Source organism: Netta rufina (genome assembly GCF_964035555.1).
Source record: "Netta rufina genome assembly, chromosome: 24".
NCBI classification, from domain to species: Eukaryota; Metazoa; Chordata; class Aves; order Anseriformes; family Anatidae; genus Netta; species Netta rufina.
Window position 1 is genome coordinate 49598 of NC_140148.1, and position 140748 is coordinate 190345.

General features: G+C 45.1%; 9 protein-coding genes across 17 annotated transcripts; 5 read left to right on the forward strand and 4 right to left on the reverse strand.

The window, feature by feature from the left end:
• Positions 1–8762: 8762 nt before the first annotated feature.
• On the forward strand, positions 8763–17344 carry PHOSPHO1 (phosphoethanolamine/phosphocholine phosphatase 1). 6 transcript variants are annotated; one of them, XM_084301342.1, is made up of 4 exons: positions 8763–8947; positions 10823–10924; positions 13658–13944; positions 14800–17344. In XM_084301342.1, exons 3-4 carry the CDS (start codon positions 13900–13902, stop codon positions 15556–15558), a joined length of 804 nt encoding a protein of 267 aa, XP_084157468.1. In that variant the 5' UTR covers positions 8763–8947; positions 10823–10924; positions 13658–13899; the 3' UTR covers positions 15559–17344. The 6 variants fall into 6 exon arrangements, with proteins under 6 accessions (XP_084157468.1, XP_084157467.1, XP_084157470.1 ...); XM_084301341.1 differs by having other exon boundaries at positions 13828–13944; XM_084301344.1 differs by lacking the exon at positions 13658–13944.
• Positions 17345–18140: 796 nt separating this feature from the next.
• Positions 18141–22844, reverse strand: ABI3 (ABI family member 3; the record flags this gene model as incomplete). The annotated part of the gene is made up of 8 exons (XM_084301340.1): positions 18141–18301; positions 18517–18642; positions 18767–18948; positions 19423–19518; positions 19779–19861; positions 20568–20744; positions 21635–21802; positions 22728–22844. 8 exons carry the CDS (start codon positions 22842–22844, stop codon positions 18141–18143), a joined length of 1110 nt encoding a protein of 369 aa, XP_084157466.1.
• A 1674-nt stretch (positions 22845–24518) lies between these two features.
• GNGT2 (G protein subunit gamma transducin 2) lies at positions 24519–25093 on the forward strand (the record flags this gene model as incomplete). The annotated part of the gene is made up of 2 exons (XM_084301305.1): positions 24519–24602; positions 24968–25093. 2 exons carry the CDS (start codon positions 24519–24521, stop codon positions 25091–25093), a joined length of 210 nt encoding a protein of 69 aa, XP_084157431.1.
• Positions 25094–36991: 11898 nt separating this feature from the next.
• On the reverse strand, positions 36992–66104 carry IGF2BP1 (insulin like growth factor 2 mRNA binding protein 1; the record flags this gene model as incomplete). Of its 2 annotated transcripts, none has more annotated exons than XM_084300934.1 (15): positions 36992–37084; positions 37597–37710; positions 37895–38026; positions 38376–38450; positions 38649–38765; positions 39073–39195; positions 39326–39461; positions 39969–40091; positions 40346–40480; positions 41209–41490; positions 43306–43369; positions 44586–44637; positions 45157–45205; positions 64828–64888; positions 65930–66104. In XM_084300934.1, 15 exons carry the CDS (start codon positions 66102–66104, stop codon positions 36992–36994), a joined length of 1731 nt encoding a protein of 576 aa, XP_084157060.1. The 2 variants fall into 2 exon arrangements, with proteins under 2 accessions (XP_084157060.1, XP_084157059.1); XM_084300933.1 differs by having other exon boundaries at positions 45148–45205.
• A 12916-nt stretch (positions 66105–79020) lies between these two features.
• GIP (gastric inhibitory polypeptide) lies at positions 79021–83664 on the forward strand (the record flags this gene model as incomplete). Its single annotated transcript, XM_084301089.1, has 4 exons — positions 79021–79094; positions 80140–80286; positions 80617–80748; positions 83568–83664. 4 exons carry the CDS (start codon positions 79021–79023, stop codon positions 83662–83664), a joined length of 450 nt encoding a protein of 149 aa, XP_084157215.1.
• Positions 83665–85168: 1504 nt separating this feature from the next.
• On the forward strand, positions 85169–89854 carry SNF8 (SNF8 subunit of ESCRT-II). 2 transcript variants are annotated; one of them, XM_084301297.1, is made up of 8 exons: positions 85169–85257; positions 85463–85513; positions 85933–86071; positions 86390–86494; positions 88036–88108; positions 88707–88848; positions 89059–89133; positions 89554–89853. In XM_084301297.1, the coding sequence occupies exons 1-8, from the start codon at positions 85204–85206 to the stop codon at positions 89689–89691; spliced, it is 777 nt and encodes a 258-aa protein (XP_084157423.1). In that variant the 5' UTR covers positions 85169–85203; the 3' UTR covers positions 89692–89853. The 2 variants fall into 2 exon arrangements, with proteins under 2 accessions (XP_084157423.1, XP_084157424.1); XM_084301298.1 differs by lacking the exons at positions 85169–85257; positions 85463–85513; positions 85933–86071 and adding an exon at positions 86098–86300 and having other exon boundaries at positions 89554–89854.
• A 231-nt stretch (positions 89855–90085) lies between these two features.
• Positions 90086–102899, reverse strand: UBE2Z (ubiquitin conjugating enzyme E2 Z). The gene is made up of 7 exons (XM_084301361.1): positions 102556–102899; positions 100949–101021; positions 98968–99155; positions 96972–97083; positions 96253–96365; positions 95634–95724; positions 90086–92596 (listed from the first exon to the last, which is right to left on the reverse strand). Exons 1-7 carry the CDS (start codon positions 102882–102884, stop codon positions 92426–92428), a joined length of 1077 nt encoding a protein of 358 aa, XP_084157487.1. The 5' UTR covers positions 102885–102899; the 3' UTR covers positions 90086–92425.
• Positions 102900–104482: 1583 nt separating this feature from the next.
• On the reverse strand, positions 104483–106628 carry ATP5MC1 (ATP synthase membrane subunit c locus 1). Its single transcript, XM_084301360.1, is given in 6 exon segments — positions 104483–104707; positions 105043–105218; positions 105495–105572; positions 106212–106260; positions 106382–106421; positions 106424–106628. Coding segments are annotated over 6 exon segments (648 nt in total). The 5' UTR covers positions 106614–106628; the 3' UTR covers positions 104483–104592.
• A 426-nt stretch (positions 106629–107054) lies between these two features.
• On the forward strand, positions 107055–119323 carry CALCOCO2 (calcium binding and coiled-coil domain 2). Of its 2 annotated transcripts, none has more exons than XM_084300896.1 (13): positions 107055–107182; positions 109921–110109; positions 110627–110729; positions 111096–111229; positions 111950–112075; positions 112567–112694; positions 112805–112895; positions 113671–113793; positions 114532–114618; positions 115666–115761; positions 116458–116599; positions 116998–117035; positions 117573–119323. In XM_084300896.1, the coding sequence occupies exons 2-13, from the start codon at positions 109927–109929 to the stop codon at positions 117747–117749; spliced, it is 1428 nt and encodes a 475-aa protein (XP_084157022.1). In that variant the 5' UTR covers positions 107055–107182; positions 109921–109926; the 3' UTR covers positions 117750–119323. The 2 variants fall into 2 exon arrangements, with proteins under 2 accessions (XP_084157022.1, XP_084157023.1); XM_084300897.1 differs by lacking the exon at positions 107055–107182 and adding an exon at positions 108065–108122.
• Positions 119324–140748: the final 21425 nt, after the last annotated feature.

Consider the following 140748-nt stretch of genomic DNA (forward strand, 5'->3'; position numbering starts at 1 on the left):
TCTGACACTAATAAGTAGTAGTGTTTGGCTGGCCTTGGAAGGTATAAATTACTTAGTTTTTGGATTTAAGCCCATTGAAAGTGCTGAAAAAAAGTTGCATGGTATATTACATGTGTATTAAAGATGTAGCAGAAAAAAATAAATCCACCCTTATGGAAGGAAAAGTTCAAAAAGAAGGCAAGCACTTCTGTTTCCTTATAGGCACTAGAAAAAAAGTCTTAGGGTTCACAGACGTTCATAATAAAGACTTTCATCCTGGCAGCAACAGGATAATTTTGCAGGTTTTAAGCTTTTAATATAATTCTGAATAAGAAATGAGAAACGCATAGGAGTTGGATTTAATGATCTTTATGGGTCCCTTCCAACACAGGATATTCTATGATTCTATGATTATTTTCATAATTACTTCCCAATTCTCCAGTATAATTTCAGACTGAGTCAACCTATTCAAATTTATCCTGGTGCCTAAGAAAGTTTATTGTGGATTGCAGGGGGTACCCTCTGCTTTCGGAAGTAACGAGTGCTTTTTCAGACAGAGCTGCATTCTTCTGTGTTGTTAGCTGTGCCTATTCAAATGAAGATAAAGATTTGAGAGGGATTTTTATGGCTTTTTTTTTTCCATTTTAAAAATTCACCTCTCTCTGTATTTTTGCAAGTAAATCCTCATATTTTCTTGATCCGTTGCTGCCTTTACAGATTGGGATTATCAAATACCTTCTGGTGAAATTTCTTTGAATATTGGGAATAGCTGCCTTTGTACTGAGTCATGGCCTGTGTACGTACAAATAGCAATGTAGGCCTCTCTGTACTGAGAATTTACGTTACACAAACACTGTAGTCAAGTAAAGCTCCCTGAGAGCACCAGTTGGTCTAAAAGTTTACAGTCTCTTACTTCATTATATTGCTAATTATTTCTTTCATCCATGCCTTGCTGATACCTTTAATTTAGGATGAAAATAGGTTTGTGTGATATGTGCTTGCATTTCTAATTCTTATGCCATTTTCCATGGTCTACGGCTCTTCACCATGTACCGTGGCAAAAGAGCCTTATAATATGTAGTTCAAACGCATTTGAAATTGAGAAATTACGTAAAGTTTCCACCAACAAGGAAATACTGCTTTTGTTTATTTTGTCTGAATTCCCTTCCCTGAAAAACCTGCCAAAAACTCCTGGGCAGAGTGTGGTAGCAGACCGGAAGTCCCCTGTGGAAGTGATCTATTAATGTTAATTATTATCTTTTGCTTAAAGAACTCTGAACAATGTTACTTTTTATTCTTAGTCAACCTATACAGCAATAGCATGGTTCCCTGTTTTTGTTTTGTTTTGGTTTTCTTTTTTAATTTTGATTTTGCACAAAGATAAAATTTGTAATAACGCTGATGATGATCAGTAGAGGATGTCTTTTCAATAAACAACACATATAAATTTTCTTGAACTAGGTGTCTGGTTTCCTAAAGGGTCATTGAAGTCAGGAGACCAAGTCAGGAGAAAGCTACAGCATATACACCAAGTAGCCAAATTACTGACAATCCTACCTTCAGCAACCTTGGCATGAAAAAAAACAGTAAGGATGAGTGTTGGTAATACTAGACTTCTTGCTTGTGTGACCTGAAGAAAACTGAATGTTAAAGTGCTGTTTCTGTTTACACACTTAATTTTGCAATTTCTCTCTCCTGCGCTGTGAGAATTTCTTAATTCCTTTACTGGGAATACAACTTTGTCCGTAAGCTATGATAAAATTAGTAAGTTTATTCAAAGAGAACTTATTTAAGGGTTTCCAGTGTTGCTTACTATTGTGTCTACTTGAGCAGCCTGTGTGATTAAATTTAGTGTATGATGTGTCAGATGAATAAATAAATATCCATGTTTTGCAGATGTGGAACTGAGACACTGACATTATGTAAGCAAGTGGCAGCTGGGGACAGAGTTCTGAGTTATTTCTGATCCAGATTAATGCCATAACCACAGGATCACCATTTTCCCTTTCAGTTCCTTTTTGATTTTCTGCCTAATTTCCTCTGTAAGTTTTTTTCAGGCAGATAGAGTATATTGCAATAAAGGAGATGAGAATCAGCCAGCCCCTTTGTGGTTATACCGAAGGTACTATATACTGGCCAAAAAAAAAAAAAGAACAGGAAAAATAGCAGCTCAGAAGTCTTACTCATCTCACAATGTGATCACTTCTGATCACTTAAGCTAAAGGAGGAAAAGAACATAGCCTATGTTTCCGTTGGAGAGGTCTCAGAAAAATGATAAACAAAATTAGACTGAAAAATGATACCTTCCAAGTCAGCCAAAGCATGAAGGTATCAGCTTGCTGTTCAACCTTAGATATCCTTAATAGTCTGAAGGTCTTATGACACTTAAAATAATGACTGTGTCCTCTTCAAATTCTAGTTTGGTAACTGTTCAGATTCTTCTGTAACATCTGTGATTTCAACAGGTATTCTACTTTCACAGAACAGTTTCTGCAGGGTGCTAAAATAAAATTTATTGTATGTCAACCGAGAGGTTGAATGTGATATTAGTTGCAAGATGACCTCGTTCCCAGGGGGTAGAAAGAGAACCAGTGCATTGAGGGAAGAAGATGTTAAGGAAGTCTGCCCATTCTAGTTGCAGGTTTGTAATGGCAAAATTATTCATCAACCACTACCAAGGAAACTGAGTGTGTCAGAATATACTAGTTTACGTAGAGTTTAGACCCCCTGAGTGGTGTTCTACAAGAAAGCCAGAGAGGGACTTTTTGTTAGGGAGTATAGTGACAGGACAAGGGGTAGTGGTTTTAAACTAAAAGAGGGTAGATTTACATTAGATGTTACAAAGAAATTCTTTACTCAGAGGATGGTAAGGCACTGGAACAGGCTGCCCAAAGAAGCCCAGAGAAGCTGTGGATGCCCCATCCCTGGAAGCGTCGAAGGACAAGTTTGATGGGGCTTTGGGTAGTATGGTCTGGTGGAAAGTGTTTCTGCCCATGGCGAGGGGGTTGAAATTGGATAAGCATTAAGGTCACTTCCAACACAAAACCATTCTCTGATTCTTTTAGAAATCATATGTTTGCTAATTTAAGGTTGTTAGTTCGTAGGAAAACACTTGGCTGAAATGTTGTCTGAAAATGTAAGATTTTTTCATTATTACTGGAAGACAACTGTATTCTGTTACACACTCTCGGATTTTCATTTATTCCTTTTAGACATTTTCATTGTTTACAGTAATCCATCCACTCTGCCTCCTGTTTAAAAAAAAGGCAAATAATGTTAGATTGTCACAGAAGATAAATTCAGATGTTTAAGTTAACATAACTCATGGTACCTCACGTTTCTATCATAGGTTCAAAAGGGGAAATGGATAATATCAGGATTTTTAGTGATAAGGTGTGTAACAGCAGGACAATGTTTGAGGGATGGTGTGCTGGTGAGGACTTTAACTCTGCTCCATGAGGTACTGGGTACGCTGCAGTGCATTTGAAATATTTATAGACCAAGACATGCCATTTGAGAAATAAACAAGAGGAACTAGAACCTTTGCCTCAGTTGCAGAGGTACAACATCATTGGCATAAGTGAGACTCGGTGGGAAGAGTCCTGTGACTGGAGTTGTTGTGATGGGCACTTAAAGGCCCATCACGAGAGAGAGCCAGAGCAGGTGAGGAGGAGGGGTAGCATTGCATGTAAAGCAGGGGTTGGACTGTGCAGCACTTGCACTTAGGGATGATGTGGTTGAAAGCCTCTGGGTAAAGATTGGAAGAAAAGCTAATGTGGATGCTGTTGTGGGAGTGTACTATAGATCACCAAGCCTGAGCGATGACACCAATGTATTATTCTATAAGGAGTTAAGGGAAATGTCTAGATCAATTGCCTTTGTCCTTATGGACAACTTCAGCTTCCCCGGTGTTAACGGGGACTGTCATACAGCAGACACAAACAGGTCCAGGAAATTCCGGAAACATGAAATAACCTTTTTTTTTACATAGGTACTAAAGGAGCCGACTAGGAAGGATGTTCTCCCAGATCTGTTGTTTGTAAATAAAGATGGTCTTGTGTGTGAAGATGGTGGTGGCTGTCTTGGCCACAGCAATCATGAAATGGTTGAGTTTAAAATCTTTTGTGATAAAAAAGCTGTCAGCAGAGCTACTGCCATGGATTTTGAGAAAGCAGACTTCAGGCTGCTCAAGAAAATAGTAAGGTACCCTGGAAATCTGCTTGTGAGGGTGTTTGGGTTCATAAATGCTGGTTACTTTTTAAGAGACATCTTTTAAGAGTGAAGGAACAAGCAATTTGAATGTGTTGGAAGTCAAGCAAGCAAGGCAGAAGGATGGTTTGGCTGAACAGATGTCTCCTGAAACTTAGGTAGAAAAAAAATATGTCCTGACTTAGGAAACAAGGTCAGGGAATGCCAAGGGACTAGAGAGATGCCAACTGCCACTGTAGGGAGAAAATTCTTAAAGCCAAAGATCAATTGGAGTCAAAGCTGGCCGGTACTGTGGCAGATAGCAGAGGGTTTTTTAAGTATGTTAATGGTTATAGAAGGACTAAAGAGAACATAAGTCTGTTATGCTAACGGGTGAAGTTAAAGCAGGGATATTTAATGCCTTCTTCACCGTTTTTAGACTGCCTGGTAGACAAGGGGAAGGCAGTGGATATGTTTGATTTTATTATTTTATATGTATTTTATTATTTTATATTTTATTATTATTTTAGCAGAGCTTTTGGTACTGTCTCTCACAGTATCCTGAACAAAATGTCCAGCCTACAGTGAGATATGTACACAATACTGTGGGTGAACATATGGCTGAAGGGTCAAGCACAAAAAGTTATAGTAAATTGGGTAACAGGCTGGCAGTTAGCCATTAGTGGTGTTCCTCAGGGCTTAATTTTAGGGCCGTTTCTCTTCAGTGTTTTTATCAACAACCTGGACTTAGTAAGGTTGCAGATGATAGTAAATTTGGAAGAGCCCTTGATTGCCTTAAGGGCCGAGAGGCCTTACAGAGAGATCTTGATAGGTTAGAGCACTGGGCAATCACCGTCTGTATGAAATTTAACGAGCAAATACCAAATTCTGCACCTGAGAGAGTGTATTCCTGGTGGTACGTATAGTCTGGGGGACAAATGGCTGGAGTGCAGCCCTTCAGAAAGTTCTCTGGGACGGTTGGTTGATGCTCAATATGAATTGACAGTGTTCCCTGTTGGCCAGAAGGGTCCACCATATCCTGGGGTGCATCAAGCACAGTACTGCTAACTGATCAAAAGACGTGACGGTCCTACTATACTCAACATTGGTGCTGACTCACCTTGAGTACTGTGTGCAGTCTGGGGCTCCACAATATAAGAAGGATATGCAAATATTAGAATGCTTCCAAAGGAGGGCAACAAGGATGGTGAAAGGACTAGAGGACATGACTTACGAGGAATACTTGGTTTGTTCAGCTTAAAGAAGAGGAGACTGAGGGTTGACTTCATTGTTGTCTGCAGCTTCATCCTGAGGAGTAGAAAAGGAGGTGCTCATCTCTTGACTGGAGAGAGGATGCAAGAGAATGACTTAAAGCTGTGTTATGGGAAGTTCGCATCGGGTATTAGGAAAAAGTTCTTCATTGAAGGGGTGGTCAAGCACTAACAAGCTCCCCAGAGAAGTGGTCATGGCCCCAAACCTGTTAGTGTTGCAAGAAGCATTTGGACCAGTCTCTTAGATACTTGGTTTAACTCCTAGGTTCTGTGTGGAGTCAGTTGGAGTCATTAATCCTCATGGGTCCCTTCCAACTCAGAGTGTTCTGTGATCTTAACACTTTTCCCACCCCACAAAGAAATTGTTCCCCAGAAGGCTGGAATTTAGTCTTTCCTTTCTGTTGAGGAGAACTGCAGGAAGAACATTTTGTGGAGGATTAGCCACAAGATGGCAGTGAAGCAGATCACTGACAGCCACTCAAAGAAGCAAATGAAGTAGATGTAGGCAGTCAGCAGCATGCTCCTCTAGTCATAACAATGTTGGAATCTTTGCATGAAGTAATTTGCTGAATTAGGAATTTTTCTCCAATTTTGAAGCTGGTTTCTAATTAACTGCTACTGTCTCAGATCCCCCAGATTTTCACGTTATTTAAATTGAATTTTCCTAATTAGGGACACTAAGTACTCTTAAGTCAGTCCACCTCATAAAAGCCCTGTCTTGTTGCCTGTTTCCTGACTTCTATATGTTTTATAGACCCGAACATATGAAGTAATCTGTTTTATATAGAGCTGCATAATTCCAGTTTGGCTTCTTGTAATCCCTTGTAGTGATTTTATATCATAGCTGTTTGTTATATGAATCCTTAGTGGTAATTAGTCTTGTAAATGTTTTCTTAACTATAATTTTAAATATAAGGCTTCTCCCTCAAGATGCTTAACTAGAGAGACAGGAGCTTTTGGTGAAAAAGTTATCACAGGGGGGAGTCTTTCAGTTCGTCAGAACTAGATGGCAGTGCTGTTGGGGAGGGGGAATCCATATTTCCCAGGGTGTCTGTAAGCCAGAGGATAAAGAACTTGCCCAGGATTTAAGTTACATATTTGATAAAAATTTTGTTTAAGAAGAAATTGGAGTCATACCCTTTCCCCTGACCACATGAGTACAAGTAAGGTGACTGGAGTGCTACAGAGCATGACTGTCTTAACCCCATTTAATAATTCATTTTCCTAAAAACATTTACAAAACAGAAAATCTGGGGTTCCTGTCTACTGCTGGGTGAACCTGGCCACTCTGGGGAGTCTGTCTGTCTTGATTCTTATCATTACAAAGCACAAAACTGAAGCCCAAGTTGGAGAAACCTTGGGAGAGCTGAGTTTTGACTGAATTAGCCTTGAACTAAGTGAAGCTGGCCACTTCGTGTCCAGTGTTCCAACTGCTGCACTGTGAGAGACTGCAGAAATAGATGCATGGGAAGGTCACCCCAAGTAGTGAAATGAAACAAAAGGAGTGTACAGTTTGTTGGGTTTTGTTTGTTTTCTGAGGGTAGGGATTTTGTTATTGTATGCTCAGTATCAGAAAAAAATACATATATTATTTGGCCACCAAAAATATGTTGTTAGAAATAATGTGTAAGATAATACTGTGTTGAGAAGATGGCACGAGGTGACTAGCTGCAATTGAAGGTTCCTTGTCCATGTGCCATAAAGACAGCTGTAGAGGTGGTCTCCCCTCTGTGAATAAAGGAAAGCTTTAGTTTTACTCTGAGGTTCCCCAAATTTACTCTGAGGTTCCCTGAAATATGTAGTGCAATAAGGGTTGGACCCTATGTGAAGCAGGTGGCTGGATGGATTTAATGGCATCTATTGGACTAAGACTAACCTAACTTTATTGTGTCACAGGAGGGAAGTTGGGGGGGCAGACACAACAACTACGTGGATTTTGTAAGCCTGCAGTTACTTAAGGGCTGATGCAATCTACTTGTGGGTTAGAAAACAGGAGGACAAACATGGAGAGAAGTGTACATCAGTGAATTTCCTGCAGCATGGGGATGTTACACCCACTGCAGGGAAATTGTGTGCTCATGAGAGGGTTGCCTGTCTGTTCAGGGGTTGCCAGGAGCCAAGTCAGCCCAATGCAGGGAATGCTGTCCTCACTTGCTCTCCAGAGTTCTTAGCAGTGGAAAATCACTGGGAGACGGGATTACCCTTGCCAAACTCCTCTGCCTGTGATGTTTCTGGAATGATCTTTGCCCTGGTGCCTTTCAGTAGGAAAGCAACAGAAGGCAGGGAGAATTTGCCCTTGTTGAGTTTCCCACTTGCCTTAGACCCACTGACAAATCACTTTGAGTACAGACTTATGTGTTCATAGAAGCTGGTTTAACTCCAAGGGGGAGCTAATGCAAAAAGAAAAGCATCAAAACCCACGCTGTACAGAAGAAACAGTGTGTGCTCTACATCAAAAAGGCAAAATGTCTTTAACTGAATAGATGATAAAATATTTCCTTGATCAGTAGAGTTCTTTTGTAAGGATAGCGACTGCTGGCAGTTATCGCTGCTTACAGGATGCTAACCTTTAACAACTGGGAGCGAAGTCCATGAGGAGAGGTCTAGTTGGGCTGCTTTAGTGTTCTGGTCGGTTGGAGCCAGAACCGAATTTTGGAGAGAGGGGGAAATGTTAAAGGTCTAAGGACAGCTTGAGCACTTAGGCAACGTGGCTCTCCCCAGAGCAGCTGGCAGCGGGGTGGGGAGGCTCAGCGGTCCTCACCCAGCCCGTGTACAGAAGGCCGCGCTGTTTGCAGCTCTCTTGAGGTTTGCGTCCTTTTTTTAGACGTCGTTAATTAAAAAGCGAGGCACAAACCCCACCTTAGGCAGCCCGCTAAGTACACGTTTGCGAAGGCCGTGCTGTGACGGTCCCTCCCTGCCCACGCCCTCCGCTTGCAGCCTGTGGCCGAGCTCGGCTCCGGGCCCCCTGGCATCGCCGGTGCCTCCCGTACACATGGCGCGGGCTGCGAACCCCCAGGGACCGCGCCGCCCGGGAGCAGGGGGCGGCTCGGGGCGAGGACGTGGCCGCCGTGCTCCCTGCGGTCCTGCGGCCGGCCGCGCCCCGGGCCAGGCGGCGCTGTGCCGGGGCGGCCTGGGGAGCGCGGGGTGGGCCGAAGCCCGGCCTGCGGGGGGGGGGGGGGGGGGGGGGCTGCCTGCGCCCCCGTCTGCGGGAGGGCGCCGGTAGGGGCGGGGCTGCGGCGGGCACCGCCTCCTTCGGTGTGCGCCGGCGTGGCCGCGATTGGCTATGCGGGCGGTGACGTTGCAGGACTGCGGTTGTCCCGTGGAGCGGCGCGGGGCCTTCGCTGCGTCGCTTTAAAGGGGCCGCGCTCGCGGCAGCCCCGGCGTCGGCGCTGGCCCCGAGGCGCTCCCGAGCCGCCGGTGCCCGGCTCCGATCGCGGCGGGTGCGCGGGTCTGGGAGCGCGCCTACGGGCACCGGCGGGATCCGGGCGCGCCCGGGAGGTTCCGAGCCGGTAAGGAAGGTCTGGGGGCTGAGCGGGCGTGAGTCGGCACCGGAACGGCTGGCGCCGGGACCGGGAGGTAGCGACCCCGGTCGAAGACTCCGAGCGGTGCGCGGGGGAGCCGGGTGCCTGCTCCGGGGGGCGCCGATCTGCCGGGACCGGTGCCGGTGCCGAGAGATGCCCGCTCGGGAGGAGTCTCCGGCGGCTGGTGCCGGTCCTGGAAGGCACCGATCCGGCGGGGCTACCCGAGGAGCGCTGAGGCTGGTGCCGCTCCCGGGAGGTGCCGGTACCCGGCAGGAGCCTCCAGGCACCGATCACGTGTGAGGCAGCCCTGCCGCGGCTGTCGCCGGTACCGGCAGGTCCCGAGGAGCGGCCACAAGGGAGCTGGCACCGGCACCGGCACCTGCCCTTCTCCTTGGCGGCGGGCAGCGGTTCGGGACGCGTCGGTCTCGGACTCGGCGCAGCGGCCGCTGTCGGTGCCCGCCGGCCCCCGGGGACGCGTGTGCCCGGCGGCAGCGGCGGCGCCGGGCCGGGCTCTGGGAGCTGATTTTGAACTCTGCAAAGCAGCCACCATCCGTCTGGATCCGGCATTCGTCACCTCCCAAGTGCAGCGTTTCAGGGCCAAAACAACCTGCTTCGGCTTTTTTTTTTTTTTTTTCAGAGTCGAGGTGGCAGAGAGCGGTGCTTTGGCCCTGACGCTTGTTTCGGGAGCCTTTGGCTGGGAGCACGCTGTGTTTTGCTTTCTGCTAGACAGAGCAGGGGAAGAAAGGAACATCCCATCACCCAGAGTGACTGGAGTGTCTGCAATACCCCATCTGAACGCATGGGAAGGGAGCTAGGAGGACAAGTCCTGGCCTTAGTGGCTGCGGGGAAGGTGTTTTAATTTGCTCTTGCAAAAGGAATTCGGGGAGCAGTGAGAGCTATCGGGTACAGGACGCTGTGGAGGGGAGGACAGGAATTAGGCACCACACCGTGCAGATGGGGTGAGGGCTGGCTGAGATGTGCTGCTCTGAGCTCCAGTGTTTGGTTATTTGTTACTGGTTTGCTCATTAGCTTCTGGTTCAGGAGCTGTTTGAAAAATGGACCGAGCCAGGGACACAAGCGGGTCTGGTTTAATTCCAGGAGCAGCAAAACTGTCCAGTGGTGCTGGTGTCTGTGCTAGAGAGGAATATTTTCCTCTCCTTTGCTTTTGGGGCAACAGGACTCTTGTTTTTACTTTCATTCTGTTCTAGTGGGTGGTCAAACAAGTCTTCCAAAGGTTAATGGTTGGATTTTGAATTTTAAAAAAAGGTTGTACGCTCCAGAAACATCAAATGGTTTGATAAGCTTAAAAACGTCAAAAACATACGAGCAGATGAGTAGAGTAAGCAGGGTGATTAAAATCTGCTTGAGGGACTGTTCTTACAACTCGGAAATGCCCCAGTGCCCCATTTGCTTTCAAAGCTCAGAAGTAGCCAGCTCTGAAACCAGGTGCTGATCCCTGTCTGCGTTTGCGCAGGGCCTGATCCTGCAGCAGAGGGTGAGCGTGCAGCACAGTGCTGCTCTTCTCCCTGCAACTCGTCCTGCATTGAACCCGTTATGGGATTAAGCCCTGAATCCCATGGCAGGGTGGAGTTCCCCTGGGATGCACAGCAGTAACTGTGGAGATAACAAGGGAGGCAAATACTCCTGGTTTCCAGCCTTTCCACTCTGGGCCTCTGTGAGGCAGAAAGATGCCTGAGGATGACTGGAGGGACAGAAAACATCAAGATTTTAGGGATAAACTACCCTGGGAAATTCTTCTGTCAGTGACACCAACAGCTCACTGCTTTTATCAGGCGTATTTTGACCCTCATCCTGAATTGCTTGTTTAACCCTTTGTGTTTCATTTTCTGTTTCAACATTCAGGCTTTGAATAATGTTAGGAAGCACGACCACTTTTATTTTATTTTGGAAGGACTTCTTTTTTACAGAAGGTGGAAGGACACTCTTCCAGGAAGCAGTTGCTCGGTGAGTCATCTCCGTGTATAAATAGCTCTGGTGGGAGCGGTACCATGGCTTGCTGCTTCATGGAGCCGTGAGGTGCAAAGTTGTGGAGGGATTTGGTCATCCGCACCACCACAAGGGAAGCCTGGGCTGCCCCCCAACCCATAGAGTCAGCTGTGCCCACCCTGCCTGCTAGCACCACAGCCTCCCCATGCTCCTGGCTGTATTTGTCAGAGTACTTCAGAGCTGGGACGTTTGTTGAGTATTTTGTCTTGTCTCTACTGCCTTCCACCTTGTGGCAGAGTCTGGGTTTAATGTGGCTGTTGCCAAATCTTGGAATGTAGCTACAGTTCAGCCTGGTTATCTTTAGATGGAGAGAAAGAGCATCAATCTCTTAAGAAGATTTAATTCTGATACCTCACATTTCCAAATCGTAAGGAGAAAACAGCACACGGGAAAAACATGATTTGTCCAGCCTTACCCTGAAGGCCAGCAGTGAAAAGTCCCATCCTGGATCTTTATTCACAAAATAACACTGTCTTAGATTTTATTTCCTCCTCTCATACAAGTAATGCACATATTGATGCAATTAATAGTGGTGTCAAGGAGGGCTGAGATTGGAAGAGGCCTCTTGCTGAAGCATGGCAGGGACAATATCTCCTGCCACTGGATGGGGCAGCAAGAATCCAAGTTGACACTGAAAATGGTCCAGTGGTCTCATGCTTCTGCCACAACCTTGGACAGTCCAGGAAAGGAGAGTATCTGCTCAGAGCAAGGGGTGGGATATTTCATTGTCCCCAGATGCTTCATTTTCCTGTCTGCCAGATTTCATCTCTGAACATGTCTGCGGGTGCTCAAGTGGGTTGGAGGGACCTGGATGGGGGATGCTGCTGCCTGAGCACTCACCTCAAACCCCTGGGGCTGGTCTGAGGCTCTTCAGGGTAACAGGGACGTCACTGCAGTGTCAGTGCTGGCAACACTGGGAGCAATGAGCCTGGTGGAACAACTGATTTTGTTTTCCAGCTGATGGGCACAGCTAGATTTATCCCCAATGGGGCTATTGATGTCCATGGCACTTCAGTGAGAGTAAAGTGATGTCACTGAAGGGAGGAGCTTGCAATGGGGCAAATTCACATGAGACCTGGGTGGCTAATGGTCCTTCAGACCTCATGCTGGTCAGCTCTAAAAGGATGCCAAGCTAAAATGAACCAACCTGGCTTTTCTCCAGCTCATAGATTTGTGTTTGTTTATTTGTTTTTGTTTTGTTTTCAAATATTTATAACAAAACTTTAATTTGGGAGAGATGACTACATATAAGGGGATTGGGGAACCTCAGATGACAAACGCTAAAGGGACTATAAACTACTATAAGATTTCTGTTAATATCTATGTTCAACCTCATCTGCCCATGTGTGGAATCTGTTGAAATCTGTTCTGTTTTCTGTTTGCAAAATACAAAAATCTTAGACCCAAGAAAGCTCTTTCAGGAGTCAGATAAGCTTGTTATAGCCACATCATCTCTTATAGCTGCCTGTAACTGCTGTCATCCATGGGGGCTCTAACCAGTTGTTCCAGGGCTCTTTCCATGTGCCTGTGACTTGCTACCATAATGCGTCCTTATGGTTTGAACCAAAATTACTTTTTCACTGTTGACGCCACTTTAGAATTAAAAGGAAAAAAATGCAATTACTCTTCCACACACATTTAATACTTTTTTTCTTGTTTCTTTTGATTAGGACTTGAAAATCACAATGACTAATTTTACCTCCAGGCTGTCTGTAACTTCATTTTGTTTCAAGTCGTGTCTGTTAATAAGCATCATCTTTTGATGGAAAATTTTAACATAGAAGTTAGTTTGGGCAACCTGACCTAGTGGAAGGCATCCCTGCCCATTGTGGGTGGGCTGGAACTGGATGATTTTTAAGGTTCCTTCCAACCCAAACCATTCTATGAATCTGAGTAACTAGATTTTGGTTTGAAGGTTTCATAAAAAGTTGCTTTTACAAAATTTTAAACTGGGGTTTAATTTTGAGTGACCACTTTCTTTTGCAGTATGCTATATTTGCTTTGCAGTTATGTTTTGTTTTGGTGGATTCAGCAACTGTGGCCAAAATAGCCTGATGCTAGAATTAAAACTAGACACATCCCGAATAAATCACCTTCAGATAACAAACTTCCTATTGTGATGCTAATGTCAAAAAAAAAAAGAACATTGAAATCCTCCTAGCTTCAGCTAAGATGCGGTACTAGCAAACAATTGAAATTTCCCACTTCCCAGTATGTTTTTCCTTATTCTGACTGTCTGCCAAAGTTCCCAAAGAGGTTGATCTGTGAGGTTTAGCATTCTGAGCTTTTCTGTCACTCTGTTTTTATCACTATGGACCACAAGAGGTCGGCACAATTCAGGGGAAGTAGTCTGGGGCCTGACTTTGCTCTGGGGTGGCAGACTGGCATGTCTTTACTGGAGCTGCCTGAGCCCTTTTTTCATTCCAAGATAATGACTCCCTTTAAAAAAAAAAATATTTTATATATATATATATATTTTTTTTTTTTTTTAATTAAAAACGACCCATACTATACTGGAAGAAAATCAGGACAATCACGGAACAGGACATGTTGGCAGGGTATATTGCTGAGCTGGATCCTTTAATATGTGACAAAGCCTGAGCACTTGGGAGTATTAAGGGGGCTCAGGTGCATGGCCACTCACCCTGCTCTCTACAGAGTCATTTAATTGTTTATTTCCTGGTATAAAAGGTTGTGAGATTGGAAGCTCACTGCAGGACATAGACAACTCAGCGCACCACTCCACGTTGGCAAGCTGGAGCCACATGTTTCTGAGTGCACTGTGACTTCTGATACAGTATCCGAAGGTGACAGACAGGGAAAACAAAGTGATTAACCAACATCACCCTTGTGGTTTGCAGTGAGGAGACCAGCACAGAGAGCCCTAAACAGGACCTTCATCAAAGCGGTGCTTGGAGAGTGATGGTCTTAAAATGAAAAGGTGCTGTGAGGGTGTTGGGCTGCCATGCCTGTTTAAGGTCAGTGTGATTCTCATCTGTTTTGACCTCTCTGTCTCTTCTCAGGGTCAGGGAGCAGAAGTAAAGTATCTGTCCTGCACATCTCTTGACACACATGAGATGTGCACAGAGACCAGCTGGGGGCAGTCAGCAGATGCTGCTGGGTTCAACACTGAGAGGCTGGGGCTCTCTGGCTTCACACATTGTCAGCAACATGGTTTTACTTTGTTTTTAGAGACAGGCAGGCCCCAGCTCTGAGTTACCCTGGGCCTCTTGGGAGCCCATGGTGCCTGCAGAGCCCAACCCAGAGGCAAACCACGTCCAGGTGACAGAGCAAAAATTAACCTGCAAAGTCTTTTCCTCTTAGGAAGAGCCAGACTTGTCCTTGAACAGGTGAGCCTACAAGAAGGAGCAGCAAGAGGGGTTTACAGGGACACAAATCCCGTTTTTCAGGTGTGACAGGAGTGGGGTGGGGAGCAAACTGCTCCGTCCCCTCCACAGGACCCTTGCTGCACATAAACTCCCCAAGGCTAATGCTGTCCATGTCCTTTGGAAGGACATGTATGGCGGTAGCTTAGCACACCAACCACCTTGACTGCAGTAAAGGAATTGGCAGTAGCAAAATGATCTCTCTGTAGGAAGAATAAACACCTTAGAGTTAGGGCTAAGGTATGTCAGCAGTGGACTACCCCCCCACCCAACCCTCAGCGGGGTTAACAAGCGACATGGCAAAAGACAGGCAATGATAACTTAGCTAAGAAACATTGCTCTGTGGAGTTGGCAGCCTCTTGCTATTGTGTTTATTGCCCTCATTGTGCTGGGTCCAAAGCAAAGCGCCTTGGACTAACTGTTGGGCTTTACTCTTCCACCTCACAGGGTGTTGGTATGGCCAGCTCCCAGCCTCCAAAGTACCTCCTCATCTTCGACTTTGATGAGACCATCATCAATGAGAACAGTGATGACTCCATCATCAGGGCAGCACCAGGGCAGGCACTTCCAGAGCACATCCGGCAGACCTTCTGTGAGGGCTTCTACAACGAGTACATGCAGCGTGTCCTGACGTACATGGGAGACCAAGGTGTCAAGATGGGGGACTTCAAGACTGTATATGAGAACATTCCCCTGTCCCCTGGCATGCCTGACCTCTTCCAGTTCCTCTCCAAGAACCATGAAGTCTTTGAGATCATCCTCATCTCCGATGCCAACATGTTTGGCATTGAATGCAATCTGAGGGCAGCTGGTTTCTACTCTCTCTTCCGCAAAATCTTCAGCAACCCATCCAGCTTTGACAAAAGGGGGTACTTCACCTTGGGGCCCTACCACAGCCACAAGTGCCTTGACTGCCCAGCCAACATGTGCAAACGCAAAATCCTAACAGAGTATCTGGCAGAGAGAGCCCAGGAAGAGGTGGAGTTTGAGAGGGTCTTTTATGTGGGAGACGGTGCCAATGACTTCTGCCCTTCTGTGACTTTGACTTCAGCTGATATTGCTTTCCCACGGAAGGGTTACCCCATGCACCGGATGACGCAAGAGATGGAGAATAAGCAACCTGGAGCTTTCCAGGCCACTGTTGTTCCCTGGGAGTCAGCTACAGAGGTCACCCGCTATCTCCAGGATGTCCTCAAGAAGTGTTGAAGATAGCTCAAAAGAGGCTTGTTTACCATAAGCATCTGGGAAAGGAGAGTCCTGGAGGGTCAGGTCCTGTACTCCATGATCATCTGGCACTACTCACTGGGACTCTGATTCCTGGGCTGCTTTCCTGCCTTCCTCTCCACGCTCCTTTCTCCCCAGTGGTAAAAGCACTTTCTCTACCCACCCCTCACCCCAGCCTTTCCCTTTTCCATTGCCATGTTGAGATGATGTCTTCTCTATGCAGCTTGGACATCAACTCCAGTGTCGGTGCTTGACAACACTAACAGCGTGGGTTTTGTTTTTTGTTTTTCCCTTTTAACTTCACAAGAGCAATTCTTTAAAATCCAGAAGCCAGCTTTCCTGAAGGCTGAGCCCTGCACATGCTTCCTCTCGACTTTACCCTGCTCTCCTCCTGCTCATCTTTGCTTGCCACGCAGAAACTGCGTGCTGTCGCCTTCAACCTGATGCTATGAGGGCTCCTTGCCTCTTCAGGAAGCTATTAGAAATTTAATCCATGAAATTTGTGCTGCCCAGGCTCCACAGCTTGCCATACACTTCACACCTTCTTGCTCAGCTGGTGAGCCTTTTGCTGGAGATAATTGTTGCTTAAGACTTTATTTTCTGGGGTGGGGTGGGTGTGGGGAAGAAGAGTAGCAGAAAGCCTTTTGGAAAGGTGGTACCTTGCAAAAAAAAAAAAAGTATATATATATATATATCTCCTATGAAGAAAGGCTGAGAGAGCTGGGGCTCTTCAGCCTAAAGAGAAGGCTCCAGGGTGGCCTTACTGCAACTTTTCAGTACTTAAAGGGGACTTATAAAGAAGACAGAGAGCAACTTTTTGCTGAGTCAGATAATGACAGGACAAGGGAGAATGGTTTTAAACTAAAAAAAAATAAAAGAGAGGGAGATTTAGATTCACTGTTAGGAGGAAATTCTTCATTCAAAGGCTGGTGAGGCACTGGCACAGGTTGCCCAGAGAGGTTGTGGATGCCCCATCCCTGGAGGTGTTCAAGACCAGACTGGATGAGGCCCTGAGCAACCTGATCTGGTGGGTGGCATCCCTGCCCATGGCAGGGAGGTTGGAACTGGATAATCTTTAAAGTCCCTTCCAACCCAAGCCATTCTATGATTGTTTAGCTCCCATTGCCCCCACCCCACTTTCCCAGGGTATGGGCACAAAGGCCATGTCCCACTACAGGGAAGAGGACCTGACTTCACTTTCTTCTTCCACCCGCTGCTTTCACTTCCAGGGCAGAAGGTCCCCTGCATTCTTGATGCAGACAGGTTCCTCCACGTTGAGACAGTCTTACCAGCTGTCTACTTGTGTTTGCTGAATTGTATTGACTCCCCTGTGACTTCAGGTGCGACCTGGTCAAGAGGTGCTGAAACTACCCACCAGTTGGAGAGGGAGGTGTGGTGCTTTGGCATTTCTCCTGGTACTGGATCCCTGGAGGCTAAACCTTCTGTGCCCTCCTGCCCCACTGCAGTATTAATTGCCCCTTCTAATTGCACTCTGCAGGGGGGACCTGCAGCATTTGTTGCTCTCTGGTGTTGGCTTTTCCTGGATTTATCCACAGCCTTAACGGCCCCAGAGGGTGATTTGTAACTACTTCAAAGCATAGAAATCCTGGCAACAAATCTGAGCGGTAAGGAAATAACCAAAGCAGCCCTGAGTTGTTCCTCATTTATTTAATTTTTCTCTCTCTTTGTTCTTCCTCTTCTGGACCCTGTTCAACTGTGTGGAACTCAAAGCCATGGAATTAAAAAAATACATATATATGTATATAGATATATATCTATATATTACAGATACACAGTTTATTTTTATCCAGAACATAAACCTGGGTGTGAAATGGCTGAAATGGCTGTGAGGTGCATGTACATGGCATTTCTCTTCCTTGGACTGCTGAAGGAGGCAGACCGGGTGGGGGTGGGAGGGCACAGGGAATGGGGCTGGGTTACAATTATACAAATAGTGTTCTGCAGCATCTTTTGGCTCAGCTTCTCCCCCCCCCCACCCCCCCCCGCCCTCTCCCCATTACTCAAGCAGCTGGGCACAACAAGCATTTTCTTTGGGGTTACTGCTAGAGTGCTTCTGTCCTCCTTGCACCCATGATCATTCATGATTTCTGAACTTTGGTTCTGCTATACCCTGGGGCCTCCCAGAGAGCATCACCAGGGCTAGTCCAAGGGATTTCAGGCTTGCTGCCCTCCACGTTTCAGGCAGCATGAGTTGCCCTAGTGCTGAACCTTTACCACATTATCAGCAGTGATTTCTGGTGTAATTAAAAAATAAAACATGGGTGAGAGAGGTGCAGGGAGCAGGCAGTGGGGATGCACTTGGTGCTGGAGGCTGCCAGGGTGCAGCAGTGAGGGTCACAGCATCTGAGATGGAGCCCCAGCATGGCTGCCCTCGCCATGCTGCAGCAAAAGCTTTGAGCTGTGCAGAACACCATCTGTGCAAAGCCAAAATTCAATGCATAGCAGAGCCCTCCACACCTCCTGCAGCCTCAGCATGAGTGGATGCAGCTGAGCCAGGTGGGTGATCAGGGGTTGCGGGTGCAGAGGGTGCCTACCCCTGGCACTCAGAAGGGCTCCACATAATTGCCAGGGAAGAAACCTACTTCCTCGCCCATGACACCCTCACACCATCCATCCGAGTACCTCCGTGTGATGTAGATGAGGGCCCCGGGCTGGAAGGAGAGCTCGTTGTCCTTCTGCTGTGCATAGGGATAGAGGGTCACCACTGTGAGAAGAGGGAGAGAAATGCCATGGAGCAGGACAAGGCCAGCTCCAGGACAACTCACCACCAGGGAGGGCAGGAGAGAAGGTGTGAGCCCCTCCATGCTGTCCTCTAGGGGGAGCACAGTTGCTCCCTTGGTGCTGTGGATGAGGTCAGAGGCTCAACGGGGCAAAGAAATCTGGTGGATCCTGGTGGACCTGAACCTAGAGCTGCTGTACCTTTCTCCAGGTAGCTTGCTGGGACCCAGGGGGGCTCCTCCACATCTGGTGGCAGTGGTGGGGTGAAATCTTCAAGGTCAGGCAAAGCTGGTGGTGGCAGCAGCAGTGGCTCGAGGTCATCAGGAACTGCAAATTCCCCCCCAAAAAAGCAATGGGGGAAAAGGGGCTCCACATGGAACAGGGGCCGCATGCAACAGTTGTGTCCCTGTTTCCCCCATGATGAGCACCTCTAAACCACCTCAGCACTCACCTGGGGGGATGATGTCCAGTGGAGGTAAGGCCAGGTCCCCCAGCGGTGGGGGGGGTAGGTCTGTGGGGAGAGGTGAAGGTGGCAGGACAGTGGCTGCAGCCAGGGGAGGTGGCCCTGGGAGGGACAGGAGTGCTGGTGCTGCAGGGATGCCTTCACCAGTGTCTCCCAGGGCTCCAGTTGAGCTGGGGGTTCAGAGGCAATGCCAGGTCAGAGGAGCCAGGCCAGATCTGCGGCTCAGCCCCTTGTCTTTGAACACAGACACCTGCCCCATGCCAGCACAGGGTGACACCCACTGTGGTCACCATGGTCAGGGACCTCAGCATCTGTGTGCTAACCCTGTGCAAACCATTTCCTCACTCCATGCGTCAGTTTCCCCATTATGTACCCTCTCCTTAAAGGTATTTTTGTTCTAGAGATGAGCACTGACTAGAGCGGTGAATCTCAAACTCCCCAAAACCATATATATATATATTTATATATATATATATATACATATATATATATACACACACACACACACTCTTGCAGAGAGGTTTTGGTTTTATATGTATATAAAACCAAAACCTCTCTGCAAGTGGAAGCTCCCCAGAGCAGCAGGGTGACCATGGCTGCCCCAGGCCCACTGACCCCTGAGCCTTTCAGAACCGTGCCTGTACCTGACTGATGTCAGAGAGGAGGTGGACGAGGCTGTGGAGAGCTTTCCCAGAGGAACCACAGGTGGTTGTATGGGCTCAGGGACACGGGTGCTCCTCCTGAAAGCAGAGCAGCCACTGAGCCCCCTTCCTCCTCCCACTGCACCTCCTTTACAGAAAGTGCCTTGGCATGGGGTTAGGGACAGGACACCAATGACAGCAGCATCACATGAACCTGTAGTGCACTTTGTGGCTGTGTAACCACCATTGCCACCTGCTCAGTGACACCAGCATTGTGTTGGCCCTGATGGTCACAGCTGGTCCAGAAAGATAAAGTCCCCACTGCTGCACCCCCTTCCCCCTGCCCCTGGAAGCCTCACCCCAGGGTGCCTGCAGACTGTGTGGTTGACTTAATCCCTTTCCGAGACAGGGTGCCTGTGCGGGAGAGCTGAGTGCTGTGGTCCTGCAGGCAGAAGGAAACACGGACACATGACAAGCACACTGCACCCCGATGTCCCTGTGGGCAGCAGCATACCTGTGCTCTTTGCTCCACCCTTCCCCAAGGGATGCTGCCAGGTGGTCCAGGGAGCTGGGAGCTGCCCCAGCTGACGGAAACAGCCAAGCAGCAGAAAGTGCTGGTGCTGCAGTGCTGTATTGCCACCGTGAGAACAGCAGCTCCAGCACCACCACTTCCCCTCCAGCCCCGTGGTGGTTTCACACTGTTCATGTACTTGTGATTCCGCTGAACACCGCCACCACCCTTCCCCCCCAGCACCTTCTGGCAAGGGCAGCTGATGAGAGCAGTTTCGGTGCTGAAAAAGCACTGTGGGAGTGAGAGCACAGCGGCTCAGCCCTGGCCCCAGCATTGCTGCCAGCCTTGGCCAAGCAACTCAAGCATTCTGTGTCTTTCTGGCTGCATTTGACCATGCCCTATTCTCCTCCTGCCCCAAGATAGGACCACTGAGCCCCAGTGGGATGAGTTCTGGGATGGGCTGGGGGAGAGTACAGACAGACCCCCCCACACACACACTTCTCCATCCAGGAGGGGTTTGAGCCCATCTGTGCACCCACCAGCATAACCCCAGGTTACTGGGGACTGAGAAAGCCCATCTGAGCCTCCACCTTTCCATGGGACATCCTCCTCATGCTGACCCCATCACCAGGCTGACCTTTATGCCATGACCAATGTCATCCAGGATGCTAAAGTTGAGGGGTTTCCTGTAGTAGGGCTCCAGGCAGGGTGGGCTGGGAGGTGACATGATCTTCTGGTGGGCTGGAAACCTCTTGCTGATGGTCAATGAGCCAATCTCCCGTCGAGAAACTTTCTCCTTGTGCATGTCAATCCTCTGTGGAGATGGCATTATCACCACCATCCCCTCCTGGGTTCTCCCCGCCTCTGCTGCCACCTCCAAGTCCCACCAGCCCTTCACAGACCTCCCCACATCTCCCTCTCCCTGCCTATAAAATAAGCCAGAGATCAGGCCTAATTCAAGCTTCAGCCTGATCCCGCTGGCCTGTGAGGAGCCCCCATAGAAGTCATGGGGTCAGAACCAGCTCTCCTACATCTCATCAAGGCAAGCAATGCCATTGATGCCACCATATCCACCTGCAGTGGATTTGGCCTTTCCTAAAACGGAAGAGCAAAGGCATAAGACAATGGTGAGGAATTTGCAAGTCTCAGCCACTTTCCTGCTGCTTCCAGAGTGACTGCCAGGTCCCTTCCATGGCAGTAAAAGCTCCAGGCAACTTTCAAGTGTCAGGAAGAAGGTGGGTGGTTGCAGAGCTCTGCACCAGTGTCCTCAGGCTCCAAGAGGATAACACCAGTTTCCACTGAGGGGAGAAAGCAGGTAAAGCAACACGACTGCTCCACGCTGCAGGTGGCTTCACAGGTGGCTCCCATGGTCCCCTTCACCAGTACTTGCAAACACCCACACTGAGACAGTGCCTGCTCCCTCCCACCCCCCAGAAGACAACGGTTTCTGAGCCCCAGGTGGACTTGTCCTTCAACAACCTGTTGGGTGACCACCATCACCCTGGGGTGAGAGATCAAGCACTGCAAGATGCTCTGATGGGCTCTTGAAACCATGTTGAAGGATGGTCTCCAGTCCTTTTAAGCTGTCCAAATATTTTCAATAACAGTCCCTTTTTCTGGAGACCACCCCACCCTTTTCAGGGCCCAAATCTCACAGCAACATGGACCCAACATGAAATGTCAGTGGTTGGAGAACAGACACACCTGAGCCACGCAGCTGATGTTGGCCTCCACCTTCCGCAGCTCGGCCACCTGCAGGTCTAGCAGCTGGAGCAAAGTGGTGGCCAGGCTGCTGACCTGGTACGCTACACTGGCCAGGGACTGGGTGCTAAATGCCATTGTCTCCTCCAGCGCCTTCTGCTTATCACTCGCCTGGAGGGCAAAACACACCTGGTGAGCCAAGCTGAGACAGCTGATACCACACCACGTCACGTTCACCCTCCTGCCACCATCTGCACGCTGGGGTCATATGGAAGTGAAGATGCTTCTTCTTTCCAAATGCATCACAGTTCCTCCAGCTCAGCCAGCAGGACTCAAACACCAGACAGTCAGCAGTGCTCAGCTTTTCTGGCACTGAGATGATGGTGACTCCTCCCTGGACAGGGACAGCACCGTCCTGGTGCAGTGGCACAATGCAGGGTTCTGCCATGCATGAGTGATGCCACCAAGAGAGGATCCTTTAAAGCACAAGGGGACCCCGTTGTCAAGACACTCTCCTCAGCACAGAGGGCCAAAGCAACCCTTTTCCCTTCTACTGTATCCCAAAAGCCCCTGCCCCACCTTTCCTTCAGCTGGTCACAAGGGGATCAAGGCAGGGAGGAGGAGGAGGGAAGCTGATGGCAGCAGAGCTTTGTGCCCACTCTACATCAGGACATGTGGTGGGGGCGAGCCCTGTGCAGATACCCAGCTTGCCTCTGTCCTGTGAGGAGACACCTCCACAACCCCAGGGACAGCTTGAGCTGGTGTTCATGGTCCCCTCCCTGGTTATCTCTGATGACAAAAACCCTTGGATGACTTTCCCTTTGTCCCAGTCCTAATTCTGAGAGCTGAGCAGAGAAGCATCTGTGGAGCATTACGAGAAACCAAAGCACGCGATAAACCCTGAGAGCTTTCACCGCTGGGTAGGAAGTGAGTGGGGAGGCTTGAGCTGCCACCACCAAGAGTCTTCACCATCACACCACCCTCCCCACCCCCCACCCTCATCCACAAGTACCACCATCTCAATAAGAAGCTTGATAAGGCTCCTAGCTGACTCCGACATCACAGTTCACCCCATGTTGTCCCTCAACGCCCTCACCTGCACATAGTTGCTCTCGCAGTAGTCAGCGACCCGGTGGAGATTGCAGTGGTTGTCGCGCAGGACCTGCCTGGCTGCGGGGATGTCACACTGCTGCAGCTGCTGCAGCTCCGACATGGTGCTGAGCTTGAGCGCCCACTTCCTCCCCAGCCTCCTCGGCGCCGGGTTTTGAAGCTCACAGCACTGCTGACGCAGGGCCTGCGGGTCCCTCAATGTCCCAGCCCCCACAGGGATGCCCCACAAGCATATGACCTCTCCAGCCACCTTCAGGCATTGGCGCTGGGAGAGCCAGGGAGAGGCAGGGGAACACCAGGAGAGGAAGCAAGTGTTTCCCCAGCTCTGCTCGCCTGTGGGGAGGTGGGCTAGAAGGGGAGCCCCGTGTCACAGTTGACAGACATCCCACTGGAGCAGTGGACAAGAGTGGCCTGCAGGCACTTCCTCAGGTCCTCCTGAGCTCTGTCCACAGCCTCAGCAATTTTGCATGGGACAGATGGCAGCAAAACACCCATACTGGGCCCACAGACCCATGAGTGCTTGCCTCCCTCCTCACATGAGTACAAGGATGAGGGAAATAATGAATTTCCTCCAGCACTGGCTCTGCTTCTCACACCCTCAAGGGCCAAGAGCTACCCAAGCTTCTCTCTAACTCCTCATGGTTTTCTTGCCCCAGCTCCCCTCCTCTTCATCCCTTCTGAAACAGGTGACGCCTGCTCCAACATGCACAGGGGATGTTCCCATTACTCCATGTCTGCCAGGCAGGTCAGGATCTAACTGCCACACAGACTCAGACATCCACAGTTGGAATCAGGGGCTTTACAAGTGCCTTAGCCATCAGCTTCACAAAGCACTTCTCCATCCTTCCCTTCCCTTCCCTTCCCTTCCCTTCCCTTCCCTTCCCTTCCCTTCCCTTCCCTTCCCTTCCCTTCCCTGCAGCCCTACCACTGATTACCCTGGGCTTTGAGGCTAATACTCAACACCTGACCAGCTTATTTGCCTGAGTCTATTATCAGCTTAAGGACCAAAGACATCTGCTCCCTGCTACTGGCTGGGAGATACAAAGGAGTCTTCAAGCCCACAGCAGGACAGTGAGGGTGCAAAGGACAGCATCTTGTCAGCACATATGGGTTTCTGAACAGCTCCACCACTGAGAGGGGGCAGCTCCTTGTCCCTGTAGGTAAGTGGCTTTGCTTCCTCCAGGCACAAACACTATTGTAGGTGCCTCTATCTTCATGAGTTGGTAGTTCCTCGGAAAACCTGCAAAGCTGCTCCTGCCCAAGCAGACACACTAGATAAATCTAGTTTGCATTTATGCTGCTCTGCTTGTTCAGGAGACACTGAGAAATTTGATGCATTCCCATCTGTGTCCTCCTAAGGGGCTGCTAATCCAATAGCCCTAGTTTTTCTCTGGGCTCAGCTGGCCCCACTGAACTGGTCTCCTCATGCTGTTGGGAAACAGCCTCTGTGGTAGGCAAAAACCTCTTTAAGAACTAGGCTAGATCCTCCTCAGCTGCCCTCAAACTGCACCTTTTGCTTGATTTGTCTAGTGAGAACAAGCAAACAAAAATCTGCCTACTGCAGATGTTAATACAAAGTGTTTTGAAATGTGTGTTGTGTTTTCTGTTTTGTTTTGTTGTGCTTCTAAAGCTTCAGCCCCTCTCTCAACATGAGAGTAATTGAGATGTTACCAGCATTTGCAATAGTGTTACGGCCAAACTAATAGTCCTAATGTGCCCTAGGCGAAGCCCATCTATAGTTTAAGCAAATGCCATTTATGTGTGGTTACAGGGCAAAATGGCTCAGGATATGACAGAGAAGGAACTGTTGAAGATGGAACTGGATCAGCTGAAAAAGGAGGTGAAGAATGAGAGGCAAATGGTGAGTATTTCATCCAAAATGGAAATGGGCTTTTCCTGGGGTAATGTTCTGACCTGATTGTGCTATGAAGGGAAAACAAACCACAACCCCCTAAAATTAAACCTCATATACAGGCACAAGCATGTGAGTTCAAACCTATTGCCTCAAGACAAGCTTCCTCTTGGGGTTTAGCCTCATGTCTCACAGTCCTGTAGCTGCAGCCCCATAGGGATGTTCTTGGGGATACCACAGCCATGGGTAGCTCCACAGTTCTCCTCTCCCAAAGGAGCAACTGGGTTTGTAGGCAGATGACGAGCAAGAGTACAGGTCTGCAGTGATGGCTTGTTCTTGTAACCCATGTGGGGCATCTCCTTCCTTCCTTGCAGGTCTCCAAGACCGGCAAAGAGATCAAGGAGTACGTCGAATCCATGGCAGGAGAGGACCCACTGTTGAAAGGTGTCCCTGAGGACAAGAACCCATTTAAGGAAAAGGGTGGCTGTACAATAAGCTGACACCCTTTCTCCTCCCTCCCTGCCCTGGCCAGGAACTGGGCTGTTTCATGCAGGAGGCAAGACTGTAAGAAACCTGCTTTTCCTGTAGTCTGACCTTGGCACTGGGGAGTCCTGAACCAGTATGTAGTTGCATCTAAAGTAGCAAAAAAAAAAAAAAAAAAGAGAGAGAAAGAGGAAAAAAAAAAAAAAGCTATCCTCTCCCCCCCCCCAACACCGGAGATGAGGTTCAGCAGTCAGAGCAGAGTGTGCTTTTGTGCTCATGTAACTGATTTACATTTGGTTTCCGCCAAGCAAAACTTCTGTATTTTTAGCAGGCAGCAGCAAACTGGGCTTTAACGAAACCGTAGGGCTGTTCCTTGTCTCAGACTTCTCCAAGCAGACCAACACCAGTATAGGCTCCAAAGCCCCGAGCTGAGCCCCCCTCTTCCCACTCAATGCAGAAGAATGCTCCCAGTGGGATCTCACTTGAGTTATTACCCTGTTCCCCCATCTGGCACAGGCAGACAACATACTGTTGCTAGTTTGAGGCTTCCAGAGGTCTGAAGCTTTACTCTCTTTATTACGATGTATACCCCCAGCCCATTAATGCTATCGCCCCTACAGACCACAGCTCATACCCACAATGCATCTAGAGCCATGGGATGGTCAGAGTATGTCTGGGGACTTCAACCAACATATTGTGAGACACAGGAAGGCGCAAGGCTCCAGGCAGCTTGTTCAAAAGCTTAACCCTGCCTCTTAGTCTTGCAGCCACAGGAGAGTAAGCTGTCAGGGCCTTCCTGCAGCTATGGCGGCTCCATACACTGCCTTCGCTTTATGATCTGCTCTCCTCTGCTGCTGACGCTGTGCTGTGGGCAGGTGGGGAGGATGGACCAATTCCATACAGGTAGTGGTGCTGCAAGGTCTTGTCCCCCAATGTCTCGGTGACAGGGATGACTTGGAGCTGGCAGCCCAGACAGCCTCTGCTCAGAGATGGTGCATGCACCAGGTCAGACTTAAACACAGGAATGATAATTGCTACAAATTGAAGGCAGGAACAAACCTCTCCCACCACGTGGGATGTGGCTGTTTGGGAAGAGTTGATAGTGCAGAATTGTATTGGGCATAGCCTTTGTCTCTCATGATGCTGGTGGAGAAAGCAGCCACGGATAGGGCTCCAGAAGAGCATGGAGGTGGGCTTGGGACGACTTTAAATGCTGCACGCACAGGGAAATCGCTCCTGAACCCATCCGGAGCTGCGGTGCTTTCCTGGCCGCTGGGCCACTGCTGGCCATGCTCGGCGCTTCCCTGCAGGAGGCCGTGGGACTGGAGGGCCTCAGCCACCCAGAGCCTGCCCCCACCTGAGCACAGCGCAGAGGGAACCCACACCGATCCTCCGCGTCCGGTGTCGTGTACCTGCCTAGCCACGAGTACCTGAATCAATAAAGGTTTTGTTCTTTCTCTTGCCTACACTAAATAAACCCACCCCCTGTGCATTCGAAGCGCAGCCTCTGTCTCTTCTGTCTGGACAGGACGAGCTCGGAACGGCTCAAACCTAGCGACGAGCACCCTCAGGCATCCCCCTGCTTTATGAAGACCAGACGAAAAAAAAAAAAAAAACTAACTAACTAACTAACTAAATAAATAAAGGCAGCTCCTGTGCCAGAACAGAGATTTGCTGCCCGTCCCTGCCGCTAATCCCGGCGGAGGCCTCAGGCGGGCCCGGGCCGGGTTAATCCCGGCTGAGCCCTCCGGGCCCTGTAGCAGCGCCAGCTCGCCCCGGCCCGCCCTCCGCGGCGGGCTGATCCACGCGCTGCCTCCCGGGGGGGTGGGGGGGGGGGGGAGGGAGCGTCTCTACTGTCGACCCCACGCAGGGGCCGCAGCTGGACTCCCTCCCCCCCCCCGCCGCCAGGATTTATGGTGCCGCCCGGGGAAGCGCTCCGCAGCCCGCCTTAGGGAACGCCCCGAGGCGGGGGCGCCGCCAGCCAATAGCAACTCGGGGAGGCGGCTGCGTCACGCCACGCGCGCGACCTGCGCCAGCATCCGAGCTGCGCCCTCCTCAGCCCCGCCCTGTCGGTGCTCGCGCGCATGCGCTCCTGAGCGCCGGCGCCCCCGCACGAAATGGAGGCGTGCGGGTGCCCGGCACCAGGGAGGACGGGAGGGCTTTCGGGGCAGGCCCGGTGCCGGCGCTCCCGCCCCGCTTCGCGACCGCCTCCCGCTGAATTATCGGGGCGGCGGAGACAAAAATGGCGGGAGGTCCCACCGAGATTTGAACTCGGATCGCTGGATTCAAAGTCCAGAGTGCTAACCATTACACCATGGGACCGTTACGGAGCCCTTTCGCCGCGGTGTCTTGACTCTCGTCCCCGCCGCTCTGGGCGCTCGCTCGGGCCTCGCCTCCGCGGCCTGCCCGGGGCCTCCTCCGGGGGCCGCCGCCGCAGGCAGCGCCCGGCACCGCTCCGTTGCCCCGGGAGGGGGCCGGGATTCCGCAGCGCCGCCAAACCCGACGAAACCTGCGGGCTGGTGGCGCCGGTGCACGCGGCAGCCGCCGTGGCCCGAAACGAAGGGGAGGGGGGCGTTGGGATTTGCGAAGGGCCTGAGCCCCGTGCCCAGCGCCCCGCAGAGGTTCCAGGAGAGGATCCCGCACGCTCCGACAGACCCCGGTCGTGCAACAGACCGGGGCTGCGCCCCGCCGCCCGTGAAGAACAGGCGGCAACCTCCGAGGTTTCCCTGGGCGCTGCTGCTGCCGCCCACACGCGCGTCCTCGGCCACCCGCTTCCCCACCAGCACCTTGATTTCTTCCTTCCCCACGACTCGATGAAAAACACACAGGAACAGTGTTAGGTTGGTTTGTTTGTTTGTTTTTCTTCTTTATTAAAAAAAAATAAAAACAACCAAAAAAACAGTGGAGTAAAGCGGTTTGTGGCAAAACCTCGCTGGAAGAGAAATGGAGTCCATAATTCCAACTCCACATACAAACCAACAAAACGCCTCACACCAGAGTACAAGGGAAGAACACGAATTAGATGAGGCAAGTAGGAGAGAAAGGGGGAAGGTGGAAAGAAACGTTCAGCTGAAGGGAGGAAAACCAGTATCATTACAATGAAGTACAGTTTTTTTTGAGGAATAGTTTGAAATTGCATTGGAGCAGCCGCTGGAAAGAGACGTGGCTTTGCTCAGTGGGTTGATGAGCACTTTTGGGTCACCTGTCCCATGGACAAGGTGCTGCTGGGTGCTCGTGGTGTCAGGACGTGGAGTAAAACAGGACCTCATATTTGGCTCCATTGCAATTCAATGGATTGCTTTGCATGGCTGATGTGCTGCTCAGGACACCCCTCGCACTGCCATCAACCTCCACCAAAAGAGATGCAGAAACACATGGCCACTGGGAAAAAAACACTGCCCACGATTTCTCTAGCATCTCCTACCCATGCAAGATGGGGTTCAGCCCCACTACACTGGGGAACTGAGGAGGATGGAAGTTCTACTGCTGACAGAAGTAAATATCAAAGTTCAAAAGGAAAAAGTAATGGAAGATTGAGCATTTAAAAAAAAAAATCAGTCACAACTAAACAGTTTGGACTGCTGAGGTCTGGAGCTTTTTCAACTAACGACCACTTTAAAGTGAAACGAAAGCCCATAAATTCTATTTTTAAAGAACATTTTTCTTTGGAAAAAAGAGAGTTTTTTGTTTTGTTTTGTGTTTTGTGTTTTTTTTGTGTGTGTGTTTTTTTTTTGTTTGTTTTTTCCCCTACACTACAGCATGTGGAGTTGCCACTATCTAGTTTTAATCTATTGTTGCTAAGAGGTAGATAAACAAAAATGACTTGGTTATATATAAGGTCATGCCCCTGTGTTTGACATGCAGTGAAGCTGGCAAACTCCACAGGCACCAGCCATTTGGGGCTTTCAAGAAACTCTAGGGTTTCATCTGGGATTTTGCCTCACCTGGAGTGACCCTAAAATTTGTCAGTTTTCAATTCAGCCTAACAGAGCTGGTTAAAGAAGCAATGTTGGGGGGAGGGGGGGCAGTACGTGTCATGTTTTAGGGCCAGATTTCCTCCTGAAGTCAACAAATCTGATCTCATGATGAATCCAGATACATTTCAAATGAAACAATATGCTTAATTGCTTGGTAATGAACACTTAAACACATTACGGTGATTTTGACAATTAGCTTCTGCACTGATTCCAGCCAATCCCACCAATTTTCTGGGACAATCCACGAACAGCAACAGGAGCTGGATGCACCCAGTGCTGCTCTCCACCTCCTCCAGGATACAGCACCTGCTGTGCTCCTGTGCTGCCTGCACAGGAGCACAGCAGCTCTCAGTGAGCCATTCCCCACTCCATGCTGCTGCATCCCTATGGAAAACATTTACCAACTATGTCCTGCTGGACTTAGTGTTGCTTTTCAAAATCATTTACCCAAACCGGTCAAAAAATGGCTTCAATTCTGTCATAAAGCTGACTCTGGGGTCTTAATTTGTTGGTTTTTGTTTGTTTGTTTGTTTGCTTTGTTTTAGCAAAAAAAATCCTTTCATCTTTAGGTCATGTTGATACTTTGCTAATGCAGCTCACAAATACTTTCTACAGTTCATAATCCACTGCTCTGCCACAATAGCAGGGACAGGCTGCCACTGCAGACCAGGCAAAGCATCCTGGCATGCCCTACCACAACTCGGAGAGGTATTTGTCTTCAAGAAAAACTAAAAAGAAAATCATTAAGGTACAGTAAAGCAGCAGGGTTCAAATGCACACTAAATTCAGCAATGGGCTGACTTTCAAGGAGTCCAATTTACCACCCATCCTGACCAGCAAGTCTCCCACACCAATGGTCCCAGGAGCCTTCCTCATCAGATCTCTTTCCTCTTCTATACTGCAACGCTCCCTAACTGTGGGGTGGAAGGACAGGGTACCAAACCTGCCTCTCCACTACCTGGGAGGATGCGTCTTCTGATGTGTTTGAAGACTGTCCCAAGGCAGTTCCCACGTGGCAGTGGTGCCAGACCCTCCCTGTGTGTCAATTGGGTCAGCCTTGAGGTAGTTCGCAGGTGTACATTTCCAGCTTGCATCATCTGCATGTTCTCTGAAAATCACAATTTAAGAGCCTCTGGGTGGTTTTGCTCTGCTCCAGATCTTACCCATAATCACAAATTATTAAAAACAAACAAAAAATAAACACCAAAACTAGTAAGAAAGGCTTATTCAAGGCTGAATTGGGATTCATTTTTCCCTCCCTACACATCATTGATGTGCATCTCCTAGGTGCATCTCCTACACAGTGTACCACAGCAGCTAACTCCTTCAAGAGAGTTTTGCAACTTTAGATCCTCATTTTGCCTAACAATAAGTATCCTGTTGTGGCGCTCTGCTCCCAGTGAGTTGCTGCACAGGTCTGCCCATCTGACATCCCGAATTCATTTGAGCCTTGAACATGTTTATTTGCAAGCACCTGCTTGGAGGCAGTTTCCTAAGCATTGGGCACTTTTCCACCCACTTTCGACAGTCAGGCTTAATTAAAATGGAATTGAAACTTCCATGCACTAATTCACGCTGCCAGTCACCATGCCCTTCTCTCATAGCAAATCTGTGTTCTTCACCTCCAGCAAAGCCCAGGGCCAGGCTGGGCACAGCACATCCCAGCCATTTGCTCTGCCCGAGCAGCCTTCAGAACCAAGCACATAATTAAGATGTTTAAATATTCTTATGCCCTCTCAGGGACCTGCACTTTTCACAGGCTCACACTGATTTCATCCAAACAAAACAAAAGCCACAATAGGGGAAAGAAAGAAAAAAAAATCCCACACATCCCAAAATCTGTTACTTTTTTTTTTTTTGGAAAAAAAAAAAGTTCCAAAAATATTAAAAGCCTTTTCTGTGAACCACCAGGGGACAGATAGGGAAGAACTACATTAAAAACAAAGAAATTAAATTTACGACTTCAACTGTTTTACAACAAGCCTGCATTTCTGAACTGTTTTTTTTTTTTCAGAAGCTAGAAAACACAATATTTGGAGCTAGAAATTAAAAGAGAATTTTTTTCTGGCACTGATGAACTATTTGACTAACTTATACTGATTTTTTTTCCCCCACTCAAAACTTAAAACACAACCAAAATGTAATGCCCAGGAAACATGAAGTGTATGTTAGAGGCAGTTTCTTTTCAGTATTTACAATGGATTTTCATCTTTTTTGACTCTGTAAAACTCTTTCAAGCCTGTCAGTGCAGTCAGACTGCAATCATGACTGCCAGGAGGGAGCATGGCCCAGTTGTTGCTGCTGAACCCCAATTCGCTTCCCTACCTCAGTTGCACTTAGGGGATGAGAAAGTGGTCAGAACTTGGAAGAAAAATACATTAAGTGTTGGGTTTTGTTGTTTGTTTGCTTGGCTTTTTTTTGTTTGTTTGTTTTCTCTTTTTCCCTAGCTGAATGACAAAACAAGATTCTGATAGCATTAAAATGAGATGAACCCCAAAAAATCCACATAGCACCATGGTTGATAGTCCTGGCAACAATATTTTGCCTAGTATATGGAACTGAGGATCACAAAGTGCTTCAGAGACATTAATTTGTTAATCCTCACAACGGGCCTGCGAGGTAGGTAAGAAGTATTACTCCCACTGGGGAGAAACTGATGCACAGATATTTCTTTATTTCCTTTCTTTCTGTTTTGCCCTACGACCTCAGAGCCAGCCAGTGGCACAGCTGGGAAACAAACTCCCTGCTCTACCCATGCACTGCTTCCTGCCTGAAGCTCCCACCCTGGTACAATCTGATGAGCCCCAGGACAGCAACCAGAAACTCCCCCTCTCCTATCCCAGAGGCTCCATACGTGACTGCCCCTGCCTCAAATTAAAAACTTTCTAATCTGACAGGAAAGGACAATTTCAAGAAACAAACTGACCTGCCATGCACCCACCCCTTCCAGCACCTAGGATGAGCAGGGCTGGGTTTGCTACCTCCTGGTGGGGGGAGGGAGGGGAGCGGGGAAGAGGATAAAATGAGGCAGAAAAAAATCTTCTAGTACAAAAGTGAGGCAGCAGCTCAGGAGAGGAGCAATTGGTGCTCACCACCCTGGTCCTCAGTGAAGATGAAGCCACAAGCAAGCATCTGCCCTGGGTCCCTGCTGTGTCCCAGTCTGGCTTCATCAGATGTAGCAGACAGTGGATGTGGGTTGATTTTCTTGCTATTGAAGGGCTCCTATGGGAGGTTCCCCCCAGATTGCCTATTTTTCCAGTGCAAAGAGAGTAGCTGTTAGGAAGGAGGTACTGAAGAGCAGTTATCCTCCTTTCTGCTTGCTTTCAGGTTTTACTAGGGATTTGTTTCCTGCTTCTTCACTCCAAGCCTAATTCAAAGCTTGCTTGCATCTCCTTCCCCTGGCCCTCATGACTAGTCTGGACGGGGATCCTGGTTTATGCTAGTTTAGCTGTTCCCAGCTCAGATTGGCTCTGGAGAAATACAGAGGTGCTTAGAGGTATCTTCCTTACTGCGAATAATTTTATAAAGCAAAGTTGCTTTCCAGAAGTCCTGTTGAACTCAATGGGATGTCAGTAGGAATTTAAGCAGGTATTTAAGTGCTTCCCCAACCTGGGGAGAAGAGAAACCAGCAGCAGACTTGCCTTTTCCAGGCAACTAGGTCTGCCTTATGAAACCACAGCTGATGCTGCCTTCCCTCAGGGAAACAATGATGTTCCCAAAAGAACTGCTCACTCTTATGTGACAGCACCAGTGATGTCTCAGCTGCCACAAAGACAGCCTCAGGCAATGGTGGCAAAGGGATCAGCCTTGAGGTGTCTTTATGCCTGCAGCCCTTTGCTGGTGAAAAGCATCAAAGGTGTCCCTGAATCATCAGACTTCAGGTATGTGTCAAGATCTTCTCACTGCAACAATCTGATTATCAGTATTGTGGGTGTTTTGTTTTTTTTTCCCCTCAATGATAGTTTGCACCAGTTATCAAAAACACTTGCTGTTGAAAAATACAAATATAATCACCGATGTCTGAATACACTGATTTACGTAAGGCTGTAAGAAGTAGAGAGCCAGAGATTTAAATAAGAAACCGTTTTTCCTAGGACAAATGCCAGTCTCTGGAAGAGAAGGAAAAACAGGCAGAAGCACCTTCTTGTGGAGGGGCACCAGTGAAGGTGCTGCACAGGTGGGCAGGGGTTTCCTTCTGCTGCCACTGCCCAGCTTTGCTCCTTTGTTCCCATCTCTCTGGAAAAGGGCCAGCACTTCTCCATCACTACAGGTGAGCCTGATCCTGTGTTCCTCATGCACCCAAAATTTCTGTGGGGTTTAGGAGCAGAAGAGAGGAGTGAGGCTGGGGAGCCAGCTGGCCATTTACAAATTGACTTTAGCACCACCGATATATTTCCAATTAATACTCAAGGAAGGGTTGTTTTCCTGCAGGTATAATGAAAAAATAACAAGATGGGACTTTTTTCTTTCTTTTTTTTTTTTTTAAAAAAAAAAAAAAAAAAAAAAAAAAAAAAGCATATGAACCTCCTCAAGCAGACAGGGAGAGGTTCACACCTGTCATTCATTAGGGTTGTTCACTTTTTCTCTCTCCTTAGTGTGTGTTTGTATAAAAAAGGTGGCTCCCATTTATTTCTGTTGTTCTTTTTTTTTTTTTTTTTTGATTGATTATCCTCAGTAAAACTGAGGTAAATCTCTGTAAAATATTTAACAGCATCATAGTGGAGAAGATGGTTTGAGACTTCCTCTGCGTCAACACAGGAGGCCAATTTGTTCGCATTTTGAAAGATATGGCTTACAACTGTTTGTAAAATTGCCCAAGCTGGCATAGTTTAAATATCAGCAAACCCCATGTACCCCACTTAGCATAGCCAGCTTGATGCCTAGGAATGGTGCTTGATGGTAAGTCTATCCTCATATTGCCTTTAGTAAAAGATTTCTGATTCCAAGCACTTCAACAATTTGGTTTCCTGATGGAGTTGGATGGACAAAGGCCTTTCATCCAGTGGCTTTTTTATTTGTTTTTATATTGAGAAAAAAAAAAAAAAAAAGTCTTTCCGACTGAAAAAGTTGGTGGGCTCCAATTTGTCCAAGTTCTCAAAGAGTCGCGACATCTGACAGCTCTTGTGTCATGCTAAAATTCATTTCTGGCTTTAAAAGGCCAAAATAATATGCTGCTGCCATCTTTTCCACTATGTCTGAAGTTTCTGTCGTTCTCCATAGAGAGCTCATAACACTTGGTTACCTGCACATAACTCCTGGCTCATAAGAAATTATGAAACTTAACTTCTCTTTTCATTAAAAAAATAAAATATTCAAGACTATCAGCTTTTATATAAAATATCAGCAAGCCCACCCCCCAAAAAAAAATTGCTGAGGTAACTTCATACCTTGAGGTAGCTTTTTTTTTTCCCCTCTTTTTTTTTTTTTTCTTGTTGCTCAAACACACAGCAATATCTGGCCTTCCTCTACACCTTGTTGTTGTTGCAATGTCTAAAAGGACAGTAACTGCTGCTGTGTTCCCTTATCAATAAACCACCCGCCTTCCTGATGCTGCATGATCCAAATTCAAAGCCAGTTCTCGCTTTGGAGGATGCACCCAGGAAAACGTCTGCTCAGATGGGAGGTCTGGTCTCCATTTCAGAAAGAAATGGTAAAAGCATCAGTGCAAGGTTTATTTCCAATTCCCTCTTTTTAAGCCTTGAATCAGCTCACCCAAGGCCACTCCCAGGTCTCCTCCTGCCTCCTGGGGCGCCTGCTTTGCCCCTCTCCCCACAGCACACTGCAGGCTCCAGGCTGCGCCACCTTCCCCCAGAGCCAGAAATAATTTTGCTTTTCTAACCCCCACCCCAATTTGAAGGAAAACTAGCATCAACCAACATTTGGGCTGGATTATAGAGAAACACGGCACAGGGGCTTTAACTGGCATGCAGCTCCCCCTGCTCCAGTCAGAGCCGTGGCCAGGGACTGCACAGGACCAGGGCCCCTCTGCCACAGCAAGGAATGCACACCAAGCCCTGCCCCAGCCCCTGTGTAGAGACAAGACCTTACCCCGCATGGAAGAGGCAATCACAGCAGTTACTGTCCCTTCCAAATACTCAGAATTAAAAACAAACCATTAAAATATATCTAAAATATAAAATCCTCATAAGAGTGACGGGAATCAGTAACCATCTTACATGTGTTTGACGTACATATTTGGTACTGTCTCATGAGAACAGTTATTCTTACCACAGAAAGAAGGGTGGTGGTGGTTGTGTTGTTTTTGAAATAAGGAAAAAAAAAATCTTTTAATGTGCCACATTTCAAGAATATTTTTCTCCACCTAGAGAGATTTGGGTGGAGGGGAACATAAATAACCCCAGGAGAGTTAAAACAAACTGGCCTATCCCAAGCTTGTTAACAATATTCCCCTGGATATTATTAAAAAAAAAAAAAAAAAAAAAAAAAAAAAAAAGCAAAACCAAAAAAGTTGTGTTGCCACACACCCACCTGTGGCTGAGCCCTGGAGACACCAGCAGGATTTCAGGGCATAAGTCTCTTGCTCCAGGTAGGGAAACTGAGGCTGAGTTCACATCCCCAGCCACCTGTAGAGGACTTTGCAAAGGAGCTGCTGCCCCTCCTTGCACCAAATGCAAGAGATGTCGGGGCAAAAGCATGCCCTGGTTCAGCAGCAAAACTGGACTGAAGAGCCAAGTCTGCCAAGGCTCTTTTTCAATGCCTGATATATCCAGAGCCCTAAATATCCGTCCTCCTTTACACCCCCAAATCCCTTTGGCTTTCTCCTGAACTCCAGAACTGCTCTGCATGCATTTAGTTCACATAATCTGATTACTAAAGAGATGCAGATTAATTCATACTTCCTACCAAGCAGGGTTTTGTTTTTTTTTCTTTTGTTATTGTTGTTTTATTGCTTTTGCTTGAAGGAAGGAGGGAAAACCAAAGCACTTCCCTCACCCCTTCCCTTCCCCATGCAGTTTGCGTCATCTCTGGAACAGGTTGGCACCTACACAGCTAAGATCACTGAGAAAATGGTCACTGCTATAGCTGTACATGCCACTTCTGCTATTATTTCAAAGGCTTCAAAAGAAACTTCTTTAAAGTAAACTAACCTAAAATGAAAAAAAACATTAAAACAAATGAAACAAAAAAGTTATCCTGGAAAATAGAGGTGCTGTCCTGGCTTCTAAGGCACTGCACACAGCACAGGTGAGAGGGAACTTCTCCAGCTTGCCCTTGGGTGTTCCTAAGATTCAATAGGTTCAGAGCTCCCAAGGGATCCAAATCCATTTGGCACTCAGCCTTTTTTTTTTTTTTTTTTTTTTTAAATATCCCCCCTCGCAATGGAACTTGTTACCAACGGGAGTTGGTGAGTTTGCTATGGTTTCTTAAAAAAAAATAAAAAATAAAAAAATAAAAAATAAAAAAATAAAAATCAAATGCTCCAAAAGGTTTAATAGCTCTCTGGAAATATCGATCAGCTATGCTGCCAAGGCAGGAGAGGGAGGGAGGTACAGGGAGATTCAACTTCAGTGAAGCCCTGGTGGGAGCCAGAGATGGATGGGGTGGTACTTCCAAAAGCTACTTAAATGAGAAGGCAAATATTGCACCCAGAAGAGGGGCTGAGTGCTGTGGCAGTTTTGCTGCACTGCCCATCCCTGGCACCCTGCAGTGCTCCAGCCTCAGCAGCACAGCTGGTTCTCCCAGTGCACCGCAGCACCTCTCAGTTCATTTAAGTAGCTGTTCTGGCATGGGGACCTAAAAATGGATCAAATTACGTGGTCTGATTCTTAACCTAGCCCTCTAACTTGGAAACCAAACTGCCTTTTAATGTCAACCAGTCATTGAAAAAATTGCATCTGCCTATGGTAACTGATTCCCAGCCACTCTTAAGCCCAGCATTGGCTTGTTCCACTTTTCACATTGGTGTCATTGCTGCTCTTATTTCCTCCTTGCTTGCAGCTGGCCGCTCTGTCCCTTCTGATGTTGCTGTTTCACCTGGGCCAGAATGTCTCTGATCTTGCGCTGTGCCATCTGTGGACAAGAAGAGCAAAGAGAACTGGGGCCCCTGTGCTGGTGGTGTCAGAGCACCGCTCCGCTCCCTAGCTCTCCCCCTGCCCAGCAGGTCCTGTTAAACTGCAGGGAAATGGCACTGCATGTCACGACAGATGTTGATGTAGGCAGCACAGGTAAGTCTGTCACAGGAAAAGTTCAGAACATTTTTTCATCCAACAATGACTGCAAAGTGGGATGGGAAAGAGGAATCTCTGTCACTGGTTAGTTTCAAGGCCATGTGAGATCAAATACTGGCAGGAATTGTTCGTGGTGGCACAGATGGGCTAGGTAACTCCTGGAGGTCTCTTCCTCTCCTATTTTACTATGGTTTTCTCAAAAAGTTGATTTTGGGACATCACACTCTGTGAATGCATGGACACATAAGCCCACAACTAAGTGCAGAAAAAACTTCTATAGGAGGACATACAGGTGAACACTACCCCTTATGAGCCATTAGGGGATCTACCAGCACTGAGCTGCCAGGACCATACCTGGCTGGCATAGAAGTGCCCAATGATCTTCACAATGACTTGCTCGTTCTCATCAGGGGTCTGATCCCGTGGTACCACCACCTCTGCTGCTGTCAGGTTCTGCAGCTCATTGACCTGCACGGAAGGGTAGAGACCAACTGTTGCATGGTGTGGGAAGAACGTTCATGTCCCCCAAGCCATCCCACTGAGAAATCTGTCACTGGGATTCCCCTGGGTGCCAGCACAAAGTGGGTGCGCTCTCAGAGACATCGCAACCCCACGATGCTCTCATCCCCTTCCAAATGTCACTTTTGCTTACAGTTTTGCCTCCTTTGCCAATGACCCTCCCCGCAGATGAGGCAGGGACCCGGATGTGTGTCTCCAACTTAACTTCTTCCTTCGGTCCAAAAAAGTTTTCCTCCTTCAGCTTCCCATAAATCCTGCCTTGTGCCTGTAGAGGGGAAGGAATGCGGCATCAGGTGCAGCTTAAGATGTCCTATCCCCGCATGCCCCCTCAGTTCACCCAGCTTGGCAGGTATCCATCCTGCGGACCAGGGACATATGCCAGATCGCAATCAAATCCCAGTTACTCAGGGTTTTAAATCAGCTCAGCCCCCAGGAGGGCTGGTGCTGTGTTAAAAAAAGCCACAGTCCAGGGGAGCCTCAAAAGTGCACACTAAGAAGAGGTGGCCGTTTTGTTCCTCCCCATCCAGCTTTGCAGGGAAGGGGATAGTGGAGGAGGGCACTGGGAGACCCCTTCCCCCACCCCCCCTCCCAGCGACGGCAGCAAAGGGAGGGACCTTGAACTGAGCTTCTGGAGGGCCCGTGATGATGACCATGCGCACTTTGGAGTCCGGCGTCTCCGGGGGTGCAATCTGGAGGGGAGGAGAGAGACGGTCACCGCAGCAGGGAGTTGCACAGGTAGGATTATGGCCATGCCCTCCTCCCCTGCAGTGCAGGATTGGGCACCCAGACACATCACCTGGGATTTTAAGGTGTTTTTCACCACCAGAAAGGCACCCACTTGGTGAGAGGTGCTGGCAGGACAGAGCTCCTTGACAGGGAGACACTACCTTAATAGAGGCACTTGCAAACCGGGAGAGCTGCTTGATGTGCTGGCCCTTCTTGCCAATGATCGCACCAACCGCCTGCGCAGGGATGAAGACATGCACCGTCTCTTGCTCCGGAGGCTGCAGGTACAGTGTTACTGCTCAGGCTCAGATGTCATCACGAGGATCTGGGCAGTAGAGGCCCCCCCACACTCTGCTAGCCCAAGTGACAGCTATGCCTCTCCTGATGGTGCTGGGTGAGTACTTTATCTGCTGTATTTGCAATAAGTTAAAGGTCCAGATTCTGCACCCACGCTGGACCTGACCCACCAGGTGACAGCAAAAGATGTTAAAGTCACAGCCCCATTCATTGCAAGGATCTTCCTAATGCAGAGGAGATCTCTGAGATGGAAACAAGAGCGATTTTAGCTGCCAGGTGTTCACCTACCATGAAGGAGCTGTACGGCGCGGCTCCAGAGACACTGCTAGGAGGAGGAGGTACTGCATTGGAGGAGGCAGGGAAGAGGCCAACAGCAGCCAGGTTAAGGCCAGGGATGAGGTGAGATTGCAGCTGAGGGTGAGAGGAGATAAATGTTCATTGCTTTTACCAAGGAATCCTCTTAGAGAGCACACACCAGATGAGAGGTAGGGCAGGAACCGTGCCCGGCAGAGCTGCCGTCCCTGAGCCAAGCTGCACTCACGCTCATGGCTGCTACATCGTTCTCGTAGGCTTCCCTCACTTTCTTCATGATCTCCTGCTCTGCTTTGCAGCAGTTCTCAATGGAGCCTTTCACCGTGATCGTCCTTTCAGGGTTGTACAGAGTCAGGTCCTGCAATCTGACAAGGGGGGGGCGGGTTAACGTTACCCTGGTGAAGCAGCAGCACCATCTCCCTGCCATGCCTTCCCAGTAGTGTGTGTATCCTCCCTTCCTTCTCATGAAAGATTAGCTGCTATCATCACAGTAGGCACTGCACAGGCAGCGCCTGCCCTGCTGCCAGTCAGAGCAGGGATCAAAATAATGGTTTGCATTGGGAAATCCATCCAGCCTTCCCCAAAAACACAATTTAAGAGGAAAAAAAAAACAATTCTCAGTGGCTATAAAACCCAGCCAGCCCTGTGGGCCACTGCAGCAGAGAGAGGAAGAGGAAGTGATTAAAGAAAATGTAATACCAGGATTTTTCAAGACAGCTTTGGGAACCAAAGTACCCATGCCATAGGTTGGTTTCCCATGTGATGGACAGGCATCTTCGCCCACTTTCATCCATCTCTTCCTCATCCTTCCCATCCACCCCATGCTGGAAAAGGTCTGCCCTGGTTTTCCCAAAGACAGCAAGGAGCCTTACGATGAGATGGTGATTTTTGTCTCTGTGTCCTGCTCCACTTTCTTCAAGTTTCGCCCTTCTTTGCCAATCAGGCGCCCCACAAAGTTGTTATGGGCCAAGATTTTCAGAGGCACTTCATCAGCTCTTGAGAGAGGAATGAAAAAGAAAAAAAAAAAAAAAAGATTACTACTACCCTACTGCCAGAAGAAGAGAGATTGACTACAGAGTGACAGGGTAAATTCATGTTTCCTTGCTCAAAGTACTCCAGCTCTCCCAAGGCATGGCTCCCACATGCAGATTGGAGTGCCACACAGGTCCAGGTGTTAAGACGGTAATACAGCCCAGCAAAGAGCTGTGGATAGGATATGCATGCACAGAAGGGAAGGGGGAAACCTTACGTCTTGGTGTCCTTTGCCTCCTTCTGCATGATCTCCAAAATCATTTTGCAGGCAGCAGAGCAGCCCTCAGGGGTGGAGTGGATGCTGATAGCTTTTTCTGCAGCTCCTGCATTCTCTTTTCGGTGCACATCAATCCTGCAAGCACAGGATCAATGCTGGGGTGGGGCACAGGGGAGAGGCTCTGTGGATTTCCAGCTGTGTTAGTGCTGGCTGCTCTACTCCCCCAGCATCGCTGCAGACTGCCCTAAGATCAAGCATTGTGTTATATGCACACAGGAGAAGCAAGGGGAGTTAATTCTGGGCTCAATACTTGACATGGACACCATAGCTATAAGTTCAAAACATAGAAATCCAAATAAAGCGGCAATATCTATTTATATGACATAACAGGGGTGATTAAGTGGCAGAACAAGCATGTTCCTGGGAGATGGGACACATTGTCCATCACTTCATGTCTTAGAAAAAGCCTTCCTTGGAGAAGAGCAATAATCAACATAAGATTGTAGGCCAAATGCGGGCGGGTGAAGCTCAGCAGGCTTGTACTAAACGAGACCAGCTGAACTAGTGACTTCCCCACGCACTCCCTGAAATTGCTCTACTGCCCAGCACTGAGGAGCCTGTGGGCCCTGATCCAGACAGGGCTGTCCTGGCAAAGGGAGACACGTGGGAAACCAGAAGGCAGAGCTGAGGAACAGCAGGGGAATGTGGCTCTTGGACATACCACCTTGTACAGCAGGAGTGCCAGAGCATCCTCCCACAGCCCATGCTCCACAAAGAAATCCAGCCTCAAAAATCACTGCAGATCAGTCCACTAATTAAGGTGCAAACCAGCTCACGGGGGAAGGGGAGGAGTACATACTCACTTGGACTGCGTCTGCTTGGTGATGTTCCTGATGGTGGCCCCTTCCTTGCCGATGATAGCACCCACATACTGTGTGGGCACCAGGAGACGGAGGGGAATGTCAACTGGCTGCTGTTTGACTGGTGCCCCTGCAGTGACAGGGGAACCCTGCCTGGGGGCACCACGTGCCCCAAACCCACCCCGCCGCCCATTCTCTGGTCCTTGCATGGACTGCTCATCAGGGATGTAGGAGACCTTCAGAGCATGGTTCTCCAACTGGTGCCCATTCAGCTTCATGATGGCTCTGGAAGACAAGCAAGGAGAGAAGGGGTTGGGGTGGTGGATGTCCCTCCCCAAGCAGCAGTGTATCAGCACCACCCAAAACAGGTCAAGCCCTCCCTGGCACCAAATGTCCGTTGAGGAAGCATTAAGAATGGTGCATGGAAAAGCCATCAATGCCACAAAGACCTGGAAGGACTTTTCACCCAGCCGGGATAGGGAAAAATGTTTTAAGGTGGCTCTCTCTGAGCACCCAACCCTGGGTCGGGGACTAGAGTAATGGGTACAGGACAGAAATGTGCAGGGAGTGATTTCCAGGTCTCCTCTGCCTTACAATTTTTTATTTTTTTTTTGGTCAACATTTCAAACCCATCTCCTAGTGGGGATTTTGAGTACTGGCTGCAAGAACTATAAACTGTCGATAGATGGGGCTGGCAGCAAGAGCAAAGTGACTGCTCTTGTCACAGTTATGCACAGCTCTCCTTCTAACCTCCCAAGGTTTCTACAGAAACAAACCAAACTGCAAGTTTCCAGAAACCGCTCGGTGACTCAACTTGTGGTGGTAGTGCTAAGCAAAGCCCTGCAACTGTCTGAACAGAGACTAGTAGCCCCATCCCTGCAGCATGGGGAAGGGGGGGGGGGGGGGGCTCAAGAGGAAAACACTTGATAAAGTGTATGCATCCACAAAAAAAAAAAAAAAAAAAAAAAAAAAAAAAAAAAAAAAAAAAAGCAGGGGACAAAGGCTGCAGACCTGAGAGCAAAGCTACTCACAAAGAGCTTTTTTGCTACAGGCTTCCTAACGAAGGAAACCCAAAACATTTCCAAGTGCAAAGCACAGGGCCAGTGCAGATTGACACTGGACAGGACAAACTGGTTATGTATGGGAGCAATCCCTTTGCTGTGCTCCATGCACGCTGTGGTGCTGGACTCTGTCCCATGCTATTACAGAAAGTACAACTGAAGGGTGATTCTCCAGTGAAGCTTTGGTGCGGCCACACATACAACCACAGCAAGTTCATGGTGGCTACAGCTTTGACAGTTGAAACATTATAGACCAGGCAGTGATTTGGAAGATGTTTTTCATGGGGTGACCACACACAACGTCCCTGGGGACTGTGGCATGGCCACAGTGGCCACAATTGAGACATGCCCAACTCACTGACGTAAACCTTCCTGGATAAAAATCTATCAATTAGCTCCTCCTGGCTGTCCTCCAAGGAAAGTGCTGATTCCATCACTTTTACAGCTTTCCAGAGCCCTTCATCAGAGCAAGAGGAAAGTGAAATAAACACAGTGGTGAAAACCCAACTAATTTTCCATTTGCATTTAGTGTAAAGCCTGATCTTCCCCAGGCAGGATAAGGATTGGAGTTGTAAGCCTCCCAGTGACACAACCATTAGCCAGAGAGGACGTGTGTTGCCTCACACCCAAGAACCTACCAGTTTCTATGATATTTGGCCTCAGTATTACTATTTTCTGGAGCCACAATTCCTTAGATCATTTGAATACAAGAAAATCGGTGTTTTCCTTGAAAAAAGGTTGTTTGTTTTTACTCTTTGAACTGCAGAAAGAAAAAAAAAAAAAAAAAAAAAAAAGCCTAACAACTTGGATGTCTTCTAAGGGGCTTTAATCTAAAGGCAAATAAAAAGAAATCAGAAGAGGGAACAGGGTGTTTCTCAAAGATTTGCCATATTTTTACCCCAAATTTATGAATTCTGGGTTAATGTGACTTCCAGCACTGAAAATCCTATTTTCTGCACTTAGTAAGGGGTACAAAGCCACTGCAGCATGCCACGTAAGGGCAGCCTTGTGCTGCTTGGGTGGGCTACAGGGCACTTACTGCCTGGTCTGCTCCCGGTTTGCATAAGTGACGTTAACAACGGCGGTTTCGCTGTCTGTGTTTACTGCAAGTAAAAAAGGCAGAAATTAGAGCCAATGCGAGCATCTCAGGCCACGCACACCTGTAAAGCAGAGTCCATGTTCAGGATGGCCAGGGTCTGTCCTGTCCCATCCCAGTGAAGGATGTGTACAAATTTTTCTCGTCCAAGGGTTTGCACCATACTGGTACTACTGACAATGCCCACGGACACTTTCCCAGACAGCACAGCCCCTCCTGCTCTATTAAAAGGATACCACTATGTAATATAATTGTAGAATATCCCAAGTTGGAAGGGACCCACAAGGATCATCAAGTCCAACTCCTGGCTCCACACAGGTCTACCCAGAAATTCAGACCATATGACTAAGAGCACAGTCCAAATGTTTCTTAAACTCCCGACAGGCTTGGTGCTATGACCACATCCTTGGGGATCTTGTTCCAGTGCACGACCACCCTCTTGATGAAGAACCTCTTCCTGATATCCAGCCTGAACCTCCCCTGTCGCAGCTTGGCACCATTCCCATAGGTCCTATCACTGGTGACTAAAGAGAACAGATCAGCACCTGCCCCTCCACTCCCCCTCGTGAGGAAGCTGCAGACTGTGATGAGGCCTCCCCTCAGCAGCCTCCTCTTTTTCAGGCTGCCCTTGCTCTCTGCACTAAAGAAGCAAAGATGCCAAAGCCAGCTCCATCCATTCTCCTGCCACCCCTTGCTGGAGCCCAGGGATGGTCTAAGCTGCACCCCCCAGCCCTCCTTTCTACATTGAGGACAGTTATGGTAACTCTACACACATTGGGCATCCCTGGGGCAATATTTAAGCTCCTGTCTCAACTGAATGCCACTAGAGACTGAGATAAGATCTGCTAAGCAGAGACAGTAATCCCTCACCAGCCTCCAGAGGATCCTGAACCTTCCCTGGAGGAGCTGTTGGTGAGCCACATTTGTGTGGCCTTTACGGCTCACTGAAGGGGGACCCAAGGGTGCAGAATGATGCTGGCCAGTAACCTGTGAGGGAGACCCATGTGCACTACCCACAGCCTCTGCTGGACTTGCCTTTTAGTGGTTGAGAGTGATAACAACAAAAGGACCCAGTGACCAGGCTGAGACCTCCTGATACCTTTAGCCAGGGACACAGCTGACAAACAAAGAACATGTGTCTGTCCTCTCCATCCTCCCACCCCAAACAGGCAGGGCAGAATATATCTAAGTAACAGCAAGTTGGCTTCTTTTTTCAGCATTACCTTGCTCACAGTTTTCTACAGTGCCATACTGAGCTAGCAAACCATCTAGGACCTGGAAAACAGAGAAAAAAAATCACATTACATGGGGACAGTCAGGACAGACCCAGGAAACACAGTCAATCAATAAAGATAGAGTTCTAGACATTAAGATAGTATAAGCAATCTGAGAAACAAAGGTCCTGTCTGCCCCAGGATAACGGGTGAACGAGCCTCAGAGCCAGCTGTGGGGAGCAGAGAGGTAGAAAAGAGCCAGGGAAAAGTCCCAGCAGCTGGCTGGAAGAAAGGGTCCATTTTTCCTACAATAGATAAATCAAATAACACTATTATAAATGGGGATTTTGTTGATGTAGCTTACATTGCTTATACCAGTTGAATTTACTCTTGTAGCAGAAGAGGAACAAGTGATGTGGACACAAGGGTCCAGTATAATTAGACCCACATAAAAACAAAGAAAAGGATGAATCAGCTTTAATCCCAAGTACAGAAACCTGCGGGGGAATTACGCCTTAAATTTGCTCTAAAATTCTTCATGGCAAGTCCTTGTGCTGTTCTCCCTGCTTGCCCCTCTTACCTCCCATCGCAACTGGGGTGGGATGTTTCTGATTTGAATTTTCCGGCTCCTGAAATAAATGAAAAGCAATTAAAACCAGATTTGGTGTCAGAAATTCATTCATCTCACATTGAACTGTTCCTCATTGATGTATCTAATCAAGCTTTGCATTCCCACATGCTTCCAGGGTTTCTGATGGCGTTTGGTTAATTACACCTTGCTTTACTGCCTGGTAGGTGCTAGATATATGCTGTGAACTTCACTGAGAACAAGATGCCAAAATCCACCCAACCCTTCTGAACTGACTATAGCTGTAGCAAGGGCATAGCTAAAAATGCAGAGTTTTGACAGATTCATTACAATGATTAGAAAGCAAAAGGGGAAGCAGCATTCATTTAACCTGCCCCCCACACTGGAGACAAACCCGGGCCATGAAGGGGAGAGTCTGGGGATGTCAAAAATGCTGGCAGGGAGCTTACAGGGCATGGCTATGACATCTGGAAACTCAGCTCCAGCATCTGAGTTAGTCTCAGACCACTTCTCCACTCAAATTTTTGGCTCTTCCCAACCTAACTTTTTCCAAAGCAGAAACTTAGTTTGCTTGTTTGTTTTTTAATTCTGATGTCAAATTTACCCTGGAGGTGCTGCTGCCTGCCAGCCACTCCTCGCCCAGCAGCTGCCACAGACAGCTGTGGGCAGCTGTGAGCCCTTCTGGACACTACAGCCCCAGCACACAAACTGCTGCTGCTGGTACCCCAAGAGCCCTTGCCAACAGTAAATGCCAGGAAATTTTTTTTTCTTTTTTTCTTTTTCTTTTTTTTTTTTTTTTTTGTTTTTGTTTTTGTTTTTGTTTTTTTCCCCCTCACCATTGTGATATTTCCACCATATGGTTTTGCCACCTTCTGCAGTGTTGCTAGCCCACAGGAGAAGAAAACACATTGTGCACAAGCAAAGGGAAGTGGAGATCGCTCAGATGAGCCTCCTCAATTTCCTAATTCACAACACCCAGTGAGACATTCATCTCACAGCAGTAACACCCTTAGGTTCCCAGTGCTGCTTACACCCTTGGAGGATGAAGCCTTGTGAGGGCAAATGCACAAATACGGCTAGCTTTGGTCCAAGAAGAGTTGAGTTAAGGGTGCAAATGTCTTCTGCAAAACACCCCGTGGGATTGACTTTTTAGCCCTCTAAAAGTTCAGCATCTAATTTTAAGGCCCAATCTGAAATGAGTGCCTAAGTGCAGTGGGAGACAGTCTCTACCCCTATACCCAGTCAAGCTGCTCAGCAGAACATGGAACTTTAATATCCCTAAAGAAAAGGGAGATGAAATGGCACGACCACCACAGGCAGCTCAGCACTGGCAGCACTGTTTTGGGGTAAATACACTTGGACAAGCTCATCACGGACCCGAACTTCAAACCCAAATTATTTGTGAATATGTTAAGTAGTCCAAAAAAGGAGAGAAAATTCGATTCTAGTGTTGTTGTTGTTGTTCTAATTACACAACTTCAGAAGGTGGCCCAGCTCATTTGTCAATGAGAAGAAGAAATTGGTCTCAGCATGAAAAGGTCAAAAGCAATCAGTATTATTTAGACACACAGGTAAAGACTCCTCATAAGCACCTTTATCCTGTCAGTTAAAAGCATCTGTCTTGAGCTCATCCTCTGATCTACACTGCAGATTCAAATTCACATATATAAAAATGCCTGAAAGGGCTGGTTTGGTTGGTTTCAAACAAATCAACTTTGGATGTTTCCCAAAGTCATTTAGATTCATACTGGAGGGATGGAATATCCAGAAAGATGTGGGATTGCCCTGCCATCTGAAAGCCCTAAAGAAGCACAGAAATAAATATGTAAATAGTCAGCACTCTCATCAGCTCAAACATCAGCAAGGCTCTGAAACACCAAATTTTGTTGCTACTATGGATGCAAACTTGCGGGAGGGGGAGCACAGACAGATAACCCAAACCCTTAAAATTCAAGGTATAGCAGAGGGGTGCAGGAAGAAAGAGGAGAGTAGAGACACTAAGAAACCAGATCTTTTGTTTACATGCTTATCTACATCCCAAAATGAATAGGAGAGAGATTAAGAAATTCAGAAAGCAAAGAATGTCACAGTCCAGTGAGGGACAAAAGGATTTGAACTGACAGAGAAACTAGATTTCCAACCATCCACCCCTGCCACAGAAACATCTCCACCTAGCTACCTACAAGCATTTGCACAGGCAGAGCATGCATTCTTCACATTTGTGACCAGAACCAAATGCACCATGGAGAGAAAATATTTATTTATTAATTATTAAATATTATACACATATTATACTATTATATAACATACAATTGTATATATTATATACTGCTATTATTTTTAATATATATATATATATATATATATATAATACAAATAAATATAATAATATACAAATATTAAATTCCAGCAAGGCCATGCTTGGCTAGAGAGATGAGTTTTATCAGCCCAACTGGCAGAGCTGCAAAACACAAAACAGGTTCCTGTGAGCCCAAATGCCCTCCTGCACTGAAAACTGCAGAGAAGTCCATCCAGGGAGCCAGCACCCTGAATATTTGTGGCATCAGTGCTGCAGTGCCCATTCTGTGCTGAGGCAGGTGGAAATGGGACTGCAGCCATCTGCCTCTCACTAAGATCTGAGGTTCTGGCTCGATATGGACTCTCCCTGCAGCACGTGGAAATCACCCCATCTGAAGAGCTACCCCTGCTCGGATTTGGCTCCTTCCAAGCCCTCAGCAGTATCTGTGGTTAGAATTACAGAGGAAGTCATGAATAAATAAATCCATCTTATTTGCTTTACTATAAGCAGGTCTCACTGTATGTTGAACCTTGTTGTGAATGTCACTCTTCAGATCATTGAATACGACACCTGGTTCTGCTCCATACAGCCTCTGCCCTGCGCTAAGCTTTACTCCAAATAAATAACTCTGCTTGTCGGTGATTCCCAGCTTTTTATTCATAATGTGCCAAACCCAGGGAGCTCCTCCCTCTGCACAGCTATCTAACTCAGTATACATGACCTCAGCTGCAAGCTGGGACTAGCTCAGGGGCTCTGTACAACACAAAGATGTAGCACCACCTGTGCTTGCATCCCTCAGGCAGGAATCACCCGATAAACCTGGCATGAGACAGCAGGAGGTCCCCACGGCCTCCAACTGTGCTGCTTGCCTTATGCCAAAAGCAGGAACATCCCAAATCCTTGGGGTGATCTGATGCAGAGCAAACCACCTGGTAAAAATGTCTATTTGCAAGTCTGGCCAGTTCCTGTCCATGCGCTGGTAGCTTTTTAAATAACGAAAATAATAATTAAATAAAAAAGGAAAAGGGAAAAAATGGGGGAAGGAAAGATGAGGGTGAAGAGTTGTAGGGCTCTAAGGGGAGAGGAAATGTGAGTCCCAGGAAGGGATCCCAGTGTCACCGTCCTCCTGCTTCATGCCTATATTGCTATTTGTGATAATGGGATTTTAGCATTCAACTATGTCAGTTCTTCAGCCCTCAAAAACCTGCAAAGCTGCCTGGCAGCCTAGTACAGATGTCCTGGCTCTCTTGAGGAATCAGGAGGCAGACCAAGACCTTTGAAATCACAAACAGAAAAGCTTGATGCTTTCCACAAATCCTCATGAGCTGTGGACAGGGCTCACTAGAAAAATAAAAAACCCATCCTGATACAACCAGACTGTAACAGGAGGCTAAGATGGTTCCATATTATGGAGTTGGGTTAGTATTTGTGACTCCTGAACATCATGATGTACTCTGTCAAAGTCTTCCCTGGGTTTTTCCTTCAACCGTCTCTCTTTAAAGAGCGGAACACACTACCAGATTAAACTTCACAGGGGCACAAAAGTGAAGAGATGGAGCAAAGTGCCATGAAGCAACCTGCATTGTCCAGAAAAGGTATGGACTATTCTGAAATATCCAATACCACAGAGATTTTTTGCCCTCTCATAATGTACCTATCAATACAGCACCTGGACAGACTGCATGGTTCAAGAACAAGTGGATTAGCAGCAACCTCTTTTCCAGAATGGACAAAATAATGCAGATATTTTTTTTGAAGAAGTGGCAGCAAAACAAGAGCTCTGTTCATTCAGAAAATACCCACTGCTGTTCTCTGACAGCCCTGAAACCAGGTGGAAACCATGCTCTGTTTTTAACACACCCAAAGCCCTCCTACTCACACTGTTGCTGGCTGTCAGTGCCACAGCAGCAGCTGCACTCTTGAGTTGCACAGCATCTCTACTACGGGCAGCACATCCCACTCAGCACATAGTGCTGGTATCCACTGCATCCTTCACAGAAAACCCTGATCACACCACAGGCAGAATCATTGTTAACAATCCAAAATTAGATGGGTTTGTTTGTTTTTAAATTTCACTGGGAAATATCCCAGTGCAGATTCAGCTGTCGGGATCTCCCTTGGCATTCAAGAGGGTGGCCAGAGCCTCCCACTTAATTAAGAATTTGCTTGCAATTCCCCTGGAGTGGACTGGCACAGCAGTAGTGGCAGTGACCCAAGAAAAGGGCACTAGCTAGTTACAAGCAGGCAGCCTGGCTGGGCGCCAGCAGGAGGATGAGGCTGGCTGCTGCAAACGATGGCAAAGCAGAATTGGTACAACCTTTTCTTGCTCAAAGTTTCCCTTCGCTTTTGCATGAGCTTCGTGTGGTATTTTCATGAGGATGCTTTCAGGGACAGAGCTGCTCCTTGCTGCATTGCCAGCACAGGTGCATGTATTTTCAGCAAGGAGATGCAGTGACACTTGCTTCCGCCTCCTCCCAATAAACTTTTGACCACATGCTCCAACCAAGATGAGGCAGACAGTCTCTCCCTCAAAAGGGGAAGAGATGGATGTTTGGAGAGGAGCATCATTGCACTCACACAGCAGGTCAGCAGCAGGAGTTAGAATAAAACCCTCATCTCCCCACCTGAACCTGCAGATGCACCTCTTTCCCCCCTCACAGCACATGGACCTTCGTGATGCAGACAGGGACACTACCGAGGGATTTGGGTTGTTTTCCAATGTGATTTAGCCCTGAGCATTGCAGGAGGCAACTGGAGGGTTTGGTGTGGGGAGTGTATGGAGGAGTCCTATCATGCTGATGCCATGCACCGACGAGGCGGGTGCCAGTGTAGGGTCTGTGGCAGGTCACACTGAAGCACAGGGCTGTCTTGGGACAAGCACTCGGAGGTGGCACCTGACCAGTGTGGCAGTGAACATCCAGGAAAGCTGCTTTCCATAGAACGGTTTAGGTTGGAAGGGACTGTAAAGATCATCTAGTTCTCACCCCCCTTCCACAGTACCTGATGCTCTCTCCTCCCTCTGTCTGTATCACAGTGCCAGTAACGGTGGGTTGAGCTACACAGACACACCAGAGCTGCACATGCAACAGACATGGCTTCTGTGTGATACTGGCTACAGCATCTCCCTTACATCCGATGTCTCATGGATCTTCTCTATACCTTACCACATATTTCTCAAAGCAAAGGTGACTAAGGGCACGATAGCACTGAGGGACCAAGCAACTCAAGCAAAGTATAGCCAGGCTCTAGGCTCTTCACAGCCTTGAACACCAACCAAGTGTGACCATCTCCCACTGAAACCATTTCTGGAACTCCTAAAGGCAAGAGAATGGCCAAAGACAGAGACACTGGGAGAACCTACTAGAACTGAACAGCATTAATGAGGGCTTTTCAATCAAATGGGAATGTTATGCAAATTTGGGGGTTGAAAACACAGTGCATCCCTGATTCAATTAACAGCATTTCATTTATCTAGTTAAGTTTTGATTCAGGAAAACACTTAATCCTGTGCTTAATGTGTTGTTGTTGTTTTTTTAACATTTTAAACATTTTTAAATAGGAAAATGTGGTTGCTAAGACACAAATGTTGCCAAGGGACTCAAAGAAAAGTTGTAGTTGTGAGACACGAATATTATCCTTATACTCACTTCACTGACAAGGAAACAAAAGCACAGAAAAGGAGGTACCTGCTCAAAGACCACAGCAGGTCTCTATCATGCCTTTGAGCACAACATGGCACCACAGGAGCTGTCCACCCACTCAGGTGGAATCAGCCTCCAGGCTTCAGCCAATTTGCCTATTACCTTCTGCTTCACCCTGCAATCCAACATGGCTCTCAGCTTCCCCACATGCCAGTCATTTCTTGTACTAGTGAACCCACTGACACATGGACTTCCCAGAGAGACGAGGCACACATCAGCAAGGCAAGAGAAAAACAAACTCACTAGATGGTGCTGAAGCAAGCCTAGAGATCCACATTCCTTACTTGGAAGCAGAATCACTAAAGTTTGAGACATACTTACCCAGAGGCTGATATTTGATTTTTTTTTTATTTTTTTTCCCTGAATCTAAACCTCTCAGAGGTGCAGGAGGTCCAGGTTTAATTTTCATAGCCTCTGTGATTTGGTAGGAATGTGGGCATGGGAAGGAACCAGAGGAAAGTCCTCCCTTGAGCTTGCGAAAAGCCTAAATTCAGAGCTCTGAGATTAAGAGGTACTGTATTTGCTTTGTGCATTAACATCAAGATGAAACATTAAGTGTATTAAACAAGCACGAGCTAAAAAGAAAATGCAGATCTGGTTTGGAGCGGGGGGTGGGGAGGTGGGGGGTGGGAGTGTTGGGAGACTCCCAAATTAAGGGCATTTTTTCCACAATATTGAATTTTTCTGCCAGAGTTAAGGTCATCACTGCCCTGTCCTGGCTGTGCTGCTCTCCACCACGGATCTCCCAGTAGCAGCATCACTAGGGTTCCCGTATGCACATTTGTGTCCCTTGCTTCAAAGCCTGGCTTCACTGCTGGAGTTGCTAACTGAGGTGGACTTGGACCATGACCTGGACTGTGAAGTGGGACAGGTGAGGCACAGTCATACACACACCCACAGAGCAAAAGGAGAACCGTCTCCATGCGTGCAACACCTTCTCCCAGACCTTAATTTAATGTAATCATTGAAGCAAAATTACTGCAACATCCCTCATCACAATACACACCTCTCTTATCACACCCTTTTTTCTAAAACCATTTTGTGTTATTTTGAGCCACTATCTTGCTTCTTTCCAACTCCAGTGACTTGCTTGTCCTCATATCCTAAAACCTCACAAAGCAATAACGTATCCATAAACCACATGGTGGCAAAAACTCTGAGGCCAGTGATTGCTGTTAGCTGGGGATCCCAGCTAAGGCAAGAGATGAGAGTTCCAGCTGTGTGTGCAAGAGCAAAGCCAGAGCTGCAGGGTGGCTAACTAGAGAGAGAGATTTGGGGATGGAATAAGAGGAAGAGGAGGTCGAGAAAGAAATATGCAAATACATATGACAGCATTAAAACAGCAGTAACAAAAAATAATAAAAGGCAGAGAGAAAGCCTGGGTCATCCCTTAAAGATTTACTAATGAGGCCAAGAGAAATGATCCAAAACGCCTCTCTGAGATCATGCTTTTGGGAAGTCAAAGGCATTCAGCTTCTTGTAGAAACACAGAAGTGAACTTGCCATGGGATTTTGGAGAAATGCATATGCATCCTCCATGCACAAATATCATACAGACCAACTTGCCCTGGCTGGTAGTTATCTCTGACAAGCAAGCAGAACATGATAAACCTTTTCATCAATCATCTTGGCAAACAGAATTTGATCCTGGACTAATAAATCTGTTTAATTGGTTTCTCCCCATTAGCTCTTTTTTGGAACTGCTTTGTACAGAGAGAATCATACCTAATAATTGACATGATTTTTCAGAGAGCTGCTAAGAATGAGAAGTTGTCCACAAACATGCCTCTGAAAGACCAAAAGAACTCATTCCTGTTTTTTTTTTTAAAGAACTGCTGAATCTCAGGCAGGGGAAGAACTGGTTGATGACCAGTGCTGAAAACAAACAAACAAACAAAAAACAAAAACAACAACAACACACACACTAAAATTCCCTCCTCTACAAAGTTGCTGTGCTACCTTTCCATTTTCCCCACTGATCCCAGGTAGATGGTGTTGGCATGAAGCACATGCCATGTCCACCCAACTAAGTGTCAATCTTTGAGAGGAGTCAACACCTCATGCTTCAAAAGATGCAAGAAATCTCAAAAACCTTTATATTCTACGCACCCAGAAGAAGATTCTAATCGTCCCCGAGACTTCTGGGGTTAGTCCTTGCCAAATCAATACATCAAGTATCTGCAGACAGGACAAGTTTAACAGTAAGTAATAGAGAGAAAAGATGGATGAGTTTTATACAATGCATCCATTATCTTCCAATTCTAATTTGCTGGCAAGTTGCCATTTTTTGAAAAGCTATTTCTGATGCTATGAACATGACCCAAAGCCAAGCCCAGCTAAATTTGGTAAGTGCCCACAACTGGCAACCCAGCTCCAAAACTGAACAGGACATGCTGCCTGTTTTCCAGTGGCTCTAATGGTGCTGTGGACTTGAGGCTGCTTCACTTTGAGTACAAACATTGCAATGCAGCCAAGCGCAGCCCCCATGCAGCCGACATCAGTGGAAACACCAAACCCCATCAATACATGCTCTATGGTGGGTCTCAGACCATTTTAATTTCTTTATATTTAAGCATCTTTACCAGGTGATTGACAGTTGTCACTCCTGTTTCATGTAGTTTTGCTCAGAGAAAGTGGCCATGGCCAACTTTTTTTTTCCCTTTGCTTCCAGTCCACCAAGGACAGTGGGGTATTGGTCTGTTACTGGAGAGATCTTACAAACACTGCAGGCTCAGAGTACTTTGAGCTATTTTTTTGCAACTAGGGGGAGCTGCAAAGATTCAGGCTCCTCACAACTTCAGATGCTTAAGCACACACCAGTACCATGCAAGAAAGGAAGAGGAAGCAAAATTACATGAGAACTTGGAGGTATTTCTGACGTAGGTCTGTGCCACAAGGAAGATGAGGAAGGCAGAAAAGGCAGCACAGGGGTGTGCAGGTTTGAGGGTTGTGGCAGTACAGCAGGAGTTGATGTTTCACTTTGCCATACTCCCTGAGGGGGGCACAGCTCTGTATCCCTCATGCTGGCAGGTACAGATTTGTCAGAGAAAGCTGCAACAAAAATCAATAAGAGTCTCCATGCATGGCTCTGTGCCAATGGCACTGAATCTGTTTTCAAGCTAAATCAGGTTAAACTAGTGTAATGACTGCACGCAGACAAGCTCTCAAAGATCAAAGTGAACTTGTCAAGGGAGTCTAGTGAGAATCCAGAAGTTACAACACAGATTATACTATCTTATGAACTTAACTCAAGGGTGGAGAATCTTTTACCAAAACTCAAGTTAAAACCTGCGATGCCATACTCAGACCTGCCAGTCCTCCCAGTTTGGCTGATGCGGTGGTGTGTTTTTTTTCAGACCTCCAACAGCCTGTAGAGGGCAAAACAGCTGTGAGCATCCCTCATGGCATCCCCCATCACATCAGACATGAAGTTTGACACAGACTGGTGAGAAGTTCCCGAAGCCCCTTCAAGCTTTCACGGGTCTGTGTACAGGGATCAGACAAGCAAGGAAGACAGAAATGTGAGAGCAGGTTGAGACTATGGTTGATCATGAGCTGGCTTAAAAGCGTGACTCTTTTCCACTGACAAGTGAAAGCAAAATGCTTCTGCTCTTTCTAAGGGAAGGTAAAGAGAAGAACCAAACTGACATGAAAAAGTAAAAGTGGGACTTCTTTTCCTGCATTTCCAACATAAATTTTAAACAGGAGAATTCTTCACCAAATCTAGTTGAAGCCAGACTCCCTTTCTCTTGTATTTCCTCTTCAGAAAGAAGGTGAGAGCAAAGCAAAACTTTTCCAAGAAAACATGATCTAGGGTTCTCACAAAAAAACAGGATTTCCCCTGCAGAGCCCACAAAAATCACCCTTTGGGAGCAGGAGAAAAGATGCCAATAAACTCACAGAGAAGCCAGTCACCCACAGAGTCTACATGGATGTGGCCATGTTCTAGTTTTTTGCTGTGGCTACTCCTTAGGTATCTAAATGGTTTGGGAGAAGGTTACACAACAGGAAGGTTAAACCACTCAGGCTTCTTACTTCTCCCAAAGCTGGAAGAAGAACTTCTTCAGCAGAAGAAATGGCTTTCCCTATCTGGAAAGTTTACATCTTATATTTGTTAGTCCTGTTTTTTTGTTTGTTTGTTTGTTTTTTGTTGTTGATGTTGTTTTGTTTGTTTTTGTTTTTTGTTTTTGTTTTTACAGCAAGAGTGTCAGGATTAAGAGGAGAAAAGGAAAAATCTGAAGCTTGGGTAGGACAGAGCAAGAGCTGAAAACAGCAAAAATAAAGCTATTCTACTTGATTGCTATTCATCTTATTACAGGGGTGCCTAAGCAAAGCCATTTAAAGCCCACCAGTACTACTTTGGCATAGACACCATTAAAAGCCAAACTGACACATACACCAAATAAATTCATTGCACAGTTAGGGGAATCCAGCACAAAGCTGTCTGAATATCTGATCTGGATTTTTTCCTAAGTGAAATCCCTACATGTTCATGCACTCTCTACTGTCTGCCTTCCATAAACATTCACAAGCCAGGTTTTACTGGTACAAACAGCAGCAGAGAGTAGCTTTTGAAGTTGTATGAACAACTTTGGGGAAACTAAAGTTTCCCCAAATAAACTAAATATTTGCACTGTGCAAATATTCATGCCAGGCATGCAGGCATGTGCAACCAGTAAGGCACAGAAACAATATCACAGGACAGATAAAAACTCATTGATGCAAAGTCTTCATTTAAGCCATAGTTTTAAAGAAATTGCAGAAATTCACTCTCCACAACAAGTATCAAATACAAAAGTCACAGCTACTTTGCATCTTTGCCATAATCAAGAATAGGCTACAGATGTCAGAGAAATTTGTTATTAGTTCAGCTGTAACTGAATGCTAAACAATGACTATATAAAGTTGTATACTTAGGCTCAAATTCAGCATGTGCCTCATTTTAACATTGAGGCAGCCCCATTAACTTCAAAAGGATGACTTCCCTTTTAAAAAGCATGTCCTTAGGAGACTTGTGAATAAGAGCCTAAAAGCATAAAATTTATGTGAGGTTCATGGCTTTCCATGAAATTACACCCTAACAAACAACTCCATAAAAAGAGTATAGAAGCCATATCTTCTTCCGTATAGTGGAGATAACAAATTTCTTTTATTCTTTGCTCATTTGACCAATTTGTATACACTTTTATGCCAGAGGCTTGAAGGACAGGAGATCACAAAACACAAGCTAGCATCTTCATAGCAAAGAAAACATACATTCTCACATATATTTATATTAACGCTTGTACACATGACTACTACCCACTCCAGTGATCAAGCCTGCTTGGACATGACCAATATTAAACAAGGAATAATTTGGATAAGATTGACAGTCCTGGATATAAGGCAGAACAGCAGAGGTCACTCAAGAGGTCATTTCCTCTTGAGGATACAGTGTTTCCCAACATCTCAGGTAAAAGCTGCTTATTGTTTGTGATATTACAATATAGGTATCATTTACCTGCAGGTAGTTCTCTGTATGCAGCCTATTCAGGATGTTTGATCCCACAGCCTTGATTCATGAAAGAGTTTAAGGAAAGACAACGCTTTGCAGGTGACATGTCAGAGAAAATTGAGAGCTAGAAGGGACAATCATCCCCACCTCCCTGTGCAACAACTTAGTGTCCCTTATTTTGCATTTAATCCACAAATCCAGATTTCTTTTCAATGCACATTCACCAGAAGAAACCATGCTACTGAAATTCCCAGTTTGACAAGCTTTTCAGCACAAGCACTATATGTAATTGTTCTCAACACAGCTAGAAGCACAAAAGCATGGGCACAAGTAACTTCTGGATTTGATAGCCTGCATGGATGGCATTCATCCCCCACCTCAGATGCTTTGGGGCAGCATCAGGGGCTGAAGACACAGGATCTGGTGGGACAGTCACTGCTTAAACCTCCCAGGCATCATCTGGCAGAACTAGGGGATCAAAATCTCAATAATAAAAGAAGAAGAAACCACACCAGTCAGATTTTTCAAGAGTACTCAGTATATCAGGTGCTGTTCACATCTGAAAACATTGCTTTTATTTAGATGATTAAGTACAACTTGAAAAATCTGGCTCTGAGTACATTTTTCCCCATCTCCTTTTATTTGGTTCAAGATCCTCATTCCCCCATTTTATACTCCACTATGAGAGTTTGTTCCCTTAAGAGCTACACTTTCTACATTATGAAAGACACCTGCTACAGGACATGCATCAGAATCAAACTTTCTCCTTTTTGTGCACATCAGTTTCACTGTAACCTCAAGTGCTGTTTACACTTCACAGTTACCCCTGGATGGTGCAGGATTTGCATCTTGCTGTGCTCCGCATGGAGCCTTGTCAGCTTGGAGTGGTTCCTGGTGCATGAGGTTGCTGCTACTTTTATTAATCATACTGTGCTCATAGCACGGTAAACTCAATGTGGTGTATTACTCTTGAAAAAGTGCGGACCCAGTTCTGCTGCAGATGCAGGTGGATTACATTTTATGTCTTTAAACTGTTTTCTTGCATAAGGACCGGACAATTAAGGTAGCCAGAAAAGTGTGAAGTTTCAGGTCTGACCATGTCAGAGCTCCCAAGTGTCAGTTACAATAAAACAAATGACCCATTTCCTGACAGATCACAAGGGCTCCTCTGAGAGGAACAGATGGACAGATTTTTATGTTTGTTTATTATTTCTTTTTCTGCTGGGAAGGTTGCACTCCCCTGCTCTTTGGCATCAGGAGGTCAGAGCAGGCTAGGGGGTGCATTTGTGCTTGTGCTACTGCCCTGATAGTGCCCTCCTGACTGTTCTTGCACTGTCCTCAGTAATGCCTCCCTCTGCCAAGGCTTTGCCAGGTCCTGGCCCACTTTGAGCAAGAATCAATGAAATGTCCTCTGCTCTTCAGGTTTATTAGCCATGTTGAGGAGCAGCTCCAGTGCAGGGGCTGTAGAAGGTTTGACCAGAGGCAATAGCTCAGGGAAGGGTGAGTGGTAGCCGATGGTTTCCCAAAGGCACCACAAGTAGCACAGAAGCCCTCCACAGCACACACAGCCCACTGGAATAACCCCAGGCACCTTGAAGCCACAGTACTACAGAAATGCAGTCTGGTAGAATCCTGCTCCAGAAAATGCTGCTGCACAGAACCTGCAGCTCCTGAGGGCCAGCACCCACCCACAGAGACCATACACACCCTGCAAAACCTCCTATCCACAAGCCAAGGCCATGCCAGTGTCACACACAATATTCAAAATTAAGCCAAACCCCAGGAAACATGGAAAGATTGTGCACTGTCCCCTACAGGAAGAGCCAGCAGGAGCCAGCATGGTGGCATCAAGCCAGAAGAGGGCTGCAACCCTTTCAAGACCCTTTGCAGAAAGCCCCATTCATTGCTGCCTCCGTCCAGAAGAGAAAACTGAGCAGGTTTCAATTAAAGCATATTTTTTCTTTTCAATCCTTATGCTTAGGATCATGAAGACCTCTCCAGCATCTTCAAGAGTGTGCTATGGACACTGGACATAAAAAAGATGGCAGATTGGTTTCCACTCCTGTTCAGTAAGCTATTCAGGGAAAAGAATACATACTCTGGTTTTAAGAAATACAGCTTAAAACAGCACCTGACACTAACTTTCCAACAGAGAAGCACTTCAGTTTCCCAGGAGCGTTACCAATACACAAGCAGTATAAAACCTCCAGCCCGCTTTGGTCTGAGACATCTTCACTAGGTTCACAGCATGACTCGAGTGGGAAGGAACCCAGGAGGTATCCCAGGCCAACCTCAGTGTTTCTCCCAGCCATCCCATCTGCAGATAAAAAGGTTTCGAAGCTGCTCACGTAGAATGGCTTGCACATCACAAAAAACACACAACAGAGAAGAGAAGCATATGCACACCCGCAGCACCACTTACAGAAACAAGGAAAAGAGGAGGCCTCTGTAATTTCCCCCAACCCCACAACATCTAGGATAAGCTGGCAATTGTCAGGTAAAGTCCAGCAAAGATTTCTGAACTAAATTCCCACGTGCTGGTAATGACCAGTTGACCTGGGAATGCAGTCAGGATAAAACAAAATACAGATTACTGGAGAGGAGAGAAACATACTGCTGGCCCAGGTCTGTGCTTCTAACTTCTTTTTTTTTTTTTAAAAAAAAAAAGTGAAGAACTTTCCCACTGAGCGGACTATCCCACAACTGCCTCTGCAACACTTCTTGGAGCAGGTGAAAGCAATCCCAGGCAGAGGCAGAATGCTGCAGGACATTTCCCCCCATCTCTGAGGCATTTTTCTCCCATGCTAGTTGTTTTCCTTCCCTGAGCAAGTGCATTTTTAAATATCTGCAGGTATTCACTGAAGGATTCTTCCACAACATTTGAATACTTCACACTGGCCACAATAAGAATTTAAAGGTGCACAAAGGCGCAGCACCATCAGCTTGCAGTGAGGAGGATGGATGGATCTTGCACTCATAATTCTGCTGTTCCCACCCCTCCCCCAACCCCCCATCCCTTATTTTAGCTCAGTTTGGTGTCTGGGAAACCCCTCACACACAAACTGAAAGATGCAGCTGGGTGCATGCATTAACACTGCTCAGGATTCGGCGATTTAGCTGAAGTGAAGGTTGAGCTCCTACTAAATGCCTTCAGGCATGCTGAAAATGGGAGTTTTCACCTAAAACTTCTGAAAGTGCTCTCTCTGGTGAATCAAAACCCCAGAAATGTCTCTGCAACTTCTACAAAATGCCTTTTCCTCAAAAGAAACCTGCGACCTCCATTTCTAGGTCCCCTGAATTATTTGGGTTTCCTCCTGCTCATCTGCTGTCCTCCTCACTTTTGGGGAAGGGGTAGACACTGGCATCCCCCAGGTGCTTCTCTGTGCAATTGCTTTAAGCTCCCACTTCTCCCTGTGCCATACAGGTATGGCCCCATTTCTAGAGTATTATAGCTGCCATGAAAGCTGTAAACCAGTAGCATCATTAAGAGAAGCAAGAAAAATCATTTCTGGCTGCATTGAAGTAGGCAGAAATACCAAATTTGCAAACAAGAGGAAAGGCATGTGCTCAAGTCAATAATGCCATCTCCAGAAGGAAAAGGCGCTGAAGACATTTCCTCCTGCCCCAGACTGGAGTTTCATACTTCTGGGCTAATCTTGTGCCATCCTGAGCAGCCTCTTGAGCCTCCTGAACTCTCCCAAACCCTACTGGTAACTTTGGAAAACATTAACATTTCTAGGGGCTTGGGTTGGGGGAGGGGGAAGAGACCTTCTAGATTTTTAATTATGAAAGGTCTCAATTTTCAAAGTGAGTACTTTAACCCCACTTCTCTTATCCATATCTCTGTGGTTTGTTTGCTTGTTTTTTAACCTAAAAGACAAAGACAGAAGCAGATTAAACTGGAGAAGCAGATTGAGATCTAGCAATTGCCACCAAAGCAGTCAGTTTATTTTTGCCACCAAATTAATTATTTTCTTCTGAATTTAAAAATCAGACACCTGAAGCAGGCGTCTGAACAGAACAAAATCCATCTTCCATTGGTTCAAAACTTGAGGCTACAAAATTTATTGTTATATTGCAGTTTCTTGTACTTATTTCCCAGTTACTGGTCCAACTTGGAAAATGGGAAGTACATGTAAAGGCATTTCTTTAACTTCAAACTGCAAATTGTCAAATACAATCATTCTCCCAAGTTGTTAAAATTAGTCAAATTATCCCAATTTTAAACTGAATTGATGAAATTTGCTTACAAATTATTAATATATCACTGAATGACAAATTATTTCTATTTTTTATAGCTGGAAAATATTAAAATGTATTAATTTCAAAATGATCACAGTTCTGAGCAGTGTAAATTCAGTATTGCAGAGTTCAACTCAAAGATGGGTACTCAAAATAAATAGAGAAACTCAATATTATTACCCTTTTTGGTAATCAAGAAAAGTAGTAACAAATCAAATCACATTAAACATCCTCAGAAAAAAGCATTCATCCTGTGTTTCAATTTTCAAACACTGCTGTGTACAAGGGTATTGCTAATTTTGTAATGATACTATAACTTATAAAGCACACCTGTTGTAACAGGAAGAGAATGCCCTTAGAAATGGACTAAGGGGATTTTTTTTGTCTCAGCATTCAGTCTTTATTTTACATGAAAAAACTACCAAACTTTTTTTCAGTTCATTTTGTCCACAGAATCCAAATGATCTGAGGGAAAAAGGCACATTTTCTGATTAATATAAACAAAGAAAACATAGTAGCTGTTATCAAGTATTAAAATATTTCATTACAAAATATTTATTGTATGATTATGCACACACAAAGTATTTCTCCAGTGCAAAAACATTAATTTTAAACAAAGACTTAAAAATCATCAATTTCAGAATTTCCCTATCTGATGCCATGTGCTACACTGTATCTTCATGTCATTAACAACATTTAATAATTCCCACCTCTACTCAGGAACTCACTGACCCTTCTAAATAAGAGTTGTTTATGAATGACCTCTACATAAAAATACCTTGCACAAAAACTTCTAGTTTTAAGTCTACTGCCTGTTATCAACCAAACTCCCTCTTTCCCCCAATTACTTGGTTTCATTCTCTCTGGTCGACTCACTTCCACATTCCTCATATTTGGAATGTCTGCTTGATGGATTCACTTTTTTTCCCCCTTGCCCCTCCTCCTTCCTTCCTTCATTCATTCCTTCTAATGCTATCTACTGAGGTCTTTTCAGTTTTGGAGCTCCAGCCCCCCAAACTGATTTTTAATCTTGAGTTGGAAAATTGAACTTTAAAACTTCTTATTGTTTAACCTTCTGAGGAATAAAGCACATAGAAATTTTCAGGTTAAAAAAAAAATATTCTTAGGTTTCCCCAACTTTTTCCATCAGCAAAGTTACAGAAAAATAACTCCAAAACAAGATAGTTAAAATAAGTCTAAACAAATTTTAAAACTGAGGGGTTTTAATCAAATGTTATGTTTATCATCAATGGCTCTCCTTTACAGTACTACTTTTAAAGTTTTTCTTCAAAATGGTTTCCTATGATCATTAGGATAATTTGCAGCTCTAAGTGTTATTTGAAGAATTTACTGTAATTAAACAGCTATAAATCAGTTTACTCTTCTGTAAGTTTTGGAGCAGTTACACACCAGTCACTCTTTCTAATGCCATATAAACAAATTCTCTATTTTTAAATTAATTTCTGCCACACTGTTAAGGACGGGAGAGAATTTAATGAAGGAAATACACCAGCAAGAATGATTTCCTTACAATATGTAATCTCATTGAACACATTTATTTATAAAAGTACCCAGATCAGTTTTTCTGAACATTTGTATTTGCAGTTTCAAATAAAAGAAACAACCACAAAGACAAGCTTTTCTTTTATAAATTATCTGGGAAGCATACCATAGATCATGACTTGTTTTCCCACATTTTTACACTCGAAAAAATAATATCAGGTTGGGGGATGGGGGGGCAGTTTTTCAGATCACACCAAAAACATCTGATTTTGTCCTCACTGCTCATACTTTAACCATATCGTATGTGCCTTTAAACTGGAAAATCCAGTCTTAAAAAAAAAAAGGGGGGGGGGGGCGGAAGCCACCAACTTCAAAACAGAGGCAGTCCATCCCATCATTTCAGCCTTCATTCAGAATGAGGAGCAGAGGGGGGAGGATAACAAAATACACCATAATATCACACACCACCGAAGTTGGGGGCAAACAACCAGCAAAGTCTAGGAGCTGCTGCCAAAGTTGCCTTTGCTGACCCAGAAATACAAACTTGCCTCCCAAAACTAAGACAAAGTAACTGTAGCAACTTCTCCATTGCAGCAGGCAATCACTGAGCAAGGAACAACCAAATCTCGGCTAACAAAGTTATTTCAAGCAAAGCACATGAGGAAAGTCAACAGCAAAAAATGTCTCCTGTATCTTTAAAGGCAACAGACAAGGGCTATGGGGATAAAATTAAAAGCCACCCTCTCACTCCCCCCCACCCCGGGATTTAGCAACAAAATATAATTAATTGCATTTCTCCTGGTTCTCATTAAACTGTGCTAACTAACCTTCCGTTTGCTTCCACCTATTGTAAAGTTTCAACCAGTATTTCTTTGAATTACAGCCACCAAAGAAATATTTACATTTCCATTGAATTTCTCCCGGAGTGCTCTTAGGAAAAGTCAGAGGGGGAAGAAGGGAGCTGGGAAATACCCTGAAATCTGCTCCACTCCCCACAACCTATTGATTATTCACTAGGAGAGCACTAGGAGACGAAGTGGGGGGTGGGGGGGAGGGAAGGCGACCCTCTCTATATGCCCCCTCCCCCTTTTTTTGAGTGTCATTATGTTACCCTTCATAGGGTAATTGGCTTTCCAATAACACCCCTGCATTCAATGATATTTAAGCCACAGCAAGTCTCTGAGTGCTGTAATGAGCAATATCGATCATCCTTCCACGAGGTGAGTCTTGCTGCAAAAAAAAAAAAAACCTTGGATAGGAAATTGTTAAATGGATTTTTGCCTTTGGGATCAGCCCTCCAGGACTCGTGGTCCCACTGAGGGGGGCAGAGTGGCCCCTCCAAGGAAGGAATCAGTGCAGAGTTTCACAGCCCCCTGAGGGGGTCAGGGCCCTAAAATAGGGTCCCAAGATGGGTTTCTCAGTGGTGAGGGAGCCCCACAAGTTTCAGGAGGAAGAGTTTGCTCTTCCACCTCCTTCTGTGCCCAGGCATTGAAGCAGCTGCCTCATCACGTGGGAGAATCAGGCTGCGTGGTCCAATGTGGACTACTGGGGTTTGGGACGAACTCATCCAGCAGAGAGGGGTGCAGCATCTCCATGGAGGGGCCCCTGCAAAAACGTGAACTCTGAGCACCCTCAGCAGCTCAGTTTCTGAGCTCTTCAGAGCTGCTCTAAGGCTTGGCATCCTGCACATGAGCCGAGCACGCAACAAAGGGCCAAGAACATGGAGAGGCTAGACTAGGCAAGGCCAGCGGCCCGTGAAGCCGTTTCACAGGTAGACCGAGAATGTGAAGAAATGCAGCTTCAGCCCCAAAAAGAAAAGCTGACAGTAGCCAGAAGCTAAGGCCAGCACCCTGAACTTGCCAGGGTTTAAATCCCTCCCCAGCATGGCAAAGAGCAATAAACCCCATATTTTTTCTTTTCAAGTCTTCACCATCAATCCCAGCAAATTTTGCTTTAAAACGAAAAACAATCAAACAAAAACTTTACAATTCTGTTAGAAAACAACAAACTTCACCCATTTTGCAGAGGAGGATAAGAGCAATGCTGGGAAATTCTTTCAGTGCCACAAGTTTGAAAATCCCAACCCAAAACATCTCAGCCACTCATCACCTTGGGTGAGTTGCTGGATAATTGTTTAACCATTTTTTAAAACAAACAAACAAAAAAAATCTTAATCACAAAGTTTTATTAAAAAAAAAAAAAAAAAAAGATAAGAAATCAAATGCTAAAAAAATATAAGAAATCAAACGCTTATCGTCAAAACTGCCTTCTTATCCCGCTGGGGACATACCTAAAGTAAAATATCTACCGTACCTAATTTCACATGCACATATTTGAATATTTATTTTTTTTTGCCTCCTGTATCTTACAATTCCCCCCCCTCCCCCCCCCCAACAGAAAAAAAAAATAAAACACTGTATTACCTTTGCTTTTTAGGTACTGAATGTTCAATCTCTAGCTGTTTTCCATGAAGCTCCACTTTGCCTAAAAACAAAATGTGTCTGGTTTTTATAATCTGGGTGAAGGGGTCAGAAAGCTTTGGATAACATTCTATCACGTGAAACTTTTGATTTAATTTGAAATACCACAAAGCACACAAAAATATATTTTCTGATTTCTTCACAAGTGCATTTTATCAAATACAAGACTGGCTTCAAATGGGAAGCAGCGGGAGGGAGTGGTGAGTTAGCTGTCTGGACAGTCTTCCTTAGGAATATTTAATTCCTTAGTTCATACTGGTCTGCTTTGACCAAACGAAAATGAAGAATAGTATTTTGAGAAAATAATCTTCGTCTGTATTTAATTCCGTATGTTTGATCCCTCCAGAACTCCTCTAGGCAGAAATCTTCCTCCCCATTTAAAGGCTAGAAATGTTAACTCCACGGCAGAAATTGATTTCTCTTTGAAAATGGGGTGGTTTTCTTTGCCGTTCGTTTATTTATTTATTTTTGGGTAGGGAGGGGAAGAGGGGAGCAGCGATGGGAAGAGCCTAGCGGGAGGAGCCCCGGGCATGGGGAAACATTCAAAAATTTTAGAAATTATCTGTTTCCCGGGGAGCTTTTTTTCTGTCTGCGAGCAGCATGGCGACCTTCGCGCTATTCCACGCATCACATGCCCCAGGAAACCCAGTTTCAAATCAAAATGGCCAAAGTCCCAGCCCACCGCCCGTGTCGCGACGGGACCCCCAGGCCGAGCCCCGCCGGGACAGGCGCCGCGCTGCCCCCGCCACGGCTGCCCCGGGGGGCGCCCCCAGAGACGGGGGGGGCAGCGCGGAGCAGGAGTCTGCGGGGGTCCCCGCTCCGCACCCCCACACCGCTCGTCGCTAGCGCCTGGGAGGGAAAGCGGGGTCTGCCCCCGCCGCGCCGCGATGCAAGCCCCGACGGGGCGCGAGGGCTCGAGGCCCCCCCCAAGTCCCCGCTGCGCAGGGAGCGAGGCCCAGGCGGGGGGCTGAGCCCCGCGGGTGCCCGCAGTTCGCCGGGGAGGTGAAAGCGGAGAGGGGAGAGAGGGCCAGAGAACGCCGCTTACCCGAAAAAGTTTCGATGGCTTTCATGGCCCACTGCTCATCGGGGCAGTCCACAAAGGCATAGCCGGACTTGACCAGGAACTGCCCCGTGAAGGAAATTTTGTGGTCGTTGAAGACTTTCTCCAAGTCGGCCGGAGTCACGTTCTCGTTTAGGTTCCCGATGTACAGCTTGTTCATGGTGGCTGCCGGCGGGGCGGCGGCGGCTGGGGGCGGCGGGCGGGCGGCGGCGCGCCGGGGCTCGGAGCGCGGCTGCCGGGGGGGCTCCACCGTGCGTCCGCACCGTCGGACTCCGGCCGCGCTCTGCCACCCCACAGCAGGGGCGGGGGCTCGGTGAGTCCTTTTTTTTTTTTTTTTTTTAAGCCCCCTCCTTTTTTTCTATCTTTTTTTGTTTTGTTTGTTTGTTTTTGTTTGTTCGGCTTGATTTGTTGGTTTGACGGATTTGTCTTTGGAGAGGGGTGCGGCGACTGTTGAGGGGATCCCAGGGAAGGGGGCGGCGGGGCGGGCGGCTCCGGCGGGCGGTGGCGTCGGCTCTGGGGGCCCCCAAGTCGGTGGAGTGGCACTAGAGTGTCACCGGACGCCTCTCAGCAGCCGGGCACCGCCTCTAAATAAAACCGACCTGGAAAATGAGTGAAAATGTTTGCTGGAGGAAGCCACGTGGTGATGCGGGAGGGCCCGGCCCCCGGGGGGAGGGGCCGGGGGGGAGGGGGCAGCCTCCACTTAATTATTTATTTTAATTTAAATACTACGCTATTTACCTCCACGCACACACACCCTTAGAGGAATGAGGAGCGCATCCACCCCTTGTCCCCCCCAACTCCGCCCGTCCCGTCGGAGGCACTTTACCATCTGCTACAGCCCCCCGCCCCCACCGCGCCCCTCCCCCACCGCGCCCCTCCCCCACGCCTTCTCCGGTGCCTCAATGGGATTTTTCTGGGTGTAAAAAACTTCTGCATCAAAGGGGCCGGGCGGTCCCTTGGCGCCAGGGGAGTGGGGTTGTGGAAGAATGGCCCTCCCGCCCCCCGGGGGCAGCCCGGCGCGGCCGGGTGAACAGGGGAGCCCCCCGGGGGGGCTATTGTCCCCGGTATTGTTTTAAGCCCTTCATGTGCAGCCCTGCGGAAGCCTTCGGGGGGGGGGCGGGAGGGGGGCTCCTCCCGGCACAAAAGGGCCCCACGATGGAGAAGGTCCGATCCCCGACGGGGACGAGGCCGGGCCGGGCGGGGGGCGCGCCCTGTCGGCCAAGTGACCTATGTGGAGCACACACCCCCCTCCCGAGACCCTGCCTCTTTCCCTCCGCGCCTGCTTTTTTTTCTGGAGACTTTTTATATTTAGGTTCGAGATGGGTTGAAAATAGCAGTACACCCCCCTCCCCCATTCACCCACCCGGCCGCCTTCCTGCCTCGCTGCCTCCCCCGACGGGGCGGGCGGGGGACCCCCGGTGCACCGGGGGCTCTGCCCGGGATGCTGCCGGGCGGGGAGGGCGCCTCCCTCCCGCCGCGCTGCAAGTAGAGGCACGGGCCGGCCCCTCCGCGCCTGCAATTAAACGCAACGCTCCCGAGCAGGACGCGCTCCTGCCTGCCTTGCCCGCCGGGCCGAAGGTCCCGCGCTCCCCGTCCCCCCGATAAAGAAACAACAAACACAGACAAATGATTTCCGAACGCACGAGTTTTTGGGGTATCGATAGAAACGCTCGGCTCAGGGCTTTCCGGGCGCGCTTATCTCGGGCGGCTCCGCGCCTTCTGCGCGGGCACGCGGCGGGCACCGCGCCCGCGCCCGCCCCCGCCGCCTTTCGGGGTGGCCGCGCGGAGGGGCCAGGCCGCGGGGGGGGGGGACCGGCACTAGCAGCACGCTCGGGTTCTTTGGTTGTTCTCTCAGTACCACGCAGATGTGCTGTGCTGTTTTATATTTCTAACCATTTCTTTTTATTATTACTATTTTTATGCCACCCACGGCAGTGCTGGGGAAAAGCCACGTGGAGAATTTGTTAGTAAATAAATTTGGTGTTATTCAAGAATCAGAAGTTGAGTAAACCTTAAAAAATAGATGCACATACCCAAGGATGTTTCTGTGCTCTGTCCTACAGCCAGTTAGGAAACTCAATAAAATGAATAATAACAAAACTGGGGAATAGTAATTTAAAGCAAAGAGTCCTTAGCTTTCCCTCCTGTATCTGATCCATTCTACTATGCTGGGATTTTTGCTTTAAAAACACGTAGGTGCTGCTCACCAGGAGAAATTTGGTTCCCATACTTCCAGCTGCATTACTTGGCTCTCCTGGAAGTACCAAACCAAACTCACCAGAGGAGTTTTTGTAGAACTGCCGTGTCCATGTGCATGCTTCTGAAGCTACCAATGAATAATCCATGCTCAAAATTCATAGGTAAAAAGAATATAGAAATTAAATTTGGAAATAAATTTCATGCAGCTTGGAAACTGCACTTCAAGCCATGCCTGACTGAAAACCTGGAATATTCACTTTCTTCCACAGTTACATCACAAACAAATACAGCTAAAATAAATGATCCACTATCTGCTTCAGATCTATTTATAATCTTGACTAGAATACTTTTGTTGTTGCTTTTACTGGTTTACAGAGAACCTTCCCCGTGTAACATAATCCTTTCAAATAATGAAATGAAAGAAACCAACTTTAAAAAAAAAAACAAAACAAAGAGGGAAGTCTTCAATTTAGATTTGAAAAAAGAAGGCTATCAGTCAAACTCCTTCGCCTTGGTAGAGCATTCCAGATGCAAGGTATTTAGAGAATGCAAACAGCAGAGACTAAATCATTGATCTGCTTGGGGGTAATAGAGCTGCATTCATCCCTGGGCAAGAGATGAGGGAGAATGCTGCCCTCCAACCCAAACTGCATTCACCCCTGCCCTAGCTGAGATAGGGCAAAACAAGCTCTGCAAAATCATCTCCAAAGAGAAACCTTTCTTCTCTTGCAGATTTAAATGCTACCAGGATCTGCAACAAAAATCCAGTGGGATATCTGAAGCTAGGGAAGAGCTGAGCAAGTTTTCACCCAGGCACAGTCACTTCTAAAAGCATGTGTGGCCTTTTTTCCTTCCCCAGGATTTTCTTGCAGTTGTAAAAATCACTCAGAGTACTTGATTCCTTTGTGCGAATTTACAAGTATTTTCACGTTTGTATAGCCACACTCGGTATCAACATAATGCTGCTTATGATTTTATACGTAAATTCTAATTTGGACAAAAGTTGTTGGATTTGGGGTATAGGTTTTTTTGTTTGTTTGTTTTTGTTTTGTTTTGTTTTTATTTGTTTGTTTGTTTGTTTTTTGCTTTAAGATTTAAATCTTTGAGTCATGCAGAAATGTTCTTAATCATTTTTTACAATTTATTTGTAAGTCCAAATAATCACTGTTGCCACTTTGCAGTTTCGGGATTTTTTTTAAGGTACAAGGTTAAAACTGGATGGTAAATAATACAACTAGGATTTCAATGAAATGTGGGTTTCAAATGCAAGGGTGTAATTACTGCAGTCTGGTGAGTTATTGTTGTTGATCTGAGGAATAAAATATTTAAAATAGAAATAACCTTTATGACAGATTAGTGGTAAAATAGAACAGAATATATTGTTATTTTTTCTGCCAGTTATTTGGTTTTAAATAATGTTGTTGTTATTTTGTTGTTTGGTTTTGTTTGGTTTTGTTTTTAATTTCTGGTGATATCACTAATGTTTAATTTGGACAACAGTAAAGATATACTTGGAAACCCTGGAAACTTTGAAAAACCTTCATTTTCAAAAGTTTGAATGTATGTATTAGTTACTTTGAAATATTTATGGGATGAAAGTTTTTAGTAAAACACATAGGTCACAGAGGGGAAAAAATAATTTTATTTTCATAGAATCTGTTTCAAACAAACCTCAGCTAACAGAAATAATCTGAATATAGAGCAAACCTGTCCATAAAATGTATGTGAGAATTCAACAGAACAAGAAGTGTGAGGGTTGCAGTTGGAAACATTTCCTTTTACTTAAGTGGAATCACAGTTTAAACCAACTTCTGTTCAGCTTTTGTTATGTGGAAACATTCTTCACTGGAAAAAGCAGCTCATATCTAAGAAAATCTAGTTGATCCAGTTGATTAAAACTTGAGTGGACAAATTAGATAAGAATCAAACTTACTATGAAACTATTAGTTTGATTTAAAACAAAATTAGGGTTTGAAGTAGATTATTAATAATCTCCTGATTCTCTGTGCATTTGAAACACAATCTTGACATTCAAATGTTGTTTTGCAAAAGCTCAGGAGCATGAGTGTCCTCAGCCCCAAGGAAGGTGCTGAGCAATGGGAAACACCCTCTCCTCTCTGGAAGAGCTATTCAGATGGGAGGCTCAAAAGAAACAGTTCTGAAGATGCAATAGGTTAAGCCTGCAACTTGTTTGAAGATCTGGATATTCCCTACACATTTTAGTGCTTCAGTTAAAAACAGAGCAAATGCTGCAATAAACTCAGGCTCCAAAAAATCAATTCACATTCTGAAAAATCCTTTTGTTCTGGTACTAAAAGATGGAGTCCCTTTAAAACAAAAAAGAAAACCACAAAAAAAAAAAAAATATTTTCTTCTCCTCTCTACATCTGGTTGTTAGCTACTTCTGTGTTCACTTCAGGGCAGGGTGCTCATCTCTCTCAGCAACCTAAATTCTCCATTGGGTCTTGCAAACATTCAGATAATTGTTCAAACTTAAACAAAACAAACGTGCTTTGCATAGGTATTTTTTCTCCACAATGGAACTGATTTGGTTCAGTTTTGATTTTGCAGTCTTTTTTTTTTTGGCTAAGCGGTAAACTCTAAATGCAAGGAAAATAAAACACGTATTGGAATGAATCCTGATTTTTTTTGTTCAAATAATCCCTTTAATTTTTCATTTCCCTCCTTAATTTTACTTTTGAATATACCACCACTTCTTTATAGCAGACCTCTCTAACATGTCAATTTGTTGTTTTTTTTTCTTCCTCAAAATCACTGTGAGCAGTTGGACAGATAGCTGGAGCAGGCTTTTCTCCTACTGATGGCTAGAAAGGTGGAGGAAAGTTTTTGTCTTGGTATAATGATAAACAAAACTCACGTAGTTCAGAAAGCATTGTGGGGGATGAATCCTGCCGTTGCTGAACTCCTCCTGACCTTATTTCAAGAAAGAGCTGATCTTTTGAACCCCCCTCCAAACATTCACAGCATTTATAAAGCACAGATTAAACACTTTCCTCTCTGTAACAGTAGGCATGTGTATCAAATTTCCTCCAGTTTGAAAGAAATACATTTATATCAGATGTATGCTACATGAGTACAAATTTGGGAGTCTTTTAATTTTGAGTCACCATTTAAATCCCCTGAAGAAATGAGGGCACTGCAGCACTCACTGCTCTTCACTTTCACTTTCTGGAAGTCCCTGAAGTCCAGAAGGCAACGAAAGGCTCAGCCACTAATACCATTTCATTTTTGTGTAATACCTCAGACCCAAAACAAGTTTATCCTGGGAGGTGGGTAACTCTGCAGCAACAGTTTCTGTTGTGGGTCACAAGTATAGGTCATTTCACAATCTAAACCTTGAGCCATACACCACCACCTGTGCCGGGGCACCAGTACCGCTGGGCTGCTGGAAAGGTGATGTTAGCAAAGGCACAAGGTGGAAATAATTTCATGCTAGTGAACCAGCCACTTGGGCAGGCACATTGGCATTGACTGTGTTGTCTAATTTCTCGTCCTGCTGGTATATACTTGGGATTTATCAGGACTGATTATTTCTTCTCCTTTCCTGGAGCTCCACTGCTCTACTCTCTCCAGTTGCTTAGTTCTGGCTCTGCCTTTGCTTAAAGATGGAGCAAAGTATGTTTAATATTAAAATAGCTGCCACAAGGTAAAGAACTAAAAGGACAAGTTTTGATGCTATAGCAAGTGCAGATCACCTCTCCACGTATTTGAAACAATGACAGTGCACAGCTGCACAGTGGTAAAAGGTGCAGCCATTGGATTTTTCTCTAGAGACAGCTTTGTGGTCCAAATAAATCTGTCATGCACTGATGTTACATGGGCTTTTTGCTACACTAGTTACTGTGCTGTAGCTCCCTGTTCCTGGTGTGTAAAGTAAGCATTCGAGCAAAGAGAAATAGATGCAGAGGGGGACATGTAGAAGTCCATAGTTCCTATATTTTGTGGTTCCCGGTTTTTAGTGTTTTTGTTTGTTTGTTTGTTTTTGTTTTGGTTTGTTTTGGTTGGTTGGTTGTTTTGGGGTTGTTGTTTAAAAAAATAAAAATAAAAATAAAAATAAAATAAAAATAAAAACCAGTCATGAAGGATCAGAGACAGCCACGCTAGTAAGCTGAATTAATAAAGAAAACACTAAAAGCTTTAAAAGGCCCTAGTTTTTTGTTTGTTTGTTTGTTTTTCAGTTAAAAGGGAGTACTGGCATTTAAAAATATATCTGGTATTTTGCTATTGTGAAAGAATAAAAATTAAAAAAAACTATTCCTGCAAGCCCAGGAAGGGAAGGCAGGTTTGAACCCAGAAGAGAGGATGAAATGATGCTCATTGCTTGAAAGATCCACTGTAACTCTAACCAGAACATTACTCATGTCTCATATGCAGCTAAATGAGGATGTTGGATAGGTTTAAGCACCAGAGATGAGATGTTTTAAGCACCAGAGATGAGATGAGGAACCAGACAAATGCTCGCTGCCTTCAGCTAGAGCTGAAGCTGCCTCTATGGTGCATTTTGGTAAACATGAGTCTCCTGACAGAATTCTGGCACCTGGGATCGGGCAGAAGTCTTTGCTACTTCTGATATAAAGGATCCATGTATGTTGGCCAAGGCTATAAGCAGGCAGTGAGAGCCCAAGCAGTCCTTGGAGGAGAGAGGGGAAAGATGGATCTGTGCTGTGGGATAAGGGCTTGGAACAAAGAAGCTGATATTCAGGACCTTGTGGTCTGCCAAGATGGATTAGGATGAGCAAAACCAAAGCATGTAAAAGTTACATCCCTGCACAACATCATAGCTGGTATCTTAGGGAGAGAAATGAGCCCCCCAAAAAAGCCTCAAGCCTCTGTGCCTCTGACAGCAGCTAAAGTAATTTAAGAACAAAAACAGTCCTGAATGAGGACCGGAGTTTGAAAGCTGTTCCAATGTCTGTGATTTCAGTGAGAGGATGAGGGTGGAGGGAAAACAGCAACTAAAAATCCTCCCTTCCTCTCTGTCCCTGTGATTTGAGGAGTAGGGCAGATGCTAATACTGATCAATCATAGCTGGATACAGCCAGGAATCTCAGATCAGCCCAATGTTTGCAAACAAAATGGAGCAGAAAGTGTTATTTTCAAGTGTCACATGCAACACCTGAAATCTTTCTCTGTCGTAAGAGATCCCCTAACTGGTGCCACACAAGACAGCAATTAAACAGCACTACTCCAGAGGGAAAGGGAAAACCTTACTCATCATATCCACTGGGAAAAGACAGGTGTAAATTGTGCTATTGAATATGAGCTTACAGCTAAACTCTGCAAGCAAATTATTGGGAAGTTCACAGTATTTCTGTTTCTGAAAACTTTTGGGAACAGATCAGACTCTCACCCATTCAGAATGGCTTAAACAGAGTTGACCCCATCTGGCAGCAGGGGAGTGAATGGATAACCTCTTAAGGTCACTTCAAGACCTATTTTCCATGATTATGGGGACATCTAATACTTGAAACACTTTGTAATCAAAGTTGCCCTTGAGATGTTCCAGTGTCTCAAAGCAGAGCAGGGGTGTTTCAGGAGAACAGATGTGACCTTCCCAACACTCCCAAACTCCTGAAACAACTTTCCAAGCCAGGTCTGCCACAGACAAGAGAAGAACTCTGTCTAACAAAGTCACACTCACTAAGTGCTCTGCAGCAGAATATGGTGAAATGGGACAGCACCAGCTCTCTTGCTTAATGTGCAGGGAGACAACTGCCCCAGCTGGATGAAACCTAATCTGAAGTGCTCTTTGTTCCAAGCCAGGATCCAGCTGAAGCTCATGAAACCACTTGTTATTAGAGAATGTAGCAGATCACAGGTAATGCTATGGATAGCATTATCATCTCATATCATAGCTGTGATGGGCTAAGGCTAGAGAGGAGCAAGGTTCGCATCTTTAATTAGACCCTCTGTTACGTTAGGAAAAAAAGCAAATGTGGGCACATGGCCCTTTTCTATGCCTGCAATTCACTCCTTGCCCCTGCACTTTTCAGAGCTGAACTGGCAGGCAAAGGTTCATCCTTTTACACATTGATCAGTGGATATCACACTGATGGAATGAAATGCAGATAGTGCCCGGCTGTCTTTAGGAATCTGTGTACCTGTTTTTTTTTTGTTTTGTTTTGTTTGTTTGTTTGATTGGGTTGGTTTTGATTTATTTATTGTCTGGAAGGTTGTGAGAAACTTTAGAGCGATGCTGCTGTCCAAACTGGATCATGAGCAGATGCCCTGAAATAACCATAACTGTGAACAGTGGGTCAACATTTAATGTTGCTGGATATTTATTTCACTCTATTAACTTCACATCATACAGAGGCAGTTAATGAGAGGGAAACAAATAGGTTATACTTTGGAGACACAAGATATCCAAGTTGGCTAGGAGTGAAGTACCTAGAATACATATAATAAAGCTGCCAGGTTAAACTACTCCACTTTATTGATTAGCAACTGTGATAGGAGTGTGAATTGATTACTTGTAACTATTACAGTACATCATTTAGTACAGTAGGCATGACGTTTTTGCATGGATGAAAAGCTTTTGAACACACTGGCATGCTTGTGTACTAATAGAGGATTAAAGTAAATGTTAAGTAGTTCCTGTGAACATAATAATTACTCCCTAATAGCACTGAAATCTCAATCTACCCTAAAAACATCCTTCTGATCCTTTATCTTAATGTAATAGAGACACAAGACATTTTGCCCAAGAGGCTGGTTGTGCCAGGGATCTGTGTAACTACAGAGTAGCAAGAGTTCTGCTCTGCCAAGGAGGGCTGCAGTAAGCTGGATGCATGCTCATTCTGCACTCTGTGCACTCCTGGTGTAGGAAGACAGGTGATGGTTGAAGCAAACCTATGCCTGATAGTGTGTCACAGCAGCATTTCTCAACAAGATTACTCAGTTTTTCCCCAGGGAAGCTGTCACAGCACCAAGCCTGACAGAATTCAAGAAGTGTTTGGACAATGCTCTCAGATACATAGTCTGATTTTTTGGTGGTGGTCTTTTGAGGACCTAGGAACTGGACTCCATGATTCTCATGGACCCCTTCCAACTCAGGATATTCTATGATTCTATTTATTTTAAAAAGGGGCGGCGGGGGGGTAGGGGGCAGAAAAAGTATGTTTCAGGAAGGAATTTCAAAGTAGGAAGCTTTACACAGAGACACGTACCTCAATCATGCTGGATTTCTGCATTTGTTCAGGACAAGTTACGTCATGGACACTGTGCTAGCACAGTGAAACCCTCTCCCACACTGAAATCATTGATACACTTCAATTTTGCCATTATTACTGCATTTCCACTAAGGCCTGCTTCTTGCACAGCCCAACAAGGAAGTCTACTTATTTCATGCACAAATCCATGATGTAGCTAAGCCAGCCCAAGTCCAGGAGAATAGGCACACATATCCCTCCTAAATCCAGGTGTGTAGGGTTACTGCTCCAAGCAGCTCAGCTGAACTCCATAAACAAGTGCTGGCAGACCTGAGGGGAAGGTTGTAACTTGGATAACTTCCTGTAAAAGTTCAGGCAGCTTAGGGGAACTAAGCCACAGACAGGACTATGTTTTACAAGTCAGCACAACCAGCCACAGGCACTGCTTCAGGAAAGATGCAAATAGAGCTTAGCTTGTGTGTTAAAATAGCACAAAAATAATCCTTCTCTGTTCCTTCAACAGATTAGACCTGGGTGCAACAAGGATCCTGGAGTAGCTGAGACACCCCTGGAGCAGCCCCTGACCAGAACTCACATATTAAAATGCAGTAGGCCCAGTTCTCCTCCCAGATAGGACTTGGGTTGGATAGGGCAGGTCAGACACCACAGAGAACATCTTACCGGGCATAGGATTGCAGCAGAACTGGTGGGAGTGGGGTTTAACCCCTTACACTTTAATGGTGTAATTAACATCTGGGGTACATCTGCTCTCCTAAATCCAGCTGTACAAGGGCAAGATGAAGCAGTTACCTTACTGACACATACCTCTAGCAGCTACAGAACCATAATAAAGCACTTATTCAGGACAGGAGTAAAAATAGTTGCTGTGCTTCAGGTTAACTTTGCTGCCATCCTTGATCCTATATAGGCTGTTGCTGTGCCACCACCCTCCATCTCGTTAACCAATGCTGCCTCGCTATTTCCTGATAGCTTCCTGCCTGCTGCTATCCATCCCAAATTTTGTCCTCTTAGATTACAGATTTTGGGGGATAGATACTGCTTTCAGTATCTAGGTTTGCATGAGGCGATTGCAGACCACAGTCAGGTTGCCCAGACTCAATGCTGATGATGACAAAAATAACAATCGAAGCTCTTGGTTGTAGCACAGTTATTTGAACTTTAAGAGAGAGAAGAAGCAAACTGGATCCCTCTAAGATGATACTTGTGCTTCTCAAAAGAAGAGATGGATATTAGTAAAACTTTTGCTGGGGAAGGAGGTGTTATGTGGAATTAAGGTTTAGATCAATACCATATGCATTATGTCCACAATACACATTCATTCTTGATTTTGTGATATACTAATGTGTAATTGCCATTAATGTAAATATATTTTTAAAGGTTATTTTCCTGCTCTGCAGGTCAATGGACCTAATGAAGCAGATCTAAGTAGGCTTGAGCTACTTTGATTAGGTGCTTGATTTCCTGTTTACCTCATGGAAGTGGGTTTGGTCCCACACTGCTAATGTTTATAAAGGCTCTGAAGGGTCTCCTCTAAGCACTAGAACTGGTTGAAATCTTCTGAGCAGCTTCAGTGGAGTAGAAAGGTAAGAAGCTCTATATCAGTCTTTTTTCTTTTTTCTTTTTCTTTAATTCTTTTTCCTAAGATGAGAGTGAGGAGTGCTTGACAGTGTCAGACAGTATCTATAGCAGAGTAGGAACAAGCTGTACCTTTGGCTGAGTTTTTCCTAAAGTGGTGTATGACTAGCAATTTCCTTGATAGGTTTGGTGGAAAAGAACTGCAGCAGTACACATCACGTTGTAAAGGGAAAGACCGTTATTTCAGAGGAGGATTCAGTACATGGCAAGCCTCAGGCTGGGATCTGCCCCTTTAAACATATCCTACACAGGGAAATGATGAGAAATTGGTTCTTAGCTGCTTTTTGTATCCTTTCAGCTATGAATAAAACAGGGATAACTCTTCTTCCAAAGCAGATAGTATTGCACAGGGGATTTGAAGACCTTCCCCTAGTGAAGATCCCACAGGTAGATACTACTCTTCCTTTTGTGAAGGAGTCAAATTGTAAAATCAAAACAGTGTAACGACAGCTATAGTTAGCAGTAAACGACACACCAGGCGGGACTAACTAAGCTTGATTTGAGTATCATACAGGCAAAGGGGTCTTGTATTAATTCAGGAATGGTTTCTCTACAATCTCCAGAAATGCAGACTGTTTTTCCTTGCTGCTTAGATAAATTCTGCAGAGAATAAGTGCTACCCTTTCTTAAAATTAAGGCTACAGTATATGTCCTCTCCTATTTTCATAAATAATTATCTTAAGCAGAACAATATTCTTGAATGACTTAGCTATTTTCAGATTCACCATCATAACTATAGTAATAGATGTAATGAATAGCAAATAAGAGGGAAAACTTCTTATTTAATCATGACACTTTTCTCAACTTTAATTTAAAATACTCCTTGGCTTTTTGTATAATGAAACCTACTTTTCCTATTAATACACTCTATAACTATTTGCCTCTTACTGCTTTAGCTGTAAATATTTCATGGGTTTTGCCATTGTTCAATATATAACACCTTTGATTTTAAAAGTATTTCTCTCGATTTGATATCTCTGAGATAATGTAACACATCTAGTATTCAGCCTATATCAGGCCAAAACATTTGTAAAAAAAAGTCAGTCTTCCAGAAACAAACAAACAGAAAAGTCTCAGTTATGAACAACATCCAAACTTACAAATTCTTGTTTTCTCCAGAATAATAATTGGGCAGTTGTAAGAATGCAAATTGCTATTTATGAGTAAAGTTTCACTAATGTATGGATGAATTTTTGAAGGATATCTAAGTCCTGATCTAGACTTCTTTACTATATTATGCCTGTTAACAGTAGTTTTCCAGTGCAATGCACATTCCAGAAATATTGATAACAAAGAGTGAGGTGAGAGACAATAAAATACACCCATGAGCCTTGATCAAAACCATTGTTGTACAGAGTTTGCAGAGCTGGAATAGTTACTTGTCCAATTTGTCCTCAAATGTCCAAGGTCTGCTGAGCTGAACTGTGGACATGAGGACTAGGAACAGCTTGAAACTAATAAATCTTGGAATTTGATCCCGTCACTATCCTGAGATATTTTTCATAACAGATATTCACTGACTCTGGCATCAGTCCTGACATAAGGCATTATCCATCCCTACAGAAAGTTTCCCAGGAATTAGATAAGGCTGCTAAATCCTGCAGAACTGCAGTATGGGATAAGCAGGATGCGATGTAACTCCTGTTTGCTCTTGAATTGCCTGATCCAATGTGTGTTCTTGTTCACATACTTAAGACTGAATTGACCCTTAAAGCACAATGAGGTACCCACAGGGTCAGCTTGTAAATGTGGAACAATACAATGTCCTCTCCTCCACGAGTGTGCAAATCACAGACGTTAAAAAACACCACTGTGGTGAAAGAGCATTTTTATTGAAAAAGTAACTTAACTGTGAATAGCAAAGGAGAGCTTTGTAGGTTGGAGAAGGCTGTTCCAAGCACAAGGACAAGGAAAGAAACATGTTTACAAGCACAGGCACATGCCTAACCATTGCCCAGCTCTCTGGGTTCACTGTCATTCACTTATGTATCCCAGGGGCCAGCCATCTGGATTGCCCTCTGCTTCTGAACAGAGAAATCAACCAAGAAAATGATGTCTTTGAAAGTTCTTTCTCTGCTTTTTGCTTCTTTGAGCTTTGTTTTGATGGAAGAGAACGTCTCAGGGTAAGTGTTTTGGAAAGCCCACAATGTATTTTGAGCCTTTTCCAGCTTCCTACTGGAGGCAAGTAGACTATTTCCCTTGGCATCTTGGTAAATAGATGAGAACATAAGTCCTGAGGTAGCTCTTGGATAATAGAAAGACAGCAAAGCATACAGAGATGAGCAAATGATAAGAGAGGTCTCAAATTAAAGCCTGTGAGCCAGAGCCAAGAACTCCCAAGTTTTCCCTAAAAACTACATTGCTCCAGGTTGGGAGTAACAAGCTGGAAGTCAACCAGGAAGTGAAGGTTGGCTGGGAAATAGAAACAAAATGTAATTGTCTCCCATGAATAAGGCTAGGGGGCATCTGATATTTCAAAGCTTCTGAAAATGTGGCCAGTTACGTAAAGCAGGTACATAAAGACTTTCCATCTCTTTCTCTGATTCTTCCAACTACTACATAAGAAGATCTAAAAGAAACCCTATTAGAGCAGCAAGAGTTGCTGCAATTCCAGATAATAACACTAAAAAAAGGTCAGCCTTGATATCTTTTGCTAACTTAGCTAGCCACCAAGTACGTCTATGCTGTCAGACCATCACTGGCTTCAAGTTCTGGACCTTGTCTCCTGCTGTCCACCCCTCAGGCTCTTGAGGACACAGGAAAAGATTCCCTCGGCCCTATGTGTGCAGCTCACTAGAGAAGGGAATCTGAGTATACTCAGTGTCTTCTCACTTAGTCAAAGTCTATATCCATCAGGCTATGGCAGAAAAGCTACTCTGACTCCAGACATCAGCAAATATCCCAAGTTCATCTCCTCCTGAGATGTCAAATGTGAGCAGCAAATGTGTTAACAGCCAGAAACATGAATGAGATCACTAGCTGCTTCTCAGTTAACTCTTCACTTTACAGTGCAGGAACAATCACCTGTACCAAAAAAGAATTAAAAGTGATCACAAAACTTTGCTGACCTTAGGGGATGCATGGGCAATCCCATGCAACCCAAGCAAAACTGCATAGTGCTTGCTCTTTGTCTGAGCAGGACTCACTCTATCTGTACTCTTACTGTAGCATAAGTATAAGGACTCCCAGTGCCAGACCAGTGCAAAAACGCTACTCTGAGGCCACCCTGGCAAGTGATTACAGCCGCACAATGGATAACATGCTGAAGAAGAACTTTGTGGAATGGTTGCTAGCCAGGCGAGAGAAGAAAAGCGAGTAAGTACATAGACTTTCAACGCTCCCATGATTTGAACTGGCAGCTGTTGTCAGGCAACTGATGGCTACAGAATAACGTAGAGCTGAGGATATTTTCCTTGGACTGCAGCACTGATTCTCTGGGGACTTTTTTCTTTTTTTCTTAACTCCTTGAAGCGTTTCTTCTCTGTCGGCACACAGAACAACTATCCTTCTCTCTATCCAACATTGCCTTCTTCTCTGCTTGGTAGATGGAGTGGGAAGGAGTTGGGTTTTGTGGAAAAGCAGCATTTCAGCACCCTCTTGTGGCATCTCAGGCTGATGTCTTTCTTCCCATTTTTGCCTTTTCAGCAACGTCATTGAGACATACAAGAGAGAAGCTGAGCCACAAGTATCAGCTGTGAATGGCCAAAGCTTGGACCTGCACAACCATGAAGCCAAAGACTTCTTTGCTTGGCTTCTAAAAAACAAGAAAAATCAGAGGTGAGATTGGCAGAATAGGAAATAAATACAAAGTCTGGTCCCCGAGGGAGGGATGAGGTCCCAAATGTTCAATTTTTGAAGGGATGTTTTAGGGCACGAATTGGTGATAACACTGTCAGCATAGAAAAACAAAAAGACTTTTGTTTCAAAAGGGAATTCCATATTTTGCCATTGTCTCATGAGTGACAAAAATAACCAAGACAAAAAAGCTTCTAAAACTTTACAATTTCTCACAAAACACACACTTCAAAAATATAAAGTGCTTTTTTTGTTTTGTTTTGTTTTTTCCCCTTTGGAAGTATGAGAACAGCCTCATCAAAACCCAGCACTTTAAAAAAGTCAAAGTGCTGTCTTTTGACAGGGCTGAAGCACATCCATTCCTGCAACATACTAACACTACAGTAATGGAGAAGTTAAATTGAAGTGCTTTGACCTAATAAAACCATTCCATTCTATTCTATTCAAAACCCTATCAAAAGAAAACTTTCCAGTGAAAACTGGGATGAAACTGATACATTCCTTCAAAACATTTTTGATCAAATCATCCCACAGGGCAAAAATAAACAAAACAGTTCTGCCATTGTATCACTGCTACACACTCTTACTATGAAAAGCATGAGATCTAAATGTGAAATTATGCAGTAGAGACACCCGAGTGACTCAAGGAATTCCCCAGTTTGTTTTCGATCTATGTCACTGGAGACAATTGCAGTTTTATTTGGATGTATCTACACTGGTTACAGGAATGATGGAGATGCAATCTAATTCTTAAAAGGTACCTCTCAGGAAAGTAACTTAGTCCATATGGTGCTCTCTCTTGTTCCAGCTAGTGCCTTCATTTCCCAAGCCATCTGGCTGAGAGTGCCTTCTCTGTGCTGCGCAGCTTTGTGCTGTGTCAGCATATCCACAGCCTGTCAATAGCGTTTCACTGCCCCCCCAATCTTACCTCATGTTGCAAATGTTCAAAAAGATTAGACTCTTGAGTTCAAACAAAAATCTGTTCTCAAGCACTTTCTATTTTTATTTTTATTTTTTAAAAAAAGACAACAAATGATGGAAACATTTCCTTTCTTTAACATGAAGGGGATTTTACAAAACCTAACAGGTTGCTGCTGCTTAGTACCAAAACTGTGTCAGGAAGGAAAACAGGCACTTACTGCACATAGCTCACATCCTTCAGGCACAATTCTAGCATCTCTTGATAAAAGAATGAAACCTCTAACTTACAGGGAGTCATGGGACAGTCACTCAGAACAAGAATCTCGGGGCATTTGTTGTCTTTTACAGCCTTTGAATGAAAACTGCTTTAGAAACAAGGGTGCGGGGGATGACCCAGGCTTGGGGGAAAGGAGCACTGTTATGGTTCACAGAGGTGTTAAGGCCAAGCACCCAGAAAATCAGACATTGAGAATTGCTAGTCATACTGAAAATGCAGAACCAAAGAAACAAGGGCTTTGTTGGATCCCGAAAGGTCATTTAGTCTGACCTCTCCTAGAAGACAGGATCAGCTTGCTCTAAACTACTCCTGACAGATATTTTTCTAACCTGTTCTTACATAGGATTGGGGGGGAGGGAAAGAGAGGGGAAATGACACACACTTTTGGTGCTAGAGATTAATCTGCTTGATTAGCCTCATTTAATAATAATATTTAAAAAAAATCCAGTGTTTCCCCTAATCTCAATTGCAAATAAAAAAAAAAAAAAAAAAAAAAAAACAATATGTAGGGTGAAAAAGTCCTTCTCAGAAACAAAGGCTTCCCTTTGTGAGCTTGGGGCATAGATGCTGCTTCATTCTGCCTTTGTTTTGATGCCTGCTGGGTTTAAGAGAGGATGGGGGGGCGGGGGGTGTTACAGGACTGTTCCTTCTCATCTCCTAAGCCTGACAGACATATTCAGTGCTAGATATCCCAGACTGACCAAGATCAAAGCAGTGTTCTGTAGCAGGATCTCATCATGTCAAAAATAGGTTCTTTTGTTTTTTGTTGTTGTGTTGTTGTTTTGCTACACTTAGGGGAACACCCCCAGCCACCAAGATGTACCTTTATTCACTCTTCTTCACTGGCACTTCTATTTTACAGAACAGAAAAACAGTTACTGAGAGCATAGTGTTCTTTCCTTCAAACTGTCTCTCCTAGTCCATGGCTCTACTGCACTACCCAAGAGGCAGCAGAGGGACTTCTCTTAAGAAGCAAATGACTAACCTTGTCAAAAATCTAACTGGTGCCTGGAGGAAAAGATGATGAAGAAAATGTCATATGGATTCAGATCTTTTTAGTTAACTAATCCTTGATCTAGGCAGAGATTTGTACGTGGCTGTTTCAGCATATAGAGGGAGGAAAGGCTTCCTTTTAAGATTTTAAAAGTTTTTTATATATACAAATAAATTTAGTTAAGAATTGCACAGTACTGAAAAATAAGAAGAAAACGCATCCTCTTGGCTGTGGAGATAGGAAGTGGTGAACAATGAAGAAAGATGAACTGAGACAAGAGCCTGAGGTTTGAATCATGCTCAACTGAAACCCAGGAAGAGAGAAAGAAATCCTCCTGGCTTTCTTTCTTTGAGTCAGCTCATCCCCCAGTTCCTCCCCGCTGTCACTGCTAATGTTACAGAACAGTCTCATTTCCCAAGAGCAGGGAAAGAAAAAGGGAAAAGTTGGTAGGATTGACAAGGTGGCAAGCAATGCACTAAGTCAAAGGTATTAGAAGACAAGGAAAATAAAATATACCTGTGAACTTGATGCAATGGAGATAAGATTGTTATATACACATTTGGATGGTTTCCTTTCCTCTGTCTTTATGGCATGGCACATTTCTTGCAGTTTTACTTCTCTGGAAGGTTCAGAAGATTTGAAGGATGTTTTGAACCAGGAGTTTCTGACATGGCTAATGTCGATTGACCTCTGCAGACCAACGTGAGTGGTTGTTCTACCTGTTCCTGTTGTTAAAAACATCCCTTCAGATCCCATTCCAGCATTGTATAAAGGTTTTGCCCCAAAGGTCCTTGATGCAGTGCTCATTTTTTGATAGCTGTTGAGTGCTCACATGGTGTAGCTCAGATGAATTTCATTGGAGAGTTAAGAGCTTTGGCCAGAGTTTGGCTCTGCAAGAGGATCTTCAAATCATTGATATGATAAATTGGAGAATGGACAAATTTCAAGTTATGACTGTCTAGAGAAGGCAGGTTAGTAAATTCTTTTCCCTATTTTTATGAGAAAATTAGATGTTCATCTAACCACTTACAGAAAATACTTTTCTTTTTCTACTCAACATACCTAAGTATGAAAGACATTCAGAAAGAAATACAACAAAAAATTGGGATGCCAAATGTCCAGGGGAAGGTTCTGAGAAGGCTCAAGGAAATTGAGAGCCCATCTTAGGGGCTCTAGTAAAATGAAGACTGAGAGAAACAAAGTCACCATCTATTAAAACAAACAGAGAGAACAGCTATTTATGCTAATGGCAAAAGTTAGACAAGAATGAAAAAGGATGAACTGGCCACAGATAGGCTGGAAATAAAAGGCAGCTCTGTGCTACAGCCAGTTCCATGCCCCTTGGTCAGACAATGTGTACTAAGTGGCCAGCAAGCAAGCAAGACAGAGAAAACAATTAACTCTTGAGCTCATCCTGCAGCCTTTCCTGCAGAGGAGGGGAGAAAATAATAAAAAAAAAAATGCATTTCTCTCCTCTAACCAGTTGCTGATTTCTCTCAAAAGCTGTAGATACTTGCTGTTAGATACTTACTAACTTTGAGACACCTGTCCTGCTATCAAAACGGATTTCCAAGGTATCAGAGGGGGCTGGTGGGTAAAGAAGCCAGTAACTTATGCTTTGTTTCCTGTAGAAACCAAAATAAAATGGATTAAGTGTGGCCCTACAGGGATTTATGCTTTTCTCTCCCGCTTCTGCTTCGTTAGGACCGTGTAACTCCAGGACCCTCACGGAGCTCTCCCTTCACTCTGTCGATGGACTCCCCCCGGAGGAAGCCCCCCGGCGTTCATTCTGCTCTGTGCATATTGTCCGCTTTGCCAATGTGAGAAATAAAGACGTTATCCTGAAGCTGCAATGAGATTTAGTTCAGGCTTCATTTGGGGACGGGCTATAACACGTTACCAAAGTACTTTTTTTACAAAAGGCGTCGTTCCGAGCAAGGCTCCTCAGGGTCGCCCCGCGCTCTGGGGGTCGCTGAGCTCGGCCCGAGGCTGCTGGAGCCCCGCGCGGGGCGGGCAGCCCCCTCACAGGGGCTCCGCCGGGGGCCCGACCCCGACCCCCCCCGGGCTCCTCCCGCACCGCAGCCCCAGCCCCAGGCGCAGAGGCTCTGCCCCCGCAGCCCCGCCCCCGGCCCGGCCCGGCCCCTCCGCGAGGCGGGGCCGCGCAGGTCCCGCCCCCGCCCCGCGCCGGCGCCGCGCGTCGCGAGGCGATGACGTCGGCAGGCGCGCGGCTGGCGGAGGGGCAGGGATGCACCGGCGAGGCGTGGGCGCGGGCGCCGTCGCCAAGAAGAAGCTGGCGGAGGTGAGGGGGCGGCGGGGCCCGCGGCCGGCCGGGCCGCGCAGCGCAGCGCAGCGCAGGGAGCCCCCCGGTAGCCCCCCGGTAGCCCCCCGGTGGCTTCCTCGCTCGCCTGGGGCCGCGAGTCCGTGAGGAGCGGCACCTCCTCCGCTGCGGGGTTTGCCCGCCTGGCGCCCGGCGCCCTCCCCAGCGGCCTCCTCTCTTCCCGCAGGCCAAGTACAAGGAGCGAGGGACGGTCCTGGCCGAAGACCAGCTGGCCCAGGTGGGAGGTCCCCGCCGCGCCGTGCCCCGTGGCGGTGGGCCCGGCCGCCGCCCTCGGCGTCGTTTCGCGTCCCGCTTCGGGTCCCGTCTCCCGGCCGGGCAGGTCCGCGGCCTCCCCGGCCTGCGGGGCGCAGAGAGCCCGGTGCCGTCCTGAGCCCAGCCGCGGGTTCGCAATAGCCTTGTCTTCGCTCTTGTTCGGTATTGGTTTATGTTCGGCGTTAAAGCATGTGCGTGTGAATTGTTATCGAGCGCTTCTTTCTTGCTTCCTGCTTCTTGAGTCCACCGGTGCCATTTGTACAGGGTGAATCCTGACTGCTGCTTTAGGACGACGTCCACTTAGCACGTTATGGGGGCTGTGATCACCAAAAATGTGTTAAAAAAGCGTTAAGACAGAAATAGTTTTCTGTAATTCTCTTCCAGATGTCTAAGCAGCTGGACATGTTTAAAACCAACTTGGAAGAGTTTGCCAGCAAACACAAGCAAGAGATCCGTAAAAGCCCAGCGTTCCGGGTCCAGTTCCAGGATATGTGCGCAACAATTGGAGTGGATCCTCTGGCATGTGAGGAGCAGGCACCAGGGGTCAACGACTAAAGATTTGCTTTACTGTCCTGTTGTAAACAGTTTTTAGTGGAGCTTTCCTTGAGGAAAGCTAATGGCATTTTGATTCTTGGGGTTTGTGAATTGGTATAATATGCCTGTAGGTCCTATTTACTTAAAAGGGTAGCAAAAGAGGTGGAGATGACCAAATTGGAGACTCTTCACTGAGGCATCTGAGTCCTCACAGTGAGGTTTGTGAGCAGGCTGCTTGGTACCAGTAACTGTCAAGGAAGATGTTTTTGGCAGTGGTCCAATCGCTTTCCCCTTTCTCGCTTCACAGCTGGTAAAGGATTCTGGTCAGAAATGCTGGGAGTTGGAGACTTTTACTATGAATTGGGCGTGCAGATTATTGAAGTTTGCCTGGCTCTGAAACACAGGAATGGAGGTGAGAATCGCTCTGTGTCTGTTTTCTAGGAGAATGGGAGTATACCTTGTCCACGTAAAAACGAGTCTCATCGCTCAGCATAGCATTCTTTACTAGATTTCCCAGAATATGGAGCTGACAGTTCTGTCTCCATTGCACCCCCCAAAACGCTTGTTTTGTTTCTACAACATTTTATCACTGTACCACTGGTAATTACCTAGCTTCACTGATTTCTACAGAAATCAACCAACTCTGCCCTTCCTAGATAACAAAACTGTAACTCCTGGTACGGTGGGAAGGGAAACAGTGATAAATGACAGTCTGGAAGTACAAAACCATTAAGCTATTGCTTTGAGACTGGCAGTAAGACTGTCTCTAAAGGATTGCAGCAATATCTAGAAGAGTTAGTGTCAATCTGTGGGAGGGTAGGGAGGCCCTGCAGAGGAACCTGGACAGGATGGGATGAGTTGTAACATGGTTTAGTGCTGGGTCCTGCACTTTGGCCCCAACAACCCCATGCAGCACTACAGGCCTGGGGCAGAGTGGCTTGAAAGCTGTGCAGAGAAAAAGGACCTGGGGGTGCTGGTTGATGCTTGCCTGAACATGAGCCAGCAGTGTGCCCAGGTGGCCAAGCAGGTCAACAGCATCCTGGCTTCTATCAGGAGTAGTGTAGCCATCAAGACCAGGGAGGTGATCGGCCCCCTGTACTTGACTCTGATGAGGCTGCACCTGAGTACTGTGTTCAGCTTTGGGCCCCTTGCTACCAGAAGGACATCGAGGCCCTGGAGCATGTCCAGAGAAGTGCTACGAAGCTGGTGAAGGGCCTGGATACAAGTCTTATGAGGAGTGGCTGAGGGAACTGGGATTGCTTAGCCTGCAGAAGAGGAGGCTCAGGGAGACCTCATTGCTCGCTGCAACTGCCTGAAAGGAAGGTGTGGGGAGCTGGAGGTCAGCCTCTTCTCACAGATAACCAGTGATAGGACTAGAGGGAATGGCCTCAAGTTGCATCAGGGGAGGTTGAGGTTGGAAACTCAGAGACATGTCTCCTCTGAAAGAGTGGTCAGGCAGTGGGATGGGTTTTCCAGGGTGGTGGTGGAGTAAGCATCCCTGGGGGGTGTTCAAGGAAAGGTTGGACGTGACACTTAGGGGCATGGTTTAGTGGGTGACATTGGTGGTAGGGGACCAGGTGATCTTGGAGGCCTTTTCCAACCTTAACGATTCATTGATTACTAGTGGTAAGTGCCTAATGAAAATGTACTAGGTGTTCACTCCAAAAGGGCGATCGGAGACCAAGAGTGGGCTACAGCAAAGTCCAGTTGAAACTCTGACAAGTTTGTGGAGGAAGGCAGCACCAGGGTGCTGCATGTTAACTGTAGGAACAGAAGTGACTAAATGCTTATCTCATACAAGGCTTGAAATGGGGAACAATGAAGAACCCACTTGTATAATGTAAGGCAGGGGTGATTCAGTGGTAAACACAAAAAGGAGCCTTTACTACTTGTGCTGGAGTAGTTTTCTTTCTGTGCAGTAAGGTTTTCCTGTCTCCTTTTGTTGACTTCTAGGTCTGATAACACTAGAAGAACTTCATCAACAAGTGCTGAAGGGAAGAGGGAAGTTTGCTCAGGAAGTAAGCCAGTGAGTGCCTGGATATTACAGGAGGGTGGAATCGAGTAGCATTTGTGGAAGAAAAGAGGGTGACTGATCTCAACTAGGCTTGAAGTTGCTGCTGTTAATTTGACTCCAAATTCTAGCAATTGAGCCACTTACACATGCTTTGTAGTTAATGACTTAAATATTTCAAAAAGCAGGAGTGATCACTAAAGCATGAAGAACTGTCCTCTTGAGCTGGAGAGGATGAGTTCCTTGCAAATCCAGCTCTCTTACTGTCACAGTCTGCTGAAACTGTTGTGGTCTGAACTGTAAGGAAGGGACCAATACATGCCCTTACAGAAATCAATGTTAGGACCCAACTCACCATAATTAGTAAGTTGGGCTGAATCTTAAATTTAGCGCTTGCAGCTTAGATGCTACAAATGTCTTTAATGAAACTCTGCACTTCTGTAGGGGGCAAAGATATAAACACTAAAAGAATTTTTTTGGCTGTTGATTACCTGAAATTGCAGCAAGTAGCCACTTGCTATAGCTTATAGCTTCTTCTCATCTGCAGAATTAAAGAAGCAGTTTGAGAGAGGCTCTCTTGGTGTAAAGCCTTGCATTAACCCTTGCTTTTCAGGGATGATCTCCTTCGTGCAATCAAGAAACTGAAGGTCTTGGGAAATGGCTTTGGGATTATCCCTGTTGGTGGAACATATCTGGTCCAGTCTGTACCAGCTGAACTGAACATGGATCACACAGTCGTCTTGCAGCTGGCAGAGGTACTGATCCAAGCTATTTTAAAGTACGACCACCCTGAAGGAATCTTATTACTTCCAGGACAGGGAAAGCATGGTGTAGAAAGCGCAAATTCCAGGACAAATATGAATCTAGAACTTGTGCTATGATTAGATCAGACCTGTGGGCAAAATTGTCCATGTGCAGCTATGGACTTGACTATAAGCACACAGTATTTTTCTCTCTCATTTCAGAAAAAGGGCTATGTAACAGTCAGTGAGATCAGGTCCAGTCTGAAATGGGAGGTGGAACGTGCAAAGCAAATACTGGTACGTATGAAGGTCTCTTGTGCACAGTGGAGTTCAGTGATCGGGGTAGAATGGCTGTTCCTGCAGCACAGCTGCATACACTACGGTGAGGTTGTGTTACCATAGCATGTACAGGTGATAGACCTGCAGGGTACATACTACTTAAACATAGGTTAAAGACAGTAGAGTCTCAGGAGTTGTAGATATTCCTGTGGCTTTACTAGTCTTGGTTAAAACTTGAATTTTGTTAGCTCAGGTCCTGCATAAACATGCAGGGTAGATCTGACTGGATGTCCAAACTGTATCTTTCCCTGCTCAAGATGAGTAAAAGTACTGAGTTCTACACACTCCATTACCCTACAATAAAAGTGGGATGAGGCCTGTGAATGGCTTCTCAGCCATTTAGTTAAGTTTTACTCACAGTTTCTGCTGTTTCAACAGGAACACTTGCTGAAGGAAGGAATGGCCTGGCTGGATACGCAGGCAGCTGGAGAACCTCAGTACTGGCTGCCTGCACTCTTTACAGAACTGTACTCTCAGGAGATCACTCCAGAGGAAGCTAAGGAGGCAATACCTTGACTTTTAAGTGTTCCATGCATGTATATAATTCTTGTGAGGTTACTTGCATATCACCTAAAACACAGGTACAATGGACTTGAAATAAATTTTTTTTAAAAAAAGTCTAGATTGAGAAGTTTAATAGGACTAATTCATACTTGCTTACCTTCAGATTTTCTCGTGTTGTGAATTGAAATACCACTTACTGTTAAAACACTAATTACCTTGTCACAGCAAGAGAAAAAATATATAAGCTGATATTGCAACTGCAGTCTCAGATGATGTATATGTGACTGTGTAATGAATCTTAGAGCCAGCAGTGACATCTCCAGAGCATCTTAGAAACTGTTCTGTAGTCCTCTGCTCTGTGAATAAGCCTTTGTTTCACTAAGGAGTACCACAGTCTAGATTCTGCCAAAACAAACTTTATTGCACAAAAAAAAAATCTTATGTACAATAGTATATAAACAAGGTATCTTAGAGTGACTCTTGTGCATATATTTCAACTCAATTAGGTCTAAAAATCTGTTGCTAAAACATCTCTGCCTAGAGCAGTCATTTGAGGATTGTCACTTTGAAATGGAAACATTCAGAAATGGTAGGACAGACAACATGAGAGCTATAAAACTAATACTTCTCTTTTACAGCCACATGCTAGTTATGTGAATAGTGTCCACAATAAGGCATTTTCTTGTTTTGTTGTATCAGTGGATGGTAACGCCACATGCATCACAAACAGATTTCAGAACCAGCTCTGCCTTTAGAAGGCAGCAGAGTCACAGCTCTATCCACAATGCTACTGAATGGTGACAAACAACGTGACATTTACAATGGAATTACAGAGGCGGAAGTGTAGCATACAGCTCATGACTTCCCAGGAGATCCTGCTGCCTCCTGAGACCTTATTTCAAGGTGAACACAGCTTTATTTACTCTCACCTGGTGTATGTGTTGAGTGAGTCCTATGTAAGTTTAGCTTTCCCTTGAGGGAAGACAGGGTTTAAGTCAGACTCATACCAATGACAGACCCTGGGGGTGTTGCTTGCTAAAAGGGAAAGGTTCCCAAGTTGTTAAATGGCACACTTACAGTTCAGAAATGTTTCCACCTTTTAGCGTATCAGAGCTGCTTAAGGAGCAGTGTGCAGGCTTCTGACTTCTACACGAGTTGATATAAATCAGAGACTGAAAATAATTAAATAATTCAGTGATATATGGGACATTGCCTTTTTGTACATTGCATGGCAAGGGTTTTCTGACCCTTACTTCTATGGTTGTGTTTTCTTAAAAAACAAAACACAAGGATGACCATTGGACATTCTCCCACCACCAGTGGGAGTCTGAAATAGAGCCACACTGGTGGAAGTTGTTTAAGGAGAGGGCCTAGGATAATGTGCAACTTTGTGCTTTCTATCAAAGCTCCTACGAAAAAAAGTAGATTAAGCTATTTATTAATGAAACATTTTACTACTGCAATCAATCATCACCAGGATCTTTTACCTGAAGAAAGTTTGTATTTATTCTCCATCCAACTTGCACTGAATACATCTCTGCTGTAACTGTACTCGCAGCTAGCAGATACTTCTCTGACACACTTGCCCCTGGCAGTAAAAAGCTGCTGTCTAAAACATTCAAAGCACCGAAGTGTTAACTTTACAACACTTGTCTAGCTTGTACTCAGCCAAGTTTGGCAAAGGAATTTCAGTCAGTAACTAGGTGTACACCTCTGAAAAGCTCCACCCAGAAACAGTGGCTTCCTTAGCTAGATTTTGCCCCTTATTCTAGCATTTCAATCTGATGGATCAAGGTACCAGTGGGGAATGAGGTGGTAGTAAAGAAAGGGGGAGGAAAATAAAATATTACATTGACTAGAGAGGTGGAAAGTGAGAATTACTTCAGTTAAGGAACAGCTCCAAACAGAGCAGCCAGAATAAAATATTTCTAGAATACTAAATTCAAATAAAAACCTTAAAGATTTAGACAAAGTAGATTTATTTTTAGTGCCCCCCCCATCTCTGAACCAATGTTTTTCTCACTCTCCCTTTCCCAAAACACCAGGATGAACACATATGCATTCAATTAATGGATTCTTGCAGTTTCCACTTTTCATCCTACCCTTTGTGCCTAAAGTCTCAGTGGACAAAGTCACCCAGGGCTTGTGTAAAGCCTTCAGAAAGGAGCCCAGATTCCACCACTGCTCTTTATCTTTGGTCTGTCTAGAACAGCATCTAGAAGAAAGACATTAGGTAGATGGGCTCAACAGAGCAGAGGCTCCATCTCTCCCAACCTGCGGAAAAAGGTTTCATCCAGGCACATAGTGCCTGGGCCCTGTCACACCCCAGACTCATCAGAGCGCTCCCACCGCTACAGCTCTGTATTCAGCATGGCCCCAGGGAAGGGCTCACTGTCTAGGAACAGAAAAGCTGTAAAGAGGAGTCGCAGTCTAGATCTCATTCTTTAATCAAATGGAGACAAAAAAAATAACCAGTGTAGATATTTTCAAAAAATAACCTGATGCCACATGCTCTGGCTTTCTATCAGAGTAAGTACCTTTTAAGAGTAGCCTGTCACAAGCTTGGCTTTGTCTAGCATGAAGTCTTCTCATTCAGCGTTATCCACCAGAGCAGTAAAAGGAGACAGAAGAAGACATCCTGTAGTTCTCTCCACTCTGGCATTGGTTTGGTTGTTGAGTCTGTCAGGGGTACTCTAGCATGAAGACAACATTCCCACAGCTTGGCCTCTCCACTGGTAACGCAGCTCTAGGCTTTGGAGCAACTTTGAGCGTCTGTCTCTGTCTCAGAGGAGCTGCTCTCAGAGTCTATTTCTGTATTTGCCTGCTGATGTTTCTCTTGCACCTTCTGCCGAATTCCTTGCAAACGGACTAATAGGGATTGATAGTCAAAGTGGCCTCGTTTTTCACCAAAAGGATCCTGGAAGGAAGCCATAGATAAATATATTAATATAGACCTTTATCATTCTGGCAAGAAGTAAAAATAAGAAAGCTGTACAGTAACTGGGCAACAAACAAATAGTTAAAGGTTAAATCCTGTCATGTGACCAAGGGGCCTCTAAACAGTGTCATGGTAGAGGTCGAGGACTGCAGGTATTTTCTGTTTGGAGTCTTTTGGGAAACCTTACACACCCAAGCAAACTTCAAAGGCAGCTAAAAGGCCAAGCAGATATGAAGTGGATTTCTCCTAGCAGGCTTGAAGAAGCAAACTATTTAATAGAATCATAAAATGGTTTGTATGGGAAGTAACTTTTAAAGATCACCTAGTTCCAACCCCCCTGCCATGGGCAGCAACATCTTTCATTAGACCATCCAACCTGGCCTTGAACACTTCCAAGGATGGAGCACCCACAATTGCTCCGGACAATGCGTTCCAGTGCCTCACCACCCTCATCGCAAAGAATTTCTTCCTTATGCCTGATTTAAATCTACCCTCTTTTATTTTAAAACCATTACCCCTTGTCCTACCACTACAAGCCCTGGTAAAAAGTCTCTCTACATCTTTCTTATAACCCCTCAAGTATTAAAAGGTCACAATGTGGTCTCCCCTGAGACTTTTCAAGGCTAAACAACCCCAACTCAGCCTTTCTTCATGGGAGAAGTGTTCCAGCCCTCTGATCATTTTTGTGGCTCTCCTCTGGATCTGCTCTAACAAGTCTACATTTTTCTTCTGCTGGGGGCCCCAGAGCTGAATGTAGTACTCCAGGTGGGGTCTCATGGGAGCAGAGTAGAGGACAAGAATCACTTCCCTTAACTTGTTGGCCACACTTCTTTTTATGTAGCTCAGGATACAATTGGCATTCTGGCCTGCAAGCACACATTGCCAGCTCACGTACAATTTTTCATCCACCAATATCCCCAAGTCCTTCTCCACTGGGCTGCTCAATCCGTTTATCATCACCCAGTCTGTACTGATACTAGTGATTGCCTCAACCCTTGCACATGGCCTTGAACTTATGAGATTCACATGGGTCCACCTCTCAAGCCTGTCAAAGTCCCTCTAGATGGTATCCCTCTCCTCTAGCATATGAACCGCACCACTCAGCCTCCCTTATGTTACCTGCAAACTCGCTGAGGGTGCACTCCGTCACATTGCCATTGATAAAGATATTTAACAGTACCAGTACCAATATGGAGCCCTGAGAGCCACCACGTACCACTGGTCTCCATCCGGACATTGAGCCGCTGACTGTAACTCTTTGTATGCAGCCATCCAGCCAACTCCTTATCCAGTGAATAGACCATCCACCAAATCCATCTCTCCAACTGAGAGACAAGGATGTGCGGGACCATGTCAAAGGCCTTACAGAAGTCACAGTACATTACCTCATTAACTCTTCCTTACCCACCAATGCAGTGATTTCACTGTAGGACATCAGATCAGTCAGGCAAAATTCACCCTTTCTGAAACCATACCTACTTCAAAGATTGGGTCTCATGCTCACTTCCAAGAGACAGGAAAATATTACAAATGAAAGCCTCTAAAATCCAGAGGCCAAAGACTTGACCACACTTTATATTAGTGCTACAGACCCTTTCCAAATTAAAGCCTTGCTATTGTCATTTCATCAAGGCACCCAGCTGCTTTAATACTTTTTGCTTTTAACCCTACTCCTGGTTAAAGACACGTTGCCAGAGCTATACAAGGTGGTGGTGGAATTTACCCTGTCCCATCAGATGCAGTTCTTTGGTGCAAGCCAACACGCAGCCCCAGAGTTAACCAGGCAGCACATTTGGCAAGCACTAAACTGATACTGAACATGGAGTGACTTCATTTTAAATATTGGGTAACAAAGACAACAATGGCATCTCTCCAGCATGTTGTGTTCATACTTCCTGTACTACTATTTACAAGCAAGCAGAAAACAGACCGAGGCAGTCACTATCTCTGGGAACTGAGCACAACACAGTACCAGGTCAGTGTTCTTCATAAACCCATGGAGAAAGCAACTGAGCCCTGTATCCTTGAAGAATAAAGAAGAGTTGGCCACACCTTACAATCCTCTACCCTCAACAAACTGCAGCCTCTCTGTTCAGCACTCTGTAGGTATGTCTGTCGCAGATCATGATTATGCGAATTTCTCACTTCAAACATGAACTCTCCTGTTTTAGGAGTGCTTTCATTTTATGAATTAAACAGTCAATGATGGTACACAGGAAAGAAGGATCTTTAGAGACGCTAGATCGTTAAACCAATCGCCTCCATCTTTTCTTAACAGTGTAATTTCTCAATGAGTCAAACAAGAGGTGCCTGATGAGGGAGGAAGACATGTGCATATGCAAATGGCTTGGCAACCTATTCTTTAAACTGTACTTCCCTGCAGAAATAAGCTCCTTTGTTCAACCTGTCTATATGTGTCTGCCATATTGTCACTGTTCCCCCCACTCCTTCCTCCTCCAGGAACTTTTAGTCTCAGCCAGCCAGCCAGCCACTTTCAACCTCATCTGAGAGAACAAGGAGTTCCAGAGAAAAGTTCCTCTCTACTGTATGAGCAATGACACCTCAGAAAACGAAATCCCACTGGTGTCTCAACAGGAAAACGTTGCAATAGAGTTCAGTTGTCACCAGGACTGGATAACCTACATGTGCCTCCCCTGCTTAACCCCAAATCCACATGAAAACAAACTGTACTGATTCCACTGCCCAAAGCACCACCTGCTTGCCTTGAGAGTGACCCAGGTTCAGCACTGAAAGAACTCTAACAGCCTTGAAAACACCGTGTGCCTATGCTGGACTTGGGAGAGGTAGCTTTTTATTCACAGGAATGTCTCAGGTCTCAGGTTCCATAGTTAATCCAAAGTTGAAACGTACAGTTGATAGAAAAAGGTCCAAATCCACCCCACATACATTTAGTTGTTGCACATCACCCATTGCAATTGTCTATCACTAACTACAAGTGACTTCAGGTATTTTGAATCAAAATTCTGAATCAACAAGAAAGTTGTCTGCCACCCACCTGCATTGTCTGACCTTGGAGATAAAGTCTCTCTTTGCACACCCCTTCATAGAAGTCGTAGTATTCCATGAAGGATTTCTCCATTACACCCCTGAACACAATCAGAGCAAACAGTCAGAGAATGACAGTGTTACAATGGTCACATCATTCAGGGCTGCAACACCCCACTGAGCAGCAGTCCATGTAATCAGCACAGCTCAACCCACACAGGGCATCCCAGACAACTGGCTGGATACAGCGAGGCAAGACACAGATCAAAACAAAATACAGCACTGCTACTGTAGCCGAACAGATTCTGCATGTGGTTTCACAACAGCTTTGCTTTTCTCTCCCTCAGATTTTTATTTTTTTTCTCTAAGAGAAGGCACATTTATCCTCAAAAAAGTCAGAGGATGCAGCCAGTGTGCACAGTATCACAGCCTTTGTCAATGTACAGCTCCTGGGCACCGCACAGATGCAGCCACCCATTTCAAAAGAAATAAAACCACTCTTCACTGCACCAGGATGAGTTAAAGACTTGCTCTTTCCTGTAGCAGTTCTCAGGAAGGGCAACCAGAGAACTTTAACCTGCTTCCCCACACCCACTTTCTTATGTTCCCTCCCTGCCTCCTTTCCATACCGTAGTGGCTCAGGACAGGGACACTTTCCTTCCAGCATGTCACACACTGCTACTCGGATGGTCTCATGCCGAATACACTCATTATAGTTCTTGCTGTCCCCGGGGTGCCTCTCCTGGAAACAGAATTTGGGCCAGTAAGTCCATGTGACTGGAATCATTCTTTGTCTCTCTCTCATGGGCCCGATGAATTTCACTAACGCAAGAACCCACTACAGCATTGTCTGTTTTGTGTACACTGAACTAACTTACACTGCAAATGAAAAGCTGGGAAGATTTCCCAAGTCTAAAGAGCCTTGGATTCACACAGCTGTGGAGACAGACAGCTGATAAAGTCAGCACAGCAACCTGCCTCTCTTGGATGCTGGAGACACAAAAACCTGAGCAGTTTGTTTCCCGCATGATGTTATATCTCAAGAAAGCCATATTAGGAGCCACATAGCAGAGAAATGAAAAGCCATCCCATCTCCTCAGCAACTTCATGAATGCCTCTTGTTCTTCTGTTACTTAACACATACAAGAGCTAAGCAGCCTCCAGTACAGAGCTGGGTTGCAACTCCTCCTCAAGATCTGACTAGAGGCAAAGCAAGCTGTAAAGGAGCCACGTGACATAGCCCGGTTTTCTCCCCCATTTCCAGAGCAGAATTTGCCATTAGGAGCAAGGTTTAGAGTGAACACACGAATAGCTGCAGAACCAGAGATGATCCACCTTCAGGTCTCACCTGCTCAAAGCCGGGTTCATTGTGATAGGGGTTCTCAGTCATCAGAGATTGGATGGAGATGAGGACCGAAGAGATACTCTGTGCTGGGCTCCATGCGGGCCCGGTCCAAGTGCTGAGGCATCAAAACAGAAGAGCATCAATTAACAACACAGGACCAGCCAAGTGACCACCATCCCTCCAACTACCAAAGATCAAAAAGCTTGTGAAACTACCTCTATAGCTTACAGAAATATGACAGAAAAAGCAACAGCTGCTACAGATATACAAAGCACTGGACACTAAGAAAGTTTTCAGGTTGAAGGCAGTTTATTCTCTCAGCCAGATGAGTATGCTAGCTTCAGCCATGCAGCAGGCTGGTGAACTTTGCTGCCAACATACACAGGGCACCACACATGAGCTGAGCAAAAGTAACATTTCCAAACACTTTACAGGGCACCTTAAAACTATGGTTATCATCTCACACAGCACCCTGAAGCAACACATCCTACCAGCACTACAATAAATCAAAGCCTGCAACTCTTAAAAACTGAAATCTAACTCTGAAGACTTGAACAAGACCATCACTGTTGCAGTTTGTAATGCAGACATTCAGCACAAAGTCTGCCACCAAAAACACTAATCGATGCTCTGCTGTAAGAACGAGGTATCCGTTTAATACATACAAGGTAGCAAAAAACTCTGAATAGACAAACGTGATCAGGAAAAGCCATTCTGCTGCTTGCCCTTAACATCCTAGTTCCAGATACAGACTTGTCTCCCAGTGAGCTGAACAAGGATGTACTGACCCATATATCCTCTTCCTAAATCCCTTCACTCACAGCTTCCCATTTCTGCCAAGGCTGAGACTCTTTATTCACTCTTCAAGACACGGCTACACTGCATGAGCAACAATGCAGCTTGCATGGAAGTTGCTGGGCCTTCAGACCCCCAAGGTATGGATGTGCCCAACACACCTTAGTGCTTCACAGGCATTGGCATCCAGCTTACTGGATCACAAACCTCACAGAGCGAGATGTTTCCCAGCACACTGTCTCTCTCACCCAGCCATGGACCATTAACTATCAGCTGACAAGTAGCAACTACTTGGACCAGCTGTCGTTTAAGGGGCTCATGCAGAGAACTCCAGAAATGATCCCAGCAAAGACAACGTTATAAACTGCATCAATGCTCAGATTTTGTTTGATAAAATTCCTACAGCAATTCAAGCTACCTTCGCCACCTGGCTGCCTGTATCTGTCTGCAGCCAAGGGAAAGTGACACTGACACCCCAGCTGCACCAGTCTAGAGTCTCAGCAAAAATCTTTCTTTATTGGCAGATTAAACTGTCACAGCTGGCATTAGGAATATCACACTATGGCCACAGTTCCTCTGGTGGAACCCTAAGAGCCACTGGATCAAACAGAACTTTCACGTGTTTGAAAATCAAGTACGTGAGTAACAAGCATCTGCAGCAGTGGAGCCTGCTTGAACAGGCAGCATGGGAGCAGTGCTTGCAAGTCATTACACCCACCGCTCAGCCCCACGTACATGTAGGTGGAAGCCCAGAGCAGTCAAATGGCTCTCAAGGAAGTTCTTAGTGGCTTTTAATCTTATTTATTTATTTTTAAAGCCACATGGAGAAAGGAAATTAAAACCGCAAAAACCTACATACAGACAGCATTAAGGATCGGGTTGCAAAGTGCAAGAGCAGAAGAAACACAGTGCTCAGGCCAAGACTTTGCAAGGGGAAGAAGAAAAACAGCAGTGTCCACTGAGCTCCGTGCTTCCCTTGCTCCATTCTCAGGCTCTTTTAAAGACAAATTAGATTCTTATTTCAAAGGAACTTGTGCTGCTTTATGACTCTGATCTAGCACATGATTTTACAGAAGCATAAACGTGCATCGAACACGTCTGGGGCAAGATCAGGGCACTGTGCATTGAGAAAGATGCATGAGGCAGAACACTACCTGCAGCTACCTCCTGGTTTCCCACCAAAATAGCCAAAGTCTCTTCTTACCCTAGAATACTCAGGCAGACTTTCCCATTGCGGTAGAAGTTGGGGTTAAACCTCACTGTGTTATTTCCTGTTGTCATCAGTTTGACCCTTGGTGGGTGGATAGGATAATCTGGAGGACAGCGAAACAGGAACAAGAAGAAACCCCCTTCATAAGGCGTGTCAAATGGGCCTGTGATCAATGCATGAATCTGGAAAACAAAAGCCCATCTTGCGCACCACTTCAAAACTGTGCAGCACCCTCAAATCCTCAACAAAGCCCACGGAAGGCAAGAAACCTCCACCCAGGCAGCAGTATGGATGCAGCATCTTTCACAAGCACACACCATACACGGGCCATACTTAACCCTCCCTCCTTCCCTCATCAGAGGGAGCCACTGCTGTGCACTTCTCTCCCCTCTGCCGCACTCAATGTGCTTCCAACGTGAAGTTTGGCCAGAGTCCACAACAGCTGCCTCCCCTCCCATATATCTCTATACAGCCCAAATGGAGAAGATCACAGTTCGGCTGGTAAGCTCTGCTTTAAAAAAAAAAAAGATTTCACATATGAAAAAAAATATATAGCTAGTTTTAGAAAGAAAATGTCAGAATTTCTGCCAATACTGGAATAATCCTCAATTTCTCAATTTTACAGTCTTGTGCTGATTTGGTCGTATTGTAACCAGTCAAATTCTTTGCCAGGATCTGAAGTTAAGACCCTATCCTCCCCATGCTAATTACCCTCAAAAATCTCAATAGTATACCAGGAAATCTTCTCCCACTGGGCTCTTACGGAAACTTTCTCCTTTTCCATCCTCCCAAAGTGATCCAAGCAATCTTCCTTAAATGATCCTCTTACTTAGCCTAGGATTTTAGTTAAAAGCCCCAAGGCTGGTGTTCTACAAACCTGCATTTCAATTGATGGGCATTTTGGCACCTGCGGCTTCCAAGCCAAGGGAAGCCAGAACTGAGCCAAACGCCCCAGGCAGCAGTTGTCTGTGCAAAGCCCCTTCCTCTGTGCTAGCTCCAACAGGCCAAGAGCCCTGAGCCTGGAGGTGTTTCTACTGGGCGTGCCAAGTTTGTCAGGGGGGTGGGAGAAGTGCACAACAGAGAAACCAAAAGCAACCCCACACACACGCACACACAACTTTCTCAGAAACCAGCACAGCCAGATGAGGTGACACTGGCTGGAAAAAGGGCAGCACCAGACAAGGAATGCACTGGATCACAAACACTGAGCATCCTCACCCTCCCAGATCACTGCACTCCCTCAGACGTAATTGGAAATTCCCAGTTTTGGAAACTCCCTACAGCCAGGAAGCCAGGAGGGGAAGAACTGGGGCAGGAGAGGCCATAGACATGCCGGCCCCTAGGGACAGGTGCACTAGAGACACCGTGGTGGAAGTGGCTGTGCAGGTTGGACTTGCACGAGATCCTGGTACCGGTGAGAACCAGGCAGGCAGCTCCACAGCAGGACGGGATCTGGGCCCAGAGACAAATCCCACTACCAGTTCACAACAGTTAAACACCTCCACCTTGCACAGGTGGGTTACAGATACTCCAGCACTGTCTGCAACTGGTAGGTGCTTCTCATTTCCAACTCCTCGAGAAATTCCCCATGGCTGACAGCTTTCCACAGAGCAAGTCTCTTCTTTGAGCTGCTCTATTGACTGTTTTCAAACATCAGTAGAATAAAACAGTCTGGGACAGCACTCCACTAGAGTTCATACGGCCACAAAACAGTGCTGGCTTTATCTGTGGAAACTCCTCAGATTGCTGTGATGTTCTCTCTCCACAAAGCTAGTTTCCTTGACAGCATCCTCCCATTTAAAATGCAGCCCATCTCAGTATCACCAAGAAAACCAGAGGTGCATTGTGCTCTTACAAGATTCCCCCTGACTTCTCTCAAAATGTTACGGAAATACTCAGGAGAATCTTCAGAGCAGCTGTCAACAGCAACACGCAGAAGAGCATGAAGCTGAAGCAGTTCCCAATCTTCTCTTACCTTGGTCATGTCATGGGGATCAGGCACAACAAACATTCCTGGGGGTGGTTCCTTGTAAATGGACATGATATCCCTGAACAAAGGAAACAGAAATTAGTCAGGATCTCCCTTGACGTTCATCAGCCCTTGATGCATGGAATGTTCTAGATGACAAATCTGTGTACAGATGCAAAGGCACAGATTTTAAAGATGGAAATCTGTAACTCAGAGTAAAAGATGTTCTTTTTCTTTAGTCTGACTGTTTTCTGGCTGAGCTCTCTTAACTTGTCCTAAACAATAGTTGAGGCTGTTCAAGAGTACACGGAGCATTCACTTGGTCGATAAGCAAGACATCAGCCCGAGCACACCCTGACTACCTGCTGCCTCGTGTTATACCACAGATCAACTCCAGCATATAAAACTCCAACCATAAACTTCTCCTAAGGTAAGCACGTAAAACTTCCCTCAGGTGAATTTTGTTGCTTAACAGTCAACTTTCCCCCCCCCATGTTTTCTCTCTCCCCACTCAGACTATCTACAGGATCCCTTTTGTATACCCAGTCACTTGTTTTCCCCAAACATACAGTGACTCAACTGTCTTTGAGAATATAACTGCTCTGTCAGATTTGGTTTTAATCGAACAGTAGGTTCAAGCATTATGAGGATGTATATACATGCAACTTCATCACAATGCCCTTGTTTCCTGGACTAACTAAACTGAAAAATAACAAATCCCATACAGGTCTGTGTAGTTCACAGATAGACTGATTGATACCCACCACCTTTTACTGCCAAAAGGTTCCCCCCATAATCAGGGCTGCACCGAGCTCCAGGACAAGCTATCACTAGACCTTCCCATTCAGGAAGCAACCACAGCTCAGCATTTGGATCGGAAACTGACAAAACACCTGGTGCCATCTTTGGAAGACATTATACAAGCTCTAGAACAGGCAACAGGACAAGGATGGGCAAGAGCCCAGCAGGCAGCAATACTTGCTCTGAAGGAAGAGGAAGAGCTTGTTGAAACGTTGCCAGTATTTCTAACAATAAAAGACCACGTTGCTCATAACATCAAAGGCTATCAACACACCAGATTTAACTAGATGGTTATTTACAGAGTGGGAGCAGACAACTAGGTGGGCACCACCAGGAAAGAGGCTCACTACTGGAAGTTTAGGATAAACGCCTTGCAAACCTCCACCAGGCTGCTGGTGGGGGCCGGGCGAGAAGCCCGTTCCCCTCCCCGTTTAACAGCGTCTGGAAGCAGCAGGCGGCAAGCCCGGGGGCAGGATCTGGGCAGCGCTCAGCGGCCACGGGCACCGGCAAGAGCAGCCCAAGGAAGCTGCCCGGGGTGGCGGCGCGCAGCTCTGCGGCTCCGGGGCGGCTGCGGTACGGGAGCCGCCCTCGCCCGAGCGCCTGGGCGAGACCAGGCCCGGGGCCCGCGCTCAGGAAAGCCCCGGGGCGCGGCGGTGCCCAGGGGCCGCCCCGGGCTTCGTCCCCGGGCCCAGCGGGGAGGGGGCGGCGAGGCCCGGGGCACGGTGACCGGCGCCCCGGGAGCAGCGGCCGCGAGCCCGACGGTTCCGCCGCGTTCCGGGGCTCGGCCCCCGGGCGGCGGGGGCGACTCTCACCGTTTGATCCGCAGGAGGCAGGCCGGGCTGGGCCGCTCGCTGTCCCAGTCGCCGCTGACCGTGGGGTCCCAGAAGGCGGAGTGCGTGAGAAGCGCGGCGCCCGCGGCTGCGGCCGCAGCGGCGATGGGGGCTCCGCCGCTCCCCGGGGCGACGCCGGCACTGGCCGGAGCGGCGCCGAAGCCCGCGGCCGCCCACAGCTCGGCGGGGATGAAGACACCGGGGCTCCCCGCGCCGCCGCCGGGGCCGGCCGAGGCGCCGCCGCCGCCGCCCGCCGCCAGCACCGCGGCCGGGGCCGGGGCCGCCTCCTCGGCGGCCGGACTCTCCGCCATTCCGCGCCCGGCCTCGGGGAACGCCGCTTCCGGGCCTCGGCACCACCGAGTCGTCCGGCCAGAGGGGCCGCCCCCTCGCGCCTCCGCCGCTCGCCGGCCAGAGCGCCGCCTCCCCCGGGCCCCCTCCCGCTACCGGCGCGAGCTCCCCCGAGCGACCGCGGAGCCTCCCCCCGGCGCCAGAGCCGCCCTTCCGCGGAGACACCTCCTCCCTCCCTCCCCCTCGCAGGGCACAGCGCCCCCTAGCGGGCGGCGGCCTCCCCGCACCGCCCCCGGAGGCCGCGAGCTCCCAACCGCGGCGGCGCGGGAGGGGCCGCAGAGAAGCGGCTCCCGCGGCGGCCTCGCGTCCCGCCCGCCTCGGCCCGCGGGGCCAGGCCGAGCCCCCGGCAGGGCGGACGCCCAGCACGGCCCCGGGCCGCTCCCGCACCCCCCCGGGACGGGGCCGCCCTGCTCGTGGATCACCCCCTGTGCCAGGAGGGGTTTCTGCTGCTGCAGCGCGGGATGCTGCTTGGCAGCGTTAAGACAAAAGCTGAGCCTCAGAGTAGACAAAAGGGCAGAGAGGACAGACTGCTCCTCTGCACAATTACGCGTTTGTCCCTAGCAGCCAGACCATCTGACTGCAAAGAATCTTTCCCCTTCTTCAGCCAGTGAGTCTCCTCTGGGCTCTTTTTGGTTTCAGAGCCACTCTTCTCCAAATAGTCTCAAGGACGGTTTTTGTCTGTTTGTTCTTAAGCACAAGTCAAAATCCTTGTCTCACCCCCTTACCCTCACAGGGCACAAGCAGCTCTTGCAAAGGAGGACAGTTACTGTACCCCGCTCCCATCCCCAAGGAGGTCACAACCATGCTTCAGAGGCTTTAGTATACACGGCAGCTGCATTAATTCAATTACCTAAAGCAGATAACCAGACAAGCTTCTCAAATGGTCACCTTCCTACCTTCCTTAAAGGCACAGCTGACTTACCGCAAGGTCCAAGATTCAGGTTAGATTTTAAAACTTCTCTTGCCTAGTGTACTCCAATCTCAACAACAACTGAGGCATAAAACTGTTGGGGAAGACCACAGCTGTGGTCCTTTGCTTAAACCGATGCTTTGAAGAAGCCTATGAATAGTGTGACCTTGAAACCAGCTCTTCTTTGTGAAAGAAAATTCAGATGATATGGTAAATCCTTGTGTATTTACTGTTTATTTAATTTTCCAAATGCCCTTAATACACTACAATTCTAAGTACACTCATCTGTACCCATCACCTTTTCAATATTTCCTTCGCAAAATAAAGTGGATATAGCATTTTCATTAATAGTGTGCAGAGAAAACAATGCTTTATCAGTTCATATAAGTATTTGCTTTACTAGGGCAAAACTTCTTGGGATTTCTGAAAATTTGATGCATTGTTTGAGCTGTTCAAGGACATCCTCTCTTATCTGGCTGCCTTTGTATTTATTATCATCCTTTCTTCTCACCACCATTTCACATCTCCCTGCTGCTTTCTCTGTGGGTACCCCTATACTTAGGATATAACATTGTTCAACTTATACAAAAATGACCCCCAGGAGCTTCCGCACTGATGGACCAGAGCATAAGAAAAAAATAAAGCCACCAGTTTATTTAGAGAAATCTTTTCTTTAATTATCAGCCTCGAACACTCTGATGGAAGCAGACTCAAACTGCAGAGGACAAAGTGATGAAAGCCACAGCCAGGGCCAGAAGTTGTCACATAGCAAAGAGGATAAGGAATGCCACCATCAAACAGAAAAGACCCATGGCCTCAGACAGGGCAAAACCCAGGATGGCGTAGGAGAAAAGCTGTTGCTTGAGAGATGGATTCCTGCATGGGACACAAGGGGGAAAAAAAAAAAAAAAAAAAAAAAAAGAAGAAGAAAAAATAGATCCATGCTGAGTGGAAAACAAAACAAACAGACCTCATATCACCAAAAGCCAGGATTATGCCATACAGTCAAAAAATTTTGGAGCACAAACCAGATTTATGGCAGGCAGCCAATGGCTGGAATGAGAAAGGACTGCTTCACTTAAACACAGTATCTGCTTATACACACTACACATGTGGAGTTGAACATATATTCTAGGAAAAGCTCTATCCATCTAACAAGTTTAGTGATATAAGAAAGGAATAAATTCAAGCCAGCTTAGCACCTTACTTACCTGGCATAGCCAATGATCAAGCTGCCAAACACTGTCCCAATACCTGCTCCTGAACCAGCCACCCCAACTGTGGCAGCACCTGCCCCAATGAACTTAGCAGCAGTGTCAATATCCCTGGAGACAACACTAGTTTGGAACTCGCGGCGGGACAGCTGTGGATAGGAAACACCGGCTGGCTGCGGGATACAGAAGATACATATTAATAATGGCACTTAATCATAAATACAAAACTTCCTTTAATAAAATTCTTAATCACTATTTATTAGCTACTCAAGAGAGTAGGAAACAGCCAAACTTGCTAAGCCAGCTTCTAGCCCAGATCAGTGACAAGTCTTCTTACTAGCTATCCTCTTGATATACAAACTTACTCTTCCACCTCAGGAGAAACCATCAAGTACCCCAGACCGCAAGCACTGAGATAAAGGAGTCAACGTACCACATAAGAGTCTTACCTGTACAGTCTGAGCCTCAGGCCTGCTGAAAACAGACACTGGAACAGGCCTGGCCAGAGCCCTGGAACAGCACCGGAACTGAAGCAGAACACAGATAATTAACACCTATAGTTGGACATGTCCACGCTAATTCTCAAAACAGATATTTTATGAAGAACAATCTTGTTTTGCTTTATTTTTTTTAAAATACATCTCAAGAATGAAACAAGACTGATAACAATCATGTTAAGGATTGTATGTGCTGTGTGTGTTAATGATTGTATGACTGTATGTACTAATTTAGAGTATTTCTAGCTTAGCCAGTTGGATGAAATCCACAAGCAATACTGCCACAGACCATGCACGGCAGTACAGCGAGTATCACTGCTGCTACTGCACGGTTCAGTCGTTGTGACTCCATTTGTTTTATTCTTAGTTCGCACTTTGAGACAAAAAGATGACTGAGTATCTCTGCGATAATCAGTTATCTTATAATTCAAGAAAACCTCAGGCCCGCAGGCTGATGCGTGCCTCCTAAAGCCGTAGGTAACGCTCTGGTCACCAGAGGTCACCTTGTTTCCCCTCCTCGTTCATCGCACAGCGGAACAAGTCCACGCGACGCCGCCCCAGCTCAGGCTGCCCAAAGCAGCGTCCTGAGCCCAGCACCACGGGGAACGCCTCCGCGGCTGCACATCCCCGCTGAGCGCCGTTATCCCTCTCCGAGCGAACGCCACGTACCAGAGCCGGAGAGCCGAGGAGCGCCACGGGGGTCTGCATGGTGGTTTCCCTACGGGACAAAACAGCGCCGCGAATGAACCGGGGAGCAGAACGCGGCCCCGCGGCCGCCCCCCCGCCGCCCGTCCCGCGTCCCGCGTCCCGCCTCCCCCAGCCCCCGGCCCCAGCCCCACCTGCGCGGCTCCCGCTGGCGGCGGCTGTGAGAGGAGCGCGCGCCCCCGCCCCGCTCACCTTGCGGTGTCCCAGCGCGTCCTCCACGCCCATTGGCTGTCGCCGCGCGCCGCGCGCGGCATTCTGGGACTCTACTTGTGCTCCCCATTGGTTGCGGCCGAGCAAGTCCCCTCCCACCAGCATCCGGGACAGCGGGACAGGGCGGGAGAGCGGTGTGGCTACGCGGGTCTCCATTGGTCAGCTGTTCTCGTTGCGCGCTTTCTGATTGGCTAGCGGCGTGGAGGACTCTCTCCCAGAAGCTCATAAGGCGCGGGGCCGCTGCTTCAGCCGCAGAGCGGCCGCTGAGGCGGCGGGGAGTGGGAGGCCCTAGTGTGGCTGCAGCCGCCCCGGGCAGTGCCCGCGCCTCGTTCGGCCGCGGCACCCCTGCAGCCGCCCCGGGGAGCGGCCGGAGGGGGGAGCGGCCGGAGGGGGGAGCGGCCGGAGGGGGGAGCGGCCGGAGGGGGGAGCGGCCGGAGGGGGGAGCGGCCGGAGGGGGGAGCGGCCGGAGGGGGGAGCGGCCGGAGGGGGGAGCGGCCGGAGGGGGGAGCGGCCGGAGGGGGGAGCGGCCGGAGGGGGGAGCGGCCGGAGGGGGGAGCGGCCGGAGGGGGGAGCGGCCGGAGGGGGGGAGCGGCCGGAGGGGGGAGCGGCCGGGACTTCGGGCTACGGGACTCCGCGCGTCCCGCAGCGCGGCCGGGGCGGGGCGGGGGGGGGCTCCGCCTCGCCCTCCGCCTCGCCGCCCCCGGGGTTTGCGACCGAGCCTCTCGGTGAGTGAGCCGGGGTGGGGACGCGGAGGCCTCGCCGCGCGCTGCCCCCGGGGCCGGGCTGGGGGGCCGGGGGGGGAGAGGTTCGGGGCTCGCTCGCTGCGAGGCGGCGGCGCTTTCGTTTTCGGTTCCCGGCGGCGGAGCTGAGGTTGTGCGGCCGCGGGGAGCGCCCCGGTGCCTCTGCCCGGCCTCCGCTGGGACCCCTCCGGTGCTGCCGGGGGCCGCGGTGTCCCGGTGCCCAGCTGCGGCTGGGAGTTGCTCTCGCTCGGGAAGGGGCAATCCGCGGCTCTCGGCGTTCTTAGGACGCTGCCGTCCGCGAAAGGAAGAAAACAGCAACAGCAAAGTGAAAACAAAACAGCAGCACTAAAAAAAAAGCCCCCAGAGAAAAGCTGGGCCGTGAGTATCACAGGAAGAGGTGTGTGTCGCGCCCTCCTCCGTGCGTGCTGTCACACCGCGTTACCTGGCTGGGGCTGCCTGCTGCGCCTCCATCCCTGAAGCTGCGGCTTTCCCCATCTCCTTGGGCAGCAGCAGCCTCACGGGGCCTCTCCTTCCTGCACTGATGACTTACAGACTGTTCATAGAACAAAAATTTGAATGTTAATAAAATCTTCCTACTTCCTGTCTTTTCCTTGAAGTGAAGTGCATAGTGTGCTGTCAACACAGTCTGCAGGACCAATGGGCTTTCTTTTCTTCAAGTTCACAATTACTTTTACAAAAAACAACACTCTTCATCTTTGTTTTCAGCAGAATGCATTATTTTGCTGCATCCAGGCTTTGACGCTTCATTTTCTTTGCAAGTTACATTGAAGTCTTATGGCAGCAAGAGCTCATATCCTGAAGCTATTAAGGAGCTATTCTTAAGTTGTTATTTTTTTTCTTTTTGGTCTGCTGGCTGTCAGGAGGTCCCAGGGCATTAGGGGAGTGCATCATAAGTCACGTCAAGGTAGGAGAGGTTGACGTCAGCCAAATAAAGACTGAGGCTTAGATAAGGCACATATAATTTGCTATGCTTTACTAACTAAAACATAAACTGCACCTCCTGGATTCCCTGGAGGTTTGAGCCACACCCATTTCTATGCCTTCAGCTTCTGGCAGGAGGAATTAATTAGCCATGCTCCTAAAGCAGCATATATCAGTGCTGTAATTAGTGCTCTTTCCAGGTGCACGGGTACCATTTCCGTTTTGAGCACAACTCCACAATGCCCATCTACGCTTCTGCCTGATTTTCAGGCTGTTTTTTGGCACAGAATACAGATGATGTCCTCAGTCGTGACAAAAAATGAAAGGTTTCATGGATTGGAGGTGACCTTAAATCATCCAGCAGGATAGTTTTTCAAGATGAACTTCCTGTCATTTCTGAGGTCAATACCTATTTGCTACTACTGTCACTAAAATTGGCTGAGAAGGTTCTGCTTTGAATTCCTGGAACTGAATTGTCAGGGATTGGAGGCAGGTTTTTTTCAGCAGTGATCTGTTTCTTGACAGATTGCCAGGGCTTAAGTCTGGTTGCCTGCAAGATACTGTGGCAAAGAGGGTAATTGAGTGTCATTTCTAGTCATGCCTGGACATCTGGCAGTTCAGATCCAGTAGATGCACACACTGCATGTTTATGTTGTCGTGCATAACACATTTGTAGTGTCACAATGCACTGAAAAGCTTTCTGTGTAGGTAACTAATGCATGAGCTTCAATGCTGTTTGTTGACCCTGCTGCCATGCAACCTAATCATTTTGATACTGAGAATCATCTTGCAGTTTCACTGTAACAGTCACAAGTACCAAGGCTATTATGGCCTCATAACACAGGCTTGTGAGACAGAACTACAACAACCTGCCTAACCTGGACCTCGTCTGTGCTTTTCCATGGGAGCTGATCTTAGCAAGGTGCCTCTTTTTCTTGGAGCAAAAAAGCTGACAATGAAAGATGCTGTATTTGGAGGTCAAATAATCATGTTGGATTTGAATGCAGAAAACAGCCAGGCCGTTGAGTTTGCATATCACCAGCATGAGTGTGTCTAGTGTGTCTCACCATGGTCAGACAGTGAAGGTGAAGCGTGTCAGGGCTTGGACTGTACCAACCTTGGACCTCCTAGCTTGGATCATATGCTGCTATTTTTGTCTATTACTGCTATCTGCAGGAGCGCTTCACTGACGCAGCAAAACCTCTGTTTTTCTCAATCAATATGCTAGTCTCCAGATTTCAGAAGAGGTGATGCACCCCCACGTTAACCACATATAGTGGAGATGTGTGTGGAGTGTCAAATCACATTAAAAACATGGTATAAGGCTGCATGTAGGGACAGCTTGTGTTCCAGCTGGGTTGTCAAGCAGGGAATCACACCAGTAGGCATGCGTGCTCTTGCTGCTACGAGGTACCACTGCCTCTCTCGAGTAGCAGATCTGTAGGATGGTCAACAGGGTCTGGTTCATGGGGTCCCATGCAGGAGAGAGGCTGCTGTGTCACACTGGCAGCCTCAGAGCTCCAGGCGCTGTGGCTAGGAAGCAGGGGTCAGCCTTACGCTCTGCTGAAGAGAATCTGCAACCTGCCATGGATGTAAGGAGCAGTCTCGTCGCAGCAGTAGTGAGTGCAGGTGCCTTGCTGAGAAAAATTGGTGTGTCTGCAGGGGGTTAGGACCTTACAGCTATGTCATTCATCAGCTGTTACCTCTTCATATCCTTCATGGACACAACTATGTTGGCAACATCCAAGATGAGATAATGGCATTAAGCTTTCCTCTTGTAGGCTTCCATGATGGATGAGACTTCGGACGAACCTCCCACTTCTGCTGTCCTCTTAGACAACTGCCACTTCTCCCAGGTCATCTTTAACAATGTGGAGAAGTTTTATGTTCCTGGAGGAGATGTAATCTGTTATTATACTCTCACACACAACATAGTTCCTCGTGGGAAGGACTGGGTGGGCATTTTCCGGGTAAGTGAATACTGTGTAACCAGATATGCCAAGTATGAGAAGGCAGCAGCTGTCACAAACAAATAATTTGACATTTAATTCATACTTCATCTCTAAGAAAGGCCTTAGGGCTTTGGTAGAACAGGGTAAGAGATTTTTTTTCAATAATAACTTTGTGTAATACAGCATTTTTCTTGTGCCTTGAGACAAAATGCCAGGCACGTTCTTACTTGACCAGCTTCAAGACTAATTAAACAGACTGTGATTCACAGAATCAGTAAAGAATAATTGCATCATGTTGGCACCATCCCTTCCAACACATTTCCTACTTCAGTGCTCCCCTCGCCCCCCTAATATAGACCTCAGAATAAGGCAGATGCTAGCGAGTAGCTTTGATTTATGCATAGACCACAACTCTGTGAAGTCAGAATATCAATGCAAAAGTCTTCCCATTAACTAATCTATGTGGAAATATAGTCCAGTTGCCATAGGATAAGCGTGAACTATGTGGTCCCTTTTAAGAATTTTGTTATTGCAGGTGGGATGGAAAACAACCCGGGAATATTACACATTCATGTGGGCTCCTCTGCCCAGTGATGTCCATGGTGATACCGCTGTGCAGCAACAAATCCAGTTCAAAGGTGGGTTGGGAGGTTGGGTCACTCAGGGAATATATGTGTATGTGTACACACAAGCACATACACAAAATCCCACACTACTGCCACTAATAAGTATTACATTCAGAATTACAGAAAATCTGTAGTAACATGCTGTAGTAAACTTCAAGTCCCATAACTACAGCCAAAAAAAGCAAATCTACTGGATTCTGCCATCCTAACTGAGTGATATTGTCTGTGTTCTTATCACTGGCACAAAGACTTACTAGTGGTGGAGGAACAATATTGAAGTAAGATGTCTGTTTTCTTAGGTGCTGACTTTCTGTGCTATGTAGTTAAGAGACCTGAGTAATTACAAACATATGACAGGGTTGTTGTGTTTGTCTGAAGCTTACTACCTACCGAAGGATGATGAATACTACCAGTTCTGCTACATCGACCAGGATGGTATGGTCCGTGGAGCCAGTGTTCCTTTCCAGTTCAGAGCAGAGACTGAGGATGATATCCTGGTGGTAACCACACAGGTATGTGTCCTCTCTTCCCCTGCTTTTTCCTGCCTTTGCTTTTATTGGCATCTGCTCATTGCTAAGTTGGAGGGATCCAGTAAATCGGATACTGATCTGGAACTCAGCAGATCTGGATTCTATTCCTGGCTTTGCTACTCATCTGTCACCCAAATTTGGGCAGCCTTTCTCTAATTAACATTTATCAAACTAGTTTACTTAGATTGTAAGCTCTTCTCAATGGGGAGTGACTAAATACGTAGTGGTTCAGGGCATTTTGAATATTTTTAGTGGAAATGTAATGTTCATAGAAACAGCCTTCCATTAGATGGGAGTAAGAACATACACATGGACAATAATTGACGTATTGTGAAGCACCCTTATTTTGCAGTGTCTTGTGTGCAGCCCTTTTATTAACTACTACACAGACACCCAGTGTGTGGTCCTAATCTTACAAACTACAAAAAAAAATTGCAGACTTCTGCCTCTGCTTTAAGATTGATCATCTTAAAAGATCAGAGGTAGTGTGTGCTTGGTATTCAAGGACTGTGTTGATGGTCAGCTTCGGACAGACTATGGATAGTGAAGTAGCAGTCTGGTCTGAACTAATAATAAGAACATGAGGAGGTACATTATGTTCCCTTTTGCAGAATACATCTTTTTTAGCTCATCATATTGTGCTCTTCAGAAGATAGCTTTTTGATGTTTCCATGACGACTAAACAAATTTGTTGTTTGCCAGGGAGAAGTGGAAGAGATTGAACTACAAAACAAAAATTTGCTTAAAGAAAATGAGGAGCTGCAAGCAACCTGCGCAAGTCTCCAGAAACAAAACACAGAACTGCAAGAAGAGCTCAAGAAGACACAGGTACAACAAAAGTTAAGTCAGAAGCTTTAAGTCTGAAACATGAAGAGAGACTGAGTCAGGTCTTGCTCCACTGTATGCTTCCAGGAGAAAATTAAGGAAGTTTCTCCCTGTATTATTTATTTAATCATTTACCAAATATTACAATACCTCTACTACAATAAGAATGATAATGCTGAACAAGAGGCATCACAAGAAAAATGGATTGTGAACATATGGGAAGGGGAGTTTTCAAAACTGTTCTGTAGGCTGTCCCAAAATTGAAAGGCCATCCCTGTTCCTAATGTTTCTTCATCATTATTGTTTCCTCCTTCAGTTTAGCTCAGGACTTAGTATAAATAAAACAGGGTCTGAAAGATGCAAAGGAGAGGTTTTTCTCCTTAAGGTGGGCAGCCTGCAAGTGTTGCATCAGAGGGATTTTGCAGTTCCACTTCAGAGCAGGACTATTGCTTGGGTCCCATTTTGCCTCCTATTGACCTGTCTTTGATTTTCAGAAGCTGCAGAATGGTTTAGAGTCTCTTAGGAGAAGCAAAGAAGAACTGGAGCTGGAGTTGAATTCCCTGAAAAAGGAAAATAAACATCTAAAAGAGCTAGATGAGTGCAGAGAGGCAGAACTGCACCAGTAAGTGTATTTACAGCATCTCTTAAAACAGTATTTCATTAAGCACCTTACCTTTGTGGATTAAATTTCCATTTATGAAAGTATGGTGTGTTTTGATTTGTTCTGAGTAGATTCAAAGAGCAAATTCAGAATGTGACCTCTGAAAAGGTAAACTTGGAAACCAGATTGAAAACAGCCCTGGATCACATGGACCAGCTGCAGGTAGAAAACATATAGCTGCCCTCCTTTGCTTTTGTGAACTGGGTCTGATGGTCTCAGTTTGACAGAGAGCTGTGCAATCTTGAGCAAATATGTGATATATAAGTTTCTTCTCTGGTTATATGGATTTTTTCGGAAAATGTCAGCCTCTGATACGGTTTATGTCCAGGAAACTGCAAGAAAGCTATATTATGGAAGGAAAGGTAGTGTGGGATGTGCTAAAAGAAATTACAAGGATTTTACTCCCTAAACACGTTCCCTTTGCATGCTTATTAAGTTGACCAAAATCATACCATTGTTCACCTCCTGCTAGGTAAGGATCCAGGCAGAAAACACTTCTGTTTTGAAAAATTTTCTAAAATTATGTTCAATATTGGGTGAAAAGACAAAATCTGGGAGGTATGTGAAGGTAGAAGGTAAACTGAAAATAGCTTGTTTGTTATATGTAGGATATGGGAAACTCAGAATAATAGGCTAACCATCTGGCTAAACAGCCACTATTTTTCTCTTTACTCTCTGAATTCCAAGACTAGAAGTGACATTTTAAAATGTAGAAAGCTCCTCAACGAACATATGAGTGAATACCAAGTTTTAGTGCATTTATCAACTCTGATATATCCCCATGTAACTATTCTCATTTTCTACAAAGTTTTTTTTAATGGAAAAAAAATAAGTAGCCATGGGTTCTGGTGATTTTCTTTGTGCAGCAAAAGGGGCCTGTGTGTCTCACTCATAGCTATTAAATTTTCACTTTCTGCCCATTCTTCTTTCTCCCTAGTCTCAGGTGTTGAATTATGAGAAAGACATGGATAACCTGGTTCGTATGGACCATGACAAGACTGAGCAGCTTGAAAGTTTAAAGGAAGAGAATCGTCGGTTATGCATGACTGTAACTCAACAGGTAAAACTTTCCCTGAATATCAAGGTGCTTGGGGAAGCCAGGGAATAGAAGCTGAGAGGTGTCCTTGGCAGTAACCAGGCACAAATATTGCTCAATCTTATGAAAAGTCTGGGAGATTCCTTGACAAACAGGGAAGTCTCCATGGTGGCATGGGAATCCACATAGGTGGTTCTGCAAATGAACCATCTGACAAATTCTTATGGTACAGACATACGTTGTGGTTTTTGAAGAAACATCTCTGTATAACTAAATTTTGTAATGCTGATTCTCTAGAGAGAAAATTCAGTCTCTGTCTTCATCTCTTTTGAGCCAGCTCAAGGGATGAAGTAGGTAATTGGGAACTCAGAACTGATATTTGGCTGAGTGGAAATTGTTGCAAATATGCAAAACTGTTTCAGGACTGGGACTTATGTGTAAACAAGACAAGTTATCCTAAATCTGCTTAGACTATATGCCATTAATTTTGCATCCAACAGGAAGCTACTAGTAACTGGTGAGAGGCAGCAACCTTGGTGGTCTACTGTCTGATTATGTTTTTGCCCCTTTCTCATCTTTACAATCATAGATTTAGCATTGAATAATCAATAAAATAAAAAGATGAAATATGGTCAGAATGCCCCCCAAAAAGCTGTAAACAATACAAAGTTTCTATTCTATAGTTTGATGCTCTGCCCCACATCCTTACCTGACACCTCTTTTCTTTGACATTGCCTTTGAAAATCTGGGATTTCTCTGCAGAAAGAGCAAAAGAAGGAGCTCGAACATCGCTTGGAGAACTTGAAAGGGACAGAGGCCAACTTGTCACTTCGTCTGCAGAGTGAGCAGGTGCCCAGCATTTTTGGGGGTGAAGTTGGGGAGATGGTTCCAAAAGAGCTGAGCACAGAGCTCTGCTGTATTGTATAGAATCTGCTGGTATTTGTGTAGGGAAGCTCACATTTACTTAAAGCAACGTTGTCCACCCTTTTTCAATTTGCAGAACAATCAGAATTTCCCTGAGATGTTAGAGATGCCTATATGTGTAACAAATTTAAATTTATGGTCAAAAGGCTTGCTTTTCTTAGGTAACTTCTGCAGATCTTTGACAAGTAATCCACAAACCTCAGCACTGAAAATCACTACATGAAGAACTGTGAACATTAGAAAAGGGAAACATGCAGTGACATTTTCTTTCTACTGAACTATCGCTGGTGATGTCTGAGGCTGTCCCATCATTTTCTTAAGCCTGTTGCCCTGAGTGACCTTCTAAAGGTGCTCCTCTCTCTGTGTGTCCTGCTCAGGACACTTTTGGAGGCTCTACTCTGTTTCTGACATTGAAAGTTAGATGCCTAAAATACATTATGTGATTACCTCCATTGTGATGCCAAATGTTCAGGATTTTTAGAGTGATACTTTGAGAATGACTGCTGAATCCCTAAGTACTCTAGCCTATCTGATTTACTGATTTAAATCAAGATTTAGGTACAACACTGATTCCTAAGGAGGTACTAACTATCCACAGTCAATGCAAGTGTCAACAGTACCAGAGAATTTGGCAGACTTGGAGAGTTCTCATGTGCCGGTGTAGATTTTTCACCAGCCATAGTTCCCTTTCTTTAACCTCCCAGTTTGTTTGACCTGTCATATGTCCCCTTTGGAGGTCACATGTCATCTCTCAGGTTGTACTGAAAATGCAGACATTAAGTGGCTGGTAATGCGGAGATATCCAAGGTCACAAACTATGAAATGGTAAGACTTGTGGTGCAAACAAAGGTTTATTTGTTGGTAATAAGTGCAGGTAGAGGCGGCCTGTATATGTGAACAATGACTGGAGCTGTCATAGTTCTTTGTTTGCTAGTTTTCCACAATTTACCAAATAATCCTCTTCCTTTATAGCAACAAAACAGGGACTTAATGAAAGAACTTGAAGAGCAGAGGCATTTGTTTCAGATGTTGCAAGCAAAAAAGAATGAATCTGATGAGGAAAAACAGGTGAGAACTTGGCACAGCTCCCTCACCTTTCTTCTGCATTGAGTATGACACAAATATCTCAGTCTAATATCCAGTTCCATTAAACCTTCTATCACGCTGATCTCTAACTGTGTCTGTACATGGACTATCACCTAAAACAAGGCTGCCATGCTGTCCGCGTGCACATAGTGTTCACATAGTCCGCATGACCATGTGCTCACTCTCAGTCTGTTGTTGCTGCTACTGCTGTACAGCCTAAGAGGAAGGAAAAGTTCCACCCTTTTCCCCCACCACAGATGAGACCAGTTCACCCATAATAGTGTGGGAATTTTCAAAAACTCCTGTTATTTCACTGAAATGAATGGACTTTCTCATTTAAATGAATGTAGCTTTTTCATCCAGTCTAGAAAATGACTCTATGGTGTTGTTCCTTACTCTGCCATTATCTGCATGACTTCAGGATAGTCTTCCGTCTTTTAAAGTGTATTACTGTATTGTAGTCATCCTGTCTACCTTCCTGAGCAGGTCACAGAATAGATCCTTGCACTTCCTTACCTCACTTTCCCATTCTGTCAAGCAGGACTAAGACTGAGCTATCTAAAAGAAGAGCAATTTTGATTCTGGTCTAAGAGGATCTATGTTAGTGCAAAGTATAACTTCTCTGAAATGGTCTTCCGAGCTTCTGGAAATTGATTCTGTCCTCCTGTCCCTTTGCAGAAACTGAGGGAAGAGAATGATACCCTTCTGAGGCATGTCTCTCAGACTAGAGATGTTTCTTCTTTCTCTGCTGCTTCACAAGCTCAGGCCCCAGTTCCAACTCCTGAAGCAGGATGCCTTGTGTTTGGTAATCCATATTATGGTAAGAGTACTTGGCAGTCTGTCTGAAATCACAAATCCATGGTAGTAAAAGCCTCAACAAATTGTCCTCCCTCTTGAATTGGATGCTGTGGAAAATAAATTCTTAGCAGTACCTCTGCATAGTTTTGCATGTGTGCAGGTGACTTGGCAAAATGCTGCCAGGTGTTAAGAGTTGATTTAAATCATCAGTTGTCTGTTCATCTTCTATGAAGAGAAACAACTGTTAGATAGTTTATTAATCTGTGAGACAGCTAGTTCTGTGGTTTATGTCCAGTTTTCATAGACCAAGTATAGAGGTCTAGACCAGGGCCACATACTCATGTTTCAAGAATTACTATTTATCAGCACATTACATTGTTAATCATTTGTAGTGGCTAAATGAACTTCTTTCTTTTCCAGCTGCAGAAGCAAACCTGGAGTCAAAAGTTGCCAGAACAGTAAGTAAAGTGGATGTGAATGGACATGAATTAGTGGCTTACAGACAGAAATTAACAATTTGAAATGAGGAGCTACATGTTCAGCTCTGTAGCCTATTGTCTACATACCATTTTAGTCCTGGTAATAAAGTGGACAACAAAGTGGAATCATGGATACTTAACCTGTAGGATTAAGTTGTGGTAATAACGGTTGGTGGTGTTAGGGAAGAGAAAGGAAACTCTGTTCACCTTAATCTTTAAGGAACAATTTTTGGCAGCATCCAGTGTCAGAATGAGAAGCATGCAGCTGCTAAATGCCTTATTTCATATTGCAGACATGGACATGTGTTATTTAGGATGGAAAGTTAGAATACCTCTTAGAAGTTTGACTTGTAAGTACTATTTACAGAAGCCTGAAAACATTTGAAAACTTGAGAGTATTGCAAGTAAGAAAGACTTGTCCAAAGCAGATAATGTCTGACTAATGAACTTTTTCTTCTCTTTGAATGTGAATACAAATCTTAAACTGTCTTTATTTGCACTTCCTTTGTACTTCAGGATTCTATAAGGAAATGCCCCATGTGTGATGACATATTTCCTGAAGATATTGAAGCAAGTGACTATGAGGCCCATGTGCAGAGCCATCTTCTGGAGTGCCCACTCTGCAATGAGACCTTTGAAAAGTCCAATCAGCAGGTGTTTGATGACCATATTTTTTGCCATGGCCTGGAATAATTCTGAATTCCTATCTGTTCTGTAGAATAGGTGGCAGAGGCCACAGGATAGAATAGAGAAAAAGTATTCTATAGACTTGATTCATACTAATAAGAGCAACCTGACAAAACTGCATATGCTACTAGTGCTGTGATTCTGAGCTTTCTGTTCCATGCAGTATGTGTATAATTGGGTCAAACATAAATTGGGTCAAATATCCATATCCTGAAATTGAATTGTCATCAACTTAAGTCCTCCATCTTGGATCAAATGTATGTGCTTTTTAAATGAGTCACAAATCCTATCATTAGTAATGTAGTTGAATGTGGTACCAGTTCTTCATAACAGGATTGTCTATGTAGCTGTTTATCTAGGTAGGGCCAAATAATAGATGTAATGCAACAGTTTTCTGTACTTGGCTGATAAATCTTTATTATAACGATTTTATTCTTCAGTATAGCACTGTGATTGCTAACCAAAGACAAGACACATTGCGTAGTCTTTTAGGATCACACCTTCAGTCCAGCTCAGCTTCTGGAACACTGATTTAATTGCTAATAAATATAAATTCTAAATGAAAATACATTTTACTTTCTTTTGTCATCAATCATAGAACAAGTGAAATATATTTATAAAGAGACTAAATACCTGTTTCTAGATTTAAAGGTCTAGGGCTCTTCTTACAGCAAAGTAGGCAATATAGCTTGTACAACAAGGTGCATGCACTGTTTTCCCTTTTCTCTATATGACCAGACTTAAAGTGGTGATACACTTAAACTGTGCTTGTGCAATCTGACACTGTCATGCATACATCTCATAATGAAGGAACCCTGAAATTTCTGAAACAGGAAAGGTCAGCATGGCATGGAGCTGATAGGAAAGCAGTAGCTGAGTTTTCTTAACAGTGGTGAGGATAAATGGCCTCTTTGTCTTGAAACTGGGCATCCTCATTTAAAGGAAGTGATGAATCTGGATTATTTCTCTTCAGTGTTTCTAAACCTAATTGATTTAAAAAGAAGAGCTTATTCTGTAACCAAAACATTGATTCAAAACTGCTAAGTGCCTTGGAATATTACAATGCTTTGTAAACAGATTATCCAGTTACTATTCTTATTTCTGCTTTAGGATTTTCAAGTTATGATTAACAGTTATTTAGTCTGTGCAAACATAAATGGGTGAAATTTTATTATCCAGCTGTATTAGACTGGATTTCCTGCTGAATATCTGAAGCAATAGAAAATCCTAAGTTTACGTAGAGTTTTAAGACTATTAAGAGTAAGAAAGACTTCAAAATGTTTTACTGTTTTGTTTATACATATTTTTTATCAACCTATGTTTAAATAGAGTATTTCTGTCTTTAAGATGTACTATACTGGAAAGCATTATTTTAAAAAGAAAATGTAACAGAAAATAGTTATTGTTAAAAATGAAAACTGTACTGAGAAAATCCTTGAAAAAGATGACTGTCTATTTTTCTGAAATAAATTGGGGAAATTGATGGGGTCTTTAATTACTTTGTGAAGCTTCTCTTGAACAAAGTACTCAATCACATCTCTGAATATTTTTTAGCATGTAACATAGCATCTCTGTGGTTAGTGGGACTGCTTCTGTTTAACAAGACATATTTAACTGGCTGATCCTCACTGGTTCTTCACAGCATGGGGATATATCAAGAAAGCCAAAGAAGTATGAGGTAGCATGAACAAATCCGGAAAGTAGAATGAGTTGTATGGGATCTGTTTGTTCATATCAGTTCCAAGTACTGCTGATCTAAAAGCCTAGAGCTGGCTGAATTTCTGCTATGTCATAGGGACATCCAGTGTATCAACATTTATTTTTTTCCCTAGACTAAAAGAAAAAGTTGAAAAAATGCTCACTCTAGACACTAAAATATTTTTTTTATATTGTGCGTATACTTGGTATTGTGCATGTTTTGACATTATTGGTTACTGTAGTATATATCAACATTCCTGACATGACTTTTTCCCAATTTTGACAAATATTCTATCATAATGAGGCCAATTGTTAACTGAGCACCTGTTTCCTCAGGAAATGCCCCATTGTTTTTCAAGAAAATCCCCTCTTCAACTTTTTTCTGTATGTCCTCATTTCAAATTACATTTGCCTTTTACTGCTTTACATCTTGACAGAAGCAAAACAAATGTGGAGAGTCACAAAAGCAGTCTTTATTAAAACCCCAATAGTTCACCCTAATACCAGTTACCAGACCTATTGCCTTTCTACGCTTCTGCTAGAACTGGCTTTAGTGGCTCAAATCCTAAAGCCAAACCCAATCATTTGGGGTTAGAGTTATGTCACAATGTTGTTTGTGTCCTTGAACTGTCAGTGCCCCTGCACTGCCAAGTCTCCATCCCTTTTATGCTGGTACCTATCATTTTCTGCTTGCCAGCACCCATCACCTCTACAAATCACAGAGCCTATTTTGGAGTGCAGGTTCTGGTACACTGGCAGCAAGCACGTCGCCAGCAGAGGGGGTCAGACTGCAATAAATCTCATAAGGATGCTGAATTTAAACGTTTTAAGGTATGTCATTTGTTTTCTGTAATAATAATGCAGATTCAGACTCCAAAGACGTATACTTCAGCCTGATGCAGGTCATACCTTCCCTATCCTGGGCAGCCAGGAACCAATTTGCCCATAAGCACAAATTACATTATATATTTTCTAAGTAAATCTTCATTTTGCTTGTATTTCACAGTTTTATTTATGCTAATGCTGTACTTAGCATTTGGAATCATAAGAGGCTTCAATCCTACCTCAATTTGATAGTTTAATACAGAAGTAGCTCAAATGGCTGATAATTAGGTATAGTTATACTCTGGATGAGGTCGAATTTACATTGATATTAATCGCGCATAAGGACATTGAAATAAATTTTCAAAAGGGACAGTAGGGGTTTGGCATAATTTATGCCCAAACTCACATAGAATCTGAATGGTCTTTTATTATAAATGTATCTAAAAGGAAGGAGCTAGTCTTTGTGGGCCAAATGCCTGAGGATATAAATTCTACTACCTCCTTGCACCTTTACAGGGCTTATCAGTTTGGTCCAGCTTAGGTTTGGTTTCTGTGAGCAGCCACTGTCCCAGCACAGCATGGTGTGTTCTGTTCCCCCAACTAGGCAAACCCACTCAGACATTCATCTTACTTTGCTTGGTTCTCCCTCACTTTTTGTCAGCTCTTTTGGCCATGTTTTACAAGTTGGTTCTTCCTTTGGACCTTCTCTCTCCCACTCATATAGAGTACATTTTGAATATCTCTCTCCATGTAAAATCATTTTTAACTTGATAGGTATTTTTGTGTGTAAAATATAAACCAGATGATAACATCTTCGAGCTGCAAAGGCATGCTGTGGATCCCAACTATGGCACAGAGGGTATCACATACTAACTGATGTCAGTTCTTTCCATAGGAAAGGCCATTGTTTGCCTGGGAAGTTATTTTCACTGCAGAAAAAAAGAGACTGGCCACAAGGGAGACAGTTACAGATTCCAGAGTCTCAAACTCTTTCAGCCTTGACAGAGTATCTGAAAGGCTGCTAAGATAACTTGCTGCTGTCTCTGTTCCTTTCACAAAGTGATATTCACAATCTTACAGCCACCTTCTCTCTTTAGCAGCCTCTTACCTCCGCCCTTTCTCCTCCCGTTTTCTCCTCATTTGTCCGTGTCTTCCCCCCCTCTTCCTGCAGAACAAGTTGCCCCTTCAGCATTGTCCTTCTCCCCTGAAATCACAGTGCTGAGATCCCGGGTGCAGGAGAACACAGGAAGCATGGAGCCCAGTCCATTCTGGCAGTGCTGCAAGAACACAGTCTGGCAGCACTGCTGCTGCTGCTTCTCTTCACTTCACCTTACTGAGGCTCTAATGTAAAGCAGAGAAAACAGAAAGGAAATAAAAAGATTCCCAACAAAATGAATGTAAATAGACAAGACACAGGTGAACAATAGAGAAAAAGGAAAGCAGTGTCCAAGCCAGAAATTGAGTGGTTTCACTTGTTAATCAATGTGTCTGATTTTAAGACTCTGCAGAAGAGATGGGTAATTCTTTACAGCAGCATAATGCACCTCCTAGGATTTAAAGTGTTTTGATCATCAAAGTCCTTATTTCAGGGATTGGGCCTGTACTGCTTAGTATGTGGCACTGCTTCTGTATTTGTCAAGTCAATGATGGAAAAGGGAAGAGAATAGAGGATGTAATTGTGGTTTTAAAAAAATGGTTTTAAAATGACACCGGTAGACTGCCATGCTGGGTTAGATGGGGCAACTCAGAAAAATCTAGCAAAGGAAATGCTCCCATGTGCCTGTGAGGATCAAAAATGAAGATATTATACTTACGCAGAGCTCTTTTTTTGCTTATAATCTTTTGTAAGGAGAAATTTATTTATCTTTGTTTTGCTGTAGAGATCCAAACTGAGACATTCTTGCTTGTACAATGAGTCCCTTTTTCTCCAGTGCACTAGCACAAATAGAGAGTGCAAAGTGGGTATATAATGGCATGAAATCAGAACACTACTCTTTATGACTCTCTTTGTACCGAATTAAATCACTACGTGAAATGCACTGAAGAATCAAACCTTTATAGTTTTGTTGGTGAAAGGGCTGGGTCCCAGAATTACATCAGTTGTTTTCTCTAAACAGCTATTAGCCACCTCCATTATACTAACAGAACTGGTTTCCATCCTCTGGCTCATTTATTCCAAACCAGCATTATTGAAGTGAATGGGATCTAGGCCCTGGGTATTAGAAGAGCTGTTCGTCTACTCATAAATAACAAGTTGTCAAGGTTTTTAATGGAAACCCTTAGAGTGCTGTAAATCTGTGCAGTTCCGCCTGGATCCCCTCCCTCATTTCCATCACAATATCACTCCAGTGGGACTGCAGCTTGCAGCATGTGCCAGGCAGCCTAGATTGGTAGGACACAGGGGAAGGAGGGGAAAAAAAAAAAGCTGGAGATGGGCTGGGGGATTCAGAACAGTTGGTACTGCGGAAGCATCTGCTGGGTGGCTGGTTTTGAGTCACCTGGCCTATTCAGTGTGGTGAGGGGGAAGGGCTATTCACCCAGGGGGACTTGAGAAGGGGAATAACAGAACCAGAGAATAAAGATGGTTGTGTTGCAGTTTAAATTTTGCTCTGTTAGTGTGTGAAGTAGTAAATCTCAGCAAATACAGGGTTTTGGTATTTTTTCATCACAATTTAAGCAGTAGAGCTACTGCAGTGATATTGCGTAGACTATCTCTTGCTGTTAGTAAGAGAGAACTCTTTTCAAGATTAAATTTTTAACCTTCCTAGCCAGACCAAACTGCCTTCAGGGAAAATTTAACACTGCATCCTGATCCAAATAGCAATGTTTCTGTGATTCCCTGAACCTGGCCAGAAACTGGGTTAATACGATGTCCCTTGACCCAAATTTCATCCACCCTGAAATATAGCTTAGCTGTGTGCAGAGATCATAGCACCCTGCTGCATATAACACTCAAGTTTTCTAGGAAGGAGCTTGAGCTCACTCATCCATTCTCTGTTGACTGTATGACATTATGGGATATAATATGATTGGCTTGGATCAAGAATACTTGGTGCCCATCCCACTTGCAAAGTAGATGGCACTGCATGGTCCCCTGTTTAAGAGATCACGTGGACTCTCTCTCCTCTCAAGCTCCAGAACTTACTAAAATTTGTACGCAAGATCACTTTTGGCTTAAATGTAGGTTTCCACCTTGGCTTACCATGTAACAGAAATAAAAAAATGAAATGGACGACAAAGCTTCCACTAGCTTCAGAGTACCCAAGGCTTACAGTCTTATATAATTACTAATCTGGTACTGAGAGCCTAAAATACTGTAAAGCCATCAACAACACAGATGCTAAATTAATTACTCTAAAATATAGCTCCTTCCACATTACTATGGTTCCAAGACTCTATGAACCTCCCAAGCACTGAAGAAGTAGGTCATTTATATATTTATATACATATATATATATATAAATTATATATATATTTATATACATATATATATAAACACGATTAAATATTGACTCTGTGTAATAGATAGGGAAACAGCTATGTAGACATGAAGGAATTCAGCCAATCTCACAGAAAATTTGTGGCATAATCCCCCTCTCCCTCACTAGATTTAACATTCATTTTGAGAAAGGCTGCACAGCACAAGCAGTGAGCCAGGATGGAGAAAAAAATGGATGCCTGTCAAAAGAGATTGATGTCCCTCAAACCCCAGGGAGTTTTTAACCCTTCCCAATGGTTTTCCCAGTCTGAAAAACCTGGTGGGGTTCATCAGTCTGTACTTCTCCTCTGAGCCATAAGAGATTTGCCAGTGGGAGCAGCTGCTTTGAGAGAAGGTTGATAACTCAAGCCCTGGGGCACCTATATCTGTATGTCTCATACCCTGCCTGCATCCCTTCCCCGGTAACAGGATGAGACTAGAATATTGCATGTGCTTTTATAGTGTGTATTCCTGTGGGGCCTTGGTCATGATTATGGCATCTAAATGCAACCAGAAACAAATAGTGACAAAGAAAAAGACAAAAAGATGGTGTCTGAAGATTCTGAACATTATTTTTACACTAAAACTGCTTCTGTAATAGTAAGCTGCATTTTTGTAAGCATTATAGTTAATTCTATTTTTATTAACAGTTATTAGCATATTTTTGAGAGCAGGTACTGCATGTTAGACGGTACAGCTGAGAAAGCCAGATGGATTTTTAATCCCCAAAGTTATTGCATGGTTGTAGCAGTGTATATGAATCCATGTTTGTCTTAATGAATTCATTAAATTTGACAATCCTTCCTTAAAGAGTGTGATTGCGAGGATCGATCTGATACAAAATGTTGGAAAGATTTGGATGAAGGGCTCTTCACTAAATCATCCAGAGAATAACTGCGTCTTCTTTGAGGCAGCTCAGTGTTTTCTACACCTTCAAGAAGTTTCTTCTCTGTTGTTACAAAATAATTTTAATTACCTGTATTGTGGGTGCTTGTTTTTGTTTGTTCTTTAATGAACCAGTCAAAATGGTGACACTCGAACTTTCTTGCAAGCTACCAACTAGAACACCCCTCTGTTCTTAAAAGAATAATTTTAATAAGAATACTCAGAGTTGTAGTGCTAGCATATATTTTGGAAAATACATTAACTTTGAAAGATATATTAAATTATATTTCTCAGAGCACTTGTCTAAGACAACGCCTAAACACGAGATTCTTGCATTTTATCCTAAAACATGTGGCCCAGTAGGAGATAGAATATAGATCTGATGCATCACTGTGAGATCCTGAATGAAAATTTCTCTAGTCCCAATAAAGGCTCTAACATTTGTGTTTATAAGCAGCAGAAGACAAAAACACACTGCTTTAATGTAGGAGTTCTATACCAATATATCACTTGGATGTATCTTACTGGGTATGCTACATATTGCTGAAATAAATCTAAGGAGTTCACTGGATCTTTAACTCTACAGAAGATGTCGGAAAACTCTTAACCTCATGACACATGCCAGGATTGTAAAATTTAAAATGAATTCTAGTAAATCTGCTGCTGGCTGCCATGGAAACGGAGAAGGTTAGTTTAAAGGAATCAGTATCTTGGGGAAAAAAAAAAAAAAAAAGTGGGGGGAATCCAAGTTTTTTTGTGTGTCTAACAATTAGCTTAGACCAACCTGCTCCATTTTTAGCACTCTCCGTCCGTTTCCACGGCAACAGAATTAATACAGCCGCAAACTCTGGATGTGGGCGGCGCTGCCCGTTGTGTCAGCGGCTCCAACGGACTTCAGCATCTCATTGCCCTTTCCCCAAGCTGGCCGTTTGGGTTCGATATCGCTTCTTTCGGGTGTTTTTTGTGCCCGTTTCAATGTTTGAGGCGAGCCCGCGAGCTTCTGTTCACACCCGCGTCCCGAAGGCCCGGCCCGGCGCCGCGGCCTCACGGGCAGGGGACCGGCAGCGCTGTGGCTCCGCCGGGGGCTCCGCCACCCGCACGTTCCACGAAGCCGGCCCGGGCCTCGCGGGGCACTCGCTTCCCCTCACGCCTCTCGTCCGGCCTCCCCCCAGCGGTCCCCAGGCGGGCCAGAGGCGCGGTCCTCCGCCCCCCCGGCCGCAGCGGGGCCGCCTCAGAGGCCGTGAAGCAGCAGCAGCAGCGCCGCCGCTGCCGCCCGCCCCTCCCAGACGCCCTTCGCAGCCCCGGCGCCTCATGAATATGCAAATAAGCCCGGGCTTCGCGGCGGTGATTGGCTGCGGCCGTTCAAAGGCAGGGGGGCGGTTAGCGAGCCGTTCGTTCGGGGGCGGGACTTGGGGGAGCCGGAATGCGCATGGGCAGCCCCTAGCGCACGCCAGTGATGCCAGCACGTCGTCTCGTTGCCTTCCCCATTGCTACGTATGCCCAATCACAGACATTCCCGGTCGCTCGGCCCAATGGAGCGGCAATATGTTAATAAAGGGGCGGGGCGGAGGGTACGCTCCTCGATTTGCCCAATCAGAAGGTGTCAGGGGGGGAAACAGGGTGGGTTCTGGCTCCGCCCCGCCGCGTGAGGTGGGGCTGGGGGGGAAGGGCGGGGCCTGCCGCAGGCCCCGCGGGCACAGCACGGCCCGGCCCGGCCGCCTCCGGGGCTCGCCGGGTGCCAGCGCCTCCCGGTGCCCCCGAGCCTGCTCGGGGGGCTTCGGGGAGCGGCGGCCCTCGTGAAGGCGCTCCTGGCAGCCCGCTGCCGCCGGGCCGCACCCCGGGCAGGGCCCCGCGGGGCTGCCGGGCTGGGCGCCGGTGCCGAGGAGGCGGCGCTGGGGCCCCTGTGTCGCGCTGCGGTCGGTTCCTGGAGGAGAAGTGCAGCGGCGTTAAAAGGCCGCGGGGCGCGCGGCTCGCCAAAAGCCTGCGTGTGGCCTGGCGGGGTCCGGCAGCGCCTCAGAGCTCCCCTCCTGCAGCTCGCTGCCGCCGCACGCAGCCGGTCGGTAGCCAAATGTTTACTGCCCCCAGAGCGTCCTCTGTTGTTCTGACACTTGCTCTTTGCAAGCGTGCGCTCTCCCTAACGCTTAATCCTTTTAAAGGACTTGCTTGTGAGTGTTATACATATTTCTCCCATAATGACTGAAGCTAGGCAAGAAGTCAAAACTTAATACGCCTGTGAGTTCGTGCCAGCACTTTCTGGACTCGTGCCTTGAGTGCAGAACACGAAGAAGCACTACAGATGGCTCTGTTCCCAATTCAAATAAAGCATTATTCAGGCTCATATTCTAGGAATCTTTGTTTTCCACCACTCACCAGGAATATCAATGGAGCTGTTTGTCCTAGCAGTTGTTGCTGGCTACTATGAGGCTTCTGAAACTGCGAGAAATTGTTTGTCTTGGTAGTCATTTATGGCTAATTGCTCAGATTGACATCTAAAACAGGCAGTTAGTAAATAATACATCCACAGCAAACAGAAGCAATCCACCTTGATTTATTGCCAAGGTCTAACTGAAAGGTGATGATACATCTCCCTCAGAGGACAGAGTCTGAAACTGCAAATATTCATTCTCTTGAAACTGCTTCTGCTTCGTGATGTAGTGCATGGAACTGCTAGATGGTACGGTTTTCAGGGAGCAAGAGAGAATGAGGAATGGACAGCATACTGAACAGGCTATACCATCTCAACAGATTGGTTAATGGAAATGTAAAATAATCAAGTCTTTATGAATGTGAGCTGGATAGTGTGTTTTTTATACGTATGATGGTCACTTTTTGATTGGAAAAAAAAAAGATCAAGATTCAGGTGGGTTTTTTTGTTGTTGTTTTTATTGTTGTTTGTTGTTTTATTTTTGTTTGGTTGGTTAGTTCGTTGGTTTGGTTTGGTTTTTTCCTTGTTTCTTTACTCAGAAAATTAGCTGCTTTCACAGAAGCAGTGAGATCTGTAGAAAAGAGTTCCAGGCTAGTAACAAGAGCAGGGTGGTAAAGCTAGTGTCTTTCTGCAGAGTAAATGCTTTCTAAAGCTTGACTTTCTTGGCACAATTATTTTTTCCTGTCTGATTTAATTTCTTATTTGCATATTATTAAGTGCTAACTTAATAAACTTCTTAGAACTCCTATGAAGAAACTTCGCAGGAGTCCTGTGAAGAAAGGGTGAGAGAGCTGGGGATGTTCATCCTGGAGAAGCCTCCGCAGTGATCTCATTGCAGCTTTTTCAATACTTAAAAGAAGCTTATAAAAAGATGGAGAGCAACTTTTTGATAAGGCAGACAATGATAGGACAAGGGGGAATGGTTTTAAACTAAAAGAGGGGTGATTTAGATTAGATGTTAGGAGGGAATTCATCACGCAGAGGGTGGTGAGGCACTGGATCAGTGAAGTTGTGGATGCTCAATCCCTGGAATTGTTCAAGGCCAGGCTGGATGCCCTGGGCAACCTGATCTAGTGCGTGGCATCCCTGTCCATGGCAGGAGGATTGGAACTAGATAGTCTTTAAGATCCCTTCCCACCCAAGCTATTCTATGATTCTGTGAACTTCAAACATAACAGTAGAAACCTTTTCTGAACTAGACAAAGATTAATATTCTGTGCTGGAGGAGAGCACATAGTTCTGTTTCTGTTAAACTAGTGCTGGAAAATAAATAAGGAAAAATACCCAATTGTCACTTAAAACTTTTCTAAGTGTGGAGAGTGGAGGGAAGGTTGTCCTGATTTTTCACCATTATAAGTGCCTTACAATCCTATTTTGCTGTTACAGTAAGTTGCAAAAGATTGAAAAACTAGGTCTAGAAAATCTACCTTAGAAAGCAGCTTTAATGCAATTATTTCATAACCTTTAAGGAGTCTCTCTATTCTGTTTTCCTCCTCATAGTTATGACAATTTGCAGCCCAATAGCATAGCAAGGAAACACAGACTTATATCTGCAAACTGGACTTTGGCTGTCCGTGGAGAAGCAACTTCGTCACCAAAACTGAGAAGGACAAAACCTGGGCAGGATAGAATCTGCCAGGTCTACATCTCAAGGGTAACCACTCCATTCCATGTTTCAAGACTGCTGTTCTGTCACTGAGCTACTATTTTAATATCCAGTTTAGCCTTGCTTTGATGTGGTCAGTCAGCCATCAATAGTATTCACTGGTCATTTTCTTCAGATTCATCACTGTCAAAAGAATTCATCACTGTCAAAAGAAAAATGTCTACTTTACATGTTACTGCGTAAACTCTTGTTCAGGAATGGCTTCTAATATTTTGAGATGGAATTGCCTTGACAAGAATTCAGGCTATTCAGGATAGACAAATTGGGCAGAGAAAAGTTTATCCCTCATGAGTGAATGGGCACTTAAGCAATACTCATTTTTCATGAGTCTGGTTAAGCCCTATTGTGCAGTTCCTAGCATTCTCTCACCAAAGTGTTTTTAATTGATACTTTAAGTCATGTTCCTAATGAAGTCTAATATACAAACCTCAGGAAGCCTCAAGTTGTTTGAACTTCTAATAATTTTAGAGGAAGAACCTTAATTTACTCTGGTTTATTGTTCACATTTAGACACACTTTATTTTAAGGGCTAAATTTGCTTGACTTTGCATTGACTTTATTGTTTTTTAGGGAATGTATCAAGAAAAGAATGAAACTCCATGGAAATCTGAAAAACAGCAATAAAGGGGAGGGCAAATGGAGTCTCTGGCTTGTTGAAAGAGAAAGTAGGAAATCAGATCCTCTTGAGCAGGAGATAGGCTAGACTGACCCATAGGCTCCTTTTATGTTGTTAGTGTTTCATTCCTTCAAACATTCATGCTTGAAGTGAATTTCAAACACATAGTGAGTTGCATGAAGAATAGCTAAGGCTTTAAATCAAGTGAGAACACTTCCAATGGTGCAGACCCAAGTACTGGTCTGGTCAGCGTTAGGGACATAAGCCCCAGTAATGGACATTTACAATATCTTTCCTAGCTCTGTATTAGCTGGGCTAGACCATGCCGGAAGCATATCTGGAATAGGAAAGAGTTCAGGAGAGACATTTAACTAGGCTTTATAACCTCTGTTCCAGCGGTTAATTAGTTACCTGTGTTGTTCATGTGTTTCAAGCAATTTTAGAAGCAAATTGGTTTCATGTTCTCCTTCCCAGACTTTTATGATTGGTAAATATAAGTTTGATCTGAAGATTTACATGCTGGTGATGTCCTGTGAAACTCTGAGGATGTTTGCCTTTAATGAGGAACTTACACATTTTGCTGTTTCAGCATTCTTTGACCCTTTGCATAATAGCTTCATAAGTAAACAAGCCTATTAGCAGAAGTTAATGACAGTTCAATACATTGCAACCAGAAATACAGAGAAACCATAATGGTTTGACTCCAAAATATCATTCTCTTGAGAATGTCCAAGCACTTTATAAATGCTCATGACTGGTCTTTGTAGCATCGGAGTACCATAAATAAAATTATGCATGAAATATTTGAGCAGATTCTCTAGTAGAAATACAGCATGTGTTATATTATCCAGATCCATGCTGAATACAAGTTTTAGGCCTGTTAATACTTCTATAAATACATATCTAATTGACTTTTTGCATAATTTTGGTACTTTTTTATGAAATATTGTGGGGGAATAAAGGTAGTAATAAGACATTAAACTCTGGAAGGAAAAAAAAATGCCTACATGATATTTTATTTTTCTTCGTTATAAAATGAAATCATAGTTTAGTTGATGTCTGGAAAAGGTTCTGATACATAGTTCTGGATCATTCTAACACAGAATTAGCTCTACTAATAAGTAATTTTAGAATGGGACCTGACTGAGGAAGAGGGTTATCTTCAATTGAAACTGCTGATTTCTTAGAAGTGATAGAATTGGAATGCTGATGAGATTGCAGTGTAGTGAAATTGAAGCTGTTGAGCCTCATTTATTGTGTTCTTTAGAGTAATGAGATCAGTATAGAGCTGATCATACTCAGTGCCATTAAATCTTTTGTGCTTAATTAAGATGCTTTGTATATTACCTAGTGTGACCAGGATCATGTAGAAAAGAAGAGAGGCGGCTAATACCTTTCTAACCCTGTATCTTGTTCATTCATTTATATATAATGTTTGCTTGCATCTGACAAATTATTCCATTAACAAGAACAGTGTTAATTCTGCTAAAGAAGAAGACGCTGATGGTAAGAAGTAAAAAGGAGAAAACATTTCTAAGCTACTCTCAGAGAGGGTAGTATTTACTTTTTCTGGTACATCTTCATATGCTTGATTTAGGTCTTCAAAGTATTTCTTTATGTTTCCCCAATGCAGCATATTTTTTGCTGTTGAATTCATCAAGTGAAGAAATTCAGATGAGTTACAGAATTGGACACCAAAAGCAGGGAGGAAAACTTTGCAAAGGGGAGTAAGGACTCAAGCTTGACAGCAACACTGGATTTGTTTCAGTTTTTCTCTTAAGACTAAATGCTTACCTAGCTATGGATTTGTATAATGAGATATTGCTACTCCTTCCAAACTTTGCTTGTAATCCTAGATCATTGTGCTGCAACAGCTCTTCACATGAAGATCAACAGATCTTCACATCTTCAGTGTATTTATTATCATTGTCCGCTGTGATAGGTAGTTTTACATTAGTTTACCTAGACATAATATTTTTTCCTGTTGCACACATTTCTCTTGAAATGTTACTTCTGTTTCCTTCTTTCTAAATACTGAAATCCCTTGCATTTGTCTAGTTCTGCTTAACATCTCATCCTTTGCTAACAAAATTTAAATGTTATCTGTTCATAGCAGCAAAACTCTTAACAGTACTAGTTTCTCAGCTGCAGTGCTGTGATTTTGTGAGGCTTAACAGTTGTAAGACAATCCAGGAGTATAGGTTTGTTCTTTCCATTTGCCTTAGAATTATAGTCTTAGAATATCCCAAGTTGGAAGGGACCCACAAAGATCATTGAGTCCAACTCAATGCTTCCCAAAAGTCTTTTCTGCACTAGGAAACGAGATTGCTATAACTCTGTAATAGTTCGTGCAATGGAAGTTTCAAGGCATGAATGCAGCTTTAGTGGTATAAAGAAGCTGTATACAGATTGATCTATTGCAATGTTAGGGTAGAAATACACCAGTTCAGTTGTATTTGTGTTAGCAAAGTTTCCAGTGTTTACCATTTCTAGGAAACTGTCCACTTTTAATAACTCTGTGCAGAAATGTGGCTGTGATACCTACCAGATATGGCCAGATATTAGCAGATACTGTTGTTAAAACATTGAGATCAGCACATTCTATTATGAAATACAACTATCACATCTGCCTCCCTAATTACATTGGGGTCGTGTAAAATCCCTGTATTTGAAAAACAGGGGTTTTATGTTATCTTGATTCAAAAATTCAAGCCCTAATTTCTTGAGGTAAGAACCCTGATAAAATGTCTACTTGACCTAAATATGTTCATGTATTAACTGGTCTCTTTTTCAGCCTGTTGGTTGCTGTGATCAGTCTCTCTTTTAACACCAGTTTTGAATTGTTTTGGTTATCCTCTGTAGGACCTCCTGCAGTTACCAGAGAAGAATGGCTCTTGGGTGACCGGCAGAGGGGGATAGACTACACTGAATCAGTGTGAAAACGGCTTGAATTGTGCTCCAGGACACATGCATAGAACATGTCTTGCCTGCAGGAGTCCTCACAGTTGTGGACAGCTTCATTCAAGTTCTTTGCATACAGAAGTATTTCAGAGTTAGCCATTACCCAATGTGGAGTTTACCTGCTAATGGAGGGTGTAGCCTGTGGTTCTCAGAGGACAGTAAGATAATACCAGTTCATCCTCTTTTACACCTAGCAAATACTAGATTGGCATCAATTTAGGTTGGATATTGGGAAAAACTTATTTACGGAAAGGGTTGTTAGGCATTGGAATGGGCTGCCCAGGGAAGTGGTTGAGTCACCATCCCTGGAGGTCTTTAAAAGACATTTAGATGTAGAGCTTAGTGATATGGTTTAGTGGAGGACTGGTTAGTGTTAGGTCAGAGGTTGGACTAGGTGATCTTGAAGGTCTCTTCCAACCTAGATGATTCTATGATTCTGTGAACTCTACATTGAGTCTCAGGCCATAATTTCAAACTGCTTGTGTCACTCTTTAGTTCCCTCTTTGCCATATATAAAACAAACAAGTAAACAAAAACAGATGGTTTCACTGCTTTTTGTTGTTTTTGATTTGAGGAATGTCAAGAACATGCTGGATAAGAAGGCATCTTTTTCAGCTCAAGTGACTTGTTCAAAAGTCCTTGGTGAAACCAACAGAAAAACTACAGTTTTCCTGTTACCTCAGACCTGTAGATACAGGGACAGACAAGCATAGTACATCCCCCAACGTGGCTCCATGCAACTCTATCACCTATAAAATATCTAACTTTCTAATACAACATACCTACTGTGTTCTAGGTGAATTTAATTAATTAAATGTGAATTAAATGTGAATTTAATTTATATACCGTTTGAGACAGGCACATGAGGAAGTCAGATTAGCAAGTGAAAAACACTCAGAGAACTATATTCACAGTGTTTTGTTGTGTTGTGTTTTGTTTTTCCTGGTCCTCTAAAACATTAATCTCCTTATGAAAATGCCAAATGACTTGTGACAGCAGCATACCAGTTATTTGATGCAAAAAATGTTATGGTGTGCACTAAGTTACAAGCAGTGGAAGCCACAAATAAATTTGAAGACAAAAAAAAAAAAAAAAAAAAAAAAAGAGGAGAAGGAGAAACTATGTGGTAATATCTATCTGGCCAAGAAGCCAAGAACTATCACCTTCCATAAGAATTCTGCAAATAATAGACACTAGCTATCCAGGAGTGAAATGCATTCATTGAAGACTAGCACATTTCAGTGGTCCTGTTCTCTTGTTAGGTTTGACTTCAGACTGTAGGAACAATGTGAGTTAGCAGGTGATTTTTCTTCCTCTGGTTCAATATTGTATCCTTAGTAGCCTATTTACATATGCTAAGGCAAACTGTCAAAAGAGCAAACAATTCCTAATTTTAATGTAAAAATTGTTTAGGAATGAAAGATTGAACACTGCTAAGGGGGAACTGCTTTGATTTGTGCATGAGATGATAAATCAGCAATATTCAGCATATGATAACTGTCTCAGAAATGATGCATTGATGTGGTAGAAGCTGTAGTTAGAAGGGAAAACCTTGACAAGGAAGGCGCTAACTTCTGATGTTGTTTTTTTTTTGACCATCATGTCACTGGAGACAGTATAGGACAAATATACTGTAGCATCTGAACTTAAGCAAACTAGGGAAGTTAAAACAGGATGGATGAAATGTATTGAATCCAGCAGTCTTCCATGCTCTTCCCTGAGAGTTTGCTGTCCTTAAATCATCGGCAACTGAATAGCTCATGAAGCAAATTATGTCTGTCTAAAATTCAGGTTTATGTATTACAGTAAATTGGAATCAGGAATGGATTGTGTTCATATGCAAGTTATTCAGTAGCTCAAAGCACAGGTTTAATAGAATCCACGGGAGAAGTGTCACAAGCCAGCAGGAATGGTTTTTTTGACTTTCAACAAATGATTTTAGTCCACTTCCAAAGCATGTATCTGTTCTGCAGTCTTACAGGGGTAAAATGGAGTAGTCATTCTCAAACTGCAATGTCTTTATGAGCACATATAGTACATAGACAATTTAAGATGATAAGCAAGTACCACTAAAATTATAAAGAAGTATTTCTTTGCATGGAGGTTTATAGCATGGAGGAGCAACCTAATTTAGGAATCCCATCGTGTGGTGATAGCTGAGCTATCTTTAATTTATTTCACTGACAAATGATCATGCATGTGCATGGCTGGTCCTGGCTTTACTGTTTCCTAAATCTAAGTTAGGTTGTTTAAAGCTTCAGTCTGTGGTGTAGATATGAAAAAAATAAAATCTATTTACAAGGGAAGATATGTACAAAAAGAATACATACATCTATTATTCTTCATAAGACTGTAAAGAATATAAAACCAAATACATTAATGTGGTATATTAGGGTTTCACTTCTCAGGCTCACAAAGAGTAAAGGATAGAGGCCAAAATGAAGAACAATTGTGATCCTGTAAGTATGGGGGTGTGGAAGGGCTTATTTATATTGTTCCAGTGGGGGTTGTTCATTTTGCACTTAACTCTGTTAAGAGAGCACTCACCTACTTATAAATATGCCCTTCCTTGGCCTAGTTTTCATCTGATTAGAGGCAAAAAGACCTCATATATCTCTTCATTTGATAGGGTGATTTCTTTTTCTAGCTCAATTTCAGTAAATATACTTTCATTTACTATCTATTAACAAAAATGTTGATTATTCATATTAATACTCACTACAGATCCTCTGGTTATCCAGAAAATGGTGGTAAGGTGAGTGGATGAGTAATGGAATGGCTGCTGCTGGGGCTCAAATATAGGAAATGTAAGTAATGCTTATTAGATAACACACAGGTCTGTTGTGGTTGTGCATAGATCTGTCATTCTGTCTCACTTGTAAGTTTCAAATATTTGTGATTGGTCAAGAACAAGCAAATTGGTTTTATCATTTTTTATTTTATTTTATGCGCACTTTTCAGCAGATGAGGAAGCACTCTCCTTGTCCAAAGTACTTACAACATCTGCCCTAATAAGAAAAAGACTTAAGGCTATGGCTTCATGTTTCTTCTACTAGCAACTGAACAAATATAACCCAGTGTCTCATTCTACCTGATCTTAATCCTTGTGTCCAGAGCTTACTGCTCTGTTAATTGTATCAGTTTGGTGTTCAGTACTCATGCCACAAAATTCATCTGTGTAATGATGTTATAAAAATGCTGAAAAAGTAACCTGGGCTTTTTATTTTTTTGGTTGTGATTTTTAACAGTAGCACTTTGCAAATCTCCTTTAGATGTAACAGACAATGTTAAGTTGTTCACTGTTCAATTGTTTTTATTCACAGTGGGTAGTCATTCAGGGAATGTGGGGAGCAAGCAGCTGACTGAGGAAGGAATGAGAACCTCAGCATTAGCTCTACCCTGCAGAATTCTAACATGAAACAAAAATAAAAGCTAATCAGTGTCTCATCCTCACTTTTTTAATTTTTTAATGGTAGCTAAGTTTGTAACATAGACTGGGTGGATGTTCTCCATTTTATCAAGACAGAATTTAGCCTATGCAAGTTATTTGGCTTTGTGAGACAAATGAGTCTGTGTTTCAAGGAGGACCATTCTAATGCAAGATGTCTATAAAATATTAATCTTTTAATATATTTTAATAGAAGTTTTACTAGAAATTAGGCTACCCATTCCAAAACTGGTCTACTTCCAGTAAAGAAATACAGTACAATGTATTGGAAACTACCACATACTTTGTACGTATTTAATCAGTTCACTGTGAGAAGAGAAGTGGTTGTATGAGCCTGGAAAGTGATCATGAGTTGTCTCCCTGTGTTTTTTGTAGTAGCTAGATTCTTGGTGCAATGATCCGCTGTCCTGTGCCCATGCAGTGGAAGATAGAGGGATTTTTCAGTTTAAATGAGATCTGCCTACAGAAAAGGTGGAAGGATAAATTCTGCTTTTTCCAGAAACCTTCTAAAGACTGGAAGAACGTTTAAGTGTAAAGGAGAAGGGAGAAGCACTAATTCAACATAATAACTAAAGGCATTCTGAACAACAACTGTGTAAAACAGGCTTGAGGGGCAGCGATCAAGGCTAGTATGTCTTCCTCGTATCCTTCAGTTCTGAAACCAATTATCCATGTGGAAATAAAGTAAGGCATATTAGAAACACTGTCTATACAAAGTATCACCAATAGGTTGGGAGAATATGGCTATGACAGTATTGTGGGTAAGAAAACTGAGACACTGAGTTTGATGAAAGTTGGCAGAGGTGCTTACCCGTGTTGTTGGACCTCTCTCTAACTTTCTCTGTGATCCACCGAGTAAGGAACAGAACCAAGTCTCTTACCCTCTCCAATATGGAGTAGATAATAACCTGGTTTTGGTTCATGCTTCAGCTATTAACAACACAGGCTTGGATCAGATAGCAAAGATACCCCTTAGTGGTTTTAGCTCTTACTGACTCTTAGGCAATGAGAAATCCCATAACATTCATTTCTGCAGCCTTGTTCTGACCAATTCAGAGTTGATAATGAACCTCCACGGTGTTGTAGGATACATTCAGTCCCTAAGTCAGCTCTTGCCTTTTAATTCTGGAAGAATGAGTTCCACACAGTTATTTTTCTAAGTCATCTGTTTCAAATATAAGAGGTTCTGTCTACAAAAGTCTGTTTACAAGCTGTATGGTTCTTCATTTTCTTGTGCCACTGTGAAAAAAAGCAAAGGGATACAGAACTTCTTCTTTCCCTTTTGCTTCAACAGTGGTATCAGTTAGGTGTTATAACAGCCAGATTTGTAAATGTAGTCAGGAAACAGCAAATCAAAGCAGTTACTATCAGAAGAACTGGATTTTTGAAAGACCTTCAGTGTGCCATGCAGGACATGGACCACTGAGTTAGGACAGGATGGCATATCCTTGAGAGCAGGTGCATTGGCAATGTACTTGTTATACAAGAGTTTAAATGGGAAATGGTCATTTCTACATAACTGCTAAATGCTTAAAAATCTGTCCAAGCTGTTGCAACAGCTTAATCCTTTGAAAGCCCCTTAGAAATAGTCCTCCAGATTGTGAATATTTCTGAAAAGTCAGATTGCTTCAGTTAAATAAAAATGTCCAAATTAGAATTATAATCCTTTAAATATCTGATCAAAAGAGACTATAGCAACTGCACCTTTTCACTTGGCAGAAAACCAGCCAAGCTCATATTACAAAAATAAGCCACTGTCCACTTGATCTGGCTGCAAAGCACATTTTCAATAAGTTTATGCTCTAGCAAGCTGTATCAGTTTCATCTCAGTAGATCTGATGGTTATTGAACAGTGTTCAATGTTCTGGAGGGTGCCAGGCACATAATTGTTTTTACAACACTGTAAAATGAATCAGACTGAAATTAGTGTCACTCAGCAGAATCACTTTCATTCTCTTTAAATTACTTAATCTGAGGGTTAATCAAAAAGAAAATGAAGTTTTGACACTGCCCTTCAGCTAAGGGCAAGTACAGGTTCAGTTGCCTTTGGCTGTGAAGTAGTATTTTACCATATCTGCACTTGTACATGAGCAACTTTGCTGCTACTCATTCACAGGGGACAAGGAGGAGGGGTGCTGTCTTTTGAGTGCTTCCCACTTAAATATCAAATCTGCAGAAAAAGGAGGCTGATATCATTTTTTATTTTAATTCCTGTGAAATGGGAGATAGCAAAGAGGAGTTGCAGGAAAGGTAGGGAAAAGGGTATTGCTGAAGGAATATTCTCACAAGAATAAGCAGGCAGTTTCATTGATTATAAAGCACAGAGAGGTTCTCACCCCTCCTTTGGTGCCATTTGTCCCCAGGAACTAAGATGTAAATGAGTTGTATAGCTAGGATATCCTATTGTGTAAAAATATCAAATAGCATCTCCTTGATTTCTCTGGTATTTATTGACTTCTTGCTGAGATAAACCAAGCTTCTGTTGCTCTGCCCACTTTCAGTTGTACATTTTGGAAACAATTCCAGTAAATTTCTCTTTCTTGAAGGCTTTAATGTCTCACTGTATGTAGCTATTGCTTTGTTATGATCACTCACTGTAACAGGTTTATTATTTTTCACTCTGTCACATTTTGTATGCATGCAGTTTTCAGTTTATCAGTATGCTTTTAGAACATCGTCTGGCTGATGAGTTAAATCAATAACATATGGGCAAAGTAAAATGATCATAAGCTGTAATTATTATATACAGCAAATCTGTCAACTAAAGGCTTCTGAGAAATGAGGTAGGCTAGAGGATAGCTGTAGTTTCAATACTGTATAATCCCTTTACTATAATACAATCATGCAAAATGAGATTAAAGTGATTATCTGCATGTGAAAATTGCATCAGTTTCTATTCATATTGCTTTTCAGCTAGTGTGGATAATATTTGTCCTCTGGTGGCCTCAATTCAAAAGCTAGTGGCATAACAAGCCTCAGCATCCATTTTTCCTGCTTCCCGGAAAGAACTGGTGCATTAAAGGTATTTTGGTCCTTTCAGGTTGAGTTCAGACATCTCCTTAGACAGCTGATCTGCCAAGGCTAAGCTGCTGCAGGTCAGTCTTCCTCCATCCTGCTAGGAGCTAATCAGTTAATACAATTTTCATACAATCCTTTCAACATGGGTGACCCTGCCTGGTGCCAGATACCAAACTGTAAGTTGCTGCAGTCCAGCACAAGCAGTATGGACAACCTACTGGAGGTTTAGGGTGGGATATGATCACCTAACAAAAGGAAGCATGTGTACCACCGGAAAACAAACCCACACCAGCTTTAGAACAAGTATAATTAGGAATAAGAGCAGAATAAGAGAGGCTTAACACAGGCCAGGAGCCAAAACATTTGCTCAGCATTTTTCAGGGGCATGTAATTCCGGCTAGTAGCCTGTATAAGAAGGTGCTGGTCTCCGCTTGTGTGCATGAATGAGCTGTGCTGTTCCCAAGGCACATCTCCTGTGTTGGGAACATATGATTCAGGTTTAATTAGTTCCAGCGCATATGGGACGGCTTGTTTCATTACAACATATAACTGAAGATTTATATTCTAGCAGAGACAGGGAGGGATGTAGCTTGTGGAGTGCTCTGACTCTTTTCTGATGAAACCATTCTAGATTTCCTTCCCTGCAGCATAGCCAGAAAAGGCATTGTGTCAGCCACGGTCTAAAATACTTGGGATATTATACCTGAGAAGTGTAGGGGCCAAGGTGAGGTAATACAGATGAAAACCCTTTATCTGGATACCAATATTACGATATGAGGAAGAAGTATTTTATATATTTTAAGTATACTTATATAATTTTAAGTAAATTATATTTTTTTATATTTCAGTATTTTATATTTTTTCTACTTGTAGTTAAATATGTGAAGTCAAGAGAAGAGGTTATTACAGTAAGCCAGTCATGAGGAAACAGTATTTACTTCTTAATCTATTTTCTTATATAACAATCTGTAGTGTTTCTGACAAGTTTAATAGTGAATGTAAACTGTTAAGCCACTGGTGGCAATATCACACCATTTTTAACAGTTGGGGCCTGGATACAGATATTTATTATTGCATTAAGTCATATGGGTGGTAACATTGGTAACAACCACTGAGTACCAAAAAGCAGCATTTATTGGTCCTGACATTCATAAAATGATCCAGCTCTGCCTGATGTTTTGTAGTACGTGACTAGTCAGCAGGAGAAGTTGTACATAATGACAGTGGGAAGGCAACATTAATTGCAAGCCAGCTGTCAGAAGAGTACTCTGATGTGGTGTACACACTACACAAGGAGAAAACTCAGATCTGCCTCTCCATCTGGCCAATATAAAATGATTTAGTCTCAGGTATTGAAAAGTCTATGCTATCTTGGAAATGGGAAGAAAATGACTAGCCAGGTACGGTCTCCTACTGCGTGTTCTCAACTGTATGTTCATTGTCTACTTCTTCTGCTGTAAAGAAACTATTCTGGGCAACGCTGGAAGGAGATTTGACAAAGGGAATGAATTAAATGTTTTTTTTAAAGAACTTTTTATTGTGGCAGTGAATAACTCTGGCTTTGTGAATCTTTTTTTTTTTTTTTTTTTTTCCCCTATGCTATGCTTCATAAATCAGAGTTACTCCCTGATTGCATTTATCAGCAGCAAGGACTGGACTAACATGAGAAGGAAGAACATAGCTGGAGACCACCAAAATGGTCCAAGACATGTTCCCCAGGAAGGCTGTGGGATATCACCGAAGGGAGGTGGATGGCAGCTTGGGTGTATATGACTGCATGTCCAGAGCTGGGCATATTAAAACTACAGCTTCTTTGAAAATCTGTGCTCTGGGTTTTTCAATGTCCAGACTTATAAGAATATCATGCAAGCTAAAAAAACAGATTTCTGAAAATGAGGAATTTTTGAGCAAGAATCACACTGTGTAGACAACTCCAGACAGCACATAAGCATCTAGCACAAAGACACTGAGAAATGCTTCTAGGT

What these genes read in the sequence shown, in the direction of transcription:
- PHOSPHO1 (XM_084301342.1), top strand. Translation starts at nt 13,900, where the DNA reads ATGAAAAGGTGCTGTGAGGGTGTTGGGCTGCCATGCCTGTTTAAG. An exon ending in GGCTGCCATGCCTGTTTAAG is followed by an intron (nt 13,945 to 14,799) that starts GTCAGTGTGATT and finishes TCCACCTCACAG; the next exon opens with GGTGTTGGTATGGCCAGCTC.
- SNF8 (XM_084301297.1), top strand. Translation starts at nt 85,204, where the DNA reads ATGCACCGGCGAGGCGTGGGCGCGGGCGCCGTCGCCAAGAAGAAGCTG. An exon ending in CCAAGAAGAAGCTGGCGGAG is followed by an intron (nt 85,258 to 85,462) that starts GTGAGGGGGCGG and finishes CTCTTCCCGCAG; the next exon opens with GCCAAGTACAAGGAGCGAGG. An exon ending in AACGTGCAAAGCAAATACTG is followed by an intron (nt 89,134 to 89,553) that starts GTACGTATGAAG and finishes CTGTTTCAACAG; the next exon opens with GAACACTTGCTGAAGGAAGG.
- UBE2Z (XM_084301361.1), bottom strand. Translation starts at nt 102,884, where the DNA reads ATGGCGGAGAGTCCGGCCGCCGAGGAGGCGGCCCCGGCCCCGGCCGCG. An exon ending in ATGAACCCGGCTTTGAGCAG is followed by an intron (nt 96,366 to 96,971) that starts GTGAGACCTGAA and finishes TTCTGTTTCCAG; the next exon opens with GAGAGGCACCCCGGGGACAG. An exon ending in TCCAAGGTCAGACAATGCAG is followed by an intron (nt 92,597 to 95,633) that starts GTGGGTGGCAGA and finishes GCTTCCTTCCAG; the next exon opens with GATCCTTTTGGTGAAAAACG.
- CALCOCO2 (XM_084300896.1), top strand. Translation starts at nt 109,927, where the DNA reads ATGATGGATGAGACTTCGGACGAACCTCCCACTTCTGCTGTCCTCTTA. An exon ending in ACTGGGTGGGCATTTTCCGG is followed by an intron (nt 110,110 to 110,626) that starts GTAAGTGAATAC and finishes TTGTTATTGCAG; the next exon opens with GTGGGATGGAAAACAACCCG. An exon ending in AGTCAAAAGTTGCCAGAACA is followed by an intron (nt 117,036 to 117,572) that starts GTAAGTAAAGTG and finishes TTTGTACTTCAG; the next exon opens with GATTCTATAAGGAAATGCCC.